The sequence below is a fragment of the Spermophilus citellus genome, assembly GCF_964194105.1.
Source record: "Spermophilus citellus genome assembly, chromosome: 17".
Taxonomy (NCBI): Eukaryota; Metazoa; Chordata; class Mammalia; order Rodentia; family Sciuridae; genus Spermophilus; species Spermophilus citellus.
The window spans coordinates 32668489-32799019 of record NC_138199.1 but is presented as its reverse complement, the minus strand read 5'-3'; the positions used below and the strand labels follow the sequence as shown (position 1 = coordinate 32799019).

General features: G+C 38.2%; 2 protein-coding genes and 1 pseudogene across 3 annotated transcripts; 2 read left to right on the top strand and 1 right to left on the bottom strand.

Moving 5' to 3' along the window:
- Positions 1 to 26988: 26988 nt before the first annotated feature.
- LOC308636321 (bifunctional 3'-5' exonuclease/ATP-dependent helicase WRN-like) lies at positions 26989 to 75222 on the top strand (the record flags this gene model as incomplete). The annotated part of the gene is given in 19 exon segments (XM_081271740.1): positions 26989 to 27133; positions 27604 to 27752; positions 28435 to 28584; positions 29774 to 29843; positions 35113 to 35227; positions 38485 to 38752; positions 38756 to 38905; positions 41259 to 41289; positions 41292 to 41335; positions 42238 to 42376; positions 44543 to 44618; positions 49482 to 49549; positions 49826 to 49905; positions 49911 to 49933; positions 51719 to 51787; positions 56829 to 56911; positions 61253 to 61359; positions 69431 to 69618; positions 75042 to 75222. Coding segments are annotated over 19 exon segments (2136 nt in total).
- Positions 43316 to 43581, bottom strand: LOC308636747 (centromere protein W-like; annotated as a pseudogene). The gene has a single exon. The product of its transcript is annotated as a centromere protein W-like (transcript).
- A 21529-nt stretch (positions 75223 to 96751) lies between the features above and the next one.
- On the top strand, positions 96752 to 97844 carry LOC308636320 (ribonuclease SLFN12-like; the record flags this gene model as incomplete). Its single annotated transcript, XM_081271739.1, has 1 exon — positions 96752 to 97844. One exon carries the CDS (start codon positions 96752 to 96754, stop codon positions 97832 to 97834), a length of 1083 nt encoding a protein of 360 aa, XP_081127865.1. The 3' UTR covers positions 97835 to 97844.
- Positions 97845 to 130531: the final 32687 nt, after the last annotated feature.

The window sequence follows — 130531 nt, the reverse complement described above, 5'->3', positions numbered from 1 at the left end:
GATTTGCATTTGGAGAAGAAACTGTCTTGGTTCTTCTCTGCCTTGCTCCTGTCCATGGAGACCTGTGACTAAGTTCCTCTTCTTCGAGAAGATTCTCCTGACCTCAGTGCCCTGCCCACCTGCACACCTGCCCATGCTGCCAGGCTGGCTCTGTCCAAAGGCCAAGGCTGAAGACAGTCAGGGGGACTGATGGGCTGTAGCAGTTCAAAATGTGGATGCCGATGCCTACCCAGGACTAGCTCCCCCTCTCCTTTCCACTCTCCTCCTGAGGCCAACCTGAGCCCTCAGGAGCATTTCTTTTTTCTACATTTTGTTACATCACCAGATTCCCTCCAAGTTATGTGAACAGATTTAAACAGATGTCAAAGTGATATTGATTTAGTATGGATTTATAAGAATGAACCCTTCATACTGCCCAACATCCCTAAAATATCCACCAGCCTTACAAAAGAGTGGTTAGCACTTTTGAAACTGCTCTGGAACAGAAAAGGGAAGTAGCTCTTTATTCTAATGCCCTGCATGTCACTTAGCATGAAGTGCTTTTCTGCCTCTAGTGAGAAAATCATATCATGTTCTTCCTTTACTCTATTGAGGTGGGGGATCACATTGATTTTCACATATTAAACCTTTCATTCTAGGATAAATGTATGTATGCATGTTTCCCCCCCTTGATAGAATTATGTATAGCATTACTGGGACAAATTATAAAAAACACATTTGCTACACTGCACTTGATTTGGTAATGTTTAGTGAAGAATTTTGCACCCATGTTTATTAGACTGGCCTAATGTTCATGTGAAATAAGGAATGTCCTTTTTCAGTACCCTGGGGAATTTTATGTAAGAATGAAATTATTTGCTCCTTTGATAAAACTTGCTGGTGAAACAATTGAGCCTAATGATTTCTGTGTGAAGAGACTTTTAAGTTCCCATTGGAAGTATGGTCTAGAACTGGGGACCCACATTCTGGAATCCTGTTATCACCCCACATTTCCGAAAGGGAGTGTATGCCTGGGCAGAACATGGGCTCCTTCCTACCTGGATTGATCTAGCTACTCCACTGGTGCATGTTCCTCCTGCTGATAACAAGCTGACACAGAGTCCTGGAGATAGCAGAGTTGCTCACAAACACTAGCAGAAACATGGTGGTTCACAGGAGTAAATACACATTCCAAATGTAAATGTTCTTTCCCTATAAAGCTTCCGCTACTATCACCACTCATGGACTCATAGGATGCCTTGTTTATTGCCATAAAACTTTAGCTCCAAATAAGAGACTCTTCTTACTGCAATGGTCCACCAAGATGCAGGTCGCTAAGGTTGACAAGGGACTCCAGGAGAGTGGGGAGTGGAAGCTCCAAACCTCAGTGCTTGTGTTCCAAAGAAAGAAAAATTACAGACAGACTCAAAAAGCCATGCAGGAGAGCTTCATTATAAGTAAAAGTAGAGTAAGGCTCAAACAAAGAGCACTCCTGAGAGAGTGGGTCCTCTCCCAGCTGAGAACGACAAATGGAACAGTGCTGTCTCCAAATGGATTGGTGTTTTAGGGCTGCCCTGAGAACTGGGGCCCACCTTCAGCACTCTTTGACAATCAGGTGATCAACTCCTTCATGTCAGGTGGTAGAGTTTTGGGCCCTAGTTGGTCCTTTCCAGAACTGTCATGGTGTCCACCTAGGGAGGGGAGTGTTCTTTACAAGTCAATCCTATGTTAATGTGAGAATTGGGACACCTGTGGCCATCAATTCTATCTTTTCAATGACCTCAACTGACCCTGTCAAGAGTTAAGAAATTCTTATTTGGCTTTTTTTGTTCTCTTTATTTGTATACTTGTTGTTTTCCTGCATTATCTGAGTACCCACTTGCCTTAAAATTAATTTAAAGAAAACCTTAAAAGTAACTTAAGGAAAATCCATGATCTTGCCCTGTTATTGGTTTGCATTTCATTTCTCACTACTCACTGCTACTTAACATCTCCCACCCTTTGAAACTGGCAGGCTGCATGGCAGATGAACAGGAGTGCCCCTGCCTTCCACAGGGACCACACAGGAAAGCAGGTAGAGGGCAGTCACATAGGCAGCTTTGGCAGGGTGCCCCACTCCTCAGCTATAGACCAGCCAGACTTCGTTAAACTTCATAAATTTCATCACTGATCTTCAACAGCCCCATGGCACATTGCGCAAATATTCTCACATATGAGAGATTAAAGCAGAGCACAGCAGTCAAGGTGCCCCAACATGAGAAAGTAAGGGGACAGGAATGCAGGTCCCACCCCCCTGGGTCAGGGCTCCTATCTACTGGGTGGCAAAGAACCAGGCACACATGGGCACTTCCCTGGTTAGGCACCATGCTTTGGCTTCACCAGACTGAGGTTCTAATGGAGCTGGTGTCTGCTGCAAAGCTTTAATTCAACATGTTAGCTTTAACAACAGGAAAGCATAAATTCTAACCACCAAAATATCCCCTTTACTAGCAATGTTAGTGTACAAAATTCTGATTTTTTTTCAAATTTAAAAAAATGTAATCACATCATTAAATATTATTACAGCATAATATTAGAAACAACCCCAAATGCAAACATGACATTCAATTTCTCGCAAAACATATTTATTCAGGTGTATCATTTCTATATCTTTACAGGGTATATCATAGCAATTCAATATATGTATACAAGTTTCATCATGCAACACTGAATCTCCCCCCCCCCCAGGAGGTCACTATAGTGTAATCTCCCTTTAGTTTTTTGTGATTAATATTTTTGGATAGAATTCATACTGTGGCAGAGTCAGAGAGACTGTCTCTGAGTTTCCTTCAAGAATGGGGACATTCTAGCCTTTCAAGCAGGTATTGATGTAGGACAGAGGAGGCTGGACACTTGAGAAATGTGCAGGAACAAGGTTTATTTAAGCTGGTGTAATCCAGAGGGGCAAATGCCAAAAAATCCCTGGACTCCAGGTATGGAAGTTCTCTGGGATTTCTATTCAGTGAGTGGTTATACAATACAATGGTTAACATAATAGTTACTTTTTCTTCCATGTTCTTAGATTGGACAGAGGTTTCACAAGATTTTACTAAGAAAAGAGAAAGAGTAACTTTTGCACATCAACAAGTTTGATTGCTGACGTAATTTTTTTTTTTAGTTGTAGATGGGCACAATACCTTATTTTATTTTTATGTGGTGTAAGAGTCTAACCCAGTGCCTACCACTGAGTGTTCTACCACTGAGCCACAACCCCAGCCCTGCAGACCTAACTTTTACAAGAAAGAGAAACCTGACCTTTACAATAAAGAGGAGCTAAACCACAATGAGCTCTCTAGAAATCCTGTCGACTTAAAAAAAAAATCTTGTTTACTAGGAGAAAGGCTTATATATTACAATTAAGGTGGGGATCTTTTGGACACTACATCATTTGGAGTATTTATGATACATCATTACCCCCTCTGATGCTCATTATTTAACCCTTTAAATCAAAAAACATCAGCTGAAAATTTTATATAATGCCATAATCTTAATTTCTCCCTCTGTGTTTCCCTCCCCCGTCTCTCTCTCTCTCTCTCTCTCTCTCTCTCTCTCTCTCTCTCTCTCTAACAGCTGCTTCTGTAGTTGAACCAATGTTTCATTGTAAAGGGGAGACAAACATGAAAGCAATAAACAATAGCATAATCCATACTATGTCAATTAAACTTTTGAATCCACCAAGAATAGAAAAACCATCCTCCAAATAGTGAACTTGGTTCCCAAGCCTTAATGCACTTTCAATTTAATTAATAACTTTAAATTTTATATAAGAAAAGTGTACATATTTTATGACCATTAAAGTGTCTAAACTTCCTTTTAAGCCTTAGACCTTTATGAATTTTTTTTTCAATTAGTTATATATAACAGCAGAATGCATTTTGACTATTAAACACAAATGGAGGCAACTTTTCATTTCTCTGGTTAGACACAATGCACAGTCACCCCATTCCTGCAATCATACATGTACATAAATTAATAGAATCCACCTCATTTCACCATCCTTCCCACTCCCATATCCCCTCCCCTCCCACACTCCCCTCTGCCCAATCCAAAGTCCCTCCAATCTTCCCTTGCCCTGCCCCCCATTATGGGTTAGCTGTGTGTCTGGTTGTTGTCAGTCCTGTAGGAAAGACCAAGGAGAGGACTGTGTATATGACAGAAGGAAGGGGTGGCAATGCACCACAGTATGAGAGCCCTCTTACAGGATGAAACACTCCATTTGTCCTGTTGCTTAGTTTGTTTTCCTCCTTGCATTGATCAGCCAGCCCTCAAGAGGCTGAAGCAGGGCTGCTGCTTCCTCAACTTTGGTGTGTGCAGGCTAGCCAGCTTCCAGAGTGACCAGAGCAGGGCTGGTGTCCTTCTGATCCTCAAGCTTCTCTGGTGTTTCCTTCTTCCTGATGGTCAGCTGAAGGGGAGCAAAAGAATATATATGAGATTCTATTTCAGACAGTCTAAAAACAAACCAAAAAGAACAAAATATTACGTAATACACTATGTATATGTGTGAGTGTATATATGTGTGTACACACACACACACACACACACACACACACACACACCCCTTTGGTGATACTGTACAGAGGAGTAAAAAAATTGTGGACACTGCTCCTGTGTGTGCAGCAGAGGTGGGGGATATCCTGGAAGGTTTGAACTACATAGATTTATCTCAATGTAACTTTAAACAAATTTGAAAACAGCTTTTAATTCCATGAGCCTGACCCAACATTTCATGCTTTGGTTTATGATCTTCCATATATTATTATTTCATCTAAAAACATGATATAAATTTCAATTCCCTACCTCACAGGCCAGTTGCCATCCAAAGGTGCACTTCTAGGTGTGTCATCTTTAGTCTGAGAATATATTTCTGCATGGAAATATTGCTGAATGCCTACCTGACTCCCAAGGTGAGGTAATGCAGAACAACTTGATTTGCCCATGGCTTATTGTCGGGAGCTGCCTTGGATGCGGACGCCTTTAAGTCCTGATGCACCGGGTTCTGAACAATTATTGCATTCAGTCTGGCAGGGCAGTGCCAGGTTGCAGTAATGTGGGCGTCACCGCAGCTCAGATAACAAGGCATGGCTCCAGGTGTAGGCATCACCCACTGGGGTTGAGTTACACTCACCTGTTCCCTTGTATTCCCACCCCTTTGCCCTTTTGGGGATAAAATGTTCTATGGAAACTCCACTTGTGTGTCTCCTGTGTAAGAATAAAGAATTCCAGTGGCTCTATGTCTTTCCATGGGCCCTTACTTTCACAGAGCCACCCCCGAATTATTGAAAAGGTACTTCAGTGTGGTTGTGTGCCTTGTCATTTTCTTAAGTTATTGGAATAGTCAGATTTATGAACCACGCATTAGGTCTCCAGCTACGACAGATGGTGATAGCTTATCATCCTCACCGTCTTTGTTTTACCAGATGCAAAACCAAGGTTGTACTTAGTTCTGGACCCTGGACAAGGTCACCCAGTTAAAAGGGATGTGAATTCAGCTCTACCAACTCTGATGCCTTTGCCTCTCCCCACAGTACCCCCCTTTGCAAGACAAAACTAGGTAACTTATTTTTCCTTTCTTGATAATCTCATGGAAGAAGCCAATGTCAGGCTAAGTTTGGTAGATCTAGGAGGGTATTTTCCCAAGTGGGGGCTTTTCCCCAAGTCCAGGTGGGTGGAGTCTGTCCAGTCTGGCTCATACCACTGCCCAAGAGCCCAGATGGCTTTCTCTGGAATCCAGAGTCCCCTTCAGAGAGGAGTGTGATGGTGAGGTAGGAAGCTGCTTCCAGGCTGGACTCCCAGAGCAGCCAGAGATCCCTCTCCAGCTTGCCCCACAGGGTCAAGGTCCAGAGGAGGCCAGTAGCTCCACCCCTGCCCCCTCACCAGCAGGCTGGACCCACCTAGCCCCGCCCACTGCCTGCTCTGAGGACTGCAACCTTTGTTTAAAGTACTCACTTGTTTTCCTTGGATGAGTTCCCTGAGTTAGCACAACTCCTGCTCAAGGGCCCAGAAGGACTGGTGGGTGGTCCTGGGAGAGGAAAGGCAGGCAGCGAGCGGTGGCCACTGATGAGGTGACAGGGATGGAGACTCCTCAACTTCCCAGCTTCTGTGGTCTTGGGCAGCACAGCAGCATCTTTGGGATGGAGTCGCTGAAGAGGCATCATGGAGTGGTAGCATCTGGTGGCAACAGCAGCAACATGTAGCTGCTTCAGGCCTAGGACATCAGGTGAGGGAGGTCCGGAGTTGAGAGTTGGCATGGGGGTGGCAACAGCTGAGGTGTTGGCATCCAGCTGCAGTTTGGGAGATCCCTTGCTGCATACTCACAGTGGCGGTGGCAGCAGAAGAGTCCAGAAGCAGCTGTGGTGACAACAGAGGGATGTTGCCATGATCATTTCTGTCCTGCAGTGCCACAGGAGTCTGGCTGCAGTGGGTGAAGTGGGCATCCAGTGCCGAGTATCGCTGTCTTGCGTCCATGATGGAGTCTGGTGTTGGTGGCAGCAACATGCTGCTTCATCCGGGATCCGGCATGGGGCACTGGAGTCAGGCATCATGGCGGGGGGTGAAGGGCATTGACGTTGGGCCCTTGGTGGGCAGCACCACAGTCCAGCTGGGGTTTGAGTTTGGTTGCTGGACTGTGGCGGAGGCACCAGTAGAGTCCGGAAGCGGGGCTGAGGACACAGAGGCGTCCTGTGGTGAGCATCCTCATCTTGCTGGGGTAACTGGAATCCTGCTGCAGTGGCATCTGGTGACCATGGGGGGAGTCCAGTGGCTACAGTGAAGAGCTCCAGGCTGGTGGCGGCAGCGAGGGTGCAGGGCAGTGAGCCTCAGAGTGGAAGGGCGATCAGAGGCTGGAATGGCCTCTGCAGTGGCTGCTCCAGGCCCTGCGTCTTGGTCCAGGCTGAGCGGCCTGTTCAGGAAGCAGCAGGTGGGAGGTGGCAATACCCAGGCAGCTGCTGAGGACCTTAGGCTGCCCACACCTGCCTCGCCTGGCACTGGCCATGAGCCCGCTGGGTGGCTGCTCGCCCCATCCCCGATGTGGCCTCTGCAGGGGAACTAGGCCATCTGCCAGGTGGGGCAGCCTTGGGAGAGGACCCCCACCTTCCCAAGAGACATCCCACCTGGGCTGTGGGGGGAGAGAGCAGAGGAACTAGGACCTCTTCATCCTCAAAGTGCATTTCTGATTGGAAGCGTTTCCTCTCAGAACTGGAACAGGACAAGGATGCCCTCTCTCACCTTCTACTCTACATAGTCCCTGAAACTCTAGCCAGAGTTTAAACTGTACTGCTGTCTAAACTCCACTACAGCTTAGACTGCACGACAGAGCTGTAGATGAAAGAAATTAAAGGGATAGCAATAGGGGAAGAAGAACTCAAACTATCCCTATTTGCTGATGACGTGATTCTACACATAGAGGATGCCAAAAAACTCCACCAGAAAACTTCTAATATTAACAAATTCAGCAATGTCACAGGATATGAAATCAAGATCCATAAATCAAATGCATTTCTATATATTAGTGATGAACCCTCTGAAAGAGAAATTAGGAAAACTATCCCATTCACAATAGCCTCAAAAATGAAATATTTGGGAATCAATTTAACAAAAGAGATGAAAGACCTATACAATGAAAACCAAAGAAATTGAAAAGAGTTTCAAGACGGCGGACCAGAGGGAAGCAGCATCTGTGTTGCTCTGTGATCCAGATCTCTCCTAGTCGGAATTCTGCATCTCTGAGAGTGTTAGAGGCCCCTGTACAGCTTCTCTCTACAGAAATGACCAGCGCTGTGACCCCGCGCAGGGCTCCGAGCCTCAGTGTCCGAGCAGGACCCAAAGCCAAAGTTCCAGTTCACTTAAGACGCCGCCAGAGCCTTAGCAGAACCACCTACCAACACATCTGCAGACCGCTGAGACTCCGCTCCCCTCCCCCGCAGGTCACTCAGGCTACCTCCCCACAGCACAAGGCCATCAGTTCCCCTGGCATCACCAGACACCCCGGCTCTGGAAGCACACCAACTACATCTTGGAAAGCATTCCTCACCATTTTGGGTGGGCGTGGCTATCGGATAGGTCGCCTTTTGAGCAGGCACCTGATTTCCAATTCCTCCCTCATGGAATAAATAGTGTCAAAATGGCCACACTACCAAAAGCCTTATACAGATTTAATGCGATTCCAATTAAAATCCCAATAACATTCCTCATAGAAATAGAAAAAGTAATCATGAAATTCATTTGGAAAAATAGACACAGAGAAATCCTTATTGACAAAGCAATCCTTAGCAAGAAGAGTGAAGTAGGAGACATCACAATAGCAAACCTTAAACTATACTACAGATCTGTGGTAACAAAAACGGCATGCTATTGGCACCAAAACAGACATGTAGACCAATGGTATAAAATAGAAGACACAGAGAAAACCCCACATAAATGTAGTTATCTCATTCTTGACAAAGGTGCCGAAAACATACATTAGCTAAACGATATTCTCTTCAACAAATGGTGCTGGGGAAAGTGTAAATCCATATGTAGCAGACTGAAATTAAACCACGACCTCTCACCTTGCACAAAACTCAAAGTAGATCAAGGACCTAGGAATTAGACCAGAGACCCTGTACTTATTAGAAGAAAAAGCAGGCCCAAATCTTCATGTTGGATTGGGTCTTGACTTCCTTAACAAGACTCGTAAAGAGCAAGAAATAAAATAAAGAATTAATAATGGGATGGATTCAAACTTAAAAGCTTCTTCTCAGCAAAGGAAACAATAATATGAAGAGAGAGCTCACAGAGTGGGAGAACATCTTTACTACACGCACATTAGATAAAACACTAATTTCCAGGATATATAAAAAACTCAAAAACTTCAACACCCAAAGAATAAATAACCCAATCAATAAATGGGCTAAGGAAATGAACAGACACTTCACAGAAGAAGATATACAGTCGATCAACAAATATATGAAAATATGTTCAACTTCACCAGAAATTAGAGAAATGCAAATCAAAACTACTCTAAGACCATCGTACTCCAGCCAGAATGGCAGTTAACAAGAGTACAAGCAACAATAAGTGTTGGTGAGGATGCGGGGGGAAAAGGTATACTCATACATTGCTAGTGGCATTGCAAATTGGTGCAACCACTCTGGAAAGCAGTATGGAGCTTCCTCAAAAAACATGCAATGGAACCTCCATTTGACCCAGCAATTCCACTCCACAGTCTATACCCAAAAGACTTAAAATCGGCATACTAGAGTGATGCAGCCACATCGATGTTTATAGCAGCTCAAGTCACAGTAGGTAAACTGTGGAATCAACCTAGAAGTCCTTCAAGAGCTAAATCGATAAAGAAAATGTGGTATATGTACACAATGGAATCTTAGCTTTAAAAGAGAATAAAATTATGACACTTGCAGGTAAGTGGATGGAATTGGAGAATATTATGTAAGTGAAATAAGCTAATCCCCCAAAACAAGAGGCTGAATGTTCTCCCTGATAAGTAGATGCTGATCCATAATGGAGGGGAGCAAGGGAAGAATGGAGGAACTTGGGGCAAAGGGGAAGGATAGGAGGGACCAGGATGGGGAAGGAAAGAGGGTGGAATGAGACGGATATCATTTCCCTAGGTACATGCAGGACTGCACATATGGTGCAGCTCTACCTCCTGTTCTACCAGAGAAATGAAAAGCTGTGCTCCATTTCTGTACAATGAACCAAAGTCAATTCTGCTGTTATGTACAACTAATTAGAGCTAATTAATTAATTTTTTAAGTACATTTCTGTGTCTAAGGGCGGCAGAAGACCAAGACCAAGGGCTTCACGTCTTGGGGTTCCCTCTGCCATCTCTGCCCTCCACCCTTGTCCCGCCCCAGGGATGCGCTTTGAGGGGGAGGATTTGTAGCACCACCCCCCACTGCCTCTGCTCTCAGTGGCCACAGCCCAGGGGAGATGTGGCTGGGGAGGGTGGGTGTCCTCTCCAAAGGCTGCCCCCGCTGGCAGCGGGCCTACCCCCCCCAGAGGCCGCAACCCAGGGAGGGGCAGGGCGAACCCGGGGTGGGGCGAGCAGCCGCCCGGTGGGCTCAGGGCGGGTGCCAGGCGCCGCCTGCGTGGGCACCTTAAGGTCGTCAGAGGCTGTGTGGGTACCGCCGCCTGCCGCGTCCTGCATCCTGAGCAGACAGGCCCTGCCAGGAGCAAGACGAGTGGCCTGGGACAGCCACAGCACAGGGCATCCCAGCCTCTGTCGCCCTCTGACTCTGAGGCCCGCTACCCCACGCTGTCGCCGTCGCCACAGCCAGGGCTCCACACTGTGGCCACTGGAGTCCCGACCTGGCCACCAGAAATGCTGCCAACACCTCCACTGCACTGGAAGCAGAATCCCACCACAGCCCCTGGATGAAGATGCTCCTATTTGGACGCCACTTTCCCTGCAGCCACCGATTCAACTGGACTCCACAAAGTGCCTCAGGGCGCCTGGGCTCAATGACCAACGCCCTGCCCGCAGATGGATGCCGCTGGTTGCTGGAAACCTCCAATGTGGAACCCTAATGTGGAACGTTGAGGATGGCTGCTGTTCGCTTCCACCCTGCACCTGGACTCCTCCCCAGGTGCGGCCTACACCTCCAGGCTTGGGGAGGGTGTGGGCACCCCATTTTATCTGTGCCACCTGTTCATCCTGCCAGGGGATTAATTCACTCATTGGCTTTAAGCTCTCATAACAGGATCATTTCCCCTCTAAACCTTCCTGCATTATTGTCTCACCCATGAGCTTTTGGGGGACACCGAGAAACTCAACCAAATCACGTCTTCATCAGATAGCTTAGCAAGATCTTCTTCATGACTTGCTGTAGCTTCTACATCAGCACTTGCTGCTTCACCTTGCACTTGTCTTATATGGAGATGGGCCTCTTGTCTCGAACATCATGAACTAAATTCTGGCACCTTCAGACTTCTTCTGGAGCTTTCTCCCTTCTCTTGGCATCAGAAAAATCTAATGTTGTGGCCTTATCTGGATGTGGTTTTGGCTTAAGGCAACGTGGCTTGTTTCATCTGTTCTCCAGACTATGAAAACTTTATCCCTCCCTATCAGCTGTTTTGCTTTCTCATCATTCACATATGCCCTGGAGCAGCACTTTCATTTTCTTTATGAACATTTCCCTTGCATTCTCATTGGGACTAACTATTCAAGAGGCACAGCTTTTTTTTTCTTTCCTTTTCTTTCTTTCTTTTTTTAATAGTTTTAGATCAACAGCATGCCTTTCTTAGTTTTTTTTTTTTTGTTGTTCTAGGGATTGAACTCAGTGCCTCATACATTCTAGGCAAGCACTCTGCCGCTGAGCTACAGCCCAGCCCAAGGCACAGCTTTCTATTTGGAATGCAAAACATGGGACTCTTCCTTTTATTTCAACTGTTCAGTCCATTACAGACTGATTATCTGGTCTAACTTCAATATTGTTTCTTAGGGAATAAGAAGAAAGTGAGACATGATCTGTGGAGCAATAAGAAGACACATATTAAGTTTGCTGTCTTATATGAACAGGGTTTGTAGTGTCGCATGACATCTAACCTAGTTAACGTCACAGAACACAGTAGGGCATAAAATGCTCTGAACTCCTCACCACCCTTTAGGCAGTCATCTCTGCTCCATGCACAGGGGACTCTATCTCACCTCCTCTAAGATGGCCTGTGTGTGTCCTCCCCACAGGACCCATGTGCTCTAAGGGGGCTCCATCTTCAGCTAATCAGTGCTGGGGGTGGCACAGCCTGGTGAATGGATGGAGCACTATTGTGTCAACATAAATGTTTGTTACTAAAATACTTACAATGCCATCCCAGACATTTAAAAAAACCACCATCACAAAAAATAAAATAGACAGTTTTAGTGGGAGGAGGAGGATCGCTGTGGTGGGGCATCTGGCACAATGCGCAGGTGCTCACATGTGAGAGGTGCACTCAAGGACTTTAGAACTAGGGCAGCGAGAAAACATTGCAGGAGAAGTGGAGGCTTCTGGTCTAATCATTTCTTGACCCCCTGCCTCTGGCATTTGTGTGTGTGTGAATTTTATGTCGCTGCCCGGGAAGGTGGCTGACTTTGAAAGAATGGGATGGCAGCTTGGCTCACCACCTGTACCAACTGGAAGATAATGTTGTAAAGGGCCTCTCCTTCAGCTGGAACCTCCCAAGGCCCCCTGCATGGGGGGCTTCCCAGAGAGTGTCCAAGCAGGTCACAAGCAGCAGAGCAAAGGGGGCAAAACTGTGAGTCACATGTGTGCGTAGGATTCTCCCCTTCACTTGCTGTCCAGTCTCTATACAAAGAAGCATGGGCAATCCAGGCTGGGATTGGCTGTGCTGGAGAGGGATTTTCAAATGGCCTGGCTCTGAGGCTCCAGCCACGCCTCTCTTCCTTGGGTACCCAGAATCCCACCACAGCTTGCTTTGTTCCTTCTACAGAGTAAGCCCCAGACCTCTGTCCTCTGCTGGGAAACAACAGGGTAGACCTTGAGGTCTGCCCAGCCATCCTCTACAGCAGCCCCCCAAGTGACCACTCTCGAGACAGGAGCCCTCCCTCTTGGCCCAAAGACCACTCACTTCTTGTCTTGAAGGTACTCCTCTCCTCAACATACGGCTGGAGGCGTCCATACCTAGAGAAGACCAGGAGGCTGTGACCTCTAATATCCTGTGTCCCTCATCTGTCGAGATGCCTGGTGGACTTGACTAACTTACTGACAATAACAGGAGCTAAGGAGGGCTGGGAGAGTTTATCTGCACTGATTCCTAAATGATAGGCCAGTGCCTGCCAAAGGTAGGTGCTTCATATATATTTGAGCCATGAATGAACCCAACCACCTGCTGCCTGGCTACCTCAGGGCCAGGACCCTCTCAGTTGACCCCAGGGGTCCCTGTTCTGTCTACATGCAGGTTGGAACCCTCCCAGATGCAACCCACAGACTCCTTCCCAAATGTGGAAACTGCTTTTCCTGAGGCCTCAGAAGAGTGAGGTCTGAGGCAGACAACTTCCTCTCAGGGAGGGGACAGGCCCCCAGGGGAAGGCCAGAGCCATCGCCAGCCTGTGTCCCAGGACCACTCTGAGGCAAACACTCCTAGGGCTCATCCTACTTGGATTTCTAAACACCCAGGCAGAGTTCTCCTCTGAAAAACCCTACTTTCCACAGAGCTGACGGAGGTTCAGAGTGATGCCCAGCATTCCCAACACCAGGCCAGGAGATGGCCACGGGCCAGGGCTTGGAGGTGATACACACCTTTTACACAGCAGCTCCGGAGCCTTCTGGGTACTGGCCAAATCTTAGTACAAATACAAACCCCCATGGACATAGGGGGTGTTCCCCTGCTGCAGTGCAGACACCAGGCCATTCTTGAGCACCCGGAGAAGTGCTGTGAGGGTTTCCACAAGACAGGACACATCCACTGATGAACCTTGGTCATCTTCTCCCTAGGGTGGGCAATCAACGAGGGACAGTTAAACAGGAAAACGATAGCCATTTGCAAAAGAAATCACTGCCATACAGTCAAAACAAAATATTTTCCCTCCATATTCTCAGGAGACATCACACACACACACACACACACACACACACACACAGCTGGTGAGATCTGGTACTTTTGAAAGGGGAATCTGAATGTGGGTTAAACTATGGACACCTGTGGTGCCCTCTGTCTCACTTCTGGTCTCTTTGGGGAAAATTGCCAGAGTCGTTGGGACACAGCGCTGACCCAGCACCTCCACACTCAGGAAAAGCCCTGAGGCTTAAGCACCCACAGATCTGTAGACAACAAGAACTCATGGCTCTGGGCTTGCTGTCTCAACACCAGTGGGCAGACTGGGACTGTTTGTGGACTGTGGGTGCCTAGCTACCAGGGTTCCAAGTTCTGTGAGTTCCATGGCCAAGGAAGTGAGGTCACTGTCTCAGGAAGTCCTTTCCTGAGTCCCTTTCTCACACAAGATGGTTCCAATGGCCCACTGGGCTGCAGTCTTCCCATGACATAGGCACAGGTGGACCCAGTTACACCAACACACCCTGGATCAGGCCCTCACACAGGCCCGGGTGTAGCCAGCTCCCTTGGTTTGGGGAGACAGAGCTTGGTTGAGACCCTTACCCTTCTGGTGGGTATGTGTGTGGCCCTGAGGAAGTCATTGTGCCTTGCAGGGCCTCCATAGCTTCTCAACATGTTCCCCAGGGGTCATTCTAACATCGGCTTTAGAGGTTGTCATGCATCTCTAATGCACAAACATACAGAGTACATGACATAGGAAGGTAAGGGACAAAGGATGACTTTACCATGACCTGAGTCCCACAGTGACAGAGGGAAAGTCAGCTCCTCTCTTGGCCATGGTCCCCACTCTCATCACTGGAGGGTTATTTTCAGAGATAGCCTCCCCTTTGCCATAGAATTCTAATTCCTGGGAGAAATCAAATTGCCCCAATGTCTCTTCTGATCGTATGATGGGGTACACTACAGGGGATTTCAAACACCACAGCATCCTGTGCCCAAAGCCTGTAGCTCCCTCCTCTCTCAGGGGATCCAGATCAGCATCTGGTTTCTAAGAAACAGAAATCAACAAGCCTCATGTGTGATCACTTCCAAGTTTGAGTCACGGGAAGTCTAACTTAGTCTGGCTCCACAGGCCCACAGCAGAGGGCACTGCTGAAATTCCAGAGGTTTGTGAGGAAAGTTGGTGGGGCAGCAGGCAGAGACCCAAGGACCCCATGAAATGGCAAGGAGCTGGCATTTCTGGGCCTCCGTTTCTACACGCCTCCCATAGGTGAAAATGCTTGGGCTAAAAAATTCGCTGATGCACAAAACATATAAGAAGCAAGGATGGTGTGGAGTAGCCAAGAATTTGTTCCATAGCATGGCCATGACCACGGGAACGGACTTGTCTTTCTCCATGTCTTTAGGGAAAGGCGAAGCCACTTCCTTTTGTTTTGTGTGCAGTTTAAAGCAACAGTTTCCTCCTATTCTTCCAACTAAACTTTGGAGGCAAGATCCCAGTAGTATGAACAAGAAGCATCTCAGAGGCAATAGTACTCAATAGCTGAGGCTACTGGAGCAGAGAGAAGGACAGACAATTCAGCTTTAAGTTCTGGAAAGGGAATAGGAGACCAGTCCCTGCAGGGGACACTCACTAACCTAATGCATGTTCACTGAGTGCCCTGTGCTCACTTTGATTGGAACATGAGGAGCTGATGTCTTTCCATCTCCTAAGGAACTTCCAGATTTAGCTAGCCATCCCAGGAGACTCAGGACCATCATCCTTGTGCACACAGAGCTAAGTGGCTGCTCATTACCTTCCCACCAAAGGTGAGAGGCAGGTGATGCTAAGTTCTTTGAACTGATACTGAATTTAAAAATATTTTAATTGTATATGCTCTCCTGAAAATACCAGTAAAGTCATCAGCTTCAAATTACTGTAAGAAAGAACTAAAGGGGAGAAGATATGTTAAGCAAAGTAAATTATGACAAGAATTCAACTTCCAAATGACCTAAATGCACTTGCAGCTTCTGTGCTATTTCCTGTTGCTTATAATACACAGCAGGTGGGTGAGCTGATGGTGCCTTACAGGCTCCTGGCCTAACAGGAGAGGCTTTTCTCACACCACAGCAGCTTCACCAAGCATCTGGATTTACACAGCTGCAAATTTTGAAAAGTAACACTAAATGATCTCTCTTAAGATAAAGATGTCTGCTCAAAAACAAATATTAAAACTAGATAAAATTCTACTAGAATACAAAACTGTAGAAACTACGATGACATAACAAAATATTTATTAAACTCTAAGCATGTTATCTATTGACCCCCAAACAAATATTCCTATAGCATTTCTAAAAGACATCATCCTTATTCTTCCTTGAATTGCTTCTATCCATCAGAAAGATGTCACGTTCTTAAGGCTGTTTGATTTATTCCCTTCAAATGTGAATCTATCAAATGTAAATGAAATGTCTTAAAATAAAAACCCAAATCTCAAAATTCCACAAAACAATTTATAAGAAGGGAAAATGTCCTCCTTCATCCAATTCACAATGCTGAAAAAAATCTCAATAAAACCAGAAACAGCCTATGAGAAGGTTTCATAAGAATTGCAATTGGCTATACAATGATATACAGAAACAGGCTTTTTAAACACTTGAAAGTGCTCCTCAGCCACATCAGAAGCAACTAAGATATTAATTTACCACCTATTAACTCAATTTCCACAAGGGAAAAAAAAAACAACATCTTCCTCATGCTAAACAGGATAGATGAAGGAAATGCAGTGTCAAAGAACAGCTCTCTTTGGTCATCAGCTCTGCACTTCCCAGTTCACACTGAGTTTGACTTTCATCCTGCCCACATTCCAGCATACTTAATTAACACACAGTGAGGGAGCCCTCCCTAGAAGGCTACTACTCCCCAGAGACTAGTACAGGTGCTCCTTTGGCTTTCCTGACACTAACAGGTTATGAGCAACCTTTCTTCTTAAAGAATAGGCTGATGGGGCTGGGGTTTGGGTCACTGGTAGAGTGCTTGCCTAGCATGTGTGAGGCACTGGGCTCAATTTTCAGCACCGTATATAAATAATTAAAAAAAGGTCCATTGACAACTAAAAACCAGTATTAAAAAAAAGAATAGGCTGGTGAACACAGCACATCAGCTGTTTCATGTGAGTACTGATACCTATTAGTTATTGATAGCTGTCCCGTTCCCAGGGTTACCTGCTATTAAAAGGCAAGCTCACTGGGGAAGCACTGAGGACTCCTATCATAGCCTCCTGCTGAAAACCTCAATTGAACTCCTGCTTCAATCCTAAGCCTGCTGCTTCCCCAAGCACAGTCTATTGCATGATTTTACAAAGAGGGGGAACTGATGGAAATCACTCAGGGGCTGGAACACCTGAAGAAGGTCAGCCTGGCAAATGACTAGGTCCTCTTCCAGTCTAACCTCTTTGGAACAATTTGGAAGAAAATGATTTCTAGACAAGTCACTTGATAACAAATTTATAGTTTTCTATTTGAAAGCACCACCAAGGAAAGCTTTAGTTACCAGTCAAGGTGTGCAGTTCATGGGTGTGTCATTATGAGAAGTAACCAAGAAAAGGGTTGTGGCTGAACTCGGACCATAGAGAACCCTCAGTGATCCACAGTGGCATTGGGCAGGGGGAGAGGTAGGGTCAATATGGGTAAATTAAATGCTCAGGACACTGTTAAGAAGACTGTTATATTAATTCAAACTATAATCCCCAGCCCTTTACAATAAGAAACCATCCATTTAGGATCCACTCTCCCTCCTCCTGGCCATTTCCTAACAAAAGTACTAAGAGGCTCAGATATGGCCAAAATGAAAGGCCCAGCAGGGCTTGGAGGCACACACCTATAGTCCAAGCATTGGGGAAGATGAGACAAGAAAATATGGAGTTCAAAACAAGGCTCAGCAAATTAGAGAGGTCTTAAGCAACTTAGCTAGACTCTGTCTCTAAATAAATATATTTTTTTAAAAAAAGTCTGAGGATGTGTCTTAGTGGTTAAGAACCCCCAGTTTCAATATCTGGTATAAAAATAAATAAATGAATGACTCATCAAATTTTCAGTCCTCCAGATGGTTCTGTATTTTCAGCAGTGCCCATCAGGAACCATGGCAATGAGGTTACCTTCTAGAAAGCCAGTCACATTATATATCCCCACATCCAACACTGCTCAAAAACCTGCTCCCCTGGTTTGGATTCATCTCAATGAAATGCCTGACTGTGGCAGCAATGCTCCCGTGAAATGACTGTGAAGCACTTGACAACTACTACCCTCAAGGCAGGCAAGGCTGGCATCTGGCACCTTTGGATTCAAAGGCTGGAGAGTCCAGGTTCTGGCAGGGTCTGCCCTGGCTTACTCTCCCCTGTGGGTCTTTCCAGGCCTTGGGCACCATGGGTCCAGCGTTGGACCTGCTATGACACCCTAGCTATGGGTGCTTCTAATTTTAGTGCCATCTCCAAAGTAATCCCAAGCAGAAACCCCTCAGATCAATGCAGGGGACCAACACCATCCCCAAAAAAGGCCACCTGCACTTGAAAGTCCATGCTGTGGCATCACTGGCTTCTAGGACTGCAGACCTCCCTCCAGATGTGATACTGGCCTTTGGAGCACTGAGCATCTGCTCCAAAAGAAGAGGGACTCCAAGCACCACACAGCAAGCCTGGAGCATGAAAACCTGCAGCACCTCTAACCAGAGCACCTCCAGTGACCAAGGGACAAAAGACAAGCAGCAAACATGAGCAGGGAGTCATCGATGCCCCTCCATTTAGTGCTTGACACAAAGGCCACCCAGGCAGAAATCCCCAACTTCAACGCAGGGGCCAGCAACACCTCAGAAAGACCAACTTGCATGTCTATGCCCTTGGCAGTGTCCTCAGTGGAACCTGGGAGCAGAGATCCTGGGAGCAACCTGTGGGTAATGAGCATCTCCTTTCTAAGAGGAGGGACCCTCGAGCCCCAGACAGACCTATGAGGCAAGCTTGGGCCTGACTCTCTGTGGCCCCACCACCAGAGTATTTCCATGGTGACCAAGTTACACAGGACAAACAGCAACCATGATCTTGGAGCCACCTAGGCCCCTCCTTTCAGTGCCATCCCCAAAGGGCCCACCCAAGCAGAAATGTACAAGTCGCCTCTGGGCACCAGCACCACCATGAGCAAGGCTGCGTCTAGGTGCACATCTGTGCTGGCCTCTCACCCTGGCAGCTCTGCTGGACCAGCCACCAGACCATCCTCTTCCAGGGCAGGACCCACTCCTGTGGGGTCCAAGAGAAAACTCTTTTGCTAAGATGACATCCACCTTCTCCCACATGGGACCTGGTGGCAGCCTGTTTAGATGCACAGCACAGGTCTCACACTGACCTCTGTGATCCTGGGGCAAAGTGGAGGCTCAGAGACAGGACGTCCCCTTCCCTGCCACTCCCTGGCAGCTTTGCCCTCAGAGTTGGGGAGCAGGAGGCTCTCATTTTACTTGGCTCTCTGCTCAGGTCCTCACTACCACAGAGGCCCTGGCCTGCTCTCTTTGGTTTCCTTGTTGTTTGAGCACCTTGGAGTTCTCTGCCCTTCGGCCATTTGCTTGGATGGGGAAATTTGAAATTGACCTGTGGTCCAGATAATGAGAAGGGATATGCGGTGCACAGAGGAACCACAATGTTTGGAAGGTCTCCTTCGTAATTTGTAAGTATGGGGAATATTAAGCCCAGACTACTCACTGGAAAGAATTTTCAGGGAGTGCTGTGCTTGTAGCTATAAATCTGAGACCAAGAAAAAATTAATTTCCCACTCTAACAGAGCATGGCCTCTGTATGGGCCAGAATCTAGAGAAAAATGGCCTTTAAGGAGGTCACTGAATTATTAGTCTTATGCAAATAGAATTGTTCTGTCAAAGACCAGGAAAATGGGATGAAATACATAATTTTTCTATTCTACATAAAGAAGCCTGTTCTAGACTCCTGGTGGGAAGACCTCCAGCCCTGAAACAGAGGCCTCTGCCACCTGGTGGGGGAGAGTGGAGAGCCACAGGGTGGGGTGGGTGAGCTGAGCCAGTGAGGTGCATGGGCTGCAGTCCTTCAGGGACCCTGAGTGGACCTTCACAAGAGAATCACAGAGGACAGGGTGGCTGAATCAGGAAGGCTGGAGGCATTTTTGGGTGACTTAAAAATAAATCTCACTTTGGGGAAGTGGGGCAAAGAGGAGGTGAGTCAGATGCCCCTGGGCTACCACTGGACAAAGGGGATTGAGCAGAGTAAGGCTGTGCCACCCTACCTGACTCAAGGTCACCTGGGGTTATGGAGCTTGGGGCAGAGGCCTTCACAGGCCCACATTCCCAGCTACCTAGACCACTGGACCCTGAACCCAGATTCCTGAAGGTGACAGGAGCCAGGGGCTCACCTCCTGCCAGGTACCATTCTGCATGTTCCAGCTGATACCAGCAACTCAGGTTTCAAGCTCCAACCAGGTCATCACCCACTTATAGAAGCTTCCTAGACTTTTTATACCCCAAGTGGGGACCATGTGGTACCCCATCCACATTCTACTAACACGTCTTCTTGTTACTTGTCACAAGAGCCCAAACTGTCATTCAGTTGCTCAGTGTCTCTCCAGTGTCTCCTGCATGCCAAATGAGACAGAAAGACATAAACTAATCCATGTGAAGGAATAGACAGTGGCAACCTGAGGCCAGTTCTCTACAGCAAAGATCCTTGGTCCTCTGAGAACAAATAACCCAAAACCAGGCCTGACAGGGTAGTAGAGAGTGCAGGGAGGGCTTCGTGGAGGTGGTGATGGCCCAAGGTCTGAAATAGAAGTAGGAATTACTTCTCTGGGCCTCAGTTTCTCCAGCTCTAAAGCAGGGAGATCCTGTGTGTCACCCACCACTGCCCCTACAGAGCCGACCTGGAGTTCAAGTTAAGTCAGATGTGGGGACAAGGTGCAGGGAAAAGAGCTACATGGAAATGGCCAGCAGCTTTGAGCTTTTTGACTTGTTAGGGGTGAGACAGGGAGGAGGTGAGAGCTGGGAGGGGTGGAATAGGGCCAGTGAAGGAGGTGAGAAGGGAGGATTTGGGGAAGTTCAAGACAGAGACTCAAAGACAGTTGGAGGATGGAACAGGGAGGTGTCTGCAGGTGGGTGGAGTCAGTCCTGGGCTGAGCCTGAGCTCAGCCTGAGTCTCCCTGCCAGACCTGGCTCTTTCCATGGTGTGGCCCAACCTTTTCCTTCTGAATCTCGTCCCCCTCCGTCCCTGCACCCCTCACTTGATCCCCTCCCTCTCCTATTGGTCTCCCCCTCTGGATGGATTCCCCAGCCACACCCATCTCTTCATTCTTTTCTGAGCCCCCCACCCCAACTTGATGGGTCCCCCCCTTCCAAGCTCCCTGCATCAGGCCTCCCCTGCAGAGTTATGCACATGAGGCTCTAGAGCCAGATTTCCAGAATTCCAGTCCCAGCTCTTTCAGGCAGGACCTTGGCTAACTCATAAATCATGTCCTTTCCCAGAGCCTCACCTTTACCACCAGGGAAATGGGAGATATGATTCCCTCTGTAAATATATGCAGCCTGGTTCATGGAGGTATTGATGCTCCCAGGTGGAATTCAGGGTTCCTGTAAGGGGGTGCCTTTTGGCACTTAAAGGAGTGGCCCTCATGGCTCCAAGAACAGAGTTGGTTTTTGTCCCCTGTAAAGTGACCACTATAGGGATGGTCTAGTTAGTGGCGCTGAATATGTCAGAGCCCCAGTTACCCTCTAAGTGCTGTCTCATGCTTCTCTTTCCTTCACTTGGGGAGGAGATGAACAGAACCCCAAAGACAGATATGAGACCCGGGAACTAGTTGGGGCTCCCAGGTTCCTTGATTGCATGGGGACCAACTTACAAGTCGAGGTGGCCTTTCTGAAGATGGTGATGGTTCCCCCCAGGAGAGTTTCAGGGGTTCTGCATGCTCAGGCTTTGGGGGATGGCATGAATTGCACAAACATCAGTGGTTGCTTGCCCTGCTTTGTATTTTCCCTTCCCTCCCTTAGTCCTCATGGTGGTGCTCTGCCTAGGGGCAGGCCCTGGAGCTGTTCTGTCCCAAGCTTGCCCCATGGTGTTCTCTGGTTTTGGGGGTCCCTCTACTTTTTTAGCAGATGCCCATTTCTGCCATGGAAGACGGAAGAACTGAGGACAAATCTGTCCTTCAAGTTGCAATTGAGGCAACTGACACTGGCAGCATTAAGGGGGATGAAACTTGGTTGTCCCATGCTGACTGGGGCTGCCTGTTCTTGGGACAAACACTGATCCCAGGCCCTGGCCTCTGAGTAGCAGCTGCAGAGGCTGATGGAGTGGTTGCTGCAGTGGGCCTTGCAGCCTGGCTGCCAGCAGAATGTGTACAGGTGCTGGCATGGCCCCCACGGTGGGATTTCTATGTCTGTCAGCACCAAGGGCTGAGTGGCTGGGGCTGCTCCAGGCTGGGGGGCCTGCTATGATGGTGGGAATGGAGCTACCCTGGGACCTGGAGCTCCCAGGTGTCCAAACTACTGACAGCTGGCAGGCGGGGGTGGGGGCCTCTGGGCTTCCTCCTGTCAGAAACCCCAGGTGGGATGGTGGCTTCAGGGGTGAGGGGCTGCTTCCCACAGGGAGCGTGTTTCTGCACCTTTCAAGTTGGCAGACTGAGGAATCAGACCAGAGACTCTTCTTCTAATAGAAGATAAAGTTGGTCCTCATCTTCATCCTTTGGGGGCAGGCCCCAAATTCCTTAATAAGACACCTATAGCACAAGAGTTAAAGCCAGGAATCAACAAATGGGATGAATTCAAACTGAAAAATGTTTTCTCAGCAAGAGAAATAATATGAGAGATGAATAGGGAGCCTACATCCTGGGAACAAATTTTTACCCATCAAACATCAGATAGAGCTCTGATCTCTAGGGTATACAAAGAACTCAAAAAGTTAAACAACAAAAAAGCAGATAAGACAATCAACAAATGGGCCAAGGACTTGGACAGAAACTTCTCTGAAGAGGATATAGAATCAATCAACAAGTACATGAAAAAATGCTCACCATCTCTAGCAGTCAGAGAAATGCAAATTGAAACCACCCTAAGATACCATCTCACTCCAGTCAGAAAGGCAGCCATTATGAAGTCAAACAACAATAAGTGCTGGCTGGAATGGGGCGGGGGTGGGGGGGTGGGGGAGGTACACTCTCATACATTGCTGGTGGGACTGCAAATTGGTGCAGCCAATTTGGAAAGCACTATGGAGATTCCTTGGAAAGCTGGGAATGGAACCACCATTTGACCCAGCTATTCCCCTTCTTAGACTGTACCCAAAAGACCTAAGAAGAGCATACTACAGGGACACAGCCACATCAATGTTTATAGCAGCACAATTCACAATAGCTAGAATGTGGAACCAACCTAGATGCCCTTCAATAGATGAATGGATTAAAAAATGTGGCATTTATACACAATGAACTATTACTCAGCACTAAAAAATAACAAGATCATGGCATTTGCAGGGAAATGGATGGCAAAGAAGGCCCAGTGTGAGAAGGTGGCTGTAGGCAGAGCGGGACAGCCATTGCCAAGGAAGAAGTGCTTATCCTTGGGGAATACGGGTAGGACACAGAAATGAAAGTTTACTTTGCTGTCACATCAATAGGGGGACCTCTGAGGCTGCCACCACTTCTGGAACTGGCCTGTCCAGTCACCACTGAGGACCTCAACTGGGAGAAAGAGAAAGCTCCGCAGCACATCAACTGCCTTCTGATGGGTGAGTCCCAGGCCATCTGGGACAGCTGTACCTTGCCCCCCAACCACAGACCATGTGTGGGCCCCCTCTACCTGGGGAGGGGCCAAGCCTCTGGCATCAGTGGGCCTCAGCCAGACCTTGCCCTACCACCCCAGCACTGCCTCCCCGCCCAATGTGGGTGGGCGCTGCTCTCTCCTCCCAGAGACACCCTCCCACCTCCAAACCTTGTGTCCCCTTCTTCCACAGCCTGCCAACTGCTGCTTGGCCCTTCCTCCCAGGCCCTCTCCCAGCACCTTGGCAGGCTTGGCTCTGCAGCCGGTGGCTCCCTTGGGGGGCATCCTCATGAACACCATTATGACTTCATAGTCCCCCTTCCCCCACATCTGGGGCCTCCATCTGACTCCAGTAGAAACTTCCTACTCTCTCACCAGGGCCCAAAGCCCAACAGTACTCACAGGACCTCACCTGTAGACAGCTCCAGTCTGCCATCTTTTTTTTTAAATTTTTATTTATTTTTTTTAGTCATACATGACAGTAGAATGCAATTTGATATAAAATACATACATGGAATGCACATACATCAATCATATTGTCTATTCTACTCTGTTGCCCTTCCTATCCTCCCTACTCCTCCCCTCCTCTCCCATCCTTTCTCTCTATCCAATCTAATGTGACACACTTTTTTTCTTTTTATCATTACAACATCATATATGTATTTTGTATAACAATGAGGTTCTCCTTCCGTCTTCTGTGCAACTCCCCTTCTCCCTCTTTTTCCCTCCCACCTCTCTTCCCTATTTAGTGGTAGTCTTCTTCTCATGCTCTTCCTATCCCATTTTGAGTCACTCCCCTTATATTAGGGAAGACATTTGGCATTTGTTTTTTAGGGATTGGCTAACTTCACTTAGCATCATCTGCTCTAATGCCATCCATTTGCCTGCAAATGCCATGATTTTATTATTTTTTAGTGCTGAGTAATATTCCATTGAGTGTACCTTTTTCCCCCACCTCCTCGGCAGCACTTATTGTTGTTTGACTTCATAATGGCTGCCATCCCTGGGGATGAAGAGTACCCTGGGGCAGCTTGCTGTTGGGTGGGCCTGGAGCCCTCCTCTCCAGGGCTTGGAGACCTCTAGTGGAGCTCTAGGAGCTCTGGTGGCCTTTCTCTTGGAGCAGGAGCTCATACAGAAGGCCCAGGATATCTCAGCTCTGACTTGGGAACTCTGGGTGCGGAGGATTCCCTGCCTGGGCACAAAGGAAGGCAGGCTGCTATGAGGCACCAGGAGCCTAAAGTCCTATTGTGCTCCTCCAGTGATATGGGCTCCCCCTCTGATGTTCTCCATATGCAGGGCCTTCCACTTGCTCATCCACACTTGGCCACTGTCTCCAAGGGCACTGAGCACAATCTTCCCTGGGCAGGGCTCTAGGGTATACCATGGTGCTACAAGCTGGCAAGGAGTGGCTCTCTGCTCCTGTGCCATACAAGGCATCTGTTTGCTGAGTGGGTGGTCTAGGCTGCAGGAGTTAGTGAAAGGTGCAGCTGACAGCATCATCTTCAGGAGACCACGCATGTGCAGGGGGAGGTAATGTCCAGTCTCCCAGGATCTGGGACCAGCAGCCAGGAGGCACTTTGCTCAACTGCTGAGGTGCAGTTCCAGGATGGCAGCAGGACAACCTGGGAGTTGTACCTCGGGTCTGGCCAGAGTGGCCAACCACTGTAGGTAAGGTCAGGGGACTCTGTGACTGGACTTCATATGGGACACTTCTGGCAGGTCCGTGCCCGCCAGGGCCGGGGCAGGGTTGAGGGACAAAGCTTACCCTGGGAAGTGCCCATGGCAGTGGTAAGGGTTAGAGAAGACGACGGGATTCAGGGATTCCAGAGCTGAGCACAAATGGTCCTTCTTCTGCTGCCATTGCGGCTTGAGGCAAAAGGGCAATGTCAGACCCCTGGCCAGGACCCAGCTTTTAAAGGCTGAGTAGATAATGGGAGCACAGTGCAGAAAACCATCAACACAGGGTCGCATCACAAAGGAATGCACGCACATGCAATGTCTGTGTGTGCACCCCGCCCCCCATGCAGGCTGAGCAGCAGACACACCACCAGGCCCCCAGCAGAGATCACCGCCAAGACTCTCTTTGCTTCCAGAAGGAGCAGCTCCTCATCCAGGAGCTGTGAGAGCCCTAAGAGGGCCTGAACTCTGAGCAGCCACTGCCGCCTTCGCTTAAGACCAGAGCCATCTGCCTCAGCTGCACCCTTCAAACCGACAGCCACAGGGGAAGGCTGGGCGAGGATGCTGTGGTCAGGAGCTGCTGGAGTCTGCAGGCTCAGCAGAGCGCAGGCGCACTGACCATACAGCTGCTGCCCACCTGTCTGGCTGCAGGGTGCTGACTGAGCACCACCCGCTCAGCTGAGCCTGAGCCAGAATTTCTGCTGAGGAAGAAAAATACGGGCTGGAAGGCAGAGGAATGGGGGGTGGTGAGGGCCCCGATCCTGCATCCCGCAACCCAACCCAGTCTCTGGACTCTCTGACCAGGAAAGTATACCTTGAATAAAACCAGACACAACTCACCTTGTCGTTAATAACTAACACTGTTATTAAAAAGCAGAAAGCAGGGCTGGGGACATGGCTCAAGCGGTAGTGCGCTTGCCTGGCATGCGTGCGGCCCGGGTTCGATCCTCAGCAGCACATACTGAAAGGTTAATAAAATAGGTACTTGTCACTCCGTTTCTCTATATGCTTAACAAAACACTGTTTGCTAATCTTGTTCCCAGAATGAGCTGTCCCCAACTGCCAAACTACAAAATGTAACTTCTCTCCCTGCCCTCTCCAAGGAAAGTATATAAGCTCTGCTTAAGCTGTTCTCAGGGCTCTATCTCTCTTTGCTATAGAGAGCTCTGGGCCCTAGCATGCTGGTCTCCAAATAAACCCTCCCTTCTGCTGTTGCATAAGACAGTCTCTTGTGGTCTCTTCCTCCGACGTTTCGCCGGACCCTTACATTACAAACAAAGATGTTGTGTCCGCCGAAAACTAAAAAATAAATATTAAAAAATTCTCTCTCTCTCTCTCTCTCTCTCTCTCTCTCTCTCTCTCTCTCTCTCTAAAAAAAAAGAAATATATATATAGTCTGCCATTAGCCATGATACTAGTTTTAGAAACAGAAGTTGTTTGCCATTCACTTTAAAAAATTGTTTTTTCTCAGTTTTTTTATTAGTTGTTCAAAACATTACAAAGCTCTTGACATATCATATTTCATACATTTGATTCAAGTGGGTTATGAACTCCCATTTTTACCCCATATACAGATTGCAGAATCGCATCAGTTACACATCCACTGTTTTACATATTGCCATACTAGTGACTGTTGTATTCTGCTACCTTTCCTATCCCCTACTATCCCCCATCCCCTCCCCTCCCCTCCCATCTTCTCTCTCTACCCCATCTACTGTAATTCATTTCTCTCCCTTGTTTTTTTCCCTTTCCCCTCACATCCTCTTATATGTAATTTTATATAACACTGAACTAGTAGTAGTAGTACTAGTACTAGAACTAGTAAAATAAGTACTACTAGTATGAACTAGTAGTTGTATGTATCACAGATATCTTCTCCCATTATATGGTTTGTCTTTTAGATTTTGTTTGTCATTTAGTTTTAAAATGATGTCTTTAGTTCTGCAATTGTTTAAAATTTTAATGCAATTAACTTACACTATTCTTCCGGTCAAAACCCCCCACTCCCCAGCATGAATCTGTCTGATGGAGATGTGATAGGATTTGATATGGAATGGCCACCAGTATACAGTAAAGGGAAACTAAGCAGAGTTGCACTAATTCAATTGTGCGTGTCTGAAAGCAAATGTTACTTGTTTCACATTTCATCAATGGCAGGTTGGTTATCTCTTTTTCTTTGTTTCATTTTTATATTGCTGATAATTGTAATATGTTAACTTTATCCCTGTAAAATTAAACTCTTTCATTACCTGGTACTTCTTTCATCATCTTACATTTATTTAACTATTTAGTTTCCATCTGATTCACTCATATTCCTGTTTAATTTTCATAGCACCCTGTGAAGCATTGATATTTTTTCTGTTTTAAAGAAGAGAGAAATGAACTTTAGAGGATCTGGATGACCAGTAATATACTGTTGGTTCTAGCAGAGTACTCACACTCATTTTTTCTTACCATTTATTAATCAGGAGTTTTTGATTTAGGCAAGAAAAGAAATACTTGAGGTGAATGTGTTTCCGAATTTAAACTTAACATAAGCAATTTAAAAATACAAATGGCATGTGTAAGAAATAGAGAATAAATCCATTATACTTAACAGAACTTATGGAAATAACAAAATGTTATAGTTTTTCCCCAGGGATTAAAAATGTTGCTTGAAAATAAAGCAATTAAAAAGGCAGGTGTAGGAATTGAAGGAGATCAGTGGAAACTTCTACGTGACTTTGACATCAAATTGAAGAGTTTTGTGGAGTTGACAGATGTTGCCAATGAAAAGGTAGAAATAACAAGTGTATTATTTTCATAAACAAGACGATACTGTGGTTTTTCTCTGTGGATGTTATCTTATTTTTAAAAAAATAATTTAAGCTATGTACTGTTTTTGTATGAGTACAAAAGTTCTGAGTGAATGTACCATAATGAAACCTTCAATTTTAATCCATCATTTTGGCAGTACTTAGTTTCTTTAAGTTTCCTGTCTTTCTTATCCCCAATTCTTGGTATTGTTTGACTTTATTTTCTATTGCAAATTTAAATATTTATTTTAAGTTTTTTTAAAAAGTATTTGTACCAATAATTTTTTTTAAGAGAGAATATAAAGTAGCTATTGTGATATAATTCTCTGAGTAGAAGTTTGACCATTAATTCCACTTCCTCTATTTCACATATTTTATTAATGAAGTCATTAAATTCTCATATTTGGCTGGGCTGTGAAAAGCATACTAAACTATTGGGCTTTCCCCCCCATGAACAATACTTGTAAAGTCCAATAATTTTAATACCTACATTGGCAAAATTCCAGAGTTAAATTCTTATACTGTAGACTACAAATGAGATTTTTAGTGACAGAAAATTTACTGAGGGTTGTTTATTTGTGGCCTGGTCATGTGGTGGTATTCAGGAATATCTGATTATAGAAGAAAGTAATTTTTCCTATGTTGCTTTCTTATTACTTCTAGATGAAATGTATAGATACCTGGAGCCTCAATGGTCTGGTTAAACACCTCTTAGGTAAACAGCTTCTGAAAGACAAATCAATCCGCTGTAGCAATTGGAGTAATTTTCCTCTCACTGAGGACAAGAAACTATATGCAGCCACTGATGCTTACGTACGTACTTAAAGATTTTTAGGTTGTTACGTATTTTTTAAACCTTAGCATAAATTACTTTAGAGTAACTTTATTGTGGAAGAGGCATAAACTCTACTAAGATTATTAATATCTGTTTGGCAGCAAGAAATGCTTTCATGAATTGACACTTAAGTCTTGGTATTAATTAGCAAGTATCAGTCAATACATTGCTCAGTACTAGTTATTTTCATTGTCATGAAGCCAAAATAATGTGTATTTTGTATATAGAAAAAATGTGAAACTTGCTGAAATCATGAAAGACTAATGAGCTCAGGCTTGGAATGCACAAATGGTGATGTATTCAATAATTGCTTATAGCAATTCAGAATAAGAATAGTTGCAAGACATTTTCTATATTGAAACTGGCCTTATTTCTTATATAAAAACTGTGGCAAAAATTTAGAAAAATTGCCTCCAAATTTAACTTGCTGCTTCTGTTAGATATATTTTTATTAGTACAAGTTTATATATAGTCAAATCTCAGCTTATCTTTACAGATAGCATTATTTGTATATATGTATTTAATATGAGGAATATATTTTGTTCCACAGTTCATTTCTTTTTCCCTAATTCATACTTTCATTTGTTGATGAATTTATTGTTTCCCATTTTGCATCTATTTTTAGGAATGTAAGCTTAATTTGTAACCAGAAAAATAATTTGATTTTTCTTATCAGGGTAATAGGGTGATACTTTTCCTTTAAAAAAATTAAAAAACTTTTCAAACTATCAAAAGTTTTGTAGCAACTTCATTTGTAAAAAATCATTTTACTTGACTATTCCTGTTAACCATTCTTAGAAGGAGAACTGCTCATACACTAACATTCTCAGCTGATTTATTGAAATGGAAGGAAGTAGATATCTGTAATCAAAGCAGATTCTCTCACTATAATGTATTTTGTTAAATTGTATTTATAAGTCATATGATACCTGCTCATATATTGAGTGTTAATAAACAAAAACTTATATTTTAAGGCCAAGCCAGGTTACTTTCTCCATTCTTACAAATGGAATGGTGATTAAATGAAGATATTGGTGTACCATAGTAGGGTTAAATTCAGTATTCTGGGTGCTTTGGAGATCATACTTTTGGATTTATCTAAAGCTGAGATGTATACCTTTATTTTGGTTATCTTTAACCTGCACCTATTTTTCTGTTTTCCTGTAGGCTGGTCTCATTATTTATCGAAAATTAGAAATTTTGCATATTGCTATGCACATGTTTGCTCCAAATAAAGGTATGTTATGATCTAAAAAGATAAAAGGTGAATCTTCTTTTTTGTGAGATTTATTTCCAAAAAACCCCCAATATTCAGATATTTGTAAAAGTATTTTTCAATATTAGAACTTCTCAAATGTCTGAGCAGTGTTGCGTGAAGGTGAGATTTATCAAGATCAAAGATTAGAGTTTTAGTACGTTACTTGTGGTGGAGCAGCATTTATCACTTTTGTTTTGTAGCATTGGAATTTTGTTGGAAATTTGTTGGAATTGGGACTTGTAGGTTTGATAATATCACCAAAGCAAAAAACTTTCCTCCAGGCTAGAGATTATGCATCCTTGCTATAACTATTTAAAATGCTTTATATGTATAATGCTTTAAAATGTTTAAGATGCTTTATATTTTTCTACTTTAAATCGTCATATTCTTTCTGCTGTGTTTCTTCACCCAACTTCAGTGCCCTTGTTAGATGTTGTGATAGATCAGTGACTGCATAAAGAGTTATGTGGAGTGGATGAGCATGCTTTTGTGTTATGTAGACCAGTGGTGGAATCCCAGTTGTGTGATCTGGGGTATATCTCTTTCCCTATGTTTGGAATGTGGATAATAGTACAATATGCAGCTGTAGAGAGAGTTTTTAATACAGCTTGAGCTTCTCTAATCTGAAATATGGAAGGCTTTGAAATCCAGAACTTTTTGAGTGTAAACATGATGAACATATTTTGAGGTATTCAATAATATTTCCTAGAGAGTGATGTTTTAGGCAAGACCTTAAATATGAACAGGCATTAGCTACCTGAAGAGAAAGGGAAAAGTGTTGTAGACCCAGGAAAGGCCAGGTGCAGAGTGTTAGAGATCAGAGATATCATGCTGGTTGTGAGCAATTGAAATATATTGAGTCTAATGGGGTAATATAGGAGAAGCAGAAAAGGGAAAGAAGACAGGCTGTGTTAAGAAGTTCACGTTTCCTCCCAAGAGCAATTGAAGATTTTAAACACAGGAGTGAAAAAACATTATATTTCAAAATAAAACGGATCAAAACAAAATTTGAACTATAGAGTACAAAGTGTAGGAGGGCAAAAGTCAAAGTGTGAATTCCCTTTGGGAGACTATGACAGTAAACCCAAATGAGAAGTAATGTTAACTTACCAGTTCTTTGTATTGAGTGATGTGGATATCGTCAAACTACATTTAGTAGATTGGTATTATCAACAGAATTTGAGATTTGGATGAGAGGCCACAATTTTTTTATCCATTCATCCACTGAAGGGCATCTGGTTTGGCTCAGAGACCATTTTAATAGTCCAGATAACAGATGATAATGGTTTGGATTAGGCTAGTAGCAAAGAGAGGTGGTGAGAAGTGGTGGATTCTGTAGATTTTTGAATATTTAGTGAAGTATTTGTAGATGAATGGTCAAAGACCATTCTTATGTTGTTGGCATAAACAACAGTAATGAATTTGGGGATGAGGATTCATACAGTATGATTTAGGATGTTAAAGGAGAGAAACCTCTAAGACAGCAAAGGGGAGGAGGCTTGTAGGCATTTAGATATGTAGGCTGTATCAGAGGACAACATGAGTTAGAGGTAAAAAATTGGGACTAAACTCTAAAGAACTCTTAGTCTTTAATGGTTGCATGGAGGAGAGAACACCACAGGAGTTATCCCAAGTATGGAGAAATCCAAGTGAAGAACATGATCTAAACAGGAGGATGTTATCAACTGTTAAATTCTGCAGAGAGTTTGAGGGACTGGGACCTAGCATTAATCATTAGCTTTGGTAATGTGGCAATGTTTGTAAACTTTTACTGTAGTAGTTTTAGTGTACTGGGTGACAAAAGAGAGAGAGTGGTCATTTGGGACATTAAAGCAGAAAGGGGTCTAGAGGCTTTGGTAACAGGAAGGTATCATAACCATAGCAAGTGTTGAGTAGTGGGATGATGTGGGTGAAATCATATTAATGTCAATAGAGGAGTAATTAAATCTAAGGAATGGGATCTTAGATGTGTGTAAACAATCTTTTTTAGAAGCTTAGTTTGAAAAGGGAATATTCATTGATTCATATAACACACATTTGTTGAGTGCTTATTATGTGTTTTGTAAGTGCTGGAGAAAATTCTTTGAGCAAAACAGCCCAAGCGCCTTCATTTCATTTGACTGAAATGAGTGAGGAAGGCAGGTGGTTATCTGAAGGATGAGCCTTGCATAATTAGAGGAACAAGTGCAAAGCCTCTCAGGTTGAATGCTTGCTTTGTTTAAGGACCAGTGAGTGTATCTGAAGAGAAATGAATAGGGGTAAGAATGGTGGGAAAAGAAGCTTGAGCCAGATCATTTAGGACATTGTATGCTGTGAAGCTGACTTCATGTTGTATTAATGAAAACAAGTGTGCTGCTAGGTGATGGGGAGCCCTTAGAGGGTATGGTGCAGAAGAATGGTATGATTAAAATTTTATTTTAAAAGGGTTTTCCTGGCTGCTGTAAGAGGGAAGGGAGTTAGGAGACCATTTTATTTATTTGTTTGGTTTTTTAGTTGATTTAAAAAAAAATGACAGCAGAATGCATTACAATTCTTATTACGTATATACAGCACAATTTTTCATTTCTCTGATTGTATATAAAGTATGTTGACACCAATTGTGTCTTCATACATGTACTTTGGATGGTGATATCTATCACATTCCACCATCCTTGCTAATCTTCTGCCCCCTCCCTTTTCCTTCCACGCCTCTGCCCTATCTAGAATTTATCTATTCCTCCCATGCTTCCTCTCCCTACCCCATTATGAGTCAGCCTCCTTAAATCAGAGAAAACATTTGGCATTTGTTTTTTTGGGATTAGCTAACTTCACTTAGCATTATCTTCTCCAACTCCATCCATTTACCTGCAAATGCCATGATTTTATTCTCTTTTATTGCTAAGTTAAATTCCATTGTGTATAAATGCCATATATATATATATATATATATATATATATATATATATATATATATATATATATTTTAAATCCATTCATTCACTGAAGGGCATCTAGGTTGGCTCAGAGACCATTTTAATAGTCCAGATAACAGATGATAATTGTTTGGATTAGGCTAGTAGCAAAGAGAGGTGGTAAGAAGTGGTGGATTCTGTAGATTTTTGAATATTTAGTGAAGTATTTCTAGATGAATTGTAAGAGTCAAGACTGAAAGAACAATCAAGATATTTTGGTTGAATCAGTTGATAAATGGAAAGGTCAGTTATAGTGGAAGATTATGAGAAGAATAAATTTTGGTGAAAAACATTTAGATTTCAATGTTGGACTTGATAAATTTTAAATCACTTTGATACTTATATGATATTTTAGTTGGAAATGCAATTTTGGAGTTCAGGGAAAAGATTGAGGTTGGAGATGTGACTTATGAAACTGGATGAGAAAATAGGGAATGAATGAGGGCTGAGGCTGTGGCTCAGTGGCAGAGCACTTGCCTAGCATGTTCTGAGGCACTGGGTTTGATCCTTAGCACCACATAAAAATAAACAAATAAAATAAATGAATTTTGTTCATCTACATCTACGATTTTTTTAAAGGGAATTAATGAAATAAAGAAGAGAAGAGGTATTGACATCAAAGGCCACTCCGACACTTAGGTGAGGAAGATAAGAGAGCAGCAAAGAGGACTGAGAAGGGGAATTAATGAAGCAGGAAGTATCAGATTGTGGTGTTCAGGGGCCAGGAGAAACTGTTTTAAGTAGGAGGAAGTTTTCAGCTGTTTTAAATTTCTGAGTTTGAGCCAGATGAGGATTCAGGGTTAACAATTAGGTTTAGTAAAGTAGAGGCCATTAGTAACATTTCCAGAGGCAGCTTTACTTTACTGATAGGGGTGAAAGATTAGTTGGAGTTAGTTTAGATGAAAATTGAGAAATTTGAGACAGTGAGTGTGGACAATTCTTTTAAGGGTATTTGTTGTAAATGAAAATAAAGATATGAATACAGATCAATATGTGGTTTGGAGAGTAGGAGGATAAAGTAGTCAGTCCTCTTATTGTTTCTATTTTCTTAGTGAAATTAGAGGTGAAGCTATTTCTTGAGTAAAAGGAAGGATAAGCGGGTGTTGGAGGCTCAAAGAGAAAGGAAAAGTTGTCAAATGGTCATCTCTCCAGTGGGAACTATAGATCTGTGCCAGGAATTGAAAGTGAACTGAGTGATTCTCTTTGTGTTTTATTTTCATCTATATTCTTCTGCTTGGGTGTAGGTAAAAAAGCTGGATTTCATTAGAATAGGGGTTTTGCCAAATAAGTACCATTGAGCAGGAGAGCAAAGATGTTGAGAGTCTATGCATCAAATGAATGATTACTAAAATGGGAGTAAGAAAAGAAAGACAATGGAGTGGGACTAGGAGAATAATGGAAAAGGTGATAGGTTCAATAGATTTGGTTCTGAAAGTGTCAAATAATTGTATGGAAAGAAAGTCATGCTGGTGCTCATGGGGAATACTTATAATTGAATTTTTTCTTCTTTTTTATATTTTTATTGATGTGTACTTGGACTATTGAAGTGATGATTTTATTGGCAATTACAAGGTCAAAGATATATTTAAGGGAATAGGTGGCTGAAGTCAGCTGAAGAAAAATTATTGGAAATGGAGATGTCAAGGAGTGGAAAAGGCCACATTTTTGGATGGACCATGTCTGTGAATGCTGAAATCACAAGGAATGATCACAGGAATAATTGTAGAGGGAAAGACAGTTAATGAACAAGGTGTTAAAATCAACACGTAAAGGCATGTGATTTTGAGATGACAAGAGAATTGTAGCAATCAGGAATAACAGGTTTTATGGCCCAATGTCAGATGCTTTAGAGCTAGACTTTTTAAAGGACAAGGGAAGTTGTGATGAAAAAATGCTAAGAAAGGAAAGGTTTGGGGAAAGGAGAACAGATTTTGTGCTGTTGATGGAAAATGAGATATAATGAAATTGATAATTTGGAAAATGATTACTGATTAGAAAGTCTTGCATTTGATTTTGGTTTTGACTGGTAATGAGGGCAATGAAGAATGATTGTTAGAAGAGATTATATTTACCAAACTGTATCAGCCCTCATGTTACTGTATTGATTTCTAATTTAGAAATAGTGCAGATGAGTGAAGCAAAGTGATATGATTTGGAGACGAATAGTCTTTTTTGTTGGAATTTAGTTTAAGGAAAGAATATACAAATCTGAGCCCTAATACTACTTAATGAAGTAGCTGAATAAATATTTCTGTTTTGCAGTTTGAAAATGAATATTGATTTTTATTTTTCCCTAGAGGAGAAAATCTCACCTGGTGAAGTAAAGAAACACTTGACTTCAATCTCTGAGGAGATGATGTATTTGGCTAAGCATTTTCCTGACAGTTGTAGAAAATTGGAAAATTCACAGAGGTTAAATATGTTTTTATCAATTACATTTATTCTCATTCCTATATATGAAGAATTGACTGTTCATAAAGGTGGATTTATATATAGATTCGTACATCCAAACGTCTAAGGATTTTCTGTCTTCTTTATAGGCTATTTTATGAACAAAGTATGTTTTTGAAATTACTTTTGTATTTTTGTTAAAGCAAAATAAAATAAGCACATATTAAGGAAAATACTTGATGCAAAGTTGTCTTTTTCTGTTATGAGCATCTTTCATTTAATTATAGTTTGATCACTTGAAATCTTTAAATAAAATAGGTTATCATCTGGTTATTATTTAAGACTCTTATCTAGTTGGCAGACTATTAAAATAGAGGGTATACAAAATTTAAAAATTGTTTTATGGTGAAACCACTAAATAACTTGAGATACTTGGATTGAATGTTCTACACAGATTAATAGACCTTAGACTCCAGGTGCTATGTAGCTAAATCTTTTTGGAACCAAACCTTGCTTTGGTCTTAATTGCTGAATGACTTTTTTCTTAAGTCTTTAAAAGCAGGAATGTTCTTGAATAGTGAACAATGTAATAATGTATTTTGTGGGCAAAGATATTTGTTAGAAATGTGAAGTGGTTAGCTGAAATAGAAAATATTTGACTCTGGGAAAGTGCAGTGTTAATGTATTCTTTTTTGGATAAGATTTGTGATAGATTTTGATTAAGAGATTAAAGAATGTAGCATAGAAATTCAAATTTCTAAGTCATTTTTTCCCTTATGAAGAAGTTGTTTTGGTGGTTTTTAGGTAACTGAGAATTTTGAAAAAATATAACTTTTAAATGAGTAAAAGGTAGTAGTAAATCCATTTCTTTGTCATTTTTACATTTTCTATAAAATTAGAAAAATCATCTTTTATCTGATTTTTATATATCTTTCATATTTTTGTGCTGGCAGTTAAAATATCTACTTAAGATAAATTGCATATGTTTAATGCTTTTCTTCATAACACCAAAGCTAAATAGATTTTCTTAAAACTTAACAATGAGAAATATTGGGTCTCATAAAATTTTAGTGTCAAAACAATAACTAATCAAATCTCTTATTTCATGTTCTTTGTTATACATCTTCAGTAAAACATAACTTATTCAGATTATACTTCAGAACTAGGAGGGAGCAAAAAAGGCCTTTTAGTAGCCAAAATACCTGCCATAAGCATGCAGTTGGACTCACTTTCTGCATTTCCAGTGGAGTGAATAGGCTGCATTCAGAGTACATTTGCTTTTTGTTTATAGATTGAGTCTGACAGGCTAGGATTTCTAGTTAAAATGACAGTGATATGAATAAAGAATGATATGTACATGACAGCAGCTAGAACTGATAGCTAGAAGTCTATGAAGGAGTAGCCAAATTTTAATAAATTTGAAATAAAACTCTTAAAGAAGTTTGAAGTTTATTGCATAAGGGAACATATGTTTCAGTAGAACCTGGAAGTTCACTGAATATAGTATTGCAGAGTTATTGATTTAAATTCAATACATTATTTGTTTTATTGTTGTTATGTATTTGATATTCTGCTGGATGCCAAGGCTGTCCACAGGCAACTAATGCATGATAACAATCCCAAGAAAGAAGGGGTGTATATTATGTCCTAATAAAGAAGGCCGAATGGCCTTTGGTATTTGTTAGAGTAAATATTAAATTACCTTGTATGAAATATTTTTTAAGAGTAGTGCAGGATAAATGGGCCAATCTATTGGTTGGTTAATCTGTGCCACTTTTGCTATATTTATATTACAGCATCCTGTACATTTAATAATTAAGCTGTTTCACATAACTGTTCCTACTAAATTATTATAGACAGTTCTTCAATTTGAATAGCTGTGCATAATGCTAAATATTCTTCTCTCTCTCTATCTCTCTATACACACACACACACACACATACACACACACACACATTAGTTGTTGATGGACCTTTATTTTATTTATTTATATGTGGTGCTGAGAATCGAACCCAGTGCCTCATACATGCTAGGCAAGCGCATTACCACTGAGCCACAACCGCAGACCTAAATATTTTTAATAGTTGTATATAATGCTAAATATTCTTTATAAGATTTAGAGAATTTTATAATTTTAAAATCAATGTTTTGGGGCTGGGGTTGTGCCTCAGTAGTAGAGCACTCACCTAGCATGTGCGAGGCCTTGGGTTCGATCCTCAGCCCTACATAAAAATAAATAAAATAAAGGTATTGTGTCCAACTACAACTAAAAAATAAATATTAAAAAATGTTTTTAGTTTTTGGATTTAATTTTGCTGTTGATTTTGTTTGTGTTAATGTAGAGTTTGCTTAGAAGCTTAGGCCCACTTTGAAGTGCTATTAATGTTACAATTTTCAGTATAGAAATAATTCCTGGTGGGAAATTTTTCTTCTATATTTCAAAGGATATGTGTCCAGTTTTGATAATTTTGAAGATGCAAAAAGTATCAGTTTTAAATTGTAGCATAAGCACTACTATGATTTGCATTTGGGACTAGTAATTAATTGATCAGTGAGTTGAAACAGTTAGCTATAAAATGAGATCATAAAAGTTTGCTTTTAACTTAACATATTAAAATATTTGTTCCCAATTTTTTGATATGTACCAAGGGTTTTTTGTTTGTTCTTGTTGTTTGTTTTAAATTATAGGCCTGCTGTTTGTAGTTCTTCAGGGTCTTTCTTGTTCAGACTATATTCAAAATATATTATCTACATTTTCTCATTTCAGTTTCTTTAAATTGGAGAGAAAAATTAAGATGCTTGAAGCCATCTGAGTGTGCAGTCCTAGGAATTTTCCTTCAGATTTTAATTTTTAACTATAGTTTATCAAATAACTTTTTTCTTTTTAAAAGAAATTTGCTAGGTCTTTCCATGTGTTCAACCAGAATTTAATGAAATAGTTTTTCTTTTATGTGGTCATGTTTCATTGACTTACTTTATAGTTAATTGAATTAGTTACCGTGCTCCCTGCCCCCCCCCCAATAAGTAAAGCTGGCATAAATAAGTTGATTATCAAACACTGTTCACTCTTAGCATACAAGTCAGTTGTTAGATGCAAAAGTACCTTGCTATGCTAGAGAGTGCCTACCACCTATCCTTACATGGGCACGAGGGACTAGGGGATGAAAAGCAACTTTATCCAGTGGGTCTTCTAGCAGAAGGTCAGTTTAAAAGCTTTAAAGCTTGCTAGTATAGTTAATGCAATTGAATTGAATAATCTTTCTTTAAAAATTTTTTAGGGTTTCTATAATTTTGAAGGATATTTCAGAAAATCTATGTTCACTGAAGAAGATGATATTTTGTTCTTTTAACACCGAGACTGAACTGAGGCCCAGCAGTAGCTTTGATTTATTATCATTGGAAGATTCAACTGTTAGTAGACATCAACAGAAACAAATTAGAGAACATAAAATTTTAACTAAAGATGAGCCATGGGATATAACACTTGATAACTTAGTTAAACATGATGGAAAAGATGTACTTGGAAATGAAGTAAAGCAAGAAGATTGATTTAAAGATGGAATAGAAGACAATAAATTGAAAGAAAATACGGAAAGAACTTGTTTGATGTCATTAGATATTACAGATCAAGAACTCGAAATTTTGGAACAGGCTCAGGAAGAATCTCCTCTTAATGATGTTTCTTACCTTTCTGCTGAGGTACTAAATAAGGAGGAAACACTTTATTTATTCATTAGTAGGGATTGTCTTTTTTCTTTATATGGACACATAGTAAATATTTTACACTTTATGGAACATACAGCTACTCACTTCTTCCATAGAGATAATTCTGTAGTGTGACCATAGCCACAGACAAATGTAAACAAACATGCCTTCTGTTTTTTAATAAAACTTTACATATAAACAGTGGGCTGTATTTGGTTTGTGAGCCACAGCTGTCGCCCTGGACTTAGTATAATAAATAGCACTATATAGTGGAAAAAAATTATAGTATCAATAGACATTTGTTGTAATTTTCTATTTTATAATTTCTTATGCTTTTTTTCTTTTTCTTTTTTATATAATAAGTATCTGTTTTTTGTGTATTCTTTACATATCTGATAGTGTTTACTCTTCTAAACTTGACTTTTAGGTAGTTTTTATTTCATACAGAGTTTGTTTACCTGCTAGGTAAAGTTTTTAGTAAATACCTCATGTTTTTGCTTGACATGTCTTACTATCATCTTTAAAAGTCAGGTACTTGGGGCTGGGGTTGTGGCTCAGGGGTTGATTGCTTGCCTCACACTTGCCAGACCCTGGGTTCGATCCTCAGCACCAAATAAAAATACATAAGTAAAATGTTTTTCCCCCCTTTAATTTCTCATTTGTTTTTCATTAGTTAAGAAGTCCATATTCTCTGGAATTTTATACATTTTTTGTAATAAGATTTTAGATTTTGAAAGCTTGCTAATAGGATTATGGCCTCATTTTTCTAATGGAAATGAAATTGGAGAAATTCTCTGCTTTGATCACTATATTAATAATCATTTCTATTATGTAGATATATTTTATTTTAAAATTGCTTTTCAGCTATTCTCATTTCAATCATTTGTACAGAAAGCAATTTCCTCCTTTGGGAAATACCATTTTTTGCTAGCATCTGTATTACTCTTTAATTTTCTAGACATTTATTTTTAGATATATACTTTAAAGTGATATTTTTCATATATACAATTATGATAATATTTCTTGACTATTTTTAAACCAGTTATAATTTTTATTGTATAATTATTAGCATTTTTCCTTATTCATTCATTCATTCATTCAAGTTTTTCAATTATTTATTCAAGACCTTATTTAAAAAGTAAAAGAGGGCTAGGGTTTTGGCTCAGTGGTAGAGCACTTGCCTAGTGCATGTGAGGCAGTGGGTTCAGTCCCCAGCACCACATTTTAAAAAGTAAAAGAATTTTTATCTCCTAGTAAAATACTTCCTTTAAAGACCTTTTTTTTTTTTTTTAAAGCTTAAAATTGGCAGGTCAATTAAGGCTATACTTATCCCACTTCTAGCTGAAATATGCATTTTGGAGGCAGATTCTCTTCCTTCCTTCCTTCCTTCCTTCCTCCCTCCCTCCCTCCCTCCCTTCTTTCTTTCTTTCTTTCTTTCTTTCTTCCTGGGGATTGAACTCAGGGCCACTCAACCACTGAGTCACATCTCCAGCCCTATTTTGTATTTTATTTAGAGACAAGTTCTCACAGAGTTGCTTAATGCCTTGTTTTTGCTGAGGCTGGCTTTGAAATCACAATCCTCCTGCCACAGCCTCCTGAGCCGCTGGGATTACAGGTGTGCACAAGTGCGCCCGGCTTTTTAAAATTTATTTTGTGAGTTTTTGACCACTTGATGTACTGGGATTGCCAAATTATTATAAAGATTCCTCATATCCAAACTTCAGCAGCAGGCCAAGTAAATAACACCTTTTCAAACATATATAGATTTTCTTGGAAAATTACTGATTTATTTAGAGATACCACAGTCATAGTGTATTAGCTTTCATATCCTTTTTTTTAATATTTTACTTTTTAGTTGTAGTTGGACACAATACCTTTATTTTATTTATTTTTATGTGGTGCAGAGGATCCAACCCCGGGTCTTGCTAGGTGAGCGCTCTACCGCTGAGCTACAACCCCAGCAGGAATTTTATTTTATGTATGTTTATCTAACTTGTCTATCTTGCTGTATTTCTTTTTTTTCCTTTTATTCATTTATCCTTCTTCCTCTCCCTTTTTTTAGATATTTATTTTTTTAGTTGTAGTTGGATACAATACCTTTATTTTGTTTACACTTTTTTATGTGGTGCTGAGAATTGAACCCAAGACAGGGCCTTGCACGTGCTAGGCGAGTGTTCTACTACTGAGCCACAACCCCAGCCCACCTTCTCCCCTTTTTAATACATTTGTTGAATAGAGAAGAGGAAGATATCTGCAGTTATCTAGCATATGGAAACTTTATTTTGTAGGAAAGAGGATATAGATCGATTATACTGGAAATTAATGTTTGAAATACTTTCTTTTAAAGCATTTGTCTCCCACTGATAATGAAAAAGATTCATCTTAATTGAAAGTGATGAAGATTTAGAAATGGAGATGCTTAAGGTATGTTTAAAATTTTGGAAAAGTTACCTATTCTTTCTAAAGGACACTGAATTAAGTAAACTATTATCTGATTCTAAACCAGTTTCCACAGTAATGAAGTTGCTACCAACTATGTAACATTCTAAGTACAAGAAACTCTTCACAGGGCTAAAAAACCATACAAGCCAAGAACAGATTTAGTGTTTTTCAATTCATACTTCTCTGTATGTTTATATGGTCTATAAATAAAGTCCTTTAGTTAAAATTATTAAAAATAATAAGAAATGGAAGTTTTAATGGTTTCATGAAATCTTCCATATCACTTCTTTGTAAAAAGTTTCATAGGTGAAATAATTTTGAAATAGATAATCCTAATATTGTGGAACCAGAATAAAGCCAAATAATTTTTTTCACATACATAATATTCTTTCCTAAAATTATTTCCATCTTGTTTTTTGTTTCAATAATTGCAAAAACATTTTCATTGTTTGCTTATGGTTTAAATCTTATCCTTATTCAGTAAGAATGACTGACATATGATATAGAGAAACTTATTACAAAAATAGCATTGGAATCTATATTTATCAATTTGGAATTGCAAACATTTAAATACAAGAAAGAAAAAAATGTTTAAAATTATCCAAATTCAAAATTTATGATAGATTTCCCCAGGGGCAGTTTATTGTATGCTATTAATGAACCTTGTTTATGCTGGATGTATTCCATCTTTGGCCTTGTGCCTTGGAAACCATTCTTAAGCACATATTTATAGAGGAGCACACATGTTCTTTTGTGTTATTGCTTGCACATCTGCCAGCTTTGAACAAAATCGTAGGCTCTGTTAATAATACTTCTTTGTGCTTGATGAAAAAGATTTGATACTGTCAGTGGTTTTGCTTTTAAATTTTCTTTTAAACTTTCAGTCTTTAGAAAATCTAAATAGTGGCATGGTAGAACCAATTCATTCTAAATGCTTAGAAATGGAAAGAAATCTGAGACTTTCTACTGAAGAAGAAGATGATGATAAAAATGAAGCTATTGAAGAGGAAGAAGATGATGAGGGTAAGCACCGAAGTGTGTTTTATTTAAGTCTCTTGATCCACACCACTGTCTTTAATTTAGAGTACATGTGTTCTGGAGGTCAGGGACTTTGTGACATATAATTATTAGTTCCTTTAAACTTGCTATGAAATTCCTTAGTGCTCTTGTCTCCATAAAGCAGAGTCTTACTATTTATAAAAATGTGTAGCTTCAAGTTGGAAGCTACCTTTGTAGCTTCAAGTTGGAATCTATAATGAGCTCAAAAAGTTAAATAATAATAATAATAATAACAACAACAACAATAACAACCACCACTATTGGATATATGCAATAAACTTCTAAATGATTTTAGGGGAGAAAATATCCCACCTACTAAATCCACACAATTTGAAGAAAATAACTCAATTTGATCCAGAATTTCTATTTTTTGGTTTGGAGAAGGAGATGTGTTTTGAAAAAACGCAAGTGATGTTGACAATCTTTCAGATAATTATATTGTTACTATTGACATAACAAAAAAGTAGATTGTATTGCTTTGTGAAAGCACTGGGGGGGGGGGACACATTTAAAATGTACCTAGATCTGATTCCATATTGTCCTTCTGTAGAAATTAAATTTGTTGCACAGCTGTGGTTAAATCTAAATATATAAACTTAATTGTATAAAGTACATCTCTTCAAGCCATTTAAAACAGTCAGATTTCATGTTTGATATTTAAAACATTTATAAGAACAAAACAAGTAAAAAGAACTAGAGTTCTCTTAAAATAGATTTTTAAAAAATGTAAAATAGTCTTTTGTGTTTGAGATATTTCAATGCCAGCAAAAAAATAAAGACATTCCTCATCTAGCCAATATTTTAATAACCCACAGAATAAATCCAAAATAAAAACCATGTTAATGACTTGTTAACACCTAAAACAGCATATCATACAAGTTTCAAGAACACGTTCCTTGACTTTTAACCTCTGCTCTTCTTTAGAATTACCTTTGCTGCAGCCAGTACATGATCCTTGTTGATGACTCCACATTTATTCTCACAAGCATTTGCCCTGGACTCTTCTGCTAATCGATGAACAAAGAGTCAACCGTTCAAATGAACCGGTAAATCTCCACGCGACTCCAGACGAAGGTGAGGCTTCCGTTGTTTGAAGACGCGCTTGACAAAGCCTCCGGAGCCTTCCACTTGATCTGCTTCCTCTGGGAGACCTTGGTCGAAAGCGCCATTCTCCTAGCAGAATACAACAGTTACTAATAGGGCATTAGGTAAAATTGTGGATGTGTAACCCACGTGATTGTGCAATCTGCATTTGGGGTAAAATTGGGGGTTCATAACCCACTTCAATCTAATGTATGAAATATGGTATGTCAAGAGCTCTGTAATGTTGTGAACAACCAATAAAAAATAAATTAATTAATTAAAAAAAAAAAAAAAAGAAAAGAAAGCGCCATTCTCCCGCTGGGGCACCAGTCGCCTCAGCTGCCGAGATCCTCTGGAGTCTGCTCAAGCTACCAACACGGAGGAAGGAAGGAGAACTCCAACCTCTAACGCTGCCTGGGTCCCGTGGACTGCGATCAGCCGTTTGAATCCGCAGCCAACTCTGGACTTATCTTTAGACTGTATGTCAACAAAGAATTTATGAAATGAACTTTCTGTGTAAGTGCAAATAAGCATATTATGGAAAGTTTGGGTTATTCTCATAAAGTAGCACTCTTACTAAACTCAGACTTCATCATTGACAAATGAAAATTTTAAAGCCATTTTATAGGTGGAACGTATATATGAATATGTTGATAGATGTTTTCCTCTTTGTTTTCTTATAATTTGTCCAAATATGTTTGGTTTTCTCTCTATATATTATAAATTATGGATTGTTATTTTGCTTATTATGGTGGATTCTAGATGTTAGATCTTAAAAACTTAGCGGATTTCCAAAACATTAGTTTTTTGCAGTGCTGGTAAAGTCTGAACCACAACAAAATTTTAATAATTTAGTAAAATCAAGGTATTTACCTGAAGTCATTACTTATACTCTGAGAACCAAATTAAGTTGGAATTAAAACAGTAACCTCTGAAACCTACCACTATATTTATTCTTTTAAAAAAAGCCAATGAAATAAACTCCTTCCTCCTCTTATTTGGTGTATTTCTATTTGAACAGAAATGCCTATTTTGTTTTATTTTAAGATCTTGTATTGCCAGAACCCAATGAAAAGCATATTGTTTGCCTCAAGACCTACTTTGGCCATAACAATTTTAAACCGTGAGTATAATTTCAGTTAATTAAATAAAATACTTAGTGTTTTCTTCACAAAGAACAAAAAGGTAAATAACCCATTTTTTAACAGTAGCATACAACTTCTCTGCAATCATGCATGCCACACTGTATTTCTTATGTGTGACTATAAAATTATTTCTGAAAATTGTTTTTATCAGTAAGGAAAAATGATTTTCATTTTAATTGAATGCTTCTGTTTAGAAACTAGCTTAAATATATTAAAAAATGAATTTTTATTTAATGTTGATTTTTTCCATTAAGTATCTATGTGCTTTTTTTTGTGCATCATATTTTCCATTGTATGCTAAGAAGTTCATAAGGCAATAGTTTAAAGAATAGTGGTAATTTTATCTGTTTTAATATACTCAAATGTATTCACATCTAACAGGCACATTTATACATAAAAAGGATGAATAAAAGTGAGAAGAACAAGAAGTAAATTTGAATAAGACTGTTAAGAATGTAGACTGTTTTCCAGCTTTTCGAACTTGAAGAAGAATATATTGAAGCATTGTTTTCTGTTTTAAGATATTTTTATTTAAATATATCCTACATACAGAAAAATATACATATGATACAGATCAATGAATTTTGATGAACTGAGCACCCTGTGTAACCAGCACTTAGGTAAGAATACGTCATTATCAGCATAGCAGAGGATCACCTTTCCAATTGATTTTACTTTGACATTTTATTAAGAAAAATTTCTAAGATACAATAAGTTGAAAGGATTACTACTACTACTACTACTACTGCTGTGGACTTGGGCATATTCACCACCTACATTCTATTATTAACACTTTATTTTACTTGTTTTATCACATCCATTTATACATATCTCTATCCATCCATTACTACAGTTTTTGGTATAAAATTTGCATGTAAGGAAGAGTACAAACCTTAAATATATGTTTGCAAATCTCAAGTGTACACACACACATCTATATAACCTAAGTCTTCATCAAGATATAGAACATTATCACCACAAAGTTCTGTTATTTTTTTTTCATTTTTTAAAATTTTAATTTGTTATATATGACTCCAGAATGCATTACAATTTCTATTACACATATAGAGCACAATTTTTCATATCTCTGATTGTACACAAAGTACAGTCAAACCATTCGTGTCTTCATTCATGTACTTAGGGTAATGATGTCCATCTCATTCCACTGTGTTTCCTATTGCCATTCCCCTTCTCTTCACCTCCCTCCCCCTTTCCCCTGTGTCTTATCATCTAATCCTCCATGCCGTGCCCCCCTCCTCCATTATGAATCAGCAGCCTTAAATCAGAGAAAACATTTGGCATTGTTTTTTGGGATTAGCTAACTTTACTTAGCATTGTATTCTCCATCTCCATCCATTTACCTGCAAATGCCATGATTTTATTCTCTTTTATTGCTGAATAATATTCCATTGTGTACATATATCACATTTTCTTTATCCATTCATCTACTGAAGGGCATCTAGGTTGGTTCTATAGGTTAGCTATTGTGAATTGTGCTGCTATAAACATTGATGTGGCTGTGTTCCTGTAGTATGTATGCTGTTTTTAAGTCCTTTGGGTATTGACTGAGGAGAAGGATAGCTGGGTCAAATGGTGGTTCCATTTCAAGTTTTCCAAGGATTCTCCATACTGCTTTCCATATTGGCTGCACCAGTTTGCAGTCCCACCAGCAATGTATGAGTGTGCCTTTCCCCCCCACATCCTCACCAACACTTATTGTTTGTATTCTTAATAGCTGCCATTCTGACTAAGCCAGATGAAATCTTAGAGTAGTTTTGATTTGCATTTCTCTGTTTCCTAGGGATGTTGAACACTTTTTCATATATTTGTTGACTGATTGTATGTCTTCTTCTGAGGTGTCTGTTCAGTTCCTTGGCCCATTTATTGATTGGGTTATTTGGGGGTTTTTTGGTGTTTTTTTGAGTTGATTTTTGAGTTCTTTATATATCCTAGAGATTAGAGCTCTATCTGGTGTGTGAGGGGTAAAAATTTGCTCCTATTTTGTAGGCTCTCTATTCACCTCACTGTTTCTTTTGCGGAGAAGAAGCGTTTTAGTTTGAATTCATCCCATTTATTGATTCTTGATATAGGATTCTTATTAAGGAGGTTGGGGCCTAATCCAACATGATGGAGATTTGGGTCTACTTTTTCTAATAGATGCAGTATATTTAGTTTAATTCCTAGGTGTTTGGGAATTAAACTTTGAGTTAAATTTTGTGCATGGTGAGAGATAGATAATTTCATTTTGTTCCCTATGGATTTCCAGTTTTCCCAGCACCATTTGTTGAAGAGATTATCTTTTCTATAATGTACATTTTTGGTGCTTTTGCCTAATATAATTGTAATTATGTGGGTTAGTCTCTGTGACCTCTATTCAGTACCGTTGGTCTACAAGTCTGTTTTGGTGCCAATACCATGTTGTTTTTGTTACTATCTCTCTGTATATAGTCATATAGTTTAATGTCTTGCATAGTGATGCTACTTGCTTCATTCTTCTTGCTAAGGATGCTTTAGCTATTCTGGTTTTTCCAGATTAATTTCATAACTGATTTTTCTATCTGTGAGGAATGTCAATGGGATTTTGATTGGAATTGTATTAAATCTGTATAATGCTTTTGGTAGTGTGGTCATTTTGACAATATTAAGTCTGCCTATCCAAGAACAAGGTACATCTTTTCATCTTCTAAGGTCTTTTAAGATTTCTTTCTTTAGCATGCTGTAGTTATCATTGTAGGCATCTTTCACCGGTTTCATTAAGTTGATTCCCAAGTATTGTATTGTATTTTATTTAGGCTGTTGTAAATGGGGTAGTTTTCCTTGTTTCCCTTTCAGAGGATTTGTCACTAACATACAGAAATGCCTTTGATTTATGGGTATTGATTTTGTATCCTGTTCCTTTGCTGCAGTCATTTATTAGTTCTAGAAGTTTTCTGGTGAAATTTTTGGGGTCTTCTATGTATAGAATCATATTGTTGGCAGATAGTGCTAAGTTGAGTTCTTTTATATCTGTCCGTATCTCTTTAATTTCTTTTTTCTTTCTGATTGCTCTGGTTAGAGTTTCAAGAACTATGTTAAATAGAAGTGGTGAAAGAGGACATCCCTGTCTTGTTCCAGTTTTTAGAGGGAATGCTTTCAATTTTTCTCCATTCAGAATGATGTTGGCCTGGGGCTTAGTGTAGATAGCTTTTATGATGTTGAGATATGTTCCTGTTATCTTTAGTTTTTCTAGTGTTTTGAACATGAAGGGGTGCTGTAATTTGTTGAATGCTTTTTCTGCATCTATTGAGATGATCATATGATTCTTATCTTTTAAGTTTATTGATGTGATGAATTACGTTTATTGATTTGCACATGTGGAACCAGACTTGCATCCCTGGGATGAACCCCACTTGATTGTGTGTACTATTTTTTGATATTTTTTTTATTTGATTTGTCAGAATTTTATTGAGAATTTTTGCATTTATGTTCATTAGAGATTGGTCTGAAGTTTTTTTTTAATGTGTCTTTGTCTGGTTTTGGAATCAGGGTGATATTGGCTTCATAGAATGATTTTGGAAGTGCTCCCTCTTTTTCGATTTCCTGAACTAAATTGAGGAGTATAGGTATTAGTTCTACTTTAAAGGTCTTGAGGAACTTGGCTGTGTATCCATCTGGTCTTGGGCTTTTCTTGGTTGGTAGGCTTCTGATGGTGTCTTGTATTTCATTGCTTGAAATTGATCTGTTTAAATTGTGTATATCATCCTGATTTAATTTGGGCAAATCATATGACTAGAAATTTGTTGATGCCTTCAATATTGTGTATTTTATTGGAGCACAAGTCTTCAAAAATAATCTCTCATTATCTTCTGTATTTCTGTAGTGTCTGTTGTGATATTTCCTTTTTCATCACGTATGTTAGTGATTTGAGTTTTCTCTCTTCTTCTCTTCGTTCGCATGGCTAAGGGTTTGTCAGTTTTATTTATTTTTTCAAAGAACCAACTTTTTATTTTGTTAATTTTTTCAGTTTTTTCTGTTTCAATTTCATTGATTTCTGCTCTAATTTTATTTATTTTTTCTCTGTAGCTTGTAATTCAAGGCTCTAATTTTAATTATTTCCTGTCTTCTACTGCTTTTAATGTTAATTTGTTCTTCTTTTTCTAGGGCTTTGAGATGTAATGTTAAGTCATTTATTTGTTGACTTTTTCTTTGTTTAAGGAATGAACTCCAGGCAGTGAGGTTTCCTCTTAGAACTGCCTTTGTAGTGTCCCAGAGATTTTGGTATGTTGTACCTGTGTTCTCATTCACCTCTAAGAATTTTTTAATCTCCTCCTTGATGTCTTTTGCAACCCATTATTCATTCAGTAGCATATTATTTAATCTCCAGGTGTTGGAATAGCTTTTATTTTTTAATTTATCATTAATTTTAATTTCATTCCATTATGATCTGATTGAATGCAGGGTAGTATCTTGACTTTTTTTTATATTTGCTAAGAGTTCCTTGGTGGCATAATATATGGTCTCAAAGTTCTTTCATTTTAAACCTAAACATTTCTTTTGTTTAAAGCATTGTTCTTTTGAATATCTAGTATAAAGCTTGAAATTCATTTTATGTTTTGTATATATGTAACAACATTTAATACATATACCAAATGGAAACTCCTAGTTTTTCAGTCAACCTGAATGGGAAGTTGATCAAATGAAGTTCTTTGTTTTAAAGATCTAGGTTATGAACATATTTGTACATGAAGCTCAAAAGTATAAAAGAAATTTTTTAACAGAAGTAAAAAGATTAAATAGGTTTTAACTTTATCCATTTAGTGTCATCTTATTAATAAAATAGCTTTATGCTTTTTACCTTCAAGGGTTCAGTGGAAAGTTATTTATTCTGTATTGGAAGACAGAAGCGATAATGTTGTTGTCATGGCAACTGGTAAGTTATACTAAGCAAGTAACCTGTCTTTTGAAAAATAAAACTTGAAGATTTAAAAATGTTTAATTTCTCATTAAATCCTCAAAATACAAATAGAATTGCTATAAAATATGTAAGACTTGATATAGGGGATGAATGCACAAATTTATGCATGAATTATCTTTGAGGAAGATGAAATGTTAATATGATCATTCAGCTATGCAAGTGCCTTTTAAGAAGAAGATTAAAATATCAAGGATTAATTTTTTTCTATGAGTATATTTTTTTAATTTCAAGGATGTGGAAAAAGTTTGTGTTTCCAGTACCCACCTGTTTATATAGGCAAGATTGGCATTGTCATTTCACCTCTTATTTCTTTGAGGAAGACCAAGTGCTCCAGCTGGAGTAAGTAATGTTTGCATTGCCACATCTTTCCCTCTTCTTTTATTCTATGAGTGAAACATCTGATGTATCATGTATGTTAAAATTTAGTTCACACTAATGCTTTTCTAAAAGTAAATGACACTGTGGAGGAAGGGCTTATCTTTTTTTTTTTTAAGGCTCCACCACCACTGTGCTACATGTCCCACCTTGATTTTCTGTATTGAGTTCTCTGTAATTCAAGGCTATCAGGTGGCCTTGCGAAAATTTTCTGAAAAAGCATTATTATATTATGCCAGTTTATATTGACTGTTTCAAAATTCTCTTCTAGTTCTGTTACCCATATTCTTTTTTTAAATAATAGTATGTTTTTATTGAATTTTCAAATCTGCTTGTTGATGCTATTGATATTTGGATTCTACTCAGAAAATCAAATCCAGGGTGGATAAGCTAATTCTGGAAGATTACTGATGTGGGCACTTATCCATTTGGAACACCACCTATTTTTATTTTTATTTTATTTTATTTTATTTTTTCTTTTTTATTGATTTAAAAAATGACAGTGGAATGCATTACAATTCTTATTACACATATATATCACAATTTTTCATATCTCTGTTTGTATATAAGGTATGTTGACACCTAATTCGTGTCTTCATATATGTATTTTGGATAATGATGTCTATCACATTCTACCATTCTTGCTAATCCCCTGCCCCCTCCATATTCTTGTTTTAAAAAATATTTATTTCTTTTAGTTATATACAATACCTTTGTTTTTATTTATTTATTTTTATGTGGTGTTGAGGATTGAACCCAGGGACTTGCACCCGCTAGGCGAGCGTTCTACCTCTGAGTCACAACCCCAGCTCTGTTACTCATATTCTTTAGCTTGGTATGAAGTATACGTGTAAAAGTGTATTTTTAATCTGTGAAAACCTTTCCAACTTCTTCAACCTGAGCTTTCAAATCTTTTTTTAAAGACTCTCTTTAACAACTACTTTCTGATATAGCCCTTGAAAAAATTTATCAAGTTAGTGAGATATAAAAAGAGAATTTCTTTTTGGTTTTTAAGTTTTAAAAAGCTTAATATGTCTCTTTTTCCACATTTTTATTGATGCATTATAGTTGTCATAATGATGAGATTTGTTACATATTTGTACATGCACACAGTATAACAATATGATTTGCCCAATATCACTCCCTAGCACTTCTCCCCTCACTCTTCTCCTCCCAACCCTGTCCTTTTCCCCTACTGATCTTTATTCTGATTTCATGAGGTCTGCCCTCACCTTTCTTTTCCTTTTTCTTCTGTAGTTTCTACATTTGAAAGAAAACATATGACCCTTGACATAATGGTCTTTATTTCTATTCATTTTCCTGCAAATGACATAAGTTCATTTTTCTTTATGGTTTAATGAAACTCCATTTGTAATGTATGCCACATTTTCTTTATCTATTCATCTATTGATGGACACCTAGGCTGGTTCCACAATTTGGCTACTGTGAATTGCCTGCTATAAACATGGGTATGTTTATATCACTGTAGTATGATGACTTTAATTCCTAAAGAATTAAATGCTGAGGAGTAGTATAGCTGGGACATATGGTGATTGCATGCCTAGTCTTTTGAGGAGACTCTATTCTGATTTCCATAGTGGTTGTATTAATTTAGTTCACCACAAAAAGTGAGATTTCAAAGACAAGGAGGAACACATTATCATGTTTTTTTATTCCTTCTCAATTAAGAATGATGTTAATATTAGTACTATAGACATTGCTCTAGAATATTTGTCTTTCTTCTCATAGAATGTCCAAAGTTCCATCCTGTTTTCTTGGATCAGCACAATCAAAAAATGTTCTCGAAGATGTTAACTTGTGAGTAATTTATATGATTTCATGTGGTCAGTTGTCTGTGTGGGAGAATTTTGTATACACAAAAAATTTACTGAATCCATGAATAAAATGGCCATGATTTTAAACATGCTTTCTTTTTATAGTTTATTTGAGAATTATTAATTTAAAAATCTTCAAAACTTAAGATATCTATTATTTTTAGTTCTTAGATTAGCATTGAATTATAAAATTTTGATTTTGAAAGAGAATTTGGAGAATATCTAGATTTGTTTCATTTTATAGATGAGAAAATTGAGGCCCAGAGGTAAATCATTTCCCAAAAACCGCTCAATTAATTTGTGGCTGAGAAGGGACTGTACTCTGGGTCTCTTGTCCCACCATTTCTATCATGATTCATTTTTAAGAAGAATATCATTTCAGATATGCACAAAAACGTGCATGTATTTTTAATATATGTATGTATGAATTTACATATGTATATTTACTGAGTAACCCAAACCCCATCAAGATAATTGAATATTACTGTTATTTCGGAAGATTTCTTCATGTCCCTTCCTAGTCTATCTTCCAATCTTATATCCTGAGGCAAAGCACTGTTCTAATTTTCCTACCACAGTTTAATTTTGTCTTCTTTGAGTTTCATGTAATTGGCATCAGACAATATGACTCTTTTGTGTAAGATTTTTTTTCATTCAGCATAATCTTCTTGTGATTTCCTTTATGTTGTTGCATGTGGCAATAGTGTTTGTTTAAAATTTCTTAGTTATATTTCAATATAAAAAAAAGTTTGTTTTTACATTTCTTCATTGATGGATATCTAAGCTATTTCTGGTTTTGGGCTATGAATAATAAAGCTAATTAAAACATTATTATAATAGTCATTTGTGAACATCTGTTTTGTTTTTAAAAACATTTTTATTCCTTTTATTGAGATATAATTCATATATAATATTTTTTACCTATTGAAAAATATATAACTAAATAAGTTTTGATGTATACATATACCTAGAAAAATCATCATCATAGTCCATATAATGAACATATCCATTACATGCAAAGTTTACTCATACCGTACCTTTCTTCCTGTCTCTGCCTTTACCACCCTAGTCATCAAGTAACTGTTGATCTACTGTCACTATTAACTAGTTTGCATTTTCTAAAATTGTATGTAAACAGAATCATCCATGTATTATATGCTTTTTTGTCTGGTTTAAATAATAGAGCATATTTGTTTTGAGATTTGTTTATGCATTAACATTTATTAATAGCTAATTACAATCAAGTAGATTACAGTATATGGATATATTGTAGTTTTTCCAATCACCTGTTGATATTTGCATTGTTTTCATTTTTGAGCTATTACAAATAAAGCTTATGAACTTTTGTACATCAGCCTTTGTTTGAACATAAAATGTTTTCATTTTATTGGTATATACCAAGGAATGAACTGATGGGATGAGGGGTAGATATATATTTAAACTTTCTTTTTTCTAATTGAGATTAAGTTCATATAACATAAAATTTAGCCATTTTAACCATTGTTAAAGTCTGGTAGATTTTAGTGTTAATATCTCTTTCCAGAACATTTTAGCACCCCAATGATACTGACACAAAGATTATGTAGTTCCTTCCAATTGTCTCCTTTTCTACTTCATTCCAATTACTAATCTACTTTGTGTCTCTATTTAATTTGCCTGTTCTGGACATTTTGTGTAGTGAACTCATAGAGTTTTGTGGTCTTTTGTACCTGGCTTTTTAAATTTAGTTTAATATTTTCAGTACTTCATTTCTTTTTATGTCTAAATAATATTCTATTGTATACTCGTTCCACATTTTGTTTATCCATTCATCGCTGATGGCCATTGGGTTGTTTCTGCTTTTGGGCTGTAACTAATAATGGTGCTATGAACATTTATTTACAATTTTTTTTAGAGAGAGAGAGAGAGAGAGAAAAAAAAATTTTTTAATATTTATTTTTTAGTTTTTGGCGGACACAACATCTTTATTTTATTTGTATGTGGTGCTGAGGATCAAACCCAGTGCCACGCACATGTCAGGCGAGCGCGATACCGCTTGAGCCACATCCCCAGCCTATTTGCAAATTTTTGTATGAAAGTGTGTTTGTAAGTATTTCGTGTATATGTTTAGGAGTGCATCTGGAATATATGGTAAATCTATGTTTAACTTTTTAAGAAACTATCAACCTTTTTGAGATTGGTATACCATTTTATATTCCCACCAGAGAGATCCAGCCTCCTATCCTTACCATTTCTTGATGTTACAGTCTTTAATTTTAGCTATTTTAATTGGATCTCATTGTGTTTTCAATTTGATTTTCCCCAATGACTAATTATGCATTCTTTCATATCGACCTGTATGTCTTCTTAGGGAAAACATCTAATCATTCTTTTTGTCCATTCTTATTTTTTTCTTATTTTATTGGTGCATTATAATTATACATATTGGAGGAATCCATTGTTATATATTCATGTACACAACATAATTTAGTCAATTTTATTGTTTCACTCTGCTTTTCTTATTGAGTTTTGATAGTCATTTATATATTCTGTATTCAGATCCTTTATTATCCTTTATTTTGTTTATATTTTGCACACATATACCCCTAGTTTATGACTTTTCTTCATTGTCTTCACAGTTCTTTTGAATAGCTGCAATTTTACATTTTGATGAAGTCCAGTTTGTCAATTTAGTCTTTTTATGGAATTTACTTTTAGTGTTTCATCCAAGAAATCTTTGCTTAGTCTAGGGTCACAAAGATTTATGTTTCTCCTAAAAGTTTTATAGTTTTAAATTTCACATTTAGATGTGTGATCTATATTTTAGTAATTTTTGAATATTGTATGAAGTATTGATTGCAGTTTATTTTTCACACAAGATATCCAATTGTTCTAGTCTACTTCTTGAAAAGACTATCCTTTCTTTACTAATTGACTTTGCACCTGCGTCAAAAATAGGTTGAGTACATACATGTGGGTCTGTTGCTGCTCTATTCTTTGTTTTGTAAATCTATTTTGTCTTGATGATTGTTTAGATTACTTCATTACATTGAAATCAGGTTGTGCAAGTCCCTCCAGTTTTTTTTTTTAGGAGAGAGAGAGAGGGAGGGAGAGAGAATTTTAATATTTATTTTTTAGTTTTCGGCGGACACAACATCTTTGTATGTGGTGCTGAGGATCGAACCCGGGCCGCACGCATGCCAGGCGAGTGCACTACCACTTGAGCCACATCCTCAGTCCCAGTCCCTCCAGTTTTGTTCTTTTCCTTCAAAGTTTTTTGGGTATTCTGGGTTCTTTATATTTCCCTAAGTATTTCAACATCACCTTTTCAACCAAAATACCTGCTGGGATTTTTATGTTTTATTTTACCTTGAATCTAGAGATCTAAAGAATTAGCTATCTTGATAATTATTTTTACTGTCTTATACTGAAAAAACTGGGGCAAACTAAAGCTAACCTGCTAAAGATCACTCAGTTTGTAAGAAGTAGAACTGCAGGGGCTGAGATTGTGGCTCAGGAGTAGAGCACCTGCCATGCATGTGTGAGACACTGGGTTTGATCCTCAGTGCCACCTAAAAATAAATAAATAAATAAAATAAAGATATTGTGTCTACCTACAACTAAAAAATAAAAAATTAAAAAAAAAGAAATAGAACTACAATTCAAACCTGGGCAGTATGATATTAGAGCTTGTTATTTCTATTGTGTCTTATGCTAATTAGAATACTATATTAATTTCATGAAAGTAAAGACATTTGTTGTGTTCCTAATGAAAGTGCAATGCCTAGCCTGGAATAGACACTCAAATACTTGTTGGATGAATGAATTAAATATTGTAAAGTTATTTTTATGTAGAATAAGTTTTATTTTATTTAACTCCATCTCTGGCTTCATTTGCTGGAATGGGGAAAACATTCTAGAAAAATTTTGCTTAAGACCTAGCCTTCATTACAAACATAGTCTTATTATGATTCTTTCTGCCTAAAAAAAGAAATTAACTGCAACTAGTGTAAGCAAATATTGAGTTTTATATTAGGGATAATGTCTCATATGGATCCAGCTAAAAAGAAATTAGCCAGCCCCACTTAGGACGACTATAATTTGGTATGGAAAATACAGAAGGGATTTCTTTTTATTTGCATATGTGTCCTCATCATTTTTTTTTTTCTGAAGAGTTTAAGTATTCTCAACTTGTCTTGTTGCAAAATAGAAAATGGCTGCTCTGCAACTCTCTTCTTTTTACAATTGCAGTGACTAGTTATTTCTTTCCTTTTTGGGTGGGAGAGGGTACTAGGGATTGAACTCAACGGCACTTGGCCACAGAGCCACATCCCCAGCCCTATTTGTATTTTATTTAGAGACAGGGTTTCACTGAATTGCTTAGTGCCTCGATTTTGCTGAGGCTAACTTTGAATTTGCAATCCTCCTGCCTCGGCCTCCTGAGCCGCTGGGATTACGTACTGGTGTGTGCTACCTCACCTGGCTGGTTGTTTCTTGATCAGAACTCCAGATTCCAAGATAGAAACCTTTTTGCTTGGCTTCGATACAGTGTCTTTCCAATGCCCAATAAGGTTTAAACAAAAAAGCATAATACATAGAGTAAACATGAAGACTGAGGATTTAATCATAGGAGAGCAAGGATACTGGGCTGTAGTTCTCAGAGAAGGGGGGGTGTGTGTGGGTGGGATTATATTGTGAAAAGTTTATGAAGGCTTGATCATTTAATTAGAACACTTTAATTTTGGGACTCGAATGCTGGAAATCAGGATCTGGCTTTTAATGTCATCTTAGTACTAAATAGTCTGTGATAAGAGTTTTGACACATTTTATTTTGATATGTTGAATAGAAATCAAAGAATTAATGTATATCATATATCCTCACATGAATAGCATTCATGTAGTTTTTCATAAGTGGCATAATATAGTGTTAAAAATCTATTAGGTATTTTGATTTCAAGTATAACTTATTGAGGTGGTTATTTTCTTTATTGTATGTTTCCTTTTCTGGTTTTTATTTATTTGTTTGTTTGTTTGTTTGTTTATAGAGGCAAATATCAGATTGTATACATGACTCCAGAATTCTGTTTAGGTAATTTGGACCTACTCCAGCAACTTGAGGCAAATATTGGTAAGTGACAAATAGATCTTTGTAAATACTTCCTGAATTGTTAACCATTGAAGTTAAACCTGTGGGTACTGGGTTTCAAATATTTCCTCCAAGGAATCTCTGATTCTCTAACTTGGTGTTTTTCTTGTCTTATCTCTTAGAACATTGTAATTCTTTTTGCCATAGAAATTGGGTCCCTGTTTTATAACTGTCTATTTATGTCTCTGTTTTGCTTTTCCAAGAGACTACAAACTTTTTGAGTGAAAAATACCATTCTTGTTTGTTTATATTCCCTGAGTGTGTTGCTTGAAATGTTACTGAAATGTACCATTGAATGAATGTTGAATACTAGATTCTCTGAAATTATGATTTACCTTTTTTCACATTCTGATCTAACAGGCCTAGGATGGGGCCTGGCACCTCTAGCTGTTCATAGGTGATTTTTATGAGTAGCCAAAGTTGGAAACTACCTTTAATTATAAATGAGTATGACTGATTACAGAACAACTAAACCTAAAACCTTGATATTCTAAGTCAGAGCTCATTTACTAGGAAATGTAAATATAGAATTACTCAAAATCTGATGCCATTTTTTGTTTTATACTTAAAACTTTTGGAGGCTGCGGTTGTAGCTTAGTGGTAGAGTGCTTGCTTAGCAAGTGTGAGGCACAGGGTTTCAATCTTTAGCACCACATAAAAATAAATAAATAGAATAAAGGAATTGTGTCCATCTACAGATTAAAAAATATTTTAAAAATTGTTTTTGCCTGGGTGCAGTGATGCATGCCTGTAAATCCCAGGGGCTCAGGAGGCTGAAGCAGAAGGATTGCAAGCAAGTTCAAGGCCAACCTCAACAACTTATCGAGGCCCTATGCAACTTAGAGAGGCCTTGTCTCAAAATAAAAAAAATAAATAAATAAGAAAGTCTGGGGACATAGCTTAGTAGTAAAGAGCTCCCGAGTTAAAGCCACAGTACCAAAACAAATAAACAAACGTAAATAAAATAAAAATTAATAAAATTTGTTGTTTTTTTGATAATGAGGCTCAGCCACCTGTGAGTTGTATCATGGCTTCTATTGCAAATGATTATATTTCAAATTTTCAATTGAACTAAAGTTTTCCCAGATTGTATGATCTATTTGAATAATTATTTATTGAAATAATTCCAAATAGGTTAGGTTTATAATATCACAACTGTCAGTTAATATCACATATAGGGAAAGTAACAGTTTTCTAGCAATATAATGAAAACAAAGTTGTATCTTTTAGTATGTGATAAAACCAAGAATGAGAATAGATATTAATATTTGAGTTAAATATATTACCAAAGAGTATACCCATCATCTGTTAAGCTCCCTTATTGGTATATTCTATTTTTGTCTTTAATGTGAATTTGAAATGTCTTCTTTTAGGTTGTATGAAATTTCTTGTTAATATTTCACTTTGGGTTAAGCTTAGCTACTTCATATGTTTCTTGGTTTTATTGCAGAAGTTAGTATCTGTGTCCATAGTGGTCTGGATATTTTTGTTCCAGTTTAATATTCGTTTTATATGTGTGATACTGTTACAATGAATTAATAGTTTAATTATTTAAGTAAATATTTATTTAATTAAGAGTTGTAAATTCCTAGTTTTTGTAATGTATAAATTATGAACCCTCATTCATTAGAGTAGAGCATAGAACATTTTGCTTATGAAGGATGAAAATGGTTTTTTTGAGTGACTCAGTGTTGAATTAAAAGGGACAAATTAAATGAGTTTTTTTGAAATATTTTCCTTTGGCTTTTGTTTGTAGGAAATTGTGAAATGCTTGCAAAAAAGAACATACTCAGTGTGTTATATATACAGTAATCTGACATTTAGCTAATCAGATTTATCAGTTTTAGGTAAATGTTAAATTATTTAAGTAGTCTAAATTTATAACAAATAGCAAGTATGCTTGTGTGTGGAGAATCCTTACCAACCATACTTGTAAATTGTCTTTTAACTTTGGAAATAAGGCTTAAAAGGCCAGTAGGCCAAAATGAAATATGTCTAGGTCCTGGCAAGACACTTGAACTTGTACATTTAAAGTGTATTTTAGCTGCGTGTGGTGGTTCATGCCTGTAGTCCCAGTGACTCAGGAGGCCAAGGCAGAAGGATTGTGAGTTCAAAGCTAGCCATAGCAACTTAGTGAGACCCTGTCTCTAAGTAAAGTATAAAACAGTTGGGGATGTAGTTAAGCATCTCTGGGTTCAATCCCTGGCACCAAAAACATCAAAAATAAAATAAAGTGTATGTTGATAAAGTTTGCCTAAACTGTAATGTACAAGGTTCAACTCCACTATAAGCTACTTTATCAATACTGCAACTAAAACTTTTAAAATACAGGAGGACATCGTCTTTGTTTTAACCTATTTAAAGCCTGGTTGATTTAGTTTCTAAAGCCAAAATAAGTATAGTGGTAACACTGAAAATTCCCCAGTCAGTAACCAGAGAATTTTTTTGCATTTTTTTTTTTTTGGCACCAGGGATTGAACTTAGGGGCACTCAACCACTGAGCCATATTCCCAGCCCTGTTTTGTATTTTATTTAGAGATAGAGTCTCACTGAGTTGCTTAGCACCATGCCATTGCTCAGGCTGTCTTTGAACTCGCGATCCTCCTGCCTCAGCCTCTGGAGCTGCTGGGATTACAGGTGTGAGCCACCATGCCCACTCTTTTTTATTTTTTTTAATTATTTATTATTTTTAGATATGCATGACGGTATATTTTGACATTATGCATACATGGAGTATAACTTATTCTAATTAGGATCCCATTCTTGTGGTTGTAGATGATGTTGAGTTTCACTGGTGGTGTATTTATATATGAATATAGGCAAGTTATGTTCAATTGGTAACCAAAGAATTTGCTAATCAACCTACTTTGCTTATTTGCTTTCTTTTTCTTTCATGCTCTGTTCAGATTATCATAGCTAGTACAATCTCAAAGAATTGCCATTGTTTATTTTTATGTCCATTTCCCTTTTTAGAATTGTGAACTCTTTGAGATCAGTGTTTCTTGTTAATATTTCACTTTTTATTCCTAGAAAAGGATTTAGATTAAAATGGACATATAATATAATAACTAAAATAACAACAGTTTTTTATTAAACTCTTTTTTTTGCATCAGGCCCTATTTTAGCCTTTTATGTTAATGATTTTATTTAATCTTTAGAGTTATAAGAAATGTTAGGTACTATTACTATCCACAGTTTATTCGTAAGGAAACCAAGACTTGGAAAGCTTGAGTAACTTGTTCAAGGAAATACACATGGTAAGTGGTGGATCCACATTTTACATCTATGCAGTCTGATTCCAGAGCACATATTTTTAATCACCACCCTGGCAGAACATTATTAGTACTCCCATAAAGGGAAGTTAACTTTTGTCTTTAACTTCGAAATTGAGGGCAAAACCAATATTAGTCATTACTTTGAAATGTCTGAAGACATTTTATTGGATGGTTTTGCAGTGACATGTAATACTACACACTATCAACTCTGTTTTAGTGTATGTCTATAGTGTGGGAAGAGTAGAGAGAATGCTGGGAGGCGGGGGGGACCAAATTATATTTTTTCTTACCTGCTTTGTATGTAATGAGATTTAGTTCTTCCCATACCCTTTTACATTAGACAATGTGGATTTCATCTTGTCTTCTATGACGTATTAGAGAAACTTTCTGCAATATGATATGTGATCAATTTTGGATACTGATGCACTTTATCTCGGTGGAAATATACTCTTTCTGATTCTTTTGAGAGCTAACCCATGAGATAAGATTTAAGGTGTTGCCTCAGAAAAATAGAACAGGCCACTTTTAAAAAACATGGTTGTGAGATGGTTCATAAGTGATAGTTTAAGTCATTCATTTTCCCAAGGAATAACAATAAAAGCTGAAATTTAATAAATATGTTATTTGAATTAATGCATACTTTTTCTTTCTTTTTTTTATCCTAATGCCTTTAAAAAATTTTTTTGTAGTTGTAAATGGACAATACCTTTATTTTATTTGTCTACTTTTATGTGGTGCTAAGGATCGAACCCAGTGCCTTACGTGTGCAAAGCAAGCACTCTGCCGCTGAGCTACTGCCCCAGCCCTATCCTAATGCCTTTTATCCACATTTCTTTCCTTCTCCTTTTTCTAATAGTGTTCTTTTTATGTTATTTGGTATTATTTATACTTATGTTTTCGTATGAAACAAATATTTTGATTTCGGTTATTTTGGGTTTTTGGGGTAATATTTATATAGTCTTAAGTGAAAAAAACGATGTTGATTTAGATGAATTTTTTTTTCTTTTTGAACTTTTCTTTTTCTCATTTTTGTTTTTTTGTTTTGTAGGTAACACACTTATTGCTGTGGATGAGGCTCATTGTATTTCTGAGTGGGGGCATGATTTTAGAAGTTCATTCAAGATGTTGAGCTCTCTAAAGGCAACACTCCCAACGGTAAGCTTTGCCAAGTCTAATGTTTTTTAATGACATTTCCACCAAGTGGAGCATTCAGATCTGGGGAATGGCCAAAAAGCTGAAGACTTCTTTATCAAAGGGCAAACGGATGATGTAATCAGGGGAAAGGTTTTAAAAAATTCTAACCTTGGCTTCTTTATAAGGTTGGTCTATAATATATGGAGAAATACCATAGAATAAGGCTTGGCAAACCTTTTCTGAAAGAATCAGATAATAGTTACAGTACTCCCCCCTTATTGATAGGGTATATGTTCCAAGAGCCCCAGTGGTATAATACCCGAAGCAGCATATAGTACTAAACCCTATATATTTATAAATTATGCATAGTAGGAGATTAACAAACATAACTAATAGTAAAAGAGAATAATTATAACAGTATTCTGTAATAAAATTGCCAGTACTAGTACTCTTGCTTTCTGGAGCAGTAACTAAGTAATATAAGTGCTATTTGAATATAAGCACTGCCATATAATTTTTATTTTTAATTTTTTATTAAAGCATCATAATAATACATAGTAATTACGTTCATTTTGACAAAATCATACATGCAAGGAATTCAATTTCAAGCTTCATCCCCTTCTTTTCCAATCCTCCTCCTTCCCTGATTTTCTCTCCTCTACTCTATTAAATTTCCTTTCTTCTATATATACATAAATGCGAAATTCTCTTTGGTATATTGATACATGAATATAACATGATTTTGTTAGATTCATCCCATTTATCTTCTTCCTTCCCTTCTTCCCTCCATCTTATTCTTTTAACTCCATTGCTATTCCCTAGGTCTTTGTGACATCTGATCCCCTCCCCGACTGCCTTCTTTCCCTTATTTTGTTTTAGTTTTTGCATATGAGAAAACATTTGACCTTTGATATTCTGAGTCTGGCTTATTTCACTTAGCATGATTTTTTTCTCCTTTCCATCTGTTTACTGGCAAATGCCATTATTTCATTCCTCTTTATGGCTGAGTAAAACTCCATTGCAAGTATTGCCATATCTTGACTGTTGGTCTCATAACCAAGCTAGCTACTAAATGACAAACCAGCAATAGCATATACAGTATCGATGTACTGGACTTATATAGTTGTTTTTCCTTAACTTTATAATTTTATTTTTTACATTTAGGTCTGTGATCCATTTTGAGTTCAATTATATAGGTGTGAAGTTTAGGTTGAGGTTCATTGTTTTCCCTTATAATGCTCCAGACCATTTGTTGAAAAGGCTGTCCTTCTTCTGTTGAGTGTCTTTATACTGTTTCTTGAAACAGTTCTTGTCACAGAACAGCATACTATCCTGGTGTTCTTCCTTGGTTTTGCCTTAGTCTCCTTTGTTCCTTCTCATCTCTTTATCCTTTTAATGTTGGCAAGCTTGAAACCTTAGTCCTTGGACTTATTCTTTGGTACTCAAATTCCTTATCATCTTATCTAACAGATAGGGCTTTTTCTTTTTGCAGTACTAGGAATTGAACCAGGGACTGCTGTAGGCTAGGCATGCACTCTAACAGAGTTTATATTCCCCAGCCCTTGTCTCCCCCCATCCCCCATGCCTCCTGCCCCATGCTAGGCATTGAACCCAGGGTTGTTCTACCATTGAGCTACATTCCCAGCCCTTTCTATTTTTCTGTTTTTAAATAGAGTCTTGTGAAATTGTCAAGGTTGGCCTTGAACTTGAAATCCTTTTGCCTCAGCCTCCTGAATCTCAGGGATTATAATCATGCACCCCACCATGCCTGGCCCAACATATAGTTTTAATACTATCTATATCCTGAGAACCTCCAGGTTTATATTACAGCCTTGGACTAATATTAGCAATATGTGAGTGATTCAGTTTCTCTGCCTCCATGCCAGCACTTGGTATTATCATTATTTTGTGTTACATTTTATAGAATATAAATATAATATTCCAAAGAATATTTATAGAATATGTATATATGTGTGTATACTTGTGTGTATGTGGTATACATACACATATAAACACTCATGTAGATATATAGTTACCTTCTGAAGATTTTTCTACTTAGATGTCTAATAGGTATCTCAAACTGTTTCAGAATGACTTCTTGATAGTCTCACCACTCTAGACCTTCCCTTCCCAAGAATCTCCAAAATCTTATTTAATAACAGCTTCATCCTTCTGGTGTTGAGGTCAAAATTTTTAGAATTTCATTCAACTCTACTCTTTGTCTCACTCTCTACAATACATTTAAACAGTAAGGAAATCTTGTGAGGTCTTTAGGATCTAATCAGTTGATCCCTGCCATTTCCCTGGTACAAATCTCCAGCTTTCACCTGCACTGTTACAGTAATCTCCTGCTTTCACTTTTCCCCGTCTCTTATCTATGTAAGTACAACATTTGAACTAATACTTTTTAAATATGTCTGATATATTCCCCTCCAAACCCTCCGGTAGTGGCATGCAGACATTGATACCATGTCTTACTGAGTCTTATATGATCTAGTCTTCCAGTTTTGCTTTGACCTTATCCTGTCCTAAAAGCCTCTTCATTCACTGCATTCCAGCCACTCCACCTTCCTAGGGCTTTACATATACAGTCATGCATACATTACTGGACAAGGGTCTGAGGAGGTCCCCTTTTAGAGAGAAGGAATCTCAGTTTGGCCCTGGCAGGTTCTTGACTTATGCCACAGAAAGGAAGGAAATTTCAGGTGTTAGAGTCTGTAAACAAGTCAAAATAACACCTGGCATTTTGCCAGGGGAATATTAGAGTTCGTAAACAAGTCTGGATGGTGCCTGGCAAAATGCCAGAGGGAGTGGTTTGAGAAGTAACAAAAGCAAGCCATTAAGTGTGGAGATTCCTTATTGGTTGACTGATGTATCTAGTTTATGCTTATTAAGATAAGCTGTGCAAAATGTATAAATACCTCTGTTGTCCTACAATAAACGCTCCCACTCCTGCTGTATCAACCTACACAAGTTGTTCGTCAGCCCCCGGTTATTTTGCCCAGCCAGAGGGCTGCGGCATTCAGGGTACATCAAAAGAGGCACAAAGGAAATAGGCTGAGGTGTAATAATTACAATAACCCAAGGTAGGCTGGGTGTGGTGGCACATGCTTATAATCCCAGCAACTCAGGAGGCTGAGATAGTAGGATCACAAGTTTCAGGGCAGCTTTGGCAACTTAGTGACACCCTGTCTCAAAATAAAAAATGTTGGGGGTGTGCTCAGTGGTAAATGCCCTGAGTTCAAGTCCTAGTACCAACAAGAAAAAAGAAAAGAAGAGGCACAAAGGAAACTTTGTAAATACAGAACACTGGAAGTGCCTGTGTAGGTGGTTTGGCATCAGCCTGGTGAGTTTCTTCTATCCTACCTTACTTCTGCATCTGAGCTTTGCCTCTGATATTCCTTCTTCCTGAATACTTTTCACCCAGTTAATTTATGCTCCCTTATTTCGGTCAGATATTCACTGAAATATTGCCATCTCATTTAGGTCTCTTGGGCTACCATATTTGAAATATCACATTAATCCTCCTTCCCCAACATTAAATCTTCCTCAGATATCTTTGCTATTTTTAGAAAGAGTGTTTATCTCTATTATTATCTCTATTTTTTTAAACTTCCTATATTTTGTCTGTTTTCTGTGAGCACCTACTAGAGTATTTTTTTGTGAGGAGGGATTTTTGATTGGTTAAAAAATCTGTAACAGTACCTGGATCATGGTAGATGCTCAGTAAATAATTGGGTGATTGAATGAATGAATTCTGATCAGAAAGCTGATAATCAGTAACTCTCCTACACAGATAGCTGTGAAAGAGTTGGGTAATAAAGAGTTACACCAAAGGACTCTGCTAATTTCTATAGTAAATGATTTGGAAGAGGCATAAAACATAGTTTCTGTTTTCAGATAGTAAAAGAATTTAGATTCATACCTATAAAAATAAAATCAGTACTAGCATGCATGAGACTTTGAGTTTGACGCAGAAACATCACACACACACACACACACACACACACACACACATATACCCACACACAAATGAATAATACCTAACAATATAAAGTATGTGGACTGGTACAAATAATACAGAAAGATTAATAGTGATAGTGTTAATAGTACATGTAATAGATAGAGAAGGGATTTGATGGTGAAATCCCACAGGCAAAGTGCCCTAGAGAACTTATTTTCATTAATTTAGAATGGTTTAAAGCAACCTTTTGGAAACTAGGAAGATTGCTTTCTGTAATCTTTTCCCAGGCCTTTGATACTGGAAAGATTGTTTAAAAGGAATTTTAAATATTTTATGTAGTTCTTAAACACTTTTCTGGTGGAATTAAATCTTTTATTATGTCTAGCTATTGACGTCACTGTGTCATTTGCATTTCTTGGGATGATTTAAACATTGCATGTTCCTTCTGTTGAACCTCTGGGACAGGGTGTTTGTCAAGCAGTGGCTGAGAAAATGTTGTTCTGTTGGTGTTTTCAAGAATCCTCTGTATTAGCTAACTGGTGAGAAATGCCACCTGGTGGTTGTAGCCCAATCATTTTTCTCATTGTTCTTGGTGCTGTTTTTTTAATTCCAGTGTCACTAGGACACCTGTTATAAAGCTGGATTTCTTATTGTATTATTTCAGTAAGTCTAAAAAATAGCAAAAATATCACTAAGCCATTTGGCACAAAGATTTCTATTTGGAAGTAATTATTAAAAGGAGCCTTGAGAAAGAGCAGCCAGGCATAAATCTCTACAGAAGTCTTAAAATTCTGTAACATTAATGGGGGAACTGTGAAATCCCTGAGACATATTGGTCCTTTGTGTTACTTTCTTCCTAGTACCTATTGGAAAAAAGATAAGCATGCAGCAGACACTCAGTAACCATTTGAAATGAAGGAATAAATTCTCTGTGTATTCTAGAATATAGAGTTAAAATAAACATGACCCAAATTTAGAAGCAAATGGAATAGTTATAGTTTTCTAAATCTTTGGGTGTTGCACTATGGAAATATATGCTAAATATCTTCTTAGATTTATAAAATCACACGATTATTTTATATTTTGTTGCTTGTTTTGGCAAAAATTGATGCCTGAAACCTAGATTTAATAAACTCAAATAATTAATTTTAAGACTTAGTAACTTATTACAACTAGGTGGCAGTATAATTTAGCATCTATCCAGTTTGCTTCTGAAAATTTAAGGGTTCAAATTCTTAATTATGCTGTGACTACAAATATAAACCTAGAGTAGCCCAGTAAAATGAGCATGTATGATCACCCTTCTCATAACCTGCCTGTATGTTATTTTTTAGTTTGCTTATAAATTATGTGTGGTACCTGGGGTTGAACCCATGGCCTCACTAGTGACATACTAGGCAAGTACTCTACCACTGAGCTACATCCCCAACCTTCTTTGTAAAATCGTAGCATCATAAAGTACCCAAAACAGAATTCTAAGAATAGGTTCTATTTACTTTTGAAGTGAATCTTTATTGTTTCTTCAATTTTATTATGTTACTTTATTTTCTAGTTGCAGGAGCAGCATTCCCTTTTTTAATAACTTCATTTTTCATGTGATGCTGAGAATTGAATCCAGTGCCTCATGCGTGCTAGGCAAACACTCTACACTGAGCCACAACCCCATCCCAGAAGCAACATTCTTAACTGTGACTTTTAGAATGTTGGAGGCAAAAGAGTAACTATTTATATTATAATCATTTCACTGTTAGCTGGTCACTGGAATTGGGAATTTCTAAGCAAATGGGGATTTTTAAATTTCAGGGGTCTAACAGCCCACTTTGCCAAAGCCAGTGGCAAATCTGGGACTACTGCCCATATCTGTGAAATTTCCATACAGAAACCTTTTTAATTGTTGCAGTAACAATGGTGGTTACAGTTGAAAACTTTTGAGTATTCTATGCTGTCCAGTATATTTGGCATTTTATATATTTTGTCTCATTTAATGTTCATAAGAACTCGATGATACTGGTTCTGTTATTGTAGCCATTTTTTATAGGACAAAACCAAAGCTCAGAGAGATAAACACACAGCTAAAGGTAGACATTAAACCAAGTAGTTGATTCCAAGCCAGGTTTGTTTCACTGCTGTGCTGCTCTTTTGCCTGATGTTTCCATTAACTTTTTGGAGATGTGACATTTAATTTCCATATTTTTGTAAATGCATTTTCTGTCTACTGATACATTATCTCTCTTAGAAACATATCCAGCCCCCCACTCTCTTTTTTTTAATGGTCCCTTCCCTCCCCTTTTATTTTTATTTACTTATTTTTATGTGGTACTGAGGATTAAACACAGGGCCTCATGCATGTGAGGCAAGTGCTCTACCACTGAATTATAATCCCAGCCCTAACCCTCTCTTCTTATGAGCTGTATCCTAAAAAACTTCCCTTTTTAATCTGCATATGCAGATAAACAAGTATTTATTAGTGCATTTATAAATAAGTTGATTGAAGCACTTAAGGGAAATGCTTTATTGTCAGGGTGAGAATGTGTATGTCCTAGTAATTTCTATTTTTTTAAAAATGTTTTATTTAGACATTGATGGACCTTTATTTTATTCATTCATTTATATGCAGTGCTGAGAATCAAACACAGTTCCTCACACATGCTAGGCAAGCGCTCTATCACTCAGCCACAACCCCAGCCCAAAACTTCTAATTTTTCAACTTCCCTATTCTCAGCCATATATTTGTTAGTACCTATATATTAACACAGAAATGTATCTATATTAAGGCTTGGGTAGAGAAATTAACTTCTTTAAATTAGCCCATTTATCTCTACTTCCTTATGGAGGCATTCAAAATTCAGAGAAGAGTCTGATTGGAAGCCAGAGATCAATTAAATTAGTTTTGGGGTTAAGTTTTTAAAAAGTTTTACAGAATTTAAGGATAGAGAATATAAAAATGATGCAATTAATTGCTCATGTTGGTTTTTTTTTTTTATTCATAAAACCTCCCAAGATGAGATAGTTTTTAATTCAGTAAATCTATATTAATTGCAAATGTAACAAAAAAGTTTGTAATTTGTATCTTGTTTTAATTTTGAGTCAGACTCTACACTTCTTTGCGAATTGGTAAATTATATGTAAATTTTTACATACAAAAGATAATTATTTAAGCTGGTTTGTGAGATAGCTACAGCATATCCAAAAAAACCATTTTATTGAGACATTGTTTCCTCTGTCTGTAATAAGCCAAAACATATTTTTAGGAAAATTGTATTCTGGTAATGGAACAGCTAATTACTTAGGAACATCCTTAAGATGTAACCCATTTATTTTCCTGATTGTGAAATATAGCATAATTGAGTATGATTCCCTTATATAATAGGAACAAAAATATGAAGTGTAGTTTTATGGGAGATATTTTGTTATCGTGCCTTTGAATTTCTGAAAGATTGTATGTTTTTCCTCATGCCTGCTATGTTCCTTTTTGGTTGATTATATAATTCAGAGTCTTTGCTAGACTGAAAATAGAGTATGGTTTCATTGCTTTAGGAAGCAATTAATAATACACATTTAATATTATATATACCATGCCATTGATTCACTTTAGTAAGACTGGAAAGAGGTTATCCAGGTCAGGGGAAGCTTTGCTTTTAGATATGAAAAGCTGTAAAGTGATATATTTCACGAGAGACAAAAAAACAAAACAAAACGCTAAAACACCAATCTGCCAAAAAAAAAAAAAAAACCCACAGATAACACCTCATTGATTTATACAGTTAGATTTTCCAAAAAAAAAAAAAAGTAAGTAATGCACCTTTACTTATATGGGTACTATTTATAGATGTAATAGTTAAAAATAATAACTGGAAAGATATCGAGCTAATAAATACATTTAATTTAATAAAACAAAGTAAAGTGTATTTACTGCTTATAAATGATTTCTGGTTTTTTTTTTTTTTAAGAAGCAACGTTATGTTTAGAAGACTGAAAAACAGTTAAGGACTTCTTTTTCTTTTATTAAAAAGTGTAATTTTAAGGTATTTTTGACAGTGTACCTCCTGTAACACTCTTTTTGTAAGAAGGCAGTAGAAATATTCAGAATTAGTGAACCTTTTTAAAAAATCATGTTTATTCACTCAGGTTCCAATCTTTGCCCTCACTGCAACGGCAAGTTCTTCAATCCGGGAAGACATTGTACGTTGCTTAAAACTGAACAATCCTCAGATTACCTGTACTAGTTTTGATCGACCAAATCTATATTTAGAAGTTGGACGGAAAACAGGGAACATTCTTCAAGATCTAAAGCCATTTCTTGTTAAAAAGACAAGGTAAGGATTTAATGGTTGATGGATTTTTGTAGCTATTTCTTTTTTTATAGAAAAATTTATTTATTTTTTTACTATTTCTTTCTAATACATGTTTGACTTATTTCAGATTTTACCTAGCTGTGGTTCAAGTTAAGTGTGGTATTACATAATCAGTTCAGGGACTTGAGAAAAAGTATATTTTTGAAGTTAGGGACTAATTCTTCTGTTATTTTTATTCCCTGTTGATGCTTGAATAGGAGTATTTGTAATCTTTATCATTCTCTTTGCTTTTTTGGGCAGGGGTAACATTTTTTTCCTCAATTTTTTTTAAATTTTTTTTATTAGTTGCTCAAAACATTACAATGATCTTGACGCATCATACATTTGATTCAAATGGGGTATGTGATCTCAATCTTATTTTTCCACGTGTACAGATTGCAGGATCACATGTGTTATACAGCCACGTTTATACATAGGGCCATACTAGTGTCTATTGTATTGTGCTGCCCTTCCTATCCCCCTCCCCTCCCCTTCCCTCTTCTCTTTCTACCCAATCTACTGTGACATGTTTTTTTCTCTCTCTTTTTTCTTCCCCCTCACACCATCTTATATGTAATTTTGCATAACAATGAGGGTCTCCTATCATCTTCCATGCAATTCCCCTTCTCTCTCCCATTCCCACGCACCTCTTGTCCCTATTTAATGGTAATCTTCTTCTCATGCTCTTCCTCCCTGCTCTGTTTTGAGTCGCCCCCCCGCCCTTATATGAAAGAAGACATTCTGCATTTGTTTTTTAGGGATTGGCTAGCTTCACTTAGCATAATCTGCTCTAATGCCATCCATTTCCCTGCAAATGCCATGATTTTGTTGTTTTTTAGTGCTGAGTAATATTCCATTGTGCATAAATGCCACATTTTTTTTATCCATTCATCTATTGAAGGGCATCTGGGTTGGTTCCACAGTCTAGCTATTGTGAATTGTGGTGCTATGAACATTGATGTAGCTGTGTCCCTGTTGTATGCTCTTTTTAGTTAGGTCTTTTGGGTATAGTCTGAGAAGGGGAATAGCTGGGTCAAATGGTGGTTCCATTCCCAGCTTTCCAAGGAATCTCCATATTGTTTTCCAAATTGGCTGAACCAATTTGCAGTCCCACCAGCATTTTACAAGTGTACCCTTTTCCCCACATCCTCACCAGCACTTGTTATTGTTTGACTTATTAATGGCTGCCATTCTTACTGGAGTGACATGGTATCTTAGAGTGGTTTTAATTTGCATTTCTCTGATTGCTAGAGATGGTGAGTATTTTTTCGTGTATTTGTTGATTGATTGTATATCCTCCTCTGAGAAGTGTCTGTTCAGATCCTTGGCCCATTTGTTGATTGGGTTATTTGTTTTCTTGTTGTTTAATTTTTTGAGTTCTTAGAGATCTATCTGAAGTGTGAGGGGTAAATATTTGTTCCCAGGATGTAGGCTCCCTATTTACCTCTCTTATTGTTTCTCTTGCTGAGCAAAAACTTTTTAGTTTGAGTAAGTCCCATTTGTTGATTCTTGTTTTTAACTTTTGTGCTATGGGTGTCCTATTAAGGAATTTGGAGCCCGACCCCACGAGATGGAGATTAGGGCCAACTTTTTCTTCTATTAGATGCAAAGTTTCTGGTTTGATTCCTAGCTCCTTGATCCATTTTGAGTTAACTTTTGTGCAAGGTGAGAGAGAGGGATTCAGTTTCATTTTGTTGCATATGGATTTCCAGTTTTCCCAGCACCATTTGTTGAAGATGCTATTTTTTCTCCATTGCATGCTTTTGGCACCTTTGTCTAATATGAGGTAGTTGTAATTTTGTGGATTGGTCTCTGTGTCCTCTTTTCTGTACCATTGGTCTACCTGCCTGTTTTGGTACCAGTACCATGCTGTTTTTGTTACTATTGCTCTGTAGTTATAGTTTAAAATCTGGTATCACTATACTGCCTGTTTCACTCTTCCTGTTTAGAATTGCTTTTGCTATTCTGGGTCTTTTATTTTTCCAGATGAATTTCATGGTTGCTTTTTCTATTTCTGCGAGGAATGCCGTTGGGATTTTGATTGGCATTGCATTAAACCTATAGAGAACTTTTGGTAATATGGCCATTTTAATGATATTAGTTCTGCCTATCCATGAACAGGGTATATCTTTCCACCTTCTAAGGTCCTCTTCTATTTCTCTCTTTAGGGTTCTGTAGTTTTCGTTGTATAGGTCCTTCACCTCTTTTATTAGGTTGATTCCCAAGTATTTTTTTTTTTTTTTTGGTGGGGGCGCCAGGGATTGAACTCAGGGGCACTTGACCACTGAGCCATATCCCCAGCCTTGTTTTGTGTTTTATTTAAATTGCTGAGGCTTGGCTTTGCACTCAGGATTCTCCTCTCTCAGCCTCCAGAGCTACTGGAATTATAGGCAAGCACCACCATGTGGGCTTCTCTGTGTTTTGACACTGTTGGTCTTCATGTCTTATGCAAATGTTTCCTTCTACTTTTTTTATGTTAATTCTTCTAATTGATGTCTTTGTTAGTTTATATCCCAAACTGAATATCTCCTAACAGATCTCTCTCCTCCTCTTGCTCATTGTTGCACTCTGCACATAACTTTCATATTCATCTTCTGAAAGCACACCTCTTAAATCTTGGAGCACCTTTCTGGAATTCTATTCTAGGGAATGAAGATCAGACTCCTTTACCTAATATTGGAAGCAATATGTCAATATTTAATATGGATTTTTTTTCTAAAAACAGATCAAGAAATATTCTATACCCATTTTCAGTCTCTTCAAGCAGAGTGTAGTAGTAGTAAAACACTGAGAGTCAGAATGCTTTCTACAGATGTGAGTCATGAAGTAGAAGGTAATCAAGGCTTCAGATCAATGGTTTTTTATTTCTATTTTCTTCTCTTACTTTGATTCTGCCATTTGTCAGTATTTACATTTTTTCTATTTATTGATTGAAAATGTTTTTTAAAATAGCCTTATTTTGTTTTTATATTCACATTATATATTTTTAAACATTTTTTTAAAGTTGTAGATGGAGATTATATCTTTATTTATTTATTTTTATGTGGTGCTGAGGATCGAACCCAGGGCCTCACATGCACGCAGCGGGCATCCTACCACTGAACCACAGTCCCAGCCCTCACATTATATTTATTTAGATAATTAGATGAACCTCTTTTGCCTATTTCATTTAATGGTTAGGCAAATAAGGGCTGCTTTTTGTTTTTACCTTCAGGAAATTGTTATGAAGACATAACAGTTTTTAGTAAGTTACTTGGCAGTAAATTCCTTTTGTAAAAGGAATTTTTAGGCTTGATTTGTTAAGTTCAAATTTTTACATATTATCTGTATCTTTTTAAATTTTAAGATTTAATATCATTTTGAATAATATGGATGCACTTGTAAGTTGAAAATGGCTCATTTTCAGTCCCATTCTCTATGTATATTTACTATTGATACTTTGATGTTTTTCTATATAGACTTCTTTGACTGTATTACTATGCAGACGTGCACCCCTATTTTGTTGTTAAGTTTATAAAGAAATAATTTCATACCATATCCATTTCTCCTTTCATTTAAAGTATCTTTCCATATATTTTATTTTATTAAATTAGGGCCTTAATGTGTAGAATATACTATCCAGATTTTGGTGAGCAGTTTTTTCTTCTTTGAAAATGTGTTTTTTATAATAAGATTTTTGTGAACTAAAAAAAAAGTTTAGCCTTTCTCACTCCTTTATGATGTTTACTATCAAAACTTGTGTAGAGTAGGTTATTAATATTATTAAATTACCTGATTTTTCTGTTTAATTTTCAGTAGCCTCTGCCAAAGTCCTTCTTAATGATTTTATAAGCATTTACTTTTTAAAAAACATTTATTTTTTATAATTATAGGTGGACACAATATCTTCATTTTTATTTTTATGTGGTACTGAGGATCGAACCCAGTGCATCATGTATTGTAGGCAAGTGCTCTACCTCTGAGCCACAACCCCAGCCCAAAACATTTAATTTTTAAAAATGTTAGTTTAGGAGGACTGGGGTTGTGGCTCAGTGGTAAACCACTTTCCTAGCATGTGTGAGACTCTGGGTTCTATCCCAGCACCACATCAAATAAAATAAAGGTATTGTGTCCCTGTACATCTAAAAAAAATAAAAGATATACATAACAGTAGAGTGCAGTTTGACATATTAAAAAGTTTTTTAGTATTCCATTATAAGAATATACATAATGATGAACATTTAGATTGTTTTTCACTATCATAGTTTTACTCTGAATATTTGTACATATTGTCTTTTGGCAGATAAGTATTTTTACAAAATAAATTCCCAAAATTCAAATTGGAGCCAGACGAGGTGGCACATTTCTGTAACCCCAACCACATGGGAGGCTGAGGCAGGAAGATAAGCAAGTTTGAGGCCAGACTTGGCAACTTAATAAGACCTTTCCTCAAAATGAAAATTTAAAAAAGGAAAGGAGATGTAGTACAATGGTAAAGTACCCCTGGGTTCTATCCTTAGTACCCAGAAAACAAACAAACTCTAAATTGAAATTACATCAAAGGGTATATGAATTTAAAATTAAATCAAATTATGATTTTTGTAATTATACATGGACAGATGCCTTTTTTTTGTTTGTTTATTTTATGCAGTGCTAAGGATTGAACCCAGTGCCTCATACATCCTAGGCAAGCACTCTGCCACTGAGGTACAGTCCCAGCCCTAAAATAACTTTTCATGAATCTAAAATAGTTGTTTGTCTATAATAATTAAGTCAGCATAAATGAATACCCTTAAGTAAATGAATGCATTGAGGTATTAAATGTTTTATGGAAATCATTGTTTACACTCTTAATAAATAAGCACAAATTTCTACAATAGACATTGAAACAGTTTTTTCTTAAACATTGATGGTCTCAAGATTGCTAGTAATTACTTCTTTGCACCATAAAAGGAATCTTGCAATATTCCAAAAAGGTCTTTTTTTTTAGTAAATAAGCTCAACTTTATGAACATAAAAGAATAAAAATTTTTATACATATTTCTATATAAATATTCACTTCTACAAAAATTAAGACTGATTGTTTCTCTGTTGTGTTACATTCCTAGAATATTTGCATCAATAGTTGATACCTTTGTATCATGGCTTCTGCTAGGACAAACTTACTTGTTCCATGTTTTAACTTTGATTTGAACCAAAACTAAGTCAAAAGTTTTTGGAGCTCATTACAACTCATTTCACATGTGATTCTCCATAATGTTTTAGATTTTCATGAAGTTAAATATGTCATTGTTTTTTAATATGCTTTTGTTTAATAGAAAGGAAATGTTAAATGAGATAAAACCCAAACTGGTCTGAAATATTCTTCCCCCGCCCCCTTCTTTCTCTCACTATGTTTGTTCTTTTTTTTCCTTTTTTCCTTCTAGTTCTGATTGGGAATTTGAAGGTCCAACTATCATCTATTGTCCTTCTAGAAAAATGACAGAACAAGGTACTGCTGAACTTAAGAAACTGAAGTTAGCCTGTGGAACATACCAGGCAGGCATGAGTTTTAACATAAGGAAAGATGTTCATCATAGGTTCATGAGAGATGAAATTCAGGTGTGAGAATCAATTGTCATTACTCTCTGTGCTCCTTAGAGAAAATAGATATTTCTCAAATTATATCGTATCTTTATTAAATACTTTCTGGTATTAAATATAATATAGCTCCTCTGGTTAAGGAAATCAGTCTATATGTAATGTGAAAGGTAAGTGTATAAAAAAACCGTTGCAGATTATTAAGTATAAAAAGCCGTCTGAGATAGGTTTTGTGATGTGAGTTGACTATCCAGGAAGGTGCAACTTGAATAGAGTTTGAAAATGTGAATGGAAGTTTGTAGGCTGGTAGGTGATGAGAGCAGAAGAATTGGTTTTAGAATTCCAGGAAGAAGGACTAACGTGTGATGTGAGAGTGCATGCAGGGCTCAGCAAATTATGAGTGGTTTGGAATGACTGGAGGGAAAAAGCAAGGGATAGGAATGGCAAAAATTATGGATAAAGAGGCAGTGAGGAACTATTAAAGACTCCTAAGAAAAAGATTAAACGGATTTGTTGGCCAGGTTTATGGATGGCTTTAAAACTTGTAGGAAAGTGATATACTGGGCTTGGTGCTAGATTCCTGTAGTGTTTCCCGATTACTTTAACCTTAGAATTTTTCATTTAAATGAGCTTTTATCTAATAGGTAAGATAGATTAAATAATAATTCTAGTTGGAATTGGCATGAGGGAGAAGGGAGACCTGAACCTCCCAGGCTGTAAGACAGCCTCTGTAGGTGTTTTGTAATCCTTAGCATGCCACAGAAAAGAGTTTGAAAATTAACATGATGAACTCTTCTGTGTTTTTGAGCAGAATGATATTATCATAAAAATAGACTGGTAGCATTTAATAGGATTAATTTTAAGGGCAGAACTGAAGAAGGGGAGGGTAATGATGAAGTTATTATGAGATGGTGCCACTGAGACTCCTGTCATGATTGGCTTGGTTCAGTAGGCAACCTAGAGAATATCTGGGAGAATTTAAATTCAAGTCACATGAGTTGGTTTCGATCAACAACTTAATGATGTCAGCATCATATCCACATGATCACTGTAAGCCAATATAATAGTTCTTCCTCTCAAGAAATGAACTTGCATCAGCCCTGGAGGTTTCTATCCAGCCCTCCCTATGAGAGGTAGTTGTTATCCACCTCAAACTAGAATTGTTCAAACATCTTAACACTTAAGTATAGTTCATATGTACTGTCTATAAAGTTCACTATGTGTAGGTTTGCTGTAATGCATATCTGCCCCAAAGTATCTATTCTCTTCTTTCCCCTCCTTTCCCCAGATAGAAACAGCTGTCATAACTGGACAGAGATTTTATGCAAATTTGTGTTTTTTATTATCTCAGTGGCTTGAAAATTGTCTGATAAAATTTACTGGCTGCCTACTAAATCTTAGCAATCAGTCTTCAAGCCTTTAACTGACCAATGGTTTATTCTTTGTTCAGGTGTTCATTTAATTTAATAATTATTCATTTAGACTAAAATATCTCCCAAAAATATGAGAGAGTACAAACTTTATCCATGTTATTTTGTGATGGTTAATTTCATTGGATGCATCTGATTTTCCTACCAATACACAGCTCCTTTAAATATTAATATTTTGAAATATGGCTTAAAAATCCTCATAGTAATCTTTTAGCTTACACCTGATCTCTAGAAGGGTGTATGTATATATGTGATACTATATTTTCCCTTTCTACGGTGGGATGTCACAAATATTTATACATATTATGAAGATTAATAAGTTAGTATTGATTATTTTACTCTAGTCTAACATCAAGTTTTGTTTTATCTAACAGCTGGTCCAGATAGTCCTTTGTCATTAATTGTTTACAAGTTCCACATTTGTATTGAAAGTTCTCAAATCACTTTTTCAAGTGATGAAAATATATTTTATCTTCTATATGGAAGAGGCTAGTGCTTTTGCAGTTGATTACTTGTCATTGATATTTATTTAGTGCTTAATGAATAAATAAATATCCTGAATTCTAAATATTCACTTTTCCTGTAATTCTTTTTACAATTGACTTATACCTTAGTGCAGGGCTAAAGTCTAGCTGATATCTTCAACTCTTAATAGCTTAGATTGAGTGATGCTGAGAATCTTAATATTTTTAGAAAAATAGACTTTTATTTGTGATTATTATAGCCATATCTAACTATATTTGCATGTAGATTTGCCTTTTAATCTACCATTCATTCTTATATTTAATCCTGACTTTTTGTTTTATATCCATTTGTATTTTCACTTGTCCTTTGATGATACCTTAAATTCTCTTTCTTTCTGGAATGAGGCTGCAAATCACTTATTTGATAAAATATATTTATTTATACTTGAAAGTTTATAGGGATATTTTAAAAATAAAGTCTATGGAATTGTTTGATCTCTTCTAAAAATAATATGATTAAAAGTAGAATCATTATTGTGTTGCTTATTAACCCTTAAATATAGAAAAATTGCCTAGTCTTTGTCCAAAGCTTTAACTTATTATTGATTATTATTATTATTGCTGTATTTATTTTTCTCTCACCCTTCTCATCATCCTTTAACTAGGTCAGTAGTTTTCTTCTTTCCTTTTATCCTTTTTATTCTTCTGCCCTATCTTTAAAATGGACTTTAATTTTTATCAGTTATACGTACAACTCCATAAGTAGCCCCTCATGCCTCTTCACTTCTTTTTCCTACTCTCAACTCTTTTAGCTGAGCCTTTAGGTGTTTAAAACTATTTTTTTTCCACGATTTGCTTCTATTGCTATTACTTAATTTTTTAATATGTTTTAGGCATTATCTATTGACTCCCCACTGTGAAGGATGAAAGTTTAGATCTTTTTCACATCCTTTAGTGTCCTTTTCCTCTCCCTCTTCATTTTATGCATTTCTAACCCCATTTCCTCAATTTACTTATTTCTTTCTTTTTCTTTCATTTTTAAGTTTTTTTTAAAAAAATTCTATATGACAGTGGAATGCATTACAATTCATATTACACATATAGGGGACAATTTCTCATAACTCTGACTGTATACAAAGTATATTCACACCAATTCCTGTCTTCATACGTGTACTTTGGATAATGATGTCCATCACATTTCACCATCATTTCTAACCCCATGCACCCTCCCTTCCCCTCCCATCCCTCTACCCTATCTAGAGTTTATCTGTTCCTCCCATGCTCCCCCTCCCTACCCACCTATGGTGTAGGGGCTTCCTTATATAAGAAAAAATATTCAGCATTTGATTTTTTGGGATTGGCTAACTTCACTTAGCATTATCTTCTCCAGCTCCATCCATTTATTTGCAAATACCATGATTTTATTCTTTTATTGCTGAGTATAATATTCCATTGTGTATATATGCCACATTTTTTTAATCCATTCATCTACTGAAGAGCATCTAGGTTGGTTCCACAGTTTAGCTATTGTGAATTGTGCTGCTATAAACATTGATGTGGCTGTGTCCCTGTAGCATGCTGTTTTTAAATCCTTTGGGTATAGACCGAGGAGTGGAATAGCTGGGTCAAATGGTGGTTCTATTTGCAGTTTTCCAAGGAATCTCCATACTGCTTTCCATATTGGCTGCACCAATTTACAGTCCCACCAATAATGTATGAATGTACCTTTTTCCCCACATTCTCACCAATTTTCTTACAAATTTTTTTTTAAAGATGAGGTCTCCCTTCTTCTCAGCAAAAGAAACATTCAATAAGGTGAACAGAGAGCCTACATTTTGGCAGCAAATTTTTGTCACACACATGTCAGAGCACTAATCTCCAGGATACATAAAGAACTCAAAAAACTTAACACCAAAAAAAACCAAACAGCCCAATCAATAAATGGGCTAAGGAGCTTGAACAATCACTTCTCAGAAGATATGAATTTGATCAACAAATATATGAAAAAATGTTCAACATCTCTAGTAATTAGAGAAATGCAAATCAAAACTACTCTAAGATTTCATCTCATGCCAGTCAGAATGTCAGTTATCAAGAATACAAACAACAGTAAGCGTTGACGAGGATGATGGATGCAGGTAGATGGATGGAGTTGAAGAATATTATGCTAAGAGAAGTAAGCCAATCCCAAAAAACCAAAGACCAAATGTTCTCTCTGATAGGTGGATGCTGATCCATAATGGGGAACGGGGAGGCATGGGGGAAATGGAGGGAACTTTGATTGGGCAAAGGAGAGGGAGAGTAGGGAGGCTGCGTGGGGGCAGGAAAGACGGTGGAATGAGATGGACATCATTACACTAGGTACACGTATGACTGCACATATGGTGTCATGCTACATCGTGTACAACCATAGAAATGTAAAATTGGGCTGCAATTGTGTACAATGAATCAAAGTGCATTCTGCTGTCTTATATACCTAATTTAAATACATAAATAATAATAAAAGACGAAGTCTCCCTGTATTGCTCAGGCTGATCTTGAACTCCTGTGCTCAAGTAATCCTCCTCAGCTTCCTGAGTAGCTGTGATTATAGGCATGGGCTACCCCATTTATTTCTATCATAATTTTATTTCATTGTACAAGATTTACACAATTACTCTCTAAAGGTTTTTTTTTTTTTATCTTTAAGCGATGCAGTCATGTAGTTTATTATGGTTACTTGTCTTTCTCTCTCTCTCTCTCTCTCTCTCTCTCTCTCTCTCTTTTTTTTTTTTTTTTTTTTTTGTAGTGGGGATTGACCCCAGAGGTGCTTAGCTACTGAGCCGAATCTCCAGCCCTTTTTGTATTTTTTATTTTGAATTATATTAAATTTTACTAAATTTATTAGTAAGTTGGTTACAGCCTTGCTAAGTTGCTGAGGCTGCTTTTGAATTTATCATCCTCTTGCCTCAGACTCCTGAACAGATAGGATTACAGGGGTGAGCCACCATGCCCAGCTCTTTTTGTATTCTGTTTGTTGTTGTTCTTACATGACAGTAGAATGCATGTATAAGTCATACATAAATGAAGTATAACTTCTCATTCTTGTAGTTGTACCTGATGTAGAATTATACTGGTTGTGTAATCATATATGTACATAGGGTCATAATGTTCTATTCATTCACTCCCTTCTGTCTAATACAGAATACCTACCTCTATTCTTCCCTAGCCCCCCACCCCCTTATTGTGGATTAGCATCCATATATCAGAGAAAACATTTGGCCTTTGATTCTTTGGGATTGGCTTATTTCACTTATCATGATAGTCTCCAGCCCCATCCATTTACTGGTATTCTTATTGTTAATACTTGTTAAGATTTCTTAGCATATACATGCATATTAGGTATTCTGTCATCTCCTCTTAAGGATGTAGAGAAAATTAAGGATGAAGTGAAAATTATGTTTCACTTCACCGTCTTTAATGAGACGTTTCTGTCTTAGAATCATGTTAGGATAAGATACTTTGCTATGTAGTAAGATACTTGAATACTTCATAATATAAACATTTCATTTAATACAATAAATATTTTTAAGGCCCTCTTTTGTGTCTCAAACTCACAGATGTTCAGTGAACCCACTTATTTTATGATTTTTATAGAGAATGAACAGAAATCCCATTTTATAGTTACCAATCTTTTTTTTATTGGTTGTTCAAAACATTACGAAGCTCTTGACATATCATATTTCATACATTAGATTCAAGTGGGTTATGAACTCCCATTTTTACCCCGTATACAGATTGCAGAATCACATCGGTTACACATCCACGTTTTTACATATTGCCATACTAGTGGCTGTTGTATTCTGCTACCTTTCCTATCCTCTACTATCCCTCCTCCCCTCCCCTGCCCTCCCATCATCCCTCTCTACCCCACCTACTGTAATTCATTTCTCTCCCTTGTTTTGTTTTGGTTTTTTCCCCTTTCCCCTCACATCCTCTTATAAGTAATTTTGTATAACAATGAGGGTCTCCTTCCATTTCCATGCAATTTCCCTTCTCTCTCCCTTTCCCTCCCACATCTCCTCCCTGTTTAATGTTAATCTTTTTCTAATGCTCTTCCTCTCTGCTCTGTTCTTAATTGCTCTCCTTATATCAAAGAAGACATTTGGCATTTGTTTTTTAGGGATTGGCTAGCTTCACTAAGCATAATCTGCTCTAATGCCATCCATTTCCCTGAAAATGCCATGATTTTGTCATTTTTTAGTGCTGAGTAATACTCCATTGTGTATAAATGCCACATTTTTTTTATCCGTTCATCTATTGAAGGGCATCTAGGTTGATTCCACAGTCTAGCTATTGTGAATTGTGCTGCTATGAACATCGATGTAGCAGTATCCCTATAGTACGATCTTTTAAGGTCTTCAGGGAATAGTCCAAGAAGGGGAATAGCTGGGGTCAAATGGTGATTCCATTCCCAGCTTTCCAAGGAATCTCCATACTGCTTTCCAAATTGGCCACACCAATTTGCAGTCCCACCAGCAATGTACAAGTGTACCCTTTTCCCCACATCCTCACCAGCACTTGTTGTTGTTTGACTTCATAATGGCTGCCAATCTTACTGGAGTGAGATGGTATCTTAGGGTGGTTTTGATTTGCATTTCTCTGACTGCTAGAGATGGTGTGCATTTTTTCATGTACTTGTTGATTGATTGTATGTCCTCCTCTGAGAAGTGTCTGTTCAGGTCCTTGGCCCATTTGTTGATTGGGTTATTTGTTTTCTTATTGTTTAATTTTTTGAGTTCTTTGTATACTCTGGATATTAGGGCTCTATCTGAAGTGTGAGGAGTAAAGATTTGTTCCCAGGATGTAGGCTCCCTAGTTACCTCTCTTATTGTTTCTCTTGCTAAGAAAAAGCTTTTTTAGTTTGAGTAAGTCCCATTTGTTGATTCTTGTTTTTAACTCTTGTGCTATGGGTGTCCTATTAAGGAATTTGGAGCCCGACCCCAAAATATGTAGATCAGAGCCAAATTTTTCTTCTATCAGATGGAGAGTCTCTGATTTGATATCAAGGTCCTTAATCCATTTTGAGTTAACTTTTGTGCATGGTGAGAGGAGGGGATTCAGTTTCATTTTGTTGCATATGGATTTCCAGTTTTCCCAACACCATTTGTTGAAGATGCTATCCTTTCTCCATTGCATGCTTTTAGCCCCTTTATCAAATATAAGATAGTTGTAACTTTGTGGATTAGTCTCTGTGTCCTCTATTCTGTACCATTGGTCCACCCGCCTGTTTTGGTACCAGTACCATGCTGTTTTTGTTACTATTGCTCTGTAATATAGTTTGAAATCTGGTATCGCTACACCGCCTGATTCACACTTCCTGCTTAGAATTGCTTTTGCTATTCTGGGTCTTTTATTTTTCCATATGAATTTCATGATTGCTTTATCTATTTCTACAAGCAATGCCATTGGGATTTTGATTGGCATTGCATTGAACCTATAGAGAACTTTTGGTAATATCGCCATTTTGATGATGTTAGTTCTGCCTATCCATGAACAGGATATATTTTTCCATCTTCTAAGATCTTCTTCTATTTCTCTCTTTAGGGTTCTGTAGTTTTCATTGTATAAATATTTCACCTCTTTTGTTAGGTTGATTCCCAAGTATTTTTTTTTTTGAGGATATTGTGAATGGGGTGGTTTTCCTCATTTCCATTTCAGAAGATTTGTCGCTGATATACAGGAATGCCTTTGACTTATGCATGTTGATTTTATATCCTGCCACTTTGCTGAATTCATTTATTAGCTCTAGTAGTTTCTTTGTAGACCCTTTTGGGTCTTCTAGGTATAGGATCATATCATCCGCAAATAGTGATAATTTAAGTTCTTCTTTTCCTATCTTAATGCCTTTAATTTCTTTTGTCTCTCTAATTGCTCTGGCCAGTATTTTGAGAACTATATTGAATAGAAGTGGTGAGAGAGGGCATCCCTGTCTTGTTCCTGATTTTAAAGGGAATGCCTTCAGTTTTTCTCCATTTAGAATGATGCTAGCCTGAGGCTTAGCATAGATAGCTTTTACAATGTTGAGGTAAGTTCCTGTTATCCCTAGTTTTTCTAGTGTTTTGAACATAAAGGGATGCTGTACTTTGTCGAATGCTTTTTATGCGACTATCGAGATGATCATATTGTTCTTATCTTTAAGTCTATTGATGTGGTGAATAACATTTATTGATTTCCGTGTATTGAACCAGCCTTGCATCCCAGGGATGAATCCTACTTGATCATGGTGCACGATCTTTTTGATATGTTTTTGTATCCAATTTGCCAGAATTTTATTGAGTATTTGTGCATCTAAATTCATTAGGAATATTGGTCTGTAGTTTTCTTTCTTTGAGGTGTCTTCATCTGCTTTGGGAATCAGGGTGATATTGGCCTCATAGAATGAATTTGGAAGTTCTCCCTCTTTTTCTATCTCCTGAAATAGATTGTAGAGTATTGGTATTAGTTCTTCTTTATAGTTCTTGTAAAACTCTGCTGTATATCCATCCAGTCCTGGGCTTTTCTTGGTTGGTAGTCTTTTGATGGCTTCTTCTATTTCCTCACTTGATATTGGTCTGTTTAGGTTGTCTATATCTTCCTGACTCAATCTGAGTAGCTCATATGTCTTAAGGAATTTATCGATGCCTTCACTATCTTCTATTTTATTAGAGTATAGGGTTTCAAAATAATTTCTAATTATCGTCTGTATTTCTGAATTGTCTGTTGTGATGTTGCCTTTTTCATCCCGTAAGCTAGTAATTTGGGTTCTCTCTCTTCTTCTCTTTGTTAACGTGGCTAGTGGTCTATCAATCTTATTTATTTTTTTCAAAGAACCAACTTTTAGTTTTGTCAATTGTTTCGATTGTTTCTTTTGTTTCCATTTCATTGATTTCAGCTCTGATTTTAATTATTTCTTGCCTTCTACTGTATTTGCTGCTGATTTGTTCTTCTTTTTCTAAGGCTTTGAGGTGTAGTGTGAGGTCATTTGTTTGTTGGTTTTTCCTTCTTTAAAGGAATGAACTCCATGAAATGAATTTTCCTCTTAGTACTGCTTTCATAGTGTCCCAGAGATTTCGATATGTTGTGTCTCAGTTTTCATTTATCTCTAAGAATTTTTTAATTTCCTCTGTGATGTCTTCTGTAACCCTTTGTTCATTCAGTAGCATATTGTTTAATCTCCATGTGATGTAGGATTTTTCTTTCTCATTTTATTATTGATTTCCAATTTCATTCCATTATGATCAGATAAAATGCATGGTAGTATCTCTACTCCTTTGTAACTGCTAAGATTTGCCCTGCAACATAATATATGGTCTATTTTTCAGATGGATCCATGTGCTGCTGAGAAGAAAGTGTATCTGCTTGATGTTGGGTGCTATATTCTGTATATATCAATTAAGTCTAAGATATTAATTGTATTATTGAGCTCTATGGTTTTTTTTATTCAATTTTTGTTTGGAAGATGTGTCCAGTGGTGAGAGAGGTGTGTTAAAATCTCCCATGATTATTGTGTTGTGGTCTATTTGACTCTTGAACTTGAGAAGAGTTTGTTTGATGAACATAGCTGCACCATTGTTTGGGCATATATATTAATGATCGTCAAGTCTTGTTGGTGTATGGTTCCCTTGAGCAGTATGTAGTGTCCTTGTTTATCCCTTTTGATTAACTTTGGCTTGAAGTCTATTTTATTTGAAACAAGTATGGACACCCCTGCTTGCTTCTGGGATCCATATGAGTGGTATGATTTTTCCCAACCTTTCACCTTCAGTCTGTGTATGTCCTTTCCTATCAGATGAGTCTCCTGTAGGCAGCATATTGTTGGATCTTTTTTTTCAATCCATTCTGTGTCTTTTGATTGGTGCATTTAAGCCATTAACATTTAGGGTTACTATTGAGATATGGTTTGTATTCCCAGCCATATTTGATTATGTATGTTACTTAACATGATTTGTTTTTCCTAAATGATTAGTTTTTCCTTTACTGTACTACCTCCCGCTATTGGTTTTCATTGTTATTTTTCATTTCCTCTCCCTTTTATGTTTTGCCAAGGATGTTTTGAAGAGCTGGTTTTCTAGCTGCAAATACTTTTAACTTTTGTTTATCATGGAAGATTTTTATTTCATCTTCAATCCTGTAGCTTAATTTCGCTGGATACATGATTCTTGGTTGGAACCGTTTATCTTTCAGCGTTTAAAATATGTTGTTCCAGGATCTTCTAGCTTTCAGAGTCGGTGTTGAAAGATCAGCAGTTATCCTGATTGGTTTACCCCTAAGTGTAATCTGCTTCCTCTCTCTTGTAGTTTTTAAGATTCTCTCCTTATTCTGTATGTTAGGCATCTTCATTATTATGTGTCTTGGTGTGGATCTCTTATGATTTTGTACATTCGGTGTCCTGTAGGCTTCTAGTATTTGGATTTCTTTTTCATTCTTTAAGTCTGGGAAGTTTTCTAGTATTATTTCATTGAATAGAATGTTCATTCCCTTGATTTGGACCTCTATACCCTCCTGTATCCCAATAACTCTTAAGTTTGGTTTCTTTATGTTATCCCATAATTTTTGGATATTCTGCTCATGATTTCTTAACATTCTCACTGAGCTGTCTATGTCCTATTCAAGTTGAAAAACTTTGTCTTCGTTGTCTGAAGTTCTATCTTCTAAGTGTTCTACTCTGCTGGTAATACACTCATTTGAGTTTTTAATTTGGTTTATTGTTTCCTGCATTTCAAGGATTTCTGTTTGTTTGTTTTTTATATCCTCTATCTCCCTTTAGAGTTGATCTTATGCTTCTTGGATTTGTTTATGTAATTCATTATCAAAGTGATCTTTCATTGTCTGAATTTGCTGTATAATGTCTTCCTTGAGACTTCAGATCATCTGAAGCATGTATATCCTGAACTCTTTGTCTGACATTCCATCAGCTGCAGATATTACCTCATCTAATGTTGAATTGACCTGTATTGTTTGTGGTCCTTTCTTTCCTTGTCTTTTCTTACTGCTCAAGATTCTTTCTAGCTTTGTGAAACTGTTGTGTTAATGATTTTCCCCTTATATATTTATATTGTTCTTGTATAGCTCCAAAATCCCTCTTTTTCAGAGAAAGACAAAGTTAACAGTTCCCAATATCAACAGTACATTCATCTAAGAACAAGTTTTCATTATTAATACATTTATAGTTAGATTCTAAGTCTATAGATATTGGTTTTAATTATTATTTAAGAATATAATCATTAGTTTCATAAAATGCATATCATATCTGGTGGCATATAGAAAACTTAATTTCAGACGAAGGATGTTATACTTAGAGGGAAAGGAGTGAGGGTAGGAGGTTAAACTAAATTAGCACTTTTGGAGAAATGTAACCAATAGACTGGTAATTTATGGAAGAATGTAGAGACTCAACCTCCTATCTGTATTTAGATAGTTACCCTATGTATAGATAGCAAAAGTTAGGAGATTGAAAGTGGGATGAGGGAATACGAATGTAGGAAAGAAAAACATAACAAGGAAGAAAAGAGAAATAAGAGAGAAGGAAAAGGAAAGTAAGATAGAAATAAAGAAAAAATGGGGGAAAGGTGGGGTATATGCAATTCCTCTATATTATATTACTTTGGTAATTCAGTTGTTCATGCACAGTTCTTGGTTTCACATATGTTGAAGTTGCGGAAGAGAGAGAAGAAAAGAAAGAGGAAAAAAAATGTGGCTGCAGAGCCACAACCCGCTGGTCCACCAGCTGACCCAGTGAGGTTGCCCAATCTTCTGGGAAGGGTTGTAGACATTGGGTTTGAGGGTCAGCAGCTATGGCAGTGGCAGGGATCCCTCCTGTCGAGCTGGTACAGCACCCCCTCATCCCTGCTGTGCTCCTCTCCAGAGGCGTCATAATAGCTGCACAAGTGGGCTGGAGTCCAGTGGACGTGGGGGGGGAGGACAGTGGAGGGCTGAGCAGCCTCTGGCTGGCAGGTAGAGGGCTGCTCTTGGGGCCCGGAGTAGGTGGGGACTAGGGTACACATACACTGTTCAACTGGCGGTACCTGCACCTCCAGTACAGGGACATGCTGCCCATGCCTCCTGGCGGTGGTGGTGGTGGGGGATGTGGTAATCTCTGACCAAGGGGGCTGTGGCTTGGGCCACAATAAGAGCACCCCAGGTGCCACGAAGGGTGGAGCAGGGCAGAGGACAGGATCAGAGAAAGGCAGGGCAGGGCAGGGGTGGGGGGAGGAGTCACCCCCAGTCCTCTGAAGGGAGAAGCGATGACAGGTAATAGGCCCTTGGCCAGCACAGGACTGGTCCTGCAGGTGTGCAGCTGTGAGTCTTGCCAGGATCTAGCTCACTGGGCCTGGCACGGGACACTCTGTCGTCCCCTGTCGCCGAGAAAGTGTGAGCTAGAATTTGTGTTTAGTCTTGCTCCGGTTGGGGCAGGCGCGGAGAGTTTGACCACTAGGAGCTCCTGCAATGGCAGGAATCCCTCTGCCCGTGCCCCGCCCCAGAGCTGTCTGAGTGCTGTCTGCTGTCCCTCACTGGCCTGGCCAGACACAAGGGGGACCACTGGGGAGCAAGGTTCTGGGCTGAGCGGCTTCTGCAGGTGGTGGCAGCTTTGGGATCCAGGCCTGTGTGTCTTCTTGCACTTCCTCTGGGAACACTGGAGGGAACAGTCGCTGAAAATCCAGCATCTCCCTGGCTTCAGCAGGGCAGGCTGGGAGGGACAAGTACCCTGTGTACACAGTGTTTTCTCTCCGCATGGAAGCCGGAAAATCCCACTGGTTTTATTCATGTTTGGGCTGCTTTCTTTGAATTTTGGTATCAACATTCTCCAGTGTTTTTTTTTAACCTTTAAATTTTCCTTTTTATCTAAAAAAGTCAGGTGTAAATATATATATAATTCAAAGCCAAGCACAAAGTTTAGCACAGCGTTGGGTAAACATAAAATGTATGTCACCAGACACAACACAGACACATTTTTATATACAGTCTTATTTCCATACAAACAAGCTTGATATTCCCTTTCATATATCAAAGTACAAATCTGAGTCAAAGCCTTGGAAAAGACATAATTCATCGACATTTTGCATTAGAACCCCAGAGAGGGGGGGAGGGGGAACCAGAGCGCTCACCCTGAGCCCACTACCCGCATGTAACTGGCGGGGAGTGCAAGGACCCAGAGCTGCCCCTGCCACTCACCCCGTCTGTCCTGGCCATCTCCTAGCACCTTTTTCTATGTGAGATTAACAGGGATTCAGGATGAGATTCAGAACGCTGAGGGTTTGCTCCCAACCACGTTCAGGGCTTCCACCAGGCTGCCACACCTGACAATTTCCATGGGAGAGTGACACCTTTTCCCCATCTCAAGTCTTTCTTGAGAAGAACGAACAAGTCCTCAGAGGCTGCTGGGGGCCCCCGACCTGGGTGTCCTCTCCCCTGGAGCACAGATGAGCCCCCCACCCGCAGGTCAGGAAGGAGGGACAGTGGGCAGCTGGTACAGACGCCTCCACACCAGAGGGGCAGATGTCGTGGAAACCCCATTCCTCTGCTAGACTGGCCCATGGCCACCGCACCATTTAACACAGCACAGCAGCAGATGTGAGGCTGCGCCGTCCCCCAAGACAACCTGGCCAGCACCTCCTGATCCTGCTTGTCTGCAGGTGCCATGGAACAGGAAAACCCTGTTGGGCGCCAGGACAGGGCTCCACTGCATCCCTCTAAGGACAGTTTCACATGCTCTGGATTCAGGCTGAGCAGCAGACACACCACCAGGCCCCCAGCAGAGGTCACCGCCATGACTCTCTTAACCTCCAGAAAGAGCAGCTCCGCGACCTGTGAGAGCCCTGAGACGGCCTGAACTCTGAGTGACCACTGCTGCCTTCACTGAAGACCAGAACCATCTGCCTCAGCTTCAACCCGACAGCCACAGGGGAAGGCTGTGGTCAGGAGCCGCGGGAGTCCTGCACTGACCACAGAGCTGCTGCGCATCTGGCTGAATGCAGGGTGCTGACTGAGCATGACCCACTCAGCTGAGCCTGAGCCAGAATTTCTGCTGGGGAAGAAAAATACAGGCTGGGAGGCAGGGGAATTGGGTGGTGATGAGGGGCCTGATTCTCAGTCCCGGGGTCTACCCAGGAAGAGCTCTGTCTCCCAGAGGGTCAGGGGCCCCCTGTGACCTGCTGCTCCTTACCCACTGTCATCCTGGGCGAGCAAAGATCAGGACACTAAGCGCTACTGAGAGTGACATCTCCTGTATGGGAAGCTGGGGACTTTGCCTCTATCCCCAGGCCTCAGACACTGGATGATCCCTCCCAGAGACAGAAAATAACACTACACTGCCCAAGACTTATTTTTAAGTTTTGGATTCTGAAATTTTCCTCCTGCCACCTTCTTTGTGAAGCCAGTTTTTCAACAGAGACAATATTCCAGGGGGAAAAAAAAACAACATGGAGTCAATCAAACCAAGCTGACACATCTGGTCCTCCAAGAGAAATCTGGTTTGTAGGGAAAACAGCCATTCTCAACTGGCGAAATAGTGAAGTTCCCTTGTCCTTATTTTGTGTAAGCAAAATAAATAATCTGATGTTAACTCATCAATTTTTGATGAGTGCTTGGCTCATAGGAAAACTGATTCTGTAGCAGGTTATTTATGGTGTTTGTGTAAAAACCACTATGGTTGTTATTTAAATTAAACAAAAAGGGGAAATGTTAGAGTCTGTAAACAAGTCTGGATGGCGCCTGGCATTTTGCCAGAGGAAGTGGTTTGTGAAGTAACGCCATGGAGCCATTAAGTGTGGAGATTCCTTATTGGTTGACTGCTGTATCTAGTTTATGTTAATTAAGATAAGCTGTGTGGAATGTATGTATACCTCTCCTGTCCTACAATAAATGGCTCCCACTCCTGCTGTATCAATATACACAAGTTGTTCGTCACCCCCTGGTTATTTTGCTGCAGCCAGACTGCGGCACCTCTTCCTGATTCCACAGTGTAAGAAGTGTTCACCTCTGACCAGTTCAACCCAACACAGACACCTTACTGACCTAGAGATCCCCTTAGCCCGTTCACTCTTGGGAGATTCGAGCTGTCATTAGTATTGGCTTTATCTGGATGCAACGGCATCATCAACCTGAGAACAGTCTTTATTTATTTTTTTTGCATGTTTGTTTCCAGAGTTTGAACGAAGGGACACTTAACCACTGAGCCACATACCCAGCCTCTTTTTATTCTGAGACAGGGTCTTGCTCAGGTGTCACTTTCCTCACCACAAAAACACTCAGGGTCACTCCAGGTGAACTGAGCTGCATGAAATAACCACATAAGAGACAGAGATACTTCTTCTTTGGGGGTCCTGTGACGGCTCCTTTGACTTTAAGAAAGTTGACTGACATCTAGGAAGGCTACACCCAAAGTCAGAGTAAGAGAAGGGGACACACAAAGGGCATATCCATGCAACATTCTATCCCAAACAGGGCAAAGAGGTAATACCACAAAAGAACAGGTAAGAGTAATTTGATCCCTGGGGCTGCAGGAAGACACTCCTACACCTTAAGACACATTCTGCTACTTGTAGGATCTGGGCAATACCCGAGGTCACTATAAGTGACAGACAGAGCCTCTTCCCATCACCGGAAGGAGAATGCCAGTCATTCCACTGAGACCACCTCCCACACTCAGGGCATTACTAAATTGCTGAGGCTGGCTCTGAAGTTGCAATCCTCCTGCATCAGCTTCCTGAGCACTGGGATTACAGGTGTGCACCACTATGCACAGCAGTGAAAAGAAACTTTATTTATCTGTCAACATTATGTCACCTGTCCTGGTCCTAACAAACTCTAGTTTTTCTTTATTGATTTTCTTATTCTAGACATTTCATGTAAATTGATTGACATAATCCATAGCTTTGGGGATCTGGCTTCTTTCAGTAAGCAAAACGTAATCACAGTCCATCCACGTTGCAACATGTGTCAGTACTTCAGGACCTTTTTATGGGTAATAATATCCACTGGGTTATTTTTCCATTCATCAGTTGCTGGACAAATGGGTTATTTCCACTTGTTGGCTGTTAGGAACGGGGCTACCAGGAACACTTGTGTACATGAGAACATAGGACTTTTATTTCCCTCATTATATGATTCACTGGGACAGAGTGTGAATCTTAACTCTTAGAGGAACTGGCAAACTATATTCTTCCTTATATTTATATAAACAATGTATGAAGGTTCCAATTTCCCCACATCATTGGCATTTTTTAAAATTAGGGTCATACTAGTGTTAATCTTATCAAGGGTCTTTGTACATGGTATTTCCCTTCTGCTGCTCTCATGATTCTCTCTTTGTTATGTCAATTTATGATGATGAGTTAATGCAATTTGGAGTTCATTGAACTTCTCACATTTTGATTATTATTTTTTTAATCTGGATAGTTTGGGGCTCTTGCTGTTCCACCTCTTCTTTCTGCCCTTCCTCTCCTCTCCCACTGGCTCCGTCCCATGCAGGAATGCTGGAGAGTGTCTCGCAGCTCTCTGAGGCTCAGTTCATTCATTCTTTTTTACTCACTATGCATCAGACGGCGTCATCTGTTTTTCTTGTTTTTTGTTTTTTTTTTTTTTACCTCAGTTTTCTGTCATGGTGTCATGGTGGGGGTGAGTGCAGCACTTTGCTCCCACTGGATGCACACCTGACCTGGGCTCTGCTCCTGGGCCAGCAGAGGGGAATTGCACTGTGCCCAGCCACAAACTTGTCCTGCCACTTGGTGAAGATTTCAACTTAAATGATGTGGGGAAGGTTATCATCTAGCTGATAGCCAATCCCCAAGTGGGCACAGGGAGGTGGGGTTTTTAAGTGGATGAAACACATAAAACCGAGACTGCAGCGGAGGAGATAACTTCTTTGAAACCTGCGGCTACCGTGACTTCTTCCCTTCCCTTCTAATACCTTTCCTCCCAAGCATCAAATAAATTTATAGGAGTAAACAGTAACTCAGCAGTCAAACAGAACAAGAAGTAACATGAGCAGCTTCAAAAAGCAAGGAAGAAAAGGAGTACAAACAATGCAGGATAGCCTAAATATTCAGGAGGACCTAGAGTCATCAGAAAAATAGTCATATAAAGAACTGAAGGAACACCTTAGACAGATGGAATGGAACCTTAAAGAGGATACAAGACAGCAAATTCAAGCAGCGAAAGAACTCATTGAGAATGAATTACATAAACAGATAAAAGAAGAAGTTAAACATCTTTATCAGGAGATAGAGATTATAAAAAAGGATCAAACAAGTGTCTTTATATACCTATGGATAAGAGTAAAATAAGACCCTTTTTCTTGCACCAGAGACATAAATCAACTCAAAATAGATGAAAAACTTGTGCGAGACCAGAAACTGAAAACTTGCACATGAAAACAAAGGAGAAAAGCTCTGTGACATTAGTTTGGGCAATATTTTTTTAAAAAATATGTTCCCCAAAGTGCAGATAACAAAACCTAAGCTAGACGAATGGGACTACATCAAATTGAAATGTTTCTCTACAGGAAAGGAAACAATCAAAAGATTGAGATAACCTACAGGGTGGGAGGATGTACTTGGCAGCCACACTCCTGTAAGGGCCTACTATCCAAAATATATAAAGAACTCAACACATTGCGAGACATCAAATAACCTCGTTATAAAATGAACATAATAGACATTTCTCAAATGAAGACATAAAAAGGGCCAACAGGTACTTAAAACTCTGACAGGTCCCAGAGAACTGAGGCTACAGGAGAACTCTTGACTCCTGGTAGAGATGAATCACCAAGAAGCTAGGTAAGCACAATCGTTTCAGTTGAAATTTCAAACAGTAATTGTTTTAATATGACATCTTTATTCAGAAAAGCAGAGAAAGCTGTGTATTCCTGCCATGCTGAGCATTCTCCATAGTTCAATAGAATTATTATTGTGTTTTCCCCCATGTCTTCACGTACAACAGCGACTCCATGTCATAGCAGCATATTGTGTTCTTGAAAAATTACTCAGAGAGTAGGTTTTAAGTGTTCTCACCACAAAAAGGTACATCAGTAAAATAAACAATATGTTAATTACCTTAATTGAATCATCCCACAACATACACATATTGTAAAACAACCTTTCCTACATTATATACACATAAATTTTAGACATCTGTTGAAAAAAGATACAAACAAAATCCCACAACTGTCTTAAATTTGTCCAGAGAGCTAAAGGAAATGTATATTAAGAACTAAAGGAATTCAGGAAAAAACATATAAGGAAAATGACCATGTCAACAATGTTAGAAATTATGAAAAGAAACCCAAAGAAGAAATAGAGCTAAAAAATGCAATAATTGAGTTGAAACCTTTATAAGAAGGGTTCAGGAGCCAATTTGAGTAGAAATCGGAAAGGGGAAAAGATCTCTGAAATTAAATGCAAGAATTTTTAAAATATAATAACTTTTAAAATATTTGTCCTTTAGATATACATGACAGTAGATTATATTTTGACATATTATGGAGACATGAGTATAACTTACTCTAATTAGGATCCTGTTCTTGTGGTTGTACATGAGGTGGAGTTCACTGGTGGCATATGCATATATGAACATAGGAAAATTAGTCTAATTCCTTTTATTGCTTTCCTATTCCCATCTCCACTACCTTCTTGGGGTAGGGGAGAGCAACCAATAGAAGCAAAAAGCTGGAAAAATCACAAATATACAGAAATTAAATAGCACACTCCTGAAATGACAAAACGAGAAATGAGAAATCACAAGATAAATTAGTAAATATCTTGAGATAAATGAAAACGAAACACAATATACCAAAATTTAGAGATCTAGTAAGAGTAGTTCTACAGGGAGGCTTTGAATAGTGTAAACACCTACAGTGAAAGTGAAGAAAGATCTCAAGTCAACAGCCTGACACTAGACCTCAGAGACACAGGGAAGAAAAAAAGAAAGAACTAATCACAAGTCAGCAGAAGATGGGAAATTATAAATATTAGAGCAGAAATAAGTGAAATAATGCAGTAGAAAGTAGAAAACAATAAATGAAAGTTTTTTTTTTACAAAATCCAGCAAATTTTTAGTTAGATTGATATGAAGGAAAAAGAAAATGAAAGTACTAAAATCAGAAAGGAAAGAAACAAATTTACTAGTGATTTTCTCAGAAATAACAGATTATCAGTGAGAACTATGAGCAAGAGTATGTCATCAAATTAGAAAATAGAGATGGAATGGAGAAAATCTTAGAAACACAACCTACGTACACTGAATCAGGAAGAAATAGAAAATCTAAACAGGTCAATACCTAGTAGGGAGACTGAATTAATGAAAACAAGCTAACAATCCCCCAAAACGAAACCCTCGAATCAGAAGGCTTCAGTGGTGAATTCTACCAGCAAACGTGTTTGGGCTCCCTTGTCAACGTAAATAACTGGAGTCAATGATTAAGAGCCTATTGTCACTGTCCTGGAAGTGCAACCTGGCTTGATCCTGTGAAAGAAATAGTCCTGTGGGGTGTTCTCCTGGGATCCACAGCCAGCCACAGGGTCCCAGACAATCCAATAGGCCCAGGGTTCCTTGGATGGAAGGTTGTGGTGTATCCCAAATGAGAGAAATGGGACATGGGCCATCTTCTCTAGGTTTGGGCAGCTTCCCAGGAGGACACTGCTAGTCCTGGTTTACCTCAGGCCATGGAAGGGGCCTGGGAAATTTCCAGGTGGGCATTCCAGAGCATGGAGAGTGCTCAGAACCTTCCAAGGGTCAGTGTCCACACCACGAAGCAAGCCCCAGAGCCTTTCCTTCTGGTATCTTAAGTGACTTTCAAAATACAGATTTCCTGTAGTTTGAAAACCATTCTCTGCACATTTCAGTGCAGTGCAAATTCCAAGGGGAGAAGGAAGAACACGGGAGGTCTGTGGGAGGAAGGCATTAGTGTCACACAGCACACCTGGGCCAAAGCACAGAGCCCCCTATTCTAGGTTGAATGGTGATCACTCTGATGCTGTAGAGGGGTGGCATGTATTGAAAGGCTTGTCTGGTCCCTGTCAACTGTTGTTACATGGATTTATGACTCTCTTTTCTGTATGGAGAGCTCATCATTCGCGTAGGATTATCAGATGTTCTGGGGTCTGGGTCACAAGATGAGGAAATCATAGAGACAAGAGGAATATCTTGCACTTGTGCCTACTACTGATCCAGCAGTGGCCAGGAAGATGATGACTCCTGATAACATTTTCTGGGTAGTGATGACTGCCTGGGATGGACTTCTCTATCAACTGTCTCTATACCTATTGATGAACCCAAAGATCTTTTAGTTTTCAACCTAAAGCCAAGCAGTAATCCCAGTGGCCTCAAAGGCACAAGCTAATGGATTAGAAGTACCCAGACTAAGGCAGACTGCCTTAGGACATGCAGGATGCTGTAACAAATCACCATTGATTGGGAGCTGGGCGGCTCATAAATTGCTGAAATGTATTTCTCTCTCCGTCCTGGAGGCTGGCAAGGCCAAGAGCAAGGTGCCAGCATGGTTGGGTTCTGGTGAGGCCTCTTCTCCCAGGGTGATTCCCAGCTTCTCTCTGTCTTCCCATCACAGAAGGGCTGAGCCAGCTTTCTAGGGTTCTTTTGTAAAAACACGAATCCTATGGTCAAGGGCTGTGTCTTCATGACTCCACCTCCCAAAGGCCTAATCATCTTGGGGGTAAAGTTTTCAACATATTAACGTTGAGGGGACACAAACAATCCGACCATAATGCAGACGGGTTGAGTGTAAGGATTTTCCCTCATTGAAGATACTGTGGTTTTCTAATAGGAAAAGGACACAGTGACATGGCCCACTTTGCTTAAGAGCAAGGGCCAAATATTATGAATCACATTTATTATTGTTAACGGGAAGAAAAAAATAACGAACATGTCATATTGCTGATTGCCCCTAGAATTCCAAGTGACAATTTTCCCAAAGGACTTGCTACAATAGTCTGGTGTGGTGGCACATACCTGTCTCCCAGTGGCTCAGGAGGCTGAGGCAGGAAGGATCAAGGTTCAAAGCCAGCCTCAGCAACTTACTGAGGACCTAAGCAACTCAGTGAGACCCTGTCTGTAAATAAAATATGAAAAAGGCTGGGCATGTGGTTCAGGGGTTGAGCACTCCTGGGTTCTATCCCTGGTACCAAAACAAACACGCAAACAAACCCCAAAACTCCCTACGAAAGGAGATAAGGAAGGTAAACGCTGTAAAAGTTGAAATCGTTAAAATCACGATGGAAATTTGATACAATTGTATAATTAAAACTTGACTCAAGGACAAGGTCAAAAATGTAGATTCCCTTCTGGGGTTGATTAAGGAAAGAAGAGAAAACACAATCTATACAAAATGAATGATCAGAAAGAATGATATAAGCACAGAGTAAGGGAAGATTTAAGGAATTAGAAGAGCATGATGGAAATCTAAGGCAGCAAAATCAAAATACTAGTAAGAGTGTAAGTTGTGGGTCTTTTGTGATAATCTGCCCCCAAACATGTCACTTTCTAGCTGTGTACTTCCCAGTCCAGGGCGACTTCTACAAAGGGTTTCACTCTGTTTCCCTCAGAATTCAGAATTTGCTTACTCCTGCCTGGGTCCCATTCTAATGGCTCTGTCGGTTTTACAGGAAAGAATTTCAGCTTGGCAACCAAATGGCCACTGTGGACGTAAACATCAGAATTGATTTTGAAACTGATTATAATGAGCTGGTTTTAGATGTAGGAAAAGTCACTCTTGGAGAGAAGAATAGGAACAGTATGAAGAACAAACAAAGGAGGAAAATGCAGAAAGAGGCTGTCTCACGAGCCATGTGTGCTTTGCTGAATTCTGGAGGAGGAGTTATCAAGGCTGAAATCGAGAATACAGAGTATAAGTATAATGAAGACGGAATAGGAGAAGATTTGGAAATATCTTTCAGTGGTATGCTGCCTCATGTTTTAACTTACCTTGACTTCATGCAGAATGCTAACACATTTTTTATTTTTGTGAAATCCTGGAGCTTGGATAGCACTGGTCAGCAGATTGTCACGTTGAGAACCAATCTGTATAGCAAAAATACAACATCTACAATTGTCATGGATGGTACCCATGCACTGGCTTTCCTCCAAGAGAAGAAAACTGGATCCAGATTATGTTCAACACCAAAAACGAATGCAATGAAGGTCCCTACTGATGTTCATGAAGAAAGTAGTGTGGTGGACTCACCTTCAGAGGTTTTTAGCAAGACAAAACTTACATACAGAAGTAAAGTCAACTTTTCTGAATCAACATTTGTTGCTACTAAATTAGTCCCAGATAGAAATGAGTTTGGAGAAAAAGAAAAAAGTAAAAGAGAAGATGTGTTGGAGTTCATGAAAGAAGAGGTACCTCAATATGTTTCCGCATTTGCAAATACTGATGGGGGATATTTGTTCTTTGGTATACATAGCAAAACAAAAGAAATAATTGGCTTTGAAGGACAGCCTTGGTATCTTTCTGAGATAGAAAAGACAATTAGGGAGCTTCCTGTCCATCATTTCTGTAAAGAGAAGAAGACGATTAATTACTCCTGCAAACTCATTGAAGTCCATGATGAAGAAAGACATCGTGGCTATGTCTGTGCACTCCATGTAGACAGATTTTGCTGTGCCGTATTTGTTGAGGAGCCTGATTCCTGGCATGTGAAAGGGAACCACGTGATGCGGTTTACCATGGAGGAATGGATCAAGTGCATGGTGGATGGTGAGGCTGGTTAAGGAAGGGGGATTAGCAATGAGCATACATTTGGCCAGGGTGGTTGGGAAGGTGTGACTGGAGCAAGATCAGTAGTCCTGAAATGTCAATGCTCAATTTAAGAGTCTCTAGTGGATCCCACCGGGAGTTCACCACCTCTTGTTTTCCTCTGCCCACTTAGAAGAGACATATTACAACTAGCCCCATGCTTTGGTCAGCTTTCCATCACAATGACAAATTTCTGAGATAATCAACTTAGGAATGGAAATGTTTCTCTTTTTTTTTCTTCTAATAATTTGGCTCACAGTTTTGGCGGTTCCAAAATGTTTGGGCTGCATTTCTTTTGGAAACAGCCCATTATGACAGGGAATGTGTGGTGGAAGAAAATTGCTCACGTGATGGCCAGGGAGTGAAGGTGAGGACAAAGACTGGTCAGGGGTTCTACAATTCCCATCAAGGGCAAAGGGAGTGAGGAGGAGGGATCAGGCTATCATAATCCACTTTAAGGGTCTTCTAAACTCCCACTTGAATTGCTTGTTAAGCTCTGATTACAGCACTTGGGGCTCTTTATGAGACTTCTACTAGGCCCCACCTTTAGATGGCTTCACCAACTCCCAATAGCACTTACTCTGGGAAGTAATCCTTTAACACAAGAATCTCTGGGTAACAGTTCAAGTTCAGTACCAAACCACCTGAAAGGTTCATGTCCATCTTAACAAAGCCAAATGCACCCACATTTTGTACACAAATCCCAAAGAGTCCCAAAGTTTTGACAGCTTTGGCATTGCTCAACAGTGTTAAGTTGTGTATGCTGAGACTCAAGGCAGTTCAGCTTTAGGATAGGATGCTATAAAAATTAAGTTATAACAGTATGTTACTTCCGATTTGAAATAGTAAGTAGGAGCAGGGTAAACATTCCCAGTTCAAAGGGGAGGAACAGGAAAATATCAAGGAGGTTTCTGACCAAAGCAAGACTGCAACCCAGCAGGGCATACACTAAATCCTACAGCTCCATGTTTGGCAGCTGGGCACACTGCCCCTGTGACTGTGCTGGTTGCAGGCTACCTGCTCACTCACTTGAAAAGTCAGTCATAGAGATGTCACCTTTCTTTGTATTTGTTGATGTGACTGTTCAAACCCCCTTGCAGAAGCCAGCTCTGTCTTGATGTGTGCCATCGAAACACATTCTGTGTTTATCAAAATACTTTGATGTTTTTGCCATTAATTCTGTCAAATTCATAATCTTCAGAATTTGAGTAGACTTTTATTGATGAAATAGGCGCTCCTGTACAGGAAAGTCAGAGCAAACTAATTCAGTTTAGTTGAAGCAAGTTATGTTGTCTATATATGTCCTGGGTGGCCTAGCTTGAGATGTAGCTCCCAACGTGGCTGTATTCAGTTACTGAAAAATCACAATAGTCCCCTACATCTCTCATTACTTTTTTTTGTTGTTGATGATGGGTAACTGACTTATTTCCTGGGTTCTGCCTTAAAAACAGTGTCATCTTGAATATTCATGTGTAGTCTGGTGCATGGGTGAAAGTTTCTCTTGGAAGCACACTTAGTAGTGGAATTGCTGGTTCAGGAGGTGTGAGAATATTCAAGTCATAGGAAAATGCTGATATTTTTTTCAGATTAGACAGGTCATTTTACTCCCATCAGGAATATATTAGAAATTCCACATTTCCTCCAATTGTCAGACTTCTCTTCGTTTTTCTGCCTCTCTTCTTGTCTTTGTCTGTCCCATCAATGGGTACAAGATAGTATCTTTGTGGCATGCGCTTTCCTGTTTATTAATTTGGTTGATTATATCTTAACGTTGTTGGTTCAAAGTACTTTACCTTTTATGCCGTGCCTGTTCTGTCTTTGTCTATATTCCGATTAGACTTTGTCTTTTTCTTTTTGCTTTGTTAGACTACCTTACAGACTGTAGAATCAATCACCTTGTCGTCACAGGTGTTACAGATTGTGGATATCTTCTCCAAGTTTCTGCTTGGCATTTTCTCTTTTCTTAAGGCCTATTCTGATAAGTAGTAGTTTGAAATTTTAAGAGAGTCAAAACTTACCAGTTAAAAATTTGAAGTTTGGTGCTCTTTGTGCCTTATGTGAGAGATGCTCCTCTACTCTAAGGTACTATAATGTTTCCTTTCATTGTTTCTGGACGCTTCAGTTTTGCTCTGAGTGTTTTACTTTTAAATATTTAATTCATTTCAGTAGACACTGACTCAGAGTGTTATTTCCTCTTGTTCCATGTGAAGAGCCATTTTCCCACCCTCACCACTGATCTGCCAAACCGTCTCCAGTGTATTTCTGCATACATCTATGGGTAGCTGTGGTTGTAGAATTTCTTTATGTTTGGTCAGTGTGTTTCTTCCTACAGAATTGTGATGTTAAACTGAATATAAATATCTGAAAGAGTAAGTCTCTTTTTTCTCTTTCTTTAAAAATATATGGACAGTTTCAGTCCTTTAACCTTTCATAAATTTTAGAATCTACTTAAGCACCATAGAAATGCCTTTCTGGATGTTTATTGCAGTTACATTAAATATATAGATAAATTTAGGAAGGAATGACACATTTCTTTCTATCAACTGGTCTTTTTATCCTTGAACATAGGAAGTCTGTTCATGTATTTCTATCTTTTTTTAAAAAAATTCATTGTACATGCTTTATCAAAATGGTACTTGTATTTACAGTATCTGCAGAAAGAGTCCCTTGCAAGGTACACTCACACACCCAGACACACACACACAGACATCCACACCATAACCCTGCTCCCACACTAGTGAGATGTGAGGGTCAGACTCCTGAAATTAGGCCGCTGTTGGGGGATAAGAGTTTTTGATTTGTTTTTATTTATTTATTTATTTATTTTGGAAAGAGAATAGCACGGGAAGAATGTATTTGGCCATGACATTGCTAACTAAGTTTGGGTATATTAACATATATGTCAGTTAACACTAACTATTCCTTTTGCATTCTATATACACAGAATGACTTCAAGGTTTTGTGATCAACAGAATATTCCAACTTCAGTCTCAATGCTGCTTGTAGTGACTTCTGAATTCATGTGAAGGCTTACCCTAATAATAATTCAAGTCTATGGACATGAAATAAGGCACAATAAATATTGATTTGACCTAGAGGAAGGAAGGAAAGGAGTAAAACTGGTTTCAAATGATCTCAATTGGGAAACTACTTTGACTTGAACTCACTTAAATCCATTCTAAGTTCCTAAGATTTCTTAGAAATGTTTTTTTTTCTTTTCCCTGACAAAGACCCCAAAAGAAAAGTTTGGGAATTCACATTTCCATGTTTCAGTAGCTTAAACTACTCAACCTCCTCCCCTGCTCAGGTCTCCTCCCTCCTCAGTGCTCAAAAATGCAGAGTAGCAAATACACATCCAGTTGTCTTTGATATCTTAAAAAAGGGGGAGGGGAAGGAAGGAAGAATAGGAAAGAAGGGAAGATGAGAAGAAGGGAGGAAGGGAGGAAGGGGAATGGGGGAAGAGAGGAAGATAAAAGAGAAAGGGAAAAAGCTAAAAGTAACCTCATGACTTTCTTGCAGTTTAAGAAATCCCCTTTTCCTCCTTTTCAGTACGATGAAGCCACCCCAGACATTACAAACAACTGCAACAAATGAGTCTGGCAGCATAAAAAATGCCTAGTGTTCAAGTCTTCATGGTGAGACCCATACATCTTGTACACAGTCTGTCAAATGTTTTTCGCAGCAGGTGAATCAAACCCAAAGACACTGGACAGTCTGTGAAAGGGGGTGAGAACTGCAGTTCTGAAGGCCCCTGACTTTGGTTGTTTACAGAGTTCAATCCTGTTTATTGTGATCCTTGGTACCTTCTTCATCTGTATATCCTGAAGGTTCTTCCCCTGGTTTTAGGAATCTGCCTACATAATCATATTTTTTCTTTCAACTGCATTTCCCATTCTCAAACACTCTCCATTTGCACTGCATTCAAGTCTGAGAGATCATCATATTCATCTCTAAATGCATCCTTATCTAGGCAAAATGTTGCCAGTCTTCTGGAGGCATCCCTACCAGCAAATATTCCATATGCACCCGCTGGGCCCTACAACTTGCAGCATTTGGTCACAGCGAAGACTTTCCTATTGACCTCAAGCAGGATGCACAGCTTGAGCGACCCATCTGACTGGCGGAGCTACTCCAGGCTGCAGGGAGGAGCTACTCCATGTGCTGCAGGGAGGGCCCGGGCTCTCCTTCCCTGCCCTGGCCCCTCCTCCCGCCCCATTCTCCAACACTCAGGGTCACTTGGCCAGTGAGCCACATCCCCAGCCCTACATTAGAGCAGATTATGCTAAGCGAAGCTAGCCAATCCTTAAAAAACAAATGCCAAATGACTTCTTTGATATAAGGGGAGTAACCAAGGACAGGGTAGGGACGAAAAGCTTGAGAAGAAGATTAACATTAAACAGGGATGAGAGGTGGGAGGGAAAGGGAGAGAGAAGGGAAATTGCATGGAAATGGAAGGTGATCCTCAGGGTTATACAAAATTACATATAAGAGGAAATGAGGGGTAAGAGAAGAATAATACAAGTGGAAGAAATGATTTACAGTAGAGGGGGTAGAGAGAGAAGAGGGGAGGGGAGGGGAGGGGAGGGGAGGGGGGATAGTAGAGAATAGGATAGACAGCAGAATACATCAGACACTAGAATGGCAATATGTAAATCAATGGAAGTGTAACTGATGTGATACAGCAATTTGTATACGGGGTAAAAATGGGAGTTCATAACCCACTTGAATCAAATTGTGAAATATGATATATTAAGAACTATGTAATGTTTTGAACGACCAACAATAAAAAAAAGAAAAAATAGAGACAGGTCTCACTGAGTTGCTAAGCAACTTGCCTTTGCTGAGGCTGGCTTTGAACTTGCGATCCTCCTGCCTCATCCTCTGGAGTCACTGGGATTATAGGCGTGCGCCATTGTGCCCAGCAGTATTTGTTCTTTTTAAAATATTGGATAGAATTCTTGTGTTTGTGACTGGTGTCTTTCATCAACTTCAGGAAAATCATTGCTGTTTATCTCTTCAGATCATTCTTTTGTCTTTTTCTCTCCTCTTGTGACTCGGGCTGTGTTAGGCCTTTGGAGTACCTCTGACATGGCTCCTGTGTTCTGATTTTCCATTCTTTTTCTTTGTGTCAGTTGGAACTTTTTGCTACCTTGTATCATGTCAGTTAATCTTGGTTTCTGCTGTTGGTCTGCTCTCACACGTAGTAACAAGGCCCTCAATATCAGATACTGCCTTTTAGAGTGATAGATGTTGACACGACTTTTATCAATTGATTTCAAATTTATAAGCCTGTAAGAATCAGGAAATTTTTGTCTTTTCATTTCTTCTTCATTTGGGGGTAGATTTTAATTACAGTTGGCACTCAGCAGTCTTTTCCTTTTCTCATTTCTTTTTTTACATGGTTGTTTAATTGTTGTTTTTTTTTTTTTGCATATTGTCTGACTTTATCATGTTTCCTAATTTCTTATTATATCAGGGATTATAGAGAAACTTTGAAAGAGGTTCTATCCTTTCGTATAGGGTTGTACTTTCTTCTGGCAGGTAGATGGGCGTCAGTGATTGTCTTGCTCTAATTGTAGTTTAGTTTTATGCTTTTCTAGCTCAGATTTTGCTCTTACTACTAGCTGAGGCTGTTCTGGAGTCTAAGCTTAAGTCAGGGCCTCCTCTTTGCTGGGTCTTTAATTCTTGCCTGTGTCTGCTCAGCTCAGGAGGCTGGTGACATTTTAGTCCAGTTCCTCAGGCTCCCGGTTCCTGCTTTCTACTGGGTTCCCAGCCTCTCATCCTGGATCAGTCAGTGAGTTGAGGAGAATTTGTAAGTTGACTTAGGCTCTTCCTCTGCAGTTTCATCCTTTCTGAGATTTTCTTCTCAAATTCTAGCCCCTCTAGGATTTGGACCCCTACCTTTCTCCTCATCCCAGTGGCCTATTGACTGCTGTCTGGGCTCTAGTGACCCATGCTACGGCCCAGAAAATATCTGAGGGAGAAGCAAGCTGGAGTGTGCAGCGGCTTCCTGTGCTCCTATCACACGTGTTGGCCTTTTCATCCTGCTTGTCCCACTGGCCCTCCAGTTCCAGACGCCACGGTTGGCTCTGTTTTGTACAGCCTTCGTAGCTGTTTCGGGTGGGAGGGTTGGTGCTACAGTAGACACAGTTTCCATGGCATGCTCCCAGGGTTTTCTTCTTTATTTTTTGTTATCATTATTTCCATATTGAGTGCTTACAGAAAAAGATGAGATCTATTCCAGAAAGCCTCTGCCGGGAACTCTTCTTCAAGAGGAAGCACTTGAACAATGAACAGAATGACATGGACTTCGATGACCACTGTCCGCTGCTCTTCTCTAATAGCTGGTCTTTGGATCTGCACCTGCCAAAGAATGAGGAAGTCACCTGTGATGTGCTTCTGATTTCCCAGGAAAATCCACCAGTCCTGGACACTTTCCTCAGGGTAGTTGAGAATTTAGAAGATGATTCCCCTCTTTCTCAGGGAACTAGAGATAAGCTTAAAGGCTATTCTTCCCAAACTGTCCAAACTTTAAAGCAGAACTGGCAAAACTTGGTGGTTTCCCTATGAAACTCACCATCATGAGGAAGATATTCTGCTTGAGTCTTTTTTTGTTTCAATTACTTTTAGTTATATATAGCAATATAATATATTTGGGCAGAATATATATACATAGAATGTAACTTATTCTATTTAGGTTCCCACTCTTGTGGTTGTGCATAATGTAGAGCTACCCTAGCCATGTATTCAAATACCAGGTTAGGAAAGTTATGACCAATTAATTTTACTGTCTTTCCTATTCCCCCATTCCCTTCCCTTAATTTCCATTTATCTAATCCAATGGACTTTATTCTTTCCCTCCTCACCCTCCCTTGTTGTGATTCAGCATCCACAAATCAGAGAGAACATTCGGATATTGTTTTTTTTTTTTTTGGGATTGGGTTATTTCACTTATTGGCTTATTTCACATAATATTTTCCAGTTCCTTCCATTTACCAGCAAATGCCATTATTTCATTCTTCTTTAAGGCTGAGTAATATTCCACTGTGTATATGTCCTACATTTTCTTTTTCTATTCATCTGTTGAAGGACACCTCAGTTGTTTCCATAGCTTGGCTATTGTGAATTGAGCTGCTATAAACATGGATGTGGCTTAGTCACTGTAGTATGTTTTTAAGTCCCTTGGGTATAGACTGAGGAGGAGTGGGATAACAAGGTCAAATAGTGGTTCTATTCCAAGTTTTCTGAGGAATCTCCATACTGCTTTCCATAGTGGTTGCATCATACCTTTCTCTCCACATCCTTGCCAACATTTATTGTTACTTGTATTCTTGATAATTGCCATTGTGACTGGAGTGAGATGAAATCTCAGTATAGTTTTGATTCACACTTATGTAATTGCTAGAGATGTTGAATATTTTTTCTTATATTTGTTGACCAGTTGTATTTCTTTTTCTGTGAAGTGTTTAGTTCCTTTGCCCATTTGTTGATTGAATTACTTTTTCCCCTGGTGTTATCTGTGTGAGTCTTGATGCCAAAATAATCTCCTTTATGATTCAAGATTGAAACTATCATACCTACTGGCTTACAATCTTTGAAGCCACGAGAGACCAGCTGAAGCCATATATGTAGTCTGAAGGAGATTGGTTCTCTGAGGGAGCTGCATGCCCTTGGGATTTTCAAATGTCTACCAGATAATCAATATAGATTGTTTTTAGTAAAATGCCATACAGATGTTAAAAACTTGGTGTTTTAGTCAACTTTTGTGTCACTGTGATAAAATTACCCAACAAGAGCAACTTAGAAGAGGAGAAGTTTATTTGGGGCTCGGGGTCTTGGAGGTCTCAGTCCATAGACATCTGACCCCATTACTCCGGGCCCAAGATGAGGTAGCATATCATGGGAGAATGTCTCAGTAGAGTGAAGCTGTTCAGCTTATGACAGATTCAGGAAGCAGAGAGAGAGATAGAGGAGAGGGTAAGGGAATGTGGGGAAGATGCACCCTTCCAAGTCAGGTACCCAGTTACCAACTTCCTTCAGCCACCGACAGTCACCTCCCAGTGTCATTCACATGAGGAGGGACTGGTTAGGCCACAGCTCTCCCTGATCAATCACTTTACCTCTGAGTATTACTGCATTGGCACAAGAACTTTTGTGGGATACATCACATCCAAACCATAACATTCTGTACCTGACCCCCAACGCTCATGTCCATCTCACAGTGCAAAATTCATTTAATTTATTTCCAAGAGTTTCCCTTTCTTAACATTGTAAGAATCACCCCAAAGTCCAAGTCCAAAGTCTCATCTGAAAACTCTTGGTTGTGAGGCCCTGTAAAATCAAAAGCAAGTCACAATCTCTAATATACAATGGCACAGAGTAAACACTGTGACTCCAAAGGGGGAAATAGGCACAGAGAAATAAGGGGCCAAAGAAAGACCAAAATCCAGCTGAGTTCCTGGAACTCCATCCCTGATGGCTCATCTAGATACAAGGCTGTGCCATGTGCTCTCCCAAGGGCTTGGGCAGCCCTCCCTCTTTGGTCTTCATGTTGCTCTCTCAGTCTCTCACAATCCAATCACTTTCCCTCTGAATGTTCCTGAATTAAGACAGGAGGTTTTGTGGGAAACCTTACATACAAACTATAACACTTGACAAAGCCTTCCCTGGATAATGGAAGGTGGACTGGGCTACAAAGATATTTTTCATTATAAACACGATGCTGTTCTCTAATTTTCAAAAATGTTTCTTTGAGATGCTACAGGTTAAGCAGCTTCACCTGATGTTGGAGAACTTCAGTTTAGCTTCTATTCACTTCTTCCTGAATAGCCTTAACATATGTTGCTTAAGAGCAATTAGAAAAATTAATTAGTTACCTATTCTGTGCACAAATTTTATTTACTCTTTTCTTGTTCATGGATGGACTTTGTTTCATTTTAAAATCAAGACAGTTTGCTGTTCCTTTAACAGAAATGAAAAACTGCCCAGGATCCAGTCAGACAATCTTTGTGATTTTGAAAAGAACATCCTTGATGAAGGCCATAATTTCCCCAATGGGAATGAAAAGAAGAGAAATGTCATCACCCACAAAGAAACCTCAGGAATTCTTTAGGTCTGCTCACTTGGAGGAACTGCAGCTATCCTAATCACTCACGTAGCCCCTGTAAATACTCACGAGAAAGGTTGTTTTTCTACAAACAGTTCTGAATAGGAATCTGAGTTGAGCAAGTCCTGGGAAACCTCTCTCGCTCATTTCTGGAGGAAAGTATCTGAGACAGAGGTAGAAAGCCTCACAGATATGGAGAGTTTCCCTAAGAAGAGGAGCACCAGGGTTTGGCGTTTCTCCCTCATCAAAGATGAGCTGAGGACTAACATGAAGCCAAGGGAGCCACATATACCCTGGCTGGGGTGTTCTGAGTCCACGTCCAGGAGGCTCAGTGGGACCTTGGAACAGAGAATAGAGCTGGGAGCCCCACAAGGCGCAGTTGAGAGGAGAAGACCAATGCCCTCAGAATTCCGAGAAGAAGTAAACGTCACACAGACCAAATTTACAAGCCACGGTGCCATTTGAATGTAAAAGAAACCTATGCTGATCATTATCCTGAAAGACATAATCCCAGACTCCGTCATTGCAAATGTTTAAATCCCCAAAGATCAAAATGCCGAGTCTGGAACACTTGAATTCTAAAATCTCCCAAATCATAATCCTCAAAGGCTCAAATCTCCAATGGTGAAATTCTAAAAAGTTCCAATTCCCAAAACCACAAGCCCCATGAAAAAAAAGAGGCCATTTAGAGGGACAGGAAGCTGAATTCTGGGGAAGAGATTGGCCACATCTCAAGTCTGTGTGTCAAGGCAACAGGGACAACTTCAATGTAAATGTGTCATGGTGTGCACTGACGTTCCCTCCTGCTGATGAAACTCCAGGAGCTTGTGATGAGCTCAAGTCATGATTGCCTGAAGGAGCCAGCGAGGTTACTGACTAGTGTAACATGGTTACCGGCGCCGTCTGATAAGGTGACACTATACTATCAGGTTGCTGTTCAGTCACTGTATTGTTTCTGCCAAATCCATGGTCTGCACGGGAGTGCATGTGGGATTGGTTTCCACATACTAAAAATGGCTCTTTTAACTTCATATATTGAACACATTAAATGAGAGACCTGACAGTAGAATATGACATTCATATGTCCCATGTATGTCCCAATACATATAAGGGTCAGGTAATTAACATAAGCACTGTTATAGGCTCATTTTCAATCAAATAGTTTATTTACCTGAGATCTTTCTAGTCATTAATTATCAGAAAAGTTTTAAATATTTCAAATAAGAACTTGAGGTGCAAGAGTAATTCCTTACATGTTTTCCGCTTCCTGGGGCTCAGTGAATTTCATTTTAGTTGGCACACTCTGTTCTCTATGGGATAAGAGAAGAGCAGCCTCATTCCTTTCACCAGATATGTAGGATACCAGTCATTAAAAGATGGGTCAGGGGGCTGGGATTGTGGCTCAGCCGTAGAGCGCTTGTTTAGCATGGGTGGGACCCAGGTTCAATCCTCAGCACCACATAAAATAAATAAATAAATAAAGGTATTGTGATTAAAAAAAAGATGAGTCAGAGGAATTTCTATTAAATTGTCGTAAATTATGAAAACTTTCATCTCCCTTTTAAATGTAATGTGTGAGTCATACAAAATAATGCCAATGCATTGCTTAAACTTTCTCTAATGTTTTCAATTCTAGTGGCACCAGGATGTTTGCAATATACTGCTGAATTCCTCCAAAAGGAGGTGTCCTCACAACATGAAAGACTGGAGGGATTAATAAATTAGCAACACATCATTTCTCCTAGGAATTCTTATCTTCTCTAGAAGCTGGGCTGTGGACCTGGATTTGCAAGAGAAGCAGGAAGTCATCTGTGATACTCTGCCAATCACACTGAACAGCCTGCCATCAGGTACACTGTTTTAGGGGAGCAGGATGCAGAGCAGAGAGACTATGACACTCGCGTGCCTTTACTTTGAAGCAGAAGCTGGTGAACATGGGGGCTACCTCAGGAAGGTGTGTGTGGTGATCAAGGCCCTCTGCCTGAGTCCCCAGAGCAATGCAGAGTCCATGGAGGGGTCAGGCTCTGGTAGGTTACCCTGCTCCTATGACCTTGCGGACACCCAGCAAATGAAAACCTTGCTGCTGGTCCTCGTGATTGTCTTGCTCAGCTGCAGATCTTTTCTTGCGTGACCAGATTGGCTGTGAGATGTTAAATTTGCTCACAGCCCAATAGTATGAGATATTATCAACACACCTCTGCAAGAAGAGACACTGCTTTGTCTTTAGCCTGCCTGGCGCAGGCAGTAGAATCATGGCCATGAAGATCATAGAGAAGATCAGAAACAGGTTTCACTTGTGAGGCAAATAGAATTCTCTACGTTTGTGAAAACCAGCCTCTGAGTAACCACAACCCCAGCCCCTCAGTTGGGTTATCTTGAAGGGCAAACTTTCCAAGTAGAAAACCCTTGATATTTGTTCTTTGGAAGACTAATTTCTACCACTGATTTAAAATATTGAACAATATATTAGCAAAAAGAATAAAGCTCACCAGAAAATTATGGCCGTGAAACAGGAATGTTGCTGCATACCAGTTGAACATGAAATTCAAAAGTTAATGTGGAGGGTCATGGCTCCATGGTAGGGTGCTTGCCTAGCACGTGTGAGGCACTGGGTTCAATCATCAGCACTGTATAAAAATATATAAAATAGAAGTCTTTTGTCCATCTACAACTGAAAAAATTTTCAAAAAATTTAATACAGAGTAGTTGCAACTACAAAGAATGTCAAAACCAAGAGGTAAAGGAATCTAGATGTGTTATTATCCAACAAAAAGAGAATGTGAAACATCCACCAACCCAATCGAGAAAGGAAGCACACACAATCTGAGAAGTGAAGACCAGATTATGAAATGCACACGGGATATTATGCACAACAGAAAGCAGAATAATAAGCCTAAAATATTAATACGGAAAGCCAAAAGTGTAAACAGTAACAAGAATTAGATTTCTAAAAAGTAGCAAGGAGAACTAAAATAGAGAACTAAAACCGATCAAAAGTTTAAAATTATAATTCCATAAAATGTGTCTGAAATGAAAAAACACTGGAGTCTGCATACCATAGAGGCCTATACTGTGTCTGGCAAATTCACACCAGACAGTCAACACTGAGACAGAATCCCAAACACTTGTTGGGCTGTGAAAATAGAGTCCATTGACAGCCACACAAGTGACTCAGTGATTTATGAGAAAAGGAGAACCAGGTTGGCCTTGGCCTTCTGTGCACAATGATCCATACTAGAAAACAGCAGAGATGCAGCAACAAGAGAGACCTGGAAAGCAAGTTGTGAGCCATGGGTTTGTGAGCCAATGCCATTATGCACAGCACATGCATATGTAGGAACTCAGGGACTATTAATATCCTGACCTCTTCCTGATGGACTTCTTAGAGCATGAGCTTCATGCAACCAAACATTGGTTGTAGGATGTTGGCAAAAGAATTATCAATGAACACCGACTATGATGAACTGTAGATGTGAGATTAAAAACAAAGTTGGGGACGAGGAGGACAAAATAATATGTACATTGCACCTACCATGGCAATACATAGAATGTATTACCCAAGGAGAGAAACCACATCCAAACCAAGTACCACGTTGTGTCTACAATACTGTCTCCTTTAGGACCTAATCATGCTCAAATACATTGTAAATTTTAACTGATGTCATGGTGGATTTTTGTTTGTTCTTGTTTTGTTTTGTTTTCAATAGGATCAAATTCTGGTCAAAGGTGCATGAGTAGAGTGATGTGTTTAACACTTAGTTGGGAGTCCTCAAGATGTGTGTCTTGATGGTCTTGTTTTTTAGAGAAATGGCACTCAGATAGAGCTCTAAGAACTCAAAAAATTAAACAACAAGAAAACAAATAACCCAATCAACAAATGGGCCAAGGATCTGAACAGACACTTCTCAGAGGAGGATATACAATCAATCAACAAATACACGAAAAAATGCTCACCATCTCTAGCAATCAGAGAAATGCAAATTAAAACCACTCTAAGATACCATGTCACTCCAGTAAGAATGGCAGCCATTAAGAAGTCAAACAATAACAAGTGCTGGCGAGGATGTGGGGAAAAGGGTACACTTGTACATTGCTGGTGGGACTGCAAATTGGTTCAGCCAATTTGGAAAACAATATGGAGATTCCTTGGAAAGCTGGGAATGGAACCACCATTTGACCCAGCTATTCCCCTTCTCAGACTATACCCAAAAGACCTAACTAAAAAGAGCATACAACAGGGACACAGCTAAATCAATGTTCATAGCAGCACAATTCACAATAGCTAGACTGTGGAACCAACCCAGATGCCCTTCAATAGATGAATGGATAAAAAAAATGTGGCATTTATGCACAATGGAATATTACTCAGCACTAAAAAACAACAAAATCATGGCATTTGCAGGGAAATGGATGGCATTAGAGCAGATTATGCTAAGTGAAGCTAGCCAATCCCTAAAAAAAAATGCCAAATGTCTTCTTTCATATAAGGGGGGGGGCGACTCAAAACAGAGCAGGGAGGAAGAGCATGAGAAGAAGATTACCATTAAATAGGGACAAGAGGTGCGTGGGAATGGGAGAGAGAAGGGGAATTGCATGGAAGATGATAGGAGACCCTCATTGTTATGCAAAATTACATATAAGATGGTGTGAGGGGGAAGAAAAAAGAGAGAGAAAAAAACATGTCACAGTAGATTGGGTAGAAAGAGAAGAGGGAAGGGGAGGGGAGGGGGATAGGAAGGGCAGCACAATACAATAGACACTAGTATGGCCCTATGTATAAACGTGGCTGTATAACACATGTGATCCTGCAATCTGTACACGTGGAAAAATAAGATTGAGATCACATACCCCATTTGAATCAAATGTATGATGCGTCAAGATCATTGTAATGTTTTGAGCAACTAATAAAAAAAATTAAAAAAAAATTGAGGAAAAAAATGTTACCCCTGCCCAAAAAAGCAAAGAGAATGATAAAGATTACAAATACTCCTATTCAAGCATCAACAGGGAATAAAAATAACAGAAGAATTAGTCCCTAACTTCAAAAATATACTTTTTCTCAAGTCCCTGAACTGGTTATGTAATACCACACTTAACTTGAACCACAGCTAGGTAAAATCTGAAATAAGTCAAACATGTATTAGAAAGAAATAGTAAAAAAATAAATAAATTTTTCTATAAAAAAAGAAATAGCTACAAAAATCCATCAACCATTAAATCCTTACCTTGTCTTTTTAACAAGAAATGGCTTTAGTGCTTGAAGAATGTTCCCTGTTTTCCGTCCAACTTCTAAATATAGATTTGGTCGATCAAAACTAGTACAGGTAATCTGAGGATTGTTCAGTTTTAACCAATGTACAATGTCTTCCCGGATTGAAGAACTTGCCGTTGCAGTGAGGGCAATGATTGGAACCTGAGTGAATAAACATGATTTTTTAAAAAGGTTCACTAATTCTGAATATTTCTACTGCCTTCTTACAAAAAGAGTGTTACAGGAGGTACACTGTCAAAAATACCTTAAAATTACACTTTTTAATAAAAGAAAAAGAAGTCCTTAACTGTTTTTCAGTCTTCTAAACATAACATTGCTTCTTAAAAAAAACAGAAATCATTTATAAGCACTAAATACACTTTTCTTTGTTTTATTAAATTAAATGTATTTATTAGCTCGCTATCTTTCCAGTTATTATTTTGAACTATTACATCTATAAATAGTACCCATATAAGTAAGGGTGCATTACTTACTTTTTTTTTTTTTTGGAAAATCTAACTGTATAAATCAATGAGGGGTTATCTGTGGGTTTTTTTTTTTTTTTGGCAGATTGGTGTTTTAGCGTTTTGTTTTGTTTTTTTGTCTCTCGTGAAATATATCAGTTTACAGCTTTTCATATCTAAAAGCAAAGCTTCCCCTGACCTGGATAACCTCTTTCCAGTCTTACTAAAGTGAATCAATGGCATGGTATATATAATATTAAATGTGTATTATTAATTGCTTCCTAAAGCAATGAAACCATACTCTATTTTCAGTCTAGCAAAGACTCTGAATTATATAATCAACCAAAAAGGAACATAGCAGGCATGAGGAAAAACATACAATCTTTCAGAAATTCAAAGGCACGATAACAAAATATCTCCCATAAAACTACACTTCATATTTTTGTTCCTATTATATAAGGGAATCATACTCAATTATGCTATATTTCACAATCAGGAAAATAAATGGGTTACATCTTAAGGATGTTCCTAAGTAATTAGCTGTTCCATTACCAGAATACAATTTTCCTAAAAATATGTTTTGGCTTATTACAGACAGAGGAAACAATGTCTCAATAAAATGGTTTTTTTGGATATGCTGTAGCTATCTCACAAACCAGCTTAAATAATTATCTTTTGTATGTAAAAATTTACATATAATTTACCAATTCGCAAAGAAGTGTAGAGTCTGACTCAAAATTAAAACAAGATACAAATTACAAACTTTTTTGTTACATTTGCAATTAATATAGATTTACTGAATTAAAAACTATCTCATCTTGGGAGGTTTTATGAATAAAAAAAAATAAAACCAACATAAGCAATTAATTGCATCATTTTTATATTCTCTATCCTTAAATTCTGTAAAACTTTTTAAAAACTTAACCCCAAAACTAATTTAATTGATCTCTGGCTTCCAATCAGACTCTTCTCTGAATTTTGAATGCCTCCATAAGGAAGTAGAGATAAATGGGCTAATTTAAAGAAGTTAATTTCTCTACCCAAGCCTTAATATAGATACATTTCTGTGTTAATATATAGGTACTAACAAATATATGGCTGAGAATAGGGAAGTTGAAAAATTAGAAGTTTTGGGCTGGGGTTGTGGCTGAGTGATAGAGCGCTTGCCTAGCATGTGTGAGGAACTGTGTTTGATTCTCAGCACCGCATATAAATGAATGAATAAAATAAAGGTCCATCAATGTCTAAATAAAACATTTTTAAAAAAATAGAAATTACTAGGACATACACATTCTCACCCTGACAATAAAGCATTTCCCTTAAGTGCTTCAATCAACTTATTTATAAATGCACTAATAAATACTTGTTTATCTGCATATGCAGATTAAAAAGGGAAGTTTTTTAGGATACAGCTCATAAGAAGAGAGGGTTAGGGCTGGGATTATAATTCAGTGGTAGAGCACTTGCCTCACATGCATGAGGCCCTGCGTTCAATCCTCAGTACCACATAAAAATAAGTAAATAAAAATAAAAGGGGAGGGAAGGGACCATTAAAAAAAAGAGAGTGGGGGGCTGGATATGTTTCTAAGAGAGATAATGTATCAGTAGACAGAAAATGCATTTACGAAAATATGGAAATTAAATGTCACATCTCCATAAAGTTAATGGAAACATCAGGCAAAAGAGCAGCACAGCAGTGAAACAAACCTGGCTTGGAATCAACTACTTGGTTTAATGTCTACCTTTAGCTGTGTGTTTATCTCTCTGAGCTTTGGTTTTGTCCTATAAAAAAATGGCTACAATAACAGAACCAGTATCATCGAGTTCTTATGAACATTAAATGAGACAAAATATATAAAATGCCAAATATACAGGACAGCATAGAATACTCAAAAGTTTTCAACTGTAACACCATTGTTACTGCAACAATTAAAAAGGTTTCTGTATGGAAATTTCACAGATATGGGCAGTAGCCCCAGATTTGCCACTGGCTTTGGCAAAGTGGGCTGTTAGACCCCTGAAATTTAAAAATCCCCATTTGCTTAGAAATTCCCAATTCCAGTGACCAGCTAACAGTGAAATGATTATAATATAAATAGTTACTCTTTTGCCTCCAACATTCTAAAAGTCACAGTTAAGAATGTTGCTTGTGGGCTGGGGTTGTGGCTCAGTGTAGAGTGTTTGCCTAGCACGCATGAGGCACTGGATTCAATTCTCAGCATCACATGAAAAATGAAGTTATTAAAAAAGGGAATGCTGCTCCTGCAACTAGAAAATAAAGTAACATAATAAAATTGAAGAAACAATAAAGATTCACTTCAAAAGTAAATAGAACCTATTCTTAGAATTCTGTTTTGGGTACTTTATGATGCTACGATTTTACAAAGAAGGTTGGGGATGTAGCTCAGTGGTAGAGTACTTGCCTAGCATGTCACTAGTGAGGCCACGGGTTCAACCCCAGGTACCACACATAATTTATAAGCAAACTAAAAAATAATATACAGGCAGGTTATGAGAAGGGTGATCATACATGCTCATTTTACTGGGCTACTCTAGGTTTATATTTGCAGTCACAGCATAATTAAGAATTTGAACCCTTAAATTTTCAGAAGCAAACTGGATAGATGCTAAATTATACTGCCACCTAGTTGTAATAAGTTACTAAGTCTTAAAATTAATTATTTGAGTTTATTAAATCTAGGTTTCAGGCATCAATTTTTGCCAAAACAAGCAACAAAATATAAAATAATCGTGTGATTTTATAAATCTAAGAAGATATTTAGCATATATTTCCACAGTGCAACACCCAAAGATTTAGAAAACTATAACTATTCCATTTGCTTCTAAATTTGGGTCATGTTTATTTTAACTCTATATTCTAGAATACACAGAGAATTTATTCCTTCATTTCAAATGGTTACTGAGTGTCTGCTGCATGCTTATCTTTTTTCCAATAGGTACTAGGAAGAAAGTAACACAAAGGACCAATATGTCTCATGGATTTCACAGTTCCCCCATTAATGTTACAGAATTTTAAGACTTCTGTAGAGATTTATGCCTGGCTGCTCTTTCTCAAGGCTCCCTTTAATAATTACTTCCAAATAGAAATCTTTGTGCCAAATGGTTTAGTGATATTTTTGCTATTTTTTAGACTTACTGAAATAATACAATAAGAAATCCAGGTTTATAACAGGTGTCCTAGTGACACTGGAATTAAAAAAACAGCACCAAGAACAATGAGAAAAATGATTGGGCTACAACCACCAGGTGGCATTTCTCACCAGTTAGCTAATACAGAGGATTCTTGAAAACACCAACAGAACAACATTTTCTCAGCCACTGCTTGACAAACACCCTGTCCCAGAGGTTCAACAGAAGGAACATGCAATGTTTAAATCATCCCAAGAAATGCAAATGACACAGTGACGTCAATAGCTAGACATAATAAAAGATTTAATTCCACCAGAAAAGTGTTTAAGAACTACATAAAATATTTAAAATTCCTTTTAAACAATCTTTCCAGTATCAAAGGCCTGGGAAAAGATTACAGAAAGCAATCTTCCTAGTTTCCAAAAGGTTGCTTTAAACCATTCTAAATTAATGAAAATAAGTTCTCTAGGGCACTTTGCCTGTGGGATTTCACCATCAAATCCCTTCTCTATCTATTACATGTACTATTAACACTATCACTATTAATCTTTCTGTATTATTTGTACCAGTCCACATACTTTATATTGTTAGGTATTATTCATTTGTGTGTGTGTTAGGTATTATTCATGTGTGTGTGTGTGTGTGTGTGTGTGTATGTGTGTGTGTGTGTGTGTGTATGTGTGTGTGTGTGTATGTGTGTGTGTGTGTGTGATGTTTCTGCGTCAAACTCAAAGTCTCATGCATGCTAGTACTGATTTTATTTTTATAGGTATGAATCTAAATTCTTTTACTATCTGAAAACAGAAACTATGTTTTATGCCTCTTCCAAATCATTTACTATAGAAATTAGCAGAGTCCTTTGGTGTAACTCTTTATTACCCAACTCTTTCACAGCTATCTGTGTAGGAGAGTTACTGATTATCAGCTTTCTGATCAGAATTCATTCATTCAATCACCCAATTATTTACTGAGCATCTACCATGATCCAGGTACTGTTACAGATTTTTTAACCAATCAAAAATCCCTCCTCACAAAAAAATACTCTAGTAGGTGCTCACAGAAAACAGACAAAATATAGGAAGTTTAAAAAAATAGAGATAATAATAGAGATAAACACTCTTTCTAAAAATAGCAAAGATATCTGAGGAAGATTTAATGTTGGGGAAGGAGGATTAATGTGATATTTCAAATATGGTAGCCCAAGAGACCTAAATGAGATGGCAATATTTCAGTGAATATCTGACCGAAATAAGGGAGCATAAATTAACTGGGTGAAAAGTATTCAGGAAGAAGGAATATCAGAGGCAAAGCTCAGATGCAGAAGTAAGGTAGGATAGAAGAAACTCACCAGGCTGATGCCAAACCACCTACACAGGCACTTCCAGTGTTCTGTATTTACAAAGTTTCCTTTGTGCCTCTTCTTTTCTTTTTTCTTGTTGGTACTAGGACTTGAACTCAGGGCATTTACCACTGAGCACACCCCCAACATTTTTTATTTTGAGACAGGGTGTCACTAAGTTGCCAAAGCTGCCCTGAAACTTGTGATCCTACTATCTCAGCCTCCTGAGTTGCTGGGATTATAAGCATGTGCCACCACACCCAGCCTACCTTGGGTTATTGTAATTATTACACCTCAGCCTATTTCCTTTGTGCCTCTTTTGATGTACCCTGAATGCCGCAGCCCTCTGGCTGGGCAAAATAACCGGGGGCTGACGAACAACTTGTGTAGGTTGATACAGCAGGAGTGGGAGCGTTTATTGTAGGACAACAGAGGTATTTATACATTTTGCACAGCTTATCTTAATAAGCATAAACTAGATACATCAGTCAACCAATAAGGAATCTCCACACTTAATGGCTTGCTTTTGTTACTTCTCAAACCACTCCCTCTGGCATTTTGCCAGGCACCATCCAGACTTGTTTACGAACTCTAATATTCCCCTGGCAAAATGCCAGGTGTTATTTTGACTTGTTTACAGACTCTAACACCTGAAATTTCCTTCCTTTCTGTGGCATAAGTCAAGAACCTGCCAGGGCCAAACTGAGATTCCTTCTCTCTAAAAGGGGACCTCCTCAGACCCTTGTCCAGTAATGTATGCATGACTGTATATGTAAAGCCCTAGGAAGGTGGAGTGGCTGGAATGCAGTGAATGAAGAGGCTTTTAGGACAGGATAAGGTCAAAGCAAAACTGGAAGACTAGATCATATAAGACTCAGTAAGACATGGTATCAATGTCTGCATGCCACTACCGGAGGGTTTGGAGGGGAATATATCAGACATATTTAAAAAGTATTAGTTCAAATGTTGTACTTACATAGATAAGAGACGGGGAAAAGTGAAAGCAGGAGATTACTGTAACAGTGCAGGTGAAAGCTGGAGATTTGTACCAGGGAAATGGCAGGGATCAACTGATTAGATCCTAAAGACCTCACAAGATTTCCTTACTGTTTAAATGTATTGTAGAGAGTGAGACAAAGAGTAGAGTTGAATGAAATTCTAAAAATTTTGACCTCAACACCAGAAGGATGAAGCTGTTATTAAATAAGATTTTGGAGATTCTTGGGAAGGGAAGGTCTAGAGTGGTGAGACTATCAAGAAGTCATTCTGAAACAGTTTGAGATACCTATTAGACATCTAAGTAGAAAAATCTTCAGAAGGTAACTATATATCTACATGAGTGTTTATATGTGTATGTATACCACATACACACAAGTATACACACATATATACATATTCTATAAATATTCTTTGGAATATTATATTTATATTCTATAAAATGTAACACAAAATAATGATAATACCAAGTGCTGGCATGGAGGCAGAGAAACTGAATCACTCACATATTGCTAATATTAGTCCAAGGCTGTAATATAAACCTGGAGGTTCTCAGGATATAGATAGTATTAAAACTATATGTTGGGCCAGGCATGGTGGGGTGCATGATTATAATCCCTGAGATTCAGGAGGCTGAGGCAAAAGGATTTCAAGTTCAAGGCCAACCTTGACAATTTCACAAGACTCTATTTAAAAACAGAAAAATAGAAAGGGCTGGGAATGTAGCTCAATGGTAGAACAACCCTGGGTTCAATGCCTAGCATGGGGCAGGAGGCATGGGGGATGGGGGGAGACAAGGGCTGGGGAATATAAACTCTGTTAGAGTGCATGCCTAGCCTACAGCAGTCCCTGGTTCAATTCCTAGTACTGCAAAAAGAAAAAGCCCTATCTGTTAGATAAGATGATAAGGAATTTGAGTACCAAAGAATAAGTCCAAGGACTAAGGTTTCAAGCTTGCCAACATTAAAAGGATAAAGAGATGAGAAGGAACAAAGGAGACTAAGGCAAAACCAAGGAAGAACACCAGGATAGTATGCTGTTCTGTGACAAGAACTGTTTCAAGAAACAGTATAAAGACACTCAACAGAAGAAGGACAGCCTTTTCAACAAATGGTCTGGAGCATTATAAGGGAAAACAATGAACCTCAACCTAAACTTCACACCTATATAATTGAACTCAAAATGGATCACAGACCTAAATGTAAAAAATAAAATTATAAAGTTAAGGAAAAACAACTATATAAGTCCAGTACATCGATACTGTATATGCTATTGCTGGTTTGTCATTTAGTAGCTAGCTTGGTTATGAGACCAACAGTCAAGATATGGCAATACTTGCAATGGAGTTTTACTCAGCCATAAAGAGGAATGAAATAATGGCATTTGCCAGTAAACAGATGGAAAGGAGAAAAAAATCATGCTAAGTGAAATAAGCCAGACTCAGAATATCAAAGGTCAAATGTTTTCTCATATGCAAAAACTAAAACAAAATAAGGGAAAGAAGGCAGTCGGGGAGGGGATCAGATGTCACAAAGACCTAGGGAATAGCAATGGAGTTAAAAGAATAAGATGGAGGGAAGAAGGGAAGGAAGAAGATAAATGGGATGAATCTAACAAAATCATGTTATATTCATGTATCAATATACCAAAGAGAATTTCGCATTTATGTATATATAGAAGAAAGGAAATTTAATAGAGTAGAGGAGAGAAAATCAGGGAAGGAGGAGGATTGGAAAAGAAGGGGATGAAGCTTGAAATTGAATTCCTTGCATGTATGATTTTGTCAAAATGAACGTAATTACTATGTATTATTATGATGCTTTAATAAAAAATTAAAAATAAAAATTATATGGCAGTGCTTATATTCAAATAGCACTTATATTACTTAGTTACTGCTCCAGAAAGCAAGAGTACTAGTACTGGCAATTTTATTACAGAATACTGTTATAATTATTCTCTTTTACTATTAGTTATGTTTGTTAATCTCCTACTATGCATAATTTATAAATATATAGGGTTTAGTACTATATGCTGCTTCGGGTATTATACCACTGGGGCTCTTGGAACATATACCCTATCAATAAGGGGGGAGTACTGTAACTATTATCTGATTCTTTCAGAAAAGGTTTGCCAAGCCTTATTCTATGGTATTTCTCCATATATTATAGACCAACCTTATAAAGAAGCCAAGGTTAGAATTTTTTAAAACCTTTCCCCTGATTACATCATCCGTTTGCCCTTTGATAAAGAAGTCTTCAGCTTTTTGGCCATTCCCCAGATCTGAATGCTCCACTTGGTGGAAATGTCATTAAAAAACATTAGACTTGGCAAAGCTTACCGTTGGGAGTGTTGCCTTTAGAGAGCTCAACATCTTGAATGAACTTCTAAAATCATGCCCCCACTCAGAAATACAATGAGCCTCATCCACAGCAATAAGTGTGTTACCTACAAAACAAAAAAACAAAAATGAGAAAAAGAAAAGTTCAAAAAGAAAAAAAAATTCATCTAAATCAACATCGTTTTTTTCACTTAAGACTATATAAATATTACCCCAAAAACCCAAAATAACCGAAATCAAAATATTTGTTTCATACGAAAACATAAGTATAAATAATACCAAATAACATAAAAAGAACACTATTAGAAAAAGGAGAAGGAAAGAAATGTGGATAAAAGGCATTAGGATAGGGCTGGGGCAGTAGCTCAGCGGCAGAGTGCTTGCTTTGCACACGTAAGGCACTGGGTTCGATCCTTAGCACCACATAAAAGTAGACAAATAAAATAAAGGTATTGTCCATTTACAACTACAAAAAAATTTTTTAAAGGCATTAGGATAAAAAAAAGAAAGAAAAAGTATGCATTAATTCAAATAACATATTTATTAAATTTCAGCTTTTATTGTTATTCCTTGGGAAAATGAATGACTTAAACTATCACTTATGAACCATCTCACAACCATGTTTTTTAAAAGTGGCCTGTTCTATTTTTCTGAGGCAACACCTTAAATCTTATCTCATGGGTTAGCTCTCAAAAGAATCAGAAAGAGTATATTTCCACCGAGATAAAGTGCATCAGTATCCAAAATTGATCACATATCATATTGCAGAAAGTTTCTCTAATACGTCATAGAAGACAAGATGAAATCCACATTGTCTAATGTAAAAGGGTATGGGAAGAACTAAATCTCATTACATACAAAGCAGGTAAGAAAAAATATAATTTGGTCCCCCCCGCCTCCCAGCATTCTCTCTACTCTTCCCACACTATAGACATACACTAAAACAGAGTTGATAGTGTGTAGTATTACATGTCACTGCAAAACCATCCAATAAAATGTCTTCAGACATTTCAAAGTAATGACTAATATTGGTTTTGCCCTCAATTTCGAAGTTAAAGACAAAAGTTAACTTCCCTTTATGGGAGTACTAATAATGTTCTGCCAGGGTGGTGATTAAAAATATGTGCTCTGGAATCAGACTGCATAGATGTAAAATGTGGATCCACCACTTACCATGTGTATTTCCTTGAACAAGTTACTCAAGCTTTCCAAGTCTTGGTTTCCTTACGAATAAACTGTGGATAGTAATAGTACCTAACATTTCTTATAACTCTAAAGATTAAATAAAATCATTAACATAAAAGGCTAAAATAGGGCCTGATGCAAAAAAAAGAGTTTAATAAAAAACTGTTGTTATTTTAGTTATTATATTATATGTCCATTTTAATCTAAATCCTTTTCTAGGAATAAAAAGTGAAATATTAACAAGAAACACTGATCTCAAAGAGTTCACAATTCTAAAAAGGGAAATGGACATAAAAATAAACAATGGCAATTCTTTGAGATTGTACTAGCTATGATAATCTGAACAGAGCATGAAAGAAAAAGAAAGCAAATAAGCAAAGTAGGTTGATTAGCAAATTCTTTGGTTACCAATTGAACATAACTTGCCTATATTCATATATAAATACACCACCAGTGAAACTCAACATCATCTACAACCACAAGAATGGGATCCTAATTAGAATAAGTTATACTCCATGTATGCATAATGTCAAAATATACCGTCATGCATATCTAAAAATAATAAATAATTAAAAAAAATAAAAAAGAGTGGGCATGGTGGCTCACACCTGTAATCCCAGCAGCTCCAGAGGCTGAGGCAGGAGGATCGCGAGTTCAAAGACAGCCTGAGCAATGGCATGGTGCTAAGCAACTCAGTGAGACTCTATCTCTAAATAAAATACAAAACAGGGCTGGGAATATGGCTCAGTGGTTGAGTGCCCCTAAGTTCAATCCCTGGTGCCAAAAAAAAAAAAATGCAAAAAAATTCTCTGGTTACTGACTGGGGAATTTTCAGTGTTACCACTATACTTATTTTGGCTTTAGAAACTAAATCAACCAGGCTTTAAATAGGTTAAAACAAAGACGATGTCCTCCTGTATTTTAAAAGTTTTAGTTGCAGTATTGATAAAGTAGCTTATAGTGGAGTTGAACCTTGTACATTACAGTTTAGGCAAACTTTATCAACATACACTTTATTTTATTTTTGATGTTTTTGGTGCCAGGGATTGAACCCAGAGATGCTTAACTACATCCCCAACTGTTTTATACTTTACTTAGAGACAGGGTCTCACTAAGTTGCTATGGCTAGCTTTGAACTCACAATCCTTCTGCCTTGGCCTCCTGAGTCACTGGGACTACAGGCATGAACCACCACACGCAGCTAAAATACACTTTAAATGTACAAGTTCAAGTGTCTTGCCAGGACCTAGACATATTTCATTTTGGCCTACTGGCCTTTTAAGCCTTATTTCCAAAGTTAAAAGACAATTTACAAGTATGGTTGGTAAGGATTCTCCACACACAAGCATACTTGCTATTTGTTATAAATTTAGACTACTTAAATAATTTAACATTTACCTAAAACTGATAAATCTGATTAGCTAAATGTCAGATTACTGTATATATAACACACTGAGTATGTTCTTTTTTGCAAGCATTTCACAATTTCCTACAAACAAAAGCCAAAGGAAAATATTTCAAAAAAACTCATTTAATTTGTCCCTTTTAATTCAACACTGAGTCACTCAAAAAAACCATTTTCATCCTTCATAAGCAAAATGTTCTATGCTCTACTCTAATGAATGAGGGTTCATAATTTATACATTACAAAAACTAGGAATTTACAACTCTTAATTAAATAAATATTTACTTAAATAATTAAACTATTAATTCATTGTAACAGTATCACACATATAAAACGAATATTAAACTGGAACAAAAATATCCAGACCACTATGGACACAGATACTAACTTCTGCAATAAAACCAAGAAACATATGAAGTAGCTAAGCTTAACCCAAAGTGAAATATTAACAAGAAATTTCATACAACCTAAAAGAAGACATTTCAAATTCACATTAAAGACAAAAATAGAATATACCAATAAGGGAGCTTAACAGATGATGGGTATACTCTTTGGTAATATATTTAACTCAAATATTAATATCTATTCTCATTCTTGGTTTTATCACATACTAAAAGATACAACTTTGTTTTCATTATATTGCTAGAAAACTGTTACTTTCCCTATATGTGATATTAACTGACAGTTGTGATATTATAAACCTAACCTATTTGGAATTATTTCAATAAATAATTATTCAAATAGATCATACAATCTGGGAAAACTTTAGTTCAATTGAAAATTTGAAATATAATCATTTGCAATAGAAGCCATGATACAACTCACAGGTGGCTGAGCCTCATTATCAAAAAAACAACAAATTTTATTAATTTTTATTTTATTTATGTTTGTTTATTTGTTTTGGTACTGTGGCTTTAACTCGGGAGCTCTTTACTACTAAGCTATGTCCCCAGACTTTCTTATTTATTTATTTTTTTTATTTTGAGACAAGGCCTCTCTAAGTTGCATAGGGCCTCGATAAGTTGTTGAGGTTGGCCTTGAACTTGCTTGCAATCCTTCTGCTTCAGCCTCCTGAGCCCCTGGGATTTACAGGCATGCATCACTGCACCCAGGCAAAAACAATTTTTAAAATATTTTTTAATCTGTAGATGGACACAATTCCTTTATTCTATTTATTTATTTTTATGTGGTGCTAAAGATTGAAACCCTGTGCCTCACACTTGCTAAGCAAGCACTCTACCACTAAGCTACAACCGCAGCCTCCAAAAGTTTTAAGTATAAAACAAAAAATGGCATCAGATTTTGAGTAATTCTATATTTACATTTCCTAGTAAATGAGCTCTGACTTAGAATATCAAGGTTTTAGGTTTAGTTGTTCTGTAATCAGTCATACTCATTTATAATTAAAGGTAGTTTCCAACTTTGGCTACTCATAAAAATCACCTATGAACAGCTAGAGGTGCCAGGCCCCATCCTAGGCCTGTTAGATCAGAATGTGAAAAAAGGTAAATCATAATTTCAGAGAATCTAGTATTCAACATTCATTCAATGGTACATTTCAGTAACATTTCAAGCAACACACTCAGGGAATATAAACAAACAAGAATGGTATTTTTCACTCAAAAAGTTTGTAGTCTCTTGGAAAAGCAAAACAGAGACATAAATAGACAGTTATAAAACAGGGACCCAATTTCTATGGCAAAAAGAATTACAATGTTCTAAGAGATAAGACAAGAAAAACACCAAGTTAGAGAATCAGAGATTCCTTGGAGGAAATATTTGAAACCCAGTACCCACAGGTTTAACTTCAATGGTTAACAATTCAGGAAGTATTTACAAAGATCTATTTGTCACTTACCAATATTTGCCTCAAGTTGCTGGAGTAGGTCCAAATTACCTAAACAGAATTCTGGAGTCATGTATACAATCTGATATTTGCCTCTATAAACAAACAAACAAACAAACAAATAAATAAAAACCAGAAAAGGAAACATACAATAAAGAAAATAACCACCTCAATAAGTTATACTTGAAATCAAAATACCTAATAGATTTTTAACACTATATTATGCCACTTATGAAAAACTACATGAATGCTATTCATGTGAGGATATATGATATACATTAATTCTTTGATTTCTATTCAACATATCAAAATAAAATGTGTCAAAACTCTTATCACAGACTATTTAGTACTAAGATGACATTAAAAGCCAGATCCTGATTTCCAGCATTCGAGTCCCAAAATTAAAGTGTTCTAATTAAATGATCAAGCCTTCATAAACTTTTCACAATATAATCCCACCCACACACACCCCCCCTTCTCTGAGAACTACAGCCCAGTATCCTTGCTCTCCTATGATTAAATCCTCAGTCTTCATGTTTACTCTATGTATTATGCTTTTTTGTTTAAACCTTATTGGGCATTGGAAAGACACTGTATCGAAGCCAAGCAAAAAGGTTTCTATCTTGGAATCTGGAGTTCTGATCAAGAAACAACCAGCCAGGTGAGGTAGCACACACCAGTACGTAATCCCAGCGGCTCAGGAGGCCGAGGCAGGAGGATTGCAAATTCAAAGTTAGCCTCAGCAAAATCGAGGCACTAAGCAATTCAGTGAAACCCTGTCTCTAAATAAAATACAAATAGGGCTGGGGATGTGGCTCTGTGGCCAAGTGCCGTTGAGTTCAATCCCTAGTACCCTCTCCCACCCAAAAAGGAAAGAAATAACTAGTCACTGCAATTGTAAAAAGAAGAGAGTTGCAGAGCAGCCATTTTCTATTTTGCAACAAGACAAGTTGAGAATACTTAAACTCTTCAGAAAAAAAAAAAAAATGATGAGGACACATATGCAAATAAAAAGAAATCCCTTCTGTATTTTCCATACCAAATTATAGTCGTCCTAAGTGGGGCTGGCTAATTTCTTTTTAGCTGGATCCATATGAGACATTATCCCTAATATAAAACTCAATATTTGCTTACACTAGTTGCAGTTAATTTCTTTTTTTAGGCAGAAAGAATCATAATAAGACTATGTTTGTAATGAAGGCTAGGTCTTAAGCAAAATTTTTCTAGAATGTTTTCCCCATTCCAGCAAATGAAGCCAGAGATGGAGTTAAATAAAATAAAACTTATTCTACATAAAAATAACTTTACAATATTTAATTCATTCATCCAACAAGTATTTGAGTGTCTATTCCAGGCTAGGCATTGCACTTTCATTAGGAACACAACAAATGTCTTTACTTTCATGAAATTAATATAGTATTCTAATTAGCATAAGACACAATAGAAATAACAAGCTCTAATATCATACTGCCCAGGTTTGAATTGTAGTTCTATTTCTTTTTTTTTAATTTTTTATTTTTTAGTTGTAGGTAGACACAATATCTTTATTTTATTTATTTATTTATTTTTAGGTGGCACTGAGGATCAAACCCAGTGTCTCACACATGCATGGCAGGTGCTCTACTCCTGAGCCACAATCTCAGCCCCTGCAGTTCTACTTCTTACAAACTGAGTGATCTTTAGCAGGTTAGCTTTAGTTTGCCCCAGTTTTTTCAGTATAAGACAGTAAAAATAATTATCAAGATAGCTAATTCTTTAGATCTCTAGATTCAAGGTAAAATAAAACATAAAAATCCCAGCAGGTATTTTGGTTGAAAAGGTGATGTTGAAATACTTAGGGAAATATAAAGAACCCAGAATACCCAAAAAACTTTGAAGGAAAAGAACAAAACTGGAGGGACTGGGACTGAGGATGTGGCTCAAGTGGTAGTGCACTCGCCTGGCATGCGTGCGGCCCGGGTTCGATCCTCAGCACCACATACAAAGATGTTGTGTCCGCCGAAAACTAAAAAATAAATATTAAAATTCTCTCTCCCTCCCTCTCTCTCTCTCCTAAAAAAAAAAACTGGAGGGACTTGCACAACCTGATTTCAATGTAATGAAGTAATCTAAACAATCATCAAGACAAAATAGATTTACAAAACAAAGAATAGAGCAGCAACAGACCCACATGTATGTACTCAACCTATTTTTGACGCAGGTGCAAAGTCAATTAGTAAAGAAAGGATAGTCTTTTCAAGAAGTAGACTAGAACAATTGGATATCTTGTGTGAAAAATAAACTGCAATCAATACTTCATACAATATTCAAAAATTACTAAAATATAGATCACACATCTAAATGTGAAATTTAAAACTATAAAACTTTTAGGAGAAACATAAATCTTTGTGACCCTAGACTAAGCAAAGATTTCTTGGATGAAACACTAAAAGTAAATTCCATAAAAAGACTAAATTGACAAACTGGACTTCATCAAAATGTAAAATTGCAGCTATTCAAAAGAACTGTGAAGACAATGAAGAAAAGTCATAAACTAGGGGTATATGTGTGCAAAATATAAACAAAATAAAGGATAATAAAGGATCTGAATACAGAATATATAAATGACTATCAAAACTCAATAAGAAAAGCAGAGTGAAACAATAAAATTGACTAAATTATGTTGTGTACATGAATATATAACAATGGATTCCTCCAATATGTATAATTATAATGCACCAATAAAATAAGAAAAAAATAAGAATGGACAAAAAGAATGATTAGATGTTTTCCCTAAGAAGACATACAGGTCGATATGAAAGAATGCATAATTAGTCATTGGGGAAAATCAAATTGAAAACACAATGAGATCCAATTAAAATAGCTAAAATTAAAGACTGTAACATCAAGAAATGGTAAGGATAGGAGGCTGGATCTCTCTGGTGGGAATATAAAATGGTATACCAATCTCAAAAAGGTTGATAGTTTCTTAAAAAGTTAAACATAGATTTACCATATATTCCAGATGCACTCCTAAGCATATACACGAAATACTTACAAACACACTTTCATACAAAAATTTGCAAATAGGCTGGGGATGTGGCTCAAGCGGTATCGCGCTCGCCTGACATGTGCGTGGCACTGGGTTTGATCCTCAGCACCACATACAAATAAAATAAAGATGTTGTGTCCGCCAAAAACTAAAAAATAAATATTAAAAAAATTTTTTTTCTCTCTCTCTCTCTAAAAAAAATTGTAAATAAATGTTCATAGCACCATTATTAGTTACAGCCCAAAAGCAGAAACAACCAAATGGCCATCAGTGATGAATGGATAAACAAAATGTGGAACGAGTATACAATAGAATATTATTTAGACATAAACAGAAATGAAGTACTTTTGTGGATGGCAAGAGAAAGGGATTTAATTTCATTTTGTTGCATATGGATTTCCAATTTTCCCAGCACCATTTGTTGAAGATGCTATCCTTCCTCCATTGCATGCTTTTAGCCCCTTTATCAAATACAAGATAGTTGTAACTTTGTGGATTAGTCTCTGTGTCCTCTATTCTGTACCATTGGTCCACCTGCCTGTTTTGGTACCAGTACCATGCTGTTTTTGTTACTATTGCTTTGTAGTACAGTTTGACCTCTGGTATCGCTATACCTCCAGATTCACACTTCCTGCTTAGAATTGCTTTTGCTATTCTGGGTCTTTTGTTTTTCCATATGAATTTCATGATTGCTGTGTCTATTTCTACAAGAAATGCCGTTGGAATTTTGATTGGCATCGCATTAAACCTGTAGAGAACTTTGGGTAATATCGCCATTTTGATGATGTTAGTTCTGCCTATCCATGAACAGGGTACATTTTTCCATCTTCTGAGATCTTCTTCTATCTCACTCTTTAGGGTTCTGTAGTTTTCATTGTATAAATCTTTCACCTCTTTTGTTAGGTTGATTCCCAAGTATCTTATTTTCTTTGAGGATATTGTGAATGGAGTGGTTTTCCTTATTTCCATTTCAGAGGTTTTGTTGCTGATATACAGGAATGCCTTTGATTTATGCGTGTTGATTTTATAACCTGCCACTTTGCTGAATTCATTTATTAACTCTAGCAGCTTCTTTGTAGACTCTTTTGGGTCTGTTAAGTATATTATCATGTCATCCGCAAATAGCGATAGTTTAATTTCTTCTTTTCCTATTTTTATGCCTTTAATTTCTTTTGTCTGTCTAATTGCTCTGGCTAGTACTTCGAGAACTAAATTGAATAGAAGTGGTGATAGAGGGCATCCCTGTCTTGTTCCAGATTTTAGAGGAAATGCCTTCAGTTTTTCTCCATTTAGGATGATGTTAGCCTGAGGTTTAGCATATATAGCTTTTACAATGTTGAGGTAAGTTCCTGTTATCCCTAGTTTTTCTAGTGTTTTGAACATAAAGGGATGCTGTACTTTGTCAAATGCTTTTTCTGCATCCATCGAGATGATCATGTGGTTCTTGTCTTTAAGTCTATTGATGTGGTGAATAGCATTTATTGATTTCCGTATATTAAACCATCCTTGCATCCCAGGAATGAATCCTACTTGATCATGGTGCACAAGTTTTCTGATATGTTTTTGTATTCGATTCGCCAGAATTTTATTGAGAATTTTTGCATCCAAGTTCATTAGAGATATTGGTCTGTAGTTTTCTTTCTTTGAAGTATCTTTGTCTGGTTTTGGGATCAAAGTGATGTTGGCCTCACAGAATGAATTTGGAAGAGCTCCTTCTTTTTCTATTTCTTGAAATAGCTTGAAAAGTATTGGTATTAATTCTTCTTTGAAGGTTTTGTAGAACTCCGCTGTATACCCATCTGGTCCAGGGCTTTTCTTGGTTGGTAGTCTTTTGATGGCTTCTTCTATTTCTTCTTTTGTTATTGGTCTGTTTAAATTGTGTGTGTCTTCCTGTCTCAAAAATTAACTCAAAATGGATCAGGGAGCTAGATATCAAATCAGAGACACTGCGTCTGATAGAAGAAAAAGTTGGCTACGATCTACATATTGTGGGGTCCGGCTCCAAATTCCTTAATAGGACACCCATAGCCCAAGAGTTAACCACAAGAATAAACAAATGGGACTTACTTAAACTAAAAAGTTTTTTCTCAGCAAGAGAAACAATAAAAGAGGTAAATAGAGAGCCTACATCCTGGGAACAAATTTTTACCCCTCACACCTCAGATAGAGCCCTAATATCCAGAATGTACAAAGAACTCAAAAAATTAAATAATAAGATAACAAATAACCCAATTAACAAATGGGCCAAGGACCTGAACAGACACTTCTCAGAGGAGGACATACAATCAATCAACAAGTACATGAAAAAATGCTCACCATCTCTAGCAATCAGAGAAATGCAAATCAAAACCACCCTAAGATACCATCTCACTCCAGTAAGATTGGCAGCCATTATGAAGTCAAACAACAATAAGTGTTGGCGGGGATGTGGGGGAAAGGGTACACTTGTACACTGCTGGTGGGGCTGCAAAATGGTGAGGCCAATTTGGAAAGCAGTATGGAGATTACTGGGAAAGCTGGGAATGGATCCACCATTTGACCCAGCTATCGCACTTCTCGGA